Source organism: Cygnus atratus, chromosome 5 (assembly GCF_013377495.2).
Source record: "Cygnus atratus isolate AKBS03 ecotype Queensland, Australia chromosome 5, CAtr_DNAZoo_HiC_assembly, whole genome shotgun sequence".
In the NCBI taxonomy this organism is placed as follows: domain Eukaryota; kingdom Metazoa; phylum Chordata; class Aves; order Anseriformes; family Anatidae; genus Cygnus; species Cygnus atratus.
In genome coordinates, this window is record NC_066366.1 from 29,393,180 (window position 1) to 29,531,204 (window position 138,025).

Here is a 138,025-nt window from a genome sequence, read left to right on the forward strand (position 1 = left end):
GAGTTTCTTTCCCTTTTTAAATCCATATCAGAGTTGTGGTGAAAGCAATATCCTTCAGAGTTAAGCTCCAGGTTGAATGGAGTATCTTTTCTATGTGCATTATCCACCTATGCAACTCAATATGGTTGTTCTTTCCTAAAAGGGAAGGGCGAGTAGAGAGAAACATTTTGTGGCTTAAGACTTACTAGCCTCTGAGATGAAACTTTGGACTCTGTTCTCGGTAGACTAACCAATCTTTTCAAACTGTATCTCAGGCGAGTATCAAGAATACAGAAGCTGTAGACTGAATTTTTGTATTGCTCATGGGTTTTTTACTTTCTCATCCACAGTGGCTTTTATGGCAGATCAAATGTCTCCTCTGTCTTTGAACATTTACAAAAGTAGACATGGAAAGCTGTATTCATCACACATTTCTCTCTCTCTGTGAGTCTTGTTAAAAGTCATGTCTACCTATCCTTCATGGTCATTATTTGTCAGATTTATCAACATATTTTAAAATCTCTTTCAGTTTGTCTACAGGAAAAATAGAGAATATGTTAAATTATGTAAATTCTTGTTTTTCACTCCAAAGATATCAGATTTTTCAAGCTAGGAAATGTTGACTTTCGCATTTGTGAGTACTACTTTTCTGAAGCCTGACTACCTTCAGTGGAACTGACTACATAGGGCAATTGTTCTCCAGACAATAACTGTATCATCTCCCATAACAATTTTCAATGGCTGTCTTTTGTCTCGGTGACAACCAGAATCTAGTCCTTTCTGGGAGCTGTTTTGCTCATTTCTATAACACTGAGAACTCAGTCAGGTGCGAAGATAAGCACTGTATTTGTTAGTACAAGGGCATGTCAGAATATCACCCATCAAATAAAAGAAAAAAAAATCATCTACAAAGCCACACAGTCATTGCTGGTTATCCAGTCTACACAAATCAACTATTTAATAAAATATTTGCTATGATATAAAAGTGGCCTGCTCGCTTTCTATCTGTAGAAGACTGTGTTTCACAATGATCTGATTTGTAATGTGAGCATGACACTAAGTGATTGTATCAATTCCTATACCCTTAATGCAGCTCAAATATCTCATTTCAGCATCCATCATAACTATAAAGCACTCTTAATGCATACGGTAAATAGAGGCAAGTTTCTAAGTACTTTGTCTGTGCCTGTCATCTCTTCATTCCATTGCTCACTAGTAAAATGCTAAAAACACATTATACATTTATAAGGTAGCTTCGTATGTCCGCTGATAGTGGACCTTATCCCCAGCCTCCTGAACCAGATTCATCTGGGAATCCTCATCCCAGTAGGTGGTGCTACGGGATATGTAAGAGGGGTTGGGTCTGCTGGGAAAAGTGGGAGTCAGGGGAGAGAAGTGGAGAAGATAATTTGGTTGCGAAACACAGGGGTGTTGCTAAGAGGTTGGACTTTAATCTTGTGCCTCTGTCACCTGACCTAGATCACATTCCCAAATATATATATATATATATATATATATATTTAGATAGATAAGTAGATGAGTTACTGTAGGAAGAACACTTAAACAGAAAGAAAAAAGAATAATCAATAAACTAAACTAAGTATTAAATGGCATAGCAAGTAAACAACCAGAAGACAGTTGCAGCACATCCCGTGACTCCCGGCAGACTGGCCCAATTCCCACCATCCCCAAAGCCTCGCACTACAGAATGAATGATATTGCTAATAAGGTTAAGCATAGCTTATTTTTCTAATGGCTCTACATTTTTCAGTACTGGTGTTTCTCAGCTTAGCATTGTGATGACAATGCTCTTAAATAACTATACAATTTCGTAAAGAAAGGCAACAGCCCAGTGAGAGATTTTCCTAGGCTGGTCTTCATGTGCGAACAGTCCTTAATTGAAAATAAATGGATTAAGAATTAAATGAAATCTGGACACCGAAGCTATTTCTCATACTGATCCTCCCTGTCCTATGCTCCTAAATTAATATATATTTCCACATATTGCAGAAACTCTCTGAAGTCACTGAAATGACCTTTCTTTTCATTTTAAAGCTTTGGTACCACATAGCCAAAACACACACAAATGACTGGAATTGTGGAAATCCTTGAGATTTCAGTGGATGCCACCAGTCTAGGAATCAAAAATGAAGACGGATGTGTTTCCAAGTCACACCTTTGATTATAGCAACTCGACTCATTGTCACAGTGGCGAGTCCTAACAAGGTATTTTATGGCATAAGCCTGTATTGCTTCCTGTCTGATTTCGTTACTCTCCAAGGTATCAAAAGAGATTATTATATGAGTTGACTTAAGAGCTAGTAGCACTACTACTATTGATTTTTTCCTTTTTTCTTTTTTTTTCCCTTTTTTTTCCTTTTGAGATCTTTTTGAATTTCCACAGTGTTTAGATATTGAAGAATAGTCCTGTTTTGTCTGTTCTTAAAAAGGACAGACATAAGTATCAGAGTGACTCTAGACTAGTTAGATTGACCCTGGTCCCAGCGGAATCAGCGGCTAGCTGACAGGAGACAAAATCAGAGAAACAAAGAGAGGCATGGTCAATACCAATCAACTTGGTTTGTTGCAAAAGAAATCTCTCCAGATAAACTTGGTATGATTCTTAAAGAAGCTGCAAAATTGGCTGAGAAATGAGATCAATGTCATTTACCACCTGTATATTCTGGTATGGCATTTATGTTTGTCCTTTAAGAAATTGTAATAAAAATAACAACAACAATAAACAAACAAACAAACAAAACACTATGCAAAAAGCAGTTCAGTCCAGGATCATTAAAAGAAAAAAATGTGAGTGTAATACCTGATTTTGAAGCAAGGATTGTTGGGAAGAATTGGGGAATAATGAGATCATAGGTGAAAACTGAGCTTAGTTGGAGTGTTTGCACTTAAAGGGTGTTTGGGAAAGGAGTTCAGAAAAGAGCTACAGAACTGATCAGTAATTTGGAAAACCTCCATTTTCAGCAAGGGATTCAGCAAGAGTAACTTGGTCTATTCAGTTTAACCAAAAGAAGCCACAAGTATACCACAATAAATCAACAAATAGCTGTTAAGACAAAAGATTTTTTGTTACAGTAGTTGACTGTGCAATCTAGCAGAAAAAAATATGTCAAGATCTGATGATTAGAAGCTCAAAGAAGAAAAACTAGGTAAAATAAAATGATGGTAATCAGCAACTAGAATAAGCCATCAAGAACCCCTGACGACTTTCCATTCCTTGAAGATTTTGTCAGGACCCAATGTCTTCATAAACATATGTCAGAGCTCAAATGAAAGTAAGAAACTGTAATCACAGATCACCAATTAAGATTATCTTACCTGTGTTACAAAGGAAATCAGAGCAGATGACCACAATAGTGTATTCTCTCTTTTATAACTGTGAATATGAAATGCAGTACATTGAGTAATATTACCACTTGCAAACAAAGTTTCAGTTGTGTGCTGAAAAATGAGGAATACATTGCTTATTTACCCATTGTTTACCCTTTACCCATTGCTTATTGTCTGGGGTGATTTAGTGACATCATTTGCCTTTTGATCTCCAAGATTTGACAAGTGCCAAATCAGTCCAAAGACTCTGCATTACAAATTTTGAGGAGGTCATACACGCAATTTTATAATCTACATTAACATATATATTTTAATTTTAGCAGACAAGTGTCCATTTTTTCTCTCTTCAGTCAATGTATATTTGGTTAATATAAATTTGGGGAATAATGAGAACAAGAAAAGGTCACGTTTTAATGTCAGGCCTGTTCTTGGCTTACAGTCTGATTTTAGATGAATTCTTCATAAGCTGCGCCTGACCTTGGCATGAGAAAATCCTAGAAAGCTGCAAAGTCTGTTATCTGCTGTAGATTTGGCAGGTTTGCAGACAGGCTCCCAGAAAGTCTGTCCCATATGCCCACATACTTCACTGTCATATGCACAGACCTCTGAATGTATGCAGGAAGGATTTTGCAGGTCCATTTTTTGTAGAAGTAGTGTCTTACTGACTTTAGCTGGAGCAGATGAAGCCACAGTAACGAACTGAAGGGATGCAAGACACAGACTCCTGATGGCTCTTGAACAGGAGACGTTCATTGCCATTTTTCACTACTACATATACCTTCCCTGTAGCCCCATGCACTGTCCACGCGCCCGAATCTGTCATACAATTGGTTAGAGACCCTCAGACACGCGCCTCGAGGCAGCCAGCAATTGGTCGCTGCCCAAAGCTCATCTTTAACCTGCAGCCAATTTACTTTATCTCAACCTTGCTCAAGTTTTTGTTTCTACCGCTTGTTTCCTCATTATCTCTAATTCAGGGACGTGTGAAACAGTGCAAAGCCACCTGTGAATTCATTTCCCACAATGAACAATCAGGCTGCATGCTTCTCCATTCTCTACATGTGTTCAGGACCAGGTGTGGTGGAACTAGAGTACTGCTATTACTGTGCTTTTGTTATTCTGCTACTTCAGAACATATGCAGTAGAAGAAAAATGGGTATTCTGTACTTCTGCTTACATGTATTCATGGTTTTCCAAAAAGGCAATCAAAGATCCTTTCGGTCCCTAAAGCTCTTTGTCCCCATTTGGAAAATGGGTTTTCTCCTTAACCACCTCTCTGCACTGTACCCATCTTGGTAAATTTGGCTACTTATTTGGGAATAGTATCTAATTTATTTTTTTTTTTTTCAGTGATCCATGCCTTTGGAGTCTTGACTACAATTCACTTCTGGTACAATCTGGAAAACAATCATTGTACGCAATTTCACAGATTTGTCTGAAGAAAACAGTGAGTCAGGGCTCAGAAATTCTGCTCGCTATTCCTATCACAAGGATTACTAAAAAAGGCTGGCCATTTTTTTAAAAATTAATTTAGGATTAAATTGGCTTCTCCAGATAACAGTTGTCTAGATACCAAATGCTACCTGTAGAATAATGACAGATAAAAGAGTTTTGCACATTTTGCCCATTTATGGCTCAACATGGATTTTTCACTGCCACTGATGCTCAGCTTTGCTTCCTTGCACCTGTGCTGCTGTGACCCTGCTCTAGATACCACAGTTTGCACAAGGGATCCAGTCACCAGCTTGTCTTTCCAGAAGTTGCACCATCTCCATCTTCAAACATCCATTGCTTCCTCCCTGAAGTGAACAGGTACTGTTTTTATTGTAGAATTTTCCTTTCATTTCCTCATCCAAGACATCCTTTTGCTTCTTCTTTTCCTTTTTCCACTCTATCTTTGTTCTTCCATATTCTCACTGCCTCTGATTTCAGAGCACCTGTTCAGCTCCTTCACTGGCGCATCTGATGCTCTCAAGACCATTGATTTCCTGTTTTTAAAATCCCTGCTGGAAATATATTTGCTCCTTTCCCTAGCTAGGGAAGGCTATCTGCCTTGATACCATGCAGTATTTTAAACAAATATTGGAAGCTTGGAATAATAAAATACTTCCATCCTCTACATCCAACATATATCAGAACTGTATCTCTGTTTCTAGTAGAGGTTGTATATATTAAAGTTTTAAAATGTGACATTATGAAGGAGGAAACATGTTATTGATGTTTTGAGACAGGAAGCTTATAGCTGCAGTCCAAGACAAAGGAATTTCCAGCTTGAGATGCTCATAGCAACAACTTCCCATAGTCCTCTGACAGCACGTGCTACATTTTTAAGGATTTTCATACTCTTATCCTCCAAGGCAAGTGCAGGGTAGGGAAAGAGGATCGTGAATATAGCTCACAATGGTCGTCTTTTTTGAGAAATTTGGAAACACTGAATTGAAATTACCTTGTTCTACCTGGCATATTCCAATCAAATATTTTTATACTGCCCTAGCAATCATACAGTATTCCAAAGCTTGTGCCATTTAACCTTTTAATATCTGAGATATTAAGATACTTTCTTAAAGTAAGTACAAGATAGTTTCTCCAGAGCAAAACTGACTCTTGCTACAGTTTGCCCACATTTTACATGACTTTTCTATGCTCCCTAATTCAGAAACAGCCCGGATAGAGCTGCATGAGAGTAATGCTGAAAAATGACACTTTATAATGGCAACCATTTATATTAGGAACCAAAGTTTTTGGACTGGAATCCCATTGCGGCCAGTTTAGCTAAGGACTCGTAATTCCTGTGTGTGTATGCACACATACACTTGTATGTATGCAGACTTGGTTTTCTACATTCACCAAAGACATTCCACCAAACTCTTCGCATATTGCCTGTGAGTGACATCTGGGAGCCAAACCACCAGGCCAAGGATCATTTCAGTGTCCTAGAAAATGCAGAAGTGAGGATCCATGGACCACTGAAAGGACTGAGAAAAGGAGGACTAGTGTCTGTCATCAGCAAGTTAGCTAACAAGCAATTCAGAAATGGATGGGACTGGGGAATTGTGAGGCAAGGCAGAGGAAAATCAGGAAGGCTGGGAAACACGGATTAGCTGAGGAAATCATAGATGATAGTCCCAAGGCAGGTAGCAACAAGGAAAAATCTCAAAACACTAGTGAAAGTGCAAAAGCCAAGACAGCAGCCAAAATCTTCTCAACAACAGGAAGCCTTCCTTTCCTGAGCTGCCAGGACATTCCTGCTCAGGGCTAAGAAGTTCTTGTGACAGCCAGGCTCAAACAAGTAGGGCCATAAAGGCTGCTCTTCTGACTCTCCTCAGGGCATTCCTGCGTATATAAACTGTGCCCAGTAGCTAATGGGAGGAGAAATACCTTTAACATCAGTATAACAGTGCAACTACAGCATGTTGCAGGAATCACGAAATAAACACTAATTTTCTGCAGTGAAATCCTCGGTGAGCTTTGCTTAAGTAGTGACGGTGATAATCTCTACATGCCCACAATTGGGACCTTACATCTGCAGTATCACATGGCCCCTCTAAATGAGTTTGAAAGCCTTTCATAGACCAAGGCCCATTAGAACTTCTATCCTCTTTGCAAGATGAAGCAATGATCTTACCTCACTTAATGTTCACTTAAGCTCCTGCTGTGCATAGAATTAAACTCATACCACACTGTACTGGCCACTTTCCATCACTGCAGTGTCCTGGGAGATGGGGTCTGGCCTGGAAAGCTGCCTGGGTGGGGAACAGAACCGTTTTTGCACCAGAAGAACAAAGCTGAGAACCTCACCTGTGAACTGCAGAGATGGTAAGCTTGTCACCATGCTGTCTGGGGCTTTGTGCTCCCCAGACCTCACAAATTTGTTACTAGCAAATCTGTATGTCCTCAGGAAGACCCCAGATGCTGATGCAGGGTGATGAATGATTTTTTTTGGAACCTATCTCCCTATCTCTGCTGCTTTCCTGTGAGCAGATCACCCATACATGTGATGTGGAAAATGACCTTAAAGATCTCCAGTTTATACTGAACACTCAAGTGGTTTCACTCGAGCACTTCTTTAGATACAAGAATCTCCGTGCTCAGAAATGGATCTGTCTCTAGGCTGAAGTGAGCCATCTGCTTAGCCGTGCACTGCAGCACCCTCAGCATGTTAGGATAGAGAGGAAAGCAAGCAGGCTAACTGTATCCAACTGGAAAAGCAAATGAATGCATTTACACAGAAATTTGACCCAGGCCCTGCAGCCTACACTTCAAACTCAGTAACAGCACAAGTGCATTAAAGGTAGGAAGCATAAAACACCTTAATCTCACCTCTCTCCCAAAGATAGCATAGCTAACTGAACTGCAGGGCCTCCTGATCTGCTGATAGACTGGCTAAGTACTCACTTAGGGGAGAGTACCATTTACTGCATCGTCAGCCACACTTCCTGAAATAGCCTGTGTTTCCCTGGAGGCTGCTCGTTTGATCACCATCTCTGACCTGCAGGGACTTCTGAGAACAGACAGGGAAGCAGTGGAGTCCCTCCCGTTGCCATCAGTCCAGCCAGCTACGGGTTAGCACAGTAACAGCCTTCCCGGAGGCCACTGCTTTGCTTGCAGTCGGGCACGACAAAGTGGCTAGCTACTGCATCTTCACCTTAGCAAGGATCACCCCACGGCATAAAACAATAAAAACAGAGGCCATGTGTGAGACAATTCACGTAAACCCCGTTTTTTTAAAGACTTAGCCAAACTAGGAACTTTCCAGACAACTCTGCTTGTTGTGAGATCTTAACTCCTTCGCACGCTGCTGGGACAGATATTAAAAAGGCAGTCGCTTCCCTAGCAGGTCTGCTTGCTCAGTAAAATTAGCACTCACAGTTTTCCTCTTGCAGTTCAGCTGTAAGATCAGCTCTGAATAGCTGTGCCTCGCACTATCTGGCTGCCGCACAAAGCAAGCAATTAGAAGCACAAACGTCCCCATTTGCTCCCACGCTTCATTTTCAATCTCATAAACAGAGATAGGATTTAGCCACAAAAGTGAGAGGGACCTTTTTCAAGCTTAGGTGTAGTTTGATGTGCTCTTGATTCCTGCCTGTATGTTAACTGTGGAAGAATTCAGCTGAAGGAGAGTTACAGCCAGACTTACGCATTAAGCCCAGTGGTTCTGGTGTTAGTTATGTTAGTAACAGGCAAGTAATGAAAAATACGCACATATCCTAGAGTGCAGTTGCAATCACTGTTTCATCCCGAAGGTGTGAGCACAATGTGAAGAGCAGGAGACAGTCCCAACACAGATGTGTAAACTGAGTCAGCTTTACTGCTGGTGGTCACGGGATGGCATCTCTCTTCTGAGTGCCAGCAGGTCAAGATTTATGGGGTGTGAGTAAATTTTAAGATGCGTTTTGTGTTGTTCAGTAATTCAAACGCCAGTTATACTCACATACTGTCCGAGTGTGATTTACCTTACTCCTCACTCCTGTACAGATTTGAATGCCAAGTGTCACCTGGTCCACCTCTTACAGTGACGTGATCTTTACCAGCATCGAACCACCATTTATTTACCTGGGCAGTCAGAGGATGCCCGGCAAGAGCAGCCCTGCAGGAACGGCTTCTGTGCAGCCTCCTATTCCCCATTAATGCTGCACAATACGCAGTCTTTCAACATCACAGGAACAAGGGGTGAGCGACTTCGTCTTTGTGAAGGGCCCAGGCAGGCACCCCACTAGTTGTGGCAGAGCAGCTGATGCACGGTGACGTGCATCCATACTCCGTGGCGTAACATCCAGCAGTTCTGCAGGTCTTCCTGGGGTGGTAATAGCTGTCAGAGAGAGGGTCTGCTTCCTTAGGATCTCAGTAAACCTTTGTTCTTAACTCAGATCTAGGTCACTGACAGTTCAAAAACCTCACACCGTGCTCTTTTGTCTGGCGTGGATGTACCTTCAGAATTAGGACAGTCTTGGATGCTGCTAGATAAGGTGAAGGAAAAATGAGGGCTGAAAGACATAGGAGCGCCTACTCTGTAATTCTCAATATCTGCCTGGTAAGACAGATGTGTATGTGTTTTTTTTCCCCCAAATCTACACTTTTTACACACAACAGAGGAATCAACCTCGCCACTCTTCAGTCCAGTCTGAGTACAGTGCAAGACCTTTCCCAGAACACGGGGGCCGGCTTGGCAGGTTATAACTGCAGCCTGCAGATGGGCTGTCAACAACAGTTTTTAAGAGATTAAAAGCCTTCGTCAAACTTTGTCAGCAACATTCCCCTCTCTTCCCATGCAACTGAACAGTTCTACAAATCAGAGTACTCATTTATAATTAAAGTGCAAAATAAAACACTTGGAATGATGATACAGAGTTTGATTTGGCCCTTTAGCCTCCATAGCTAAGGCTCTTAGTTAGCACTTTGCCATCATCTTTATGAAAAAGAAAGAAAGAATCCAGTATGTTAAAGCAGAATTTGGAACACTCATCTTCACTCTGAACAGCTGTTCTGTTTAACCATCTACCTCTTAATATTTTTTATCAGCAAACATTTCTGTGACAAAGATGCTGCTCATACACACGCCTAAGGAATGGCTTGTCACAGAGATGCTCCTGTTTGCCTGCAAACATTGCTGTTCACTATTCTTCCCTGATTGTATACGATTGCTGGGAAATTCACTGTCGTCCTGATGAACTGTTCTCAAGCAGGCAATCAGCAGGCATCAAACAGCCCGGCAGGATCAACTGACCAACCACACAGCCCAGGCTGTGGAAGAAAACACATGCACAATAAATACACTCTGAGTGAAGTGCCTTGCATCTGATGAGCACTTGTAAACAAAGGATCTCTTGTGCTAAAAGAAATTGACTACAACAAATGACTTGGAGAGATCAAAGGAATATGTACGAAGGTGGCAACCTCTTCTTGCATATGATTTTATTTCCCTTTCCTCTCTTCCTTAGATGTAACTACTTGTGACAATCTCCCAAGCAAGCGATTTCAGAGGCTTCTCTGCTTTTGTTTTCCCAGTTCTTTCAAAAGCTCTGTCTCTTCTTTTCCCCATAGATGGACTGAAGGCTATGGTGTAGAGCTTTACATACGATTTGGAAATAAATAATGGATGATTGACTAAGCTGGTGACAGACTGCAGCAGCAGCAGCTGTGTGTGCTGGAAGCTAGCTGCAGCTTGGGAATTCTCTTTCCAGCTGAATGGAGGCAGTCAGGAATCTCTTCTCCCTTGCACAAGGGCTTGACACCATTTTCAGCACAATCTGGTTTTGGCCCATTTGGAAAGGGGTGAAGCTTCTGGTTTGCCTCTGTAACTATTCATAAAGGACTTGATGAAACAATCCTCGCACAGCCAACAGTCCCATCAAAGTCAATGAACGCACAAGGAGAGCTGGACTGAGGCCATACAGCCTGTACTACTCTCCAAATTGATATCTGTTTTCAAGTGTATATAGACTTGAGCCCTCGTAGCGGCCCTTAAAGTTGTAATCGGTACAAATCTAACCCAACACCAGAAACGATATGGCAAATTCACATGCAGCCAGAATAATGCCTCCACAAAGCCCAGGTGCCCTGCCTGCATAGCTCTCCTCAGAAGCCCTCCTGGATCTTTACAGCTCTGTCCTGAAATGTGAGGGATATGTCCTACATCTGCCTGTAAATTAACCATCCAATTGGCCAGAGACAAACTATCACAGCTAGAGGAAGGTCTGAAGATCTCGTGGCTACGTGTCCAGTTCCTTTCTCGGTATTTACAGTTTCACCCAAGAACACATCTCCCCGCTGCGAACGGGACCCCACGAAGACAATTTTCTTCAGGTGAGCTGTGAGCAGGAAATTACGGTTTAGTGAGTCAGAGATCCTAAAATATCACTATGAAGCATGTGACTGCTGCGTAATAATAATAATAATAGAGCAATGCGAGTGTACGCTTTTGGAATGTGCTAAGGAAATCCTCCATGGTGTGGAGGAGGAGAGACAGGCACACCCAGGCAGTCGCAGACACTCGCGGCACCTAGGGGCATCCAGGCAGACAGGCACGCCCCAGCTCACAGCACGAGACAGATAAGCACGTTCTGCTCCTACCAAAAACCCCACCGACGGACAAAAGACAGGCACAGGAGCGGATACTGACCAGTGCCATGACCTCGTCTCACGGCACACCGCTAATGACTACGAACCGGCTCCATTTTATCTGAAAGTATGCCTCATTTCACAGCGCACTGTATCTAGGTGACACATAAAGCCACTCTTCCTGGTGCTCTCAGGCCCCTGTCAGACTTGCAAGCTGATTATCAGTAGAGGTGTTGACCATTCCCAAGGCTGTACGAGGAGTCTAATGGGATCCAGGCAGCTGAAATCGGGATCTGGACATCACGGCCTATATTAAATGAAATGTGAGGCATCTCTCACGCACAAATCATACCTGACTTGGGAAGGTGATAACTTCTTGTGTTTTCCCTGGAGGACTGCATTGCCCTTGAAATAGAAACGCACAAAAACAGTCCCTCACAAGAACGGTCTGTGTGGTGACCCTCTGACTGATACCGCAGTGTTTCTCAGATATTTTAGTGCAGCCAGTGCATTACTTGGCTCCTCTCTGGGAGGAAAGAGCTGATGGGCTAGAATGACCTTTGCCAGTCATCCTACACAAATCTTACGGCAGCTTTAAATTATCTGGCTGAGAGATCCAGCTCTCAGCTGAGGGATACTGTTTGGTATCAACACAGAGTCTAAGTTGGACAACAAATAGCAATCATTCAGACACTTCTGTCACTGTCTATTTTGGGATTTACACAGTTATGACATTCCTCTTCATATCCACCAGCAATCTGTCAGGAAGAGAGCTTGGACATTTCTGGAAGAACTACAAGATGGAAAACTCGTTTGGGTGCTTAGGCAACATTCGGGACTAAGCCACAGCTCAGGATACCCAGTACAGCTCATAATGAGAGGGGCACCCCATTTCATCAACATTTTGTGAGCTTTGCCAATCACACCCGCACCCATAGTGGCAGTGACCGCCACCAGACTTTTATGTAAGAAACGATTCAGCTTTGTATAGCTTGCTTCAGTCATCCACTGATTAGCAATGGAAGAAATCTCAAAAATTTCCTTTAAGACTAATGCATAGGGAGGAAGAGAAGGAACAGTCACCCATGTCTCAGTGCCCCTAGACTGCGTATGTCCATGGGCTCAGGCCAACTCTGAAAGAAGGCACCAACATCAACTCCCAACCCCTCTTTGCCACACACCCACCAAGAGACAAGTCCCTTCTCTGCTTCTACAGCTTCTCAGATCTGAGGAACCAATGTCTGTACCATTCCCCTTTCCTCTGGCAAAGTCAGAGTTCCAGCACAAGACACACATTGTCCTTGTGAATTCTCTTGAACAGGAATCAATATCGGTAAGATGAAACCTCTGCAGTTACTCAAACTCACATTGTGCAATATGTATAGCAGACACACACAAAAATTACCCAGCAGGAATTTTCCTTCCTGAATTTTTGGGTTCCACACATAAATTCCACTCTAGCTTCCGTGACTAACATCCCCCTCCCTGCCTCCCAGGATTTCCTGATTTCTAGACCACACGTACTTTGAGCAAGATTTGTAAATGACTTATCTTATTCTTGCCTTGAGGTACCTGAAAACGCTGAGCATCCATTTTCCGAAAGGGAGGCTTCACAAAGATGTGTCTAGTAGGGCACCTGAAAATCAAAACACTTGAAATCATTTAATCATGTCTGAATATCTTATTTCTCTCATGCAAGTATTTTCAAGATTATGCTTTTACCACAAGTATGGCGCTATTTGCTTCTCCTTGAGGCTCTAGCTCTTAGATTCAAGTAGATGTCTGTACCCCACAGCATCCACAGCTTTGGTGAGGCCCAGAAGCCTAGCAGCAGACGACTCACAACACCGAGGCATAAAGCGCGACTTATTAGCCCTGCTAACGAGGAATTATCCAGACACCAGTTCCAGGGCACTGAGTGCCTCTACACGGAGCTGTTTAGCCAGAACTGCACCACCAGCCACCACACCTGGCTGGGCATATGTCAAAGAGAAGCTCAGGTCTCCATTTTAAAATGTCCTCAAGGCTGTGAAGGGCAACTTGAACAAGCACACTGTACCTCATCTGCAGCTTTAACACGTGAAAGTTACATGGCTAATGAAAAGACGCCTCCCAATACATTATTAGGGAACAAAATCTCACTGTATTTTCATCTGTCCATTGACTTTTAGGCATGAGGTGTGACCTACAAAGCATCTTGGTGCACCAACCTCCATCGAACCTCTCTTATACGTGCTGCAAACAGTGTTCAGCCTGCCAAAGCAGCGTTCCCTGTTATTCTGCAAGAGGAGGGCCGCTCCCCACTGCCTCCCCAAAACCTAGAAATGTCCCAGGCACCAACCCATTTTTCCGAAGCACATGGGAAAAACGGATTCGGGGAAAAGCAAAGTCCCTGAGCAGCAGGTGCCAGGGGGCTGCCAAGTTGCCGGGCCTGGGCTCTCACCACCCTCATGACACAACGACACAGGGTATGTACCCCAAAACACCCCACTGGGACCTGGGTGAGGTGAGGGAGGTTGGCAGTGAGGCTGAGGGGGCAGCGAGGCTGAGGGGGCAGTGGGGTTGAGGGGTGTAGCAGGACCAGGTCCCGGGCTGAGGGGGGCATAGGAGGCCCGGTAGCGGCACAGGGGGCCTGGTAGGGGCACAGAGGACCAGGCAGGCACCCCGAGGCCCCGAGTGCCAGGCACCGTGAGGGAGGACGCGGCCACCAGGCCTCGCGGGGCTGCGCCCCTCGTGTGGGGCTGCCGGGGGGCGGCGACGCCCGCTGCGGGCGGCGGGGGCGGTCGGGGGCGGTCGCCCCGCGGCCGCGGGGGAGGAGGAGGAGGAGCGGCGGCGGCGGAGGGCGGCGGAGGATGGGAGCGGGTGGCGGAGCCGGGGCGCGGCGCGGGGGCACGGGCGGCGGCGCGGCGGCAGCGCCCGCGTAGGGCGGCGCGGGAGGCGGGCGGCGCCGCGGCCATGGAGAGGGCGAGCCCGGCGGCGGGGAAGCTGAACGCCGGCGGCCGCGGGGCGGGCGATGGGCACGGCCCCGCGGGGGGCAGCCAGCCCCGGGCGGCGGCGGCGGCGGCAGCGGCGGCGGCGGGAGGCGCGGAGCCGGGCGAGCTGATCGGGCGGGCGCTGGATTTCAAGAGCGAAGGGGCGCAGTGCTACAAGGACAAGAAATTCCGCGAGGCCATCGGCAAGTACCACCGCGCCCTGCTGGAGCTCAAGGCGCTGCTGCTGCTGCTGAGCCAGGAGCCGGGCGGGCAGCGCCCTGCCAGCGCCGGGCTGAGCGAGGAGCAGCGGCAGGCGGTGGAGGCCATCGAGGTCGACTGCTACAACAGCCTGGCAGGTCAGCGGGGACCCCCGGCCGCGCGCCTCCCCTCCCCTCCCGCAGCGCCTTCCATCTTCTCGCCGCCGGCTCCGGCGCCCGAGCGCGGCTGGAGCCCGGCGGCAGGACCAGGCGGCGCCCCCCGGTCTTTCCCATCCCTGCCTTGCCCTGCGCTGCCCTTCCCGGGAGGCCCGGGTGCTTCCCCCTCAGCCCCCGGTCCCCTCGCCGTGGGCACGGGCACAGGCTCCGTGTGCCGCCGCCCGAGGGAAGGAAGGGGCTGGGCGACGGCCCCGGGTGGTACCCGGCATTAAAAGGTGTCCTCGGCCTCCTGGCCGCAAAAGTTGCCAGCGGACGGAGCGCTGGCTCTTGGCTAGGCGCCGGTGGGCGTTTGGGCATCCCTCCCTGTTCCCATCCATTGGGGAAGATGGAGGGGTAGGGCTGAGGCGCCCCGGTGCCGAGGCAGGACCGCTGCTGACTCGGAGGAGCGCTGCCCAGGCGAGAACTGCGGGATCGGAGGTTATTTTGGGTCCCAAGTGTTTTTTTTTTTTTTTTTTTCTTTCCGAGCCCAAACGCAGCTCCGAAACAAAAACTTGTGCCTACGTACGTAGAGGGTAGGGAGGGTTCATAACCTGGAGAAGGTGCACAAAATGGCACGTTAGTACAGCTCTGCTGCCTTCCACAAGGATGAAGGGTCACTCGCTACCCTTTATATCCTTGAGGGCGGAAAATGGCAAAAATCGGGATGCTGGTGTGTCAGCTGTCACCATCGCTTGGCTTTGGGCTTTCGAGACACTTGGCTAGCTTTGCTTCCTGCTGTCTGGGGCTAAAAAGGGATGCAGAATAAAGCAAATGGGGTTTGAAACGCCAAGCCAGGATCTTCCCTTGGCTTAATCCATGCCAATCTCAATGTGGCTTTTGGGATATAATGGAGAGCACGATTTTATCACGTTTTCAACTATTCTTCCTTCAGAAGCCTGTCGAAATCCTGTGGAGGGAGAGGCAGGTGAGATCCCAGAGTGATAGCATAATTGCACAGCTGTAATTTTGTCTCTCTCAAAATTTCTGTTCGCAGGTTTATTAAAATCCATTGTATCTGGCAAGGCTCATTTAGATTGGCAGGGTTATACAAAGAGCCCACAATACTATGAACAATACAGCGTAGAGTGGTTCTGGGTTTGCACAAGTACTCGCAGGAAACGTCTCTGCCAGCCCCCGGTGCTGAGGTACAAATGGGACGTGGTAGAAGGTAAATGAGGTGGGAGGGAGGGATGGGCTCTGCTTCTGTGGCTGTTCCTGCTGCGTACACAAGTTCCACTCACTGGAAATGTTTACACCCGTGCGGACAGAGCTGTCCTGCATAATGGCCGTTGTCCACCGCGTTTATTTACTGCTGTTGCTTTGAGCAGGGAGCTTTTTTCACTGTTTTCATTGTATTTGATCTTGCCAGCAGTAGCAGTCAGACAGCATGAGAAACCTGCTCCATCTTCAACATAGATGCGAGCAGATTTTACCTAAATTTAACTGGTGTGAACACAAGAGGAGATGAGTGTAATTAACCCTGGAGATGCGAGCAGTGCTTCTCCTGAAATAACCTCAAGGCGGGTCAAGGTGTCGTTCTGCACTCAGTTGTTGTGTGTTTTCGGTAGATGGGCAGGCACAGAGCGGAGAACAGGATTGGTCTTGGAAACGCTGAGCTTTGTGTGTGTCTGCTGCTCTGTCTGCGAGCAATTTTAAAGCAATGCCCTGCTTGTTGAAGAGGGGAGCGTGCAGTTAAACAAACCGCAGCGTTGCTCCTCCTAGCCCAGCTCCAGAGCTCCCATTCTAGCAGGAGGATCTGTGAATTAGCGTCTGAAGGAGAGGAAAGAGATGGGAGGGAGCTTCTCCACAACTATCAGAATAATTAGTACGCCTTTCTAATAGGAACTTCAAGGGGTGCAGCAGTGAGACTATTTCGTAACAGCATGGTGCAGCAGAAGCCACCAGCTTCTCTACGTGGTGGGCTCTAGCGCAGGCACCAGTGCCTGTTGTGGGAGCAGAAGTCAGCAGTATGTGGCTGGGGAAGAGAGGAGATGCAGGGCGTTTCGCTTCCGAGCACTGACTGGATGCCTAGAGCTGTCTTTAAAATAAATAAATCTGCATTGCCTAGTGCAGAGAGCATAACAGCCATGCATGTTAATTCTAGAGAAGGCAGTTTTTCACTGAGCTCTGATTTATACCTGATAGCATTAGCAGCTGTCATCTGAGTGTCCTTCTTACCGAGTTCTTTTAGCACCTCCGCGTACTGCCTAAGCTTAGCATTTAGGAAGCCCACCTTGGTTTTGTACTGTCGTTTTCACGTGGCCACCACACACTCACCTGTCAGAGGTGTTTCGCATGGCAAAGATAGAAGCACACACACACAGTTACTTATTTAGATCCAGTCAGAGGAGCGCATCAACTCTAGTTAGCTATGCACTTAGCCAAATAAGCAGGTAAGAAATACACACCCAAAGGGGATTTGGGGCAGTCTTACGGGTGAAGGCTGTGCACACGCGGAGTACAACTGGGGTTGGTTTTTGTTTTAACCTGACTGATTACATGAGTAAGAACATGTGGACAAACACAAATCTGTTGTCAGTACATTTACTGCCTTGCAGAACATAAATTACAACACAGATTGTTTTTTAGTTCTGCTTCTTTTGTGGAGCACTTTCAACAGGCAATTCTCATACCACGAAGCAGGGTGGCTAACACTTGTATTTACTCAAAGCCCCGGAATATTTGGTGTATTTTCTGAAGTGAACCGTTTGGCACCCCCACGACCTAAACTATCCTTAGCCCATTGCAGAGGATTCCAAAACATGCTGGTTTTAAAATTCTTGTGATTTTTTTTTAATATATTTTAAATTGGCGTAGGATTTTCTCCACTTGCCATTGGCAGTGTTGCTCACATTTTTTTCACTAAGCCACTAGCTGGGCTGCCGTGTAAGCTCCACGAGTTTTGCCTTAAAGGCTCTCACCCTAACATGTGCAAAATCCATCACTGCTGTGTTCTTGCACGGGCACGCCGATAGCCCTTCATTTTGCCATAAGTCCTTTTGATAAATGTCACCAGATGCAAGGGCAGCAGCGTGGTCTGGGCCCCCAGAAATCGCTGGGGTGGGCAGAGAAAAATCCTACCAGCAGCACAGAGCCTCGCAGAATGAATGCAGGGCTGTGAGGCAAACAGTCATTTCTTTATGACTCACTGACGGGCTCTGACCTTGAGGAAGTCACTTGACCTCTTTTTGCCTCTCTCAGCCCAATTGAAAAATAAAGGACAGGAACCACGACCTGATCCCGATGGTGCATTCAACCGAGTTTTCCCAAGTCAGTGGTTTGTATTCTTAGAAAATAAAGATGAACGTAGGAACAATGCCTGCAGAAAAACAAGCTGGCCAAATACCACTCATGTCTACGTCTCCTTTCCACTCATATAACATCTTGTATCTAGATGAAACTTAAATGCCTTATGAACTGCAAGCAGGTAGGGATCATCCACCTGCTACTAATGCACCCACTACCCTCATTAAATGCAATCATCATTTTATTCCAGCATTACTGCCTAAAAGTTTACAGGATCAAAGGACTGTGTCTGCTCTGCAGAGAAACAAGTCCTAGTCCTTCCAAAGCAGCAAAATGCCAAGGGTAAGCAGAGTTTCAAGCTTTTTTTTTTTTATGAGGGAATGTTGCAGTGCGATAAGCAAACCTTTGTCAGTTTTCCTAAGCACGCAGAAATAGTAGAGCTAATCCTGGCAGGAAAAACAGAACCGGAGACAGAACCGGGGATGAGGAGTGATGCTGGGAGATTGAGATTTTTCATCGTGCCTCTCTGTGCTGACCGACTGTATTGTCTTCACCAAATCTTTCATCCTTTGAATCTCAGATTATCCATCTGTGTTTCTGACCTCTTGGGAGTGCTGGAAGGCTTTGTTAATTACACGAATGTCAATTAAACGCAACATGTTTATACCCCCATTCAAACGCACATGGTTTTGCCAAGGCTCCTGTGCAGGAGGGCACACGTACCTGCAGAGCTTTACAAAACGTAGCTGTCCAAGGTAGGTCTCAGCCTGGGCAGCACAGGTTGGCTGCCTGCCCTGGCAGAAGGTGGCTGTTCACAACTATGCAAAGGTCACAGCCACAGCCCCACCAAACGCAGCACTTGAGCTTGCTAGCACCCTCGGGCTCTGGACAGGGTTGTAGGTACTGCTCCCAACAGTCACCAGTTGTACAGACTTCAGTGAGTAGTCCCACTGAGACAAGGAGCCTTAATCCAAATGAAAATATGACTAAATAGCAGAAAAGCTGCTAAAATTCGTCTCTGCTGACCACCCACTAGAACTCCTCAAACGGAGTTTCTGAAATCCCATCCCAGTATATAGCAGTTAACAAGTACACACTCTACCAGGGCACATGGTGCTGTGGGTGTTAAAGCAAGCTTGGATTGTTGCTTGATGTGTTGGTTTTTTTTTTTATGTGCTGCATCAACAAAAAACACGCCCTGTAAGGATGCCATGCAATGGGAAAGAGAGACAGCAGCAGATGACAGCAGGATGTGGCCTTCGTTTTTGCTAGCTGGGGTGGGAGCTTCCTGACACTCTTGTTTTAGATGCATCTGCCCAGCCACAGTGCATGGGAATATGCTTTACAGGCCTGATGCCCCATGTAGGTGCAGTTGCAGCAGAGAGTGAATGCAGGTGACCGAAGCATTTTAGCAATAGGCCCAACCCTCATTCGCGTTGCCATTGCAATGAATTAGTCTGTGAAATACTCTGTATTTGTCTGTTCCCTTTTATTTTGGAGAACAAAGTTCATCATTTGGAGAAGATGCATCGTTGGAGGTGAAGCAGGAGGTATGAAAAATCAGAAAGCTTTTTCAAGAACACAGAGTAGTGGTTAATTTGTTTACCTAAAGAGTATTGATTGTTCTCCACCTTGAGATTTGCACTGATATGCTTTCTGAGAGGTCTGTAGTAGCACCTCCTGCTAGCTTTACTCCATCCCTTTCTGATCTGCTGTCCTGGAGTTCCCCCCAGGTGGAGTCCCACAGTGAATCACAGCCTCTTCACCTCCCCAGGTTCCCATCAGTGCTGTGCTGGAGATGGTTCAGGTGCTTCAATAATGCCTTGTGTGACAATCACAGCTGGTTCCCGATCTATTGCTAAATACACCCATGAGCTCCATGGTTACCTTTTTTTTTTTTCCTGTGAGCTCTGCCACCTTTCCATGGTTCAGCAGGTGGAGCATCCTTCTCTTCCTCCTGCTCACTTGGGTTCAGACCCAGAAATTACTAGCCCGACTCCAGACCTGCTTCTCCAGCCCTTCTCCTAGAGCTGCCTATCAATTCAGCAGTGCATCCCTGGTTTCCCCTCAGTGTCCTGTGAGCAGTGGGATTGATGCTGCAAGTATGGAAGGCCATCAGAAGATTTCATGTTAGGATTTTAGGAGGAGATCTATTGCACACCCACTAAAGGAGATTGCTGTAAGGAAAAAAACAGCAGAACAAAAGGGTATAAATAAAAGGGGAGGTCTAAATGTTGCCAGATCCTAGTTTCTTCTTGACATTGTGCCATCTTACAGAAAATAGCATATGACAGAGTATGAAACTGAGGAAACAATTAAGATAGGGAGGAACTAAATAATGTGGTTTTGAGGAAATTTACTGGCTTTTTTTTTTTTTTTTGTCTTCTCTCACTTCATGGGTAAGAAACTGATGTAGAAGGAAGACAACTGTTTATTAGTCTTGATTTCAGCTTACTCAGGTAACCATGCCAGTGACTAATACTGAGGGTTAAAAATGTTTTGAAAAAGAGTCACTATGAACCATCTTTAACCAGGAAGCTGTTACTCGTGGCTGCTCAGGAATCTGTCTCCTTCTGTTCGTTTCTGCACTGCATCTTGGATGGGAAACAGTAAACATAAGACATTGATAGATGGATACAGGTAAATCTTCTTGTGGTGGCTCGGAGTGTTAGTGTTCCTCTTTCTTTAACCAAGACTGTAGAGTTGGTGTGGTTTCTGGAAGCCTGGCTGGAATTGCTGGCAGTACCTTCAGCAGGGGCATGCTCGAGTTTGAGGCTGGGAGGTGGCAGGAAGGCACTGTGGCTGGCCCCGTTCTTGTACACTTGCCTCGGTGGCCACTTGGCAGCCGTGGAAGCTGGGGTCACATCTCACAACAGCCATTCTGAGCTTAGGACCATGCTGGAAACCATGCTAGGACAACTCATGGAGCGAGTTCAGCACAGTCACGTTTTCTCTCTGCAGTAACCCATGGCAGGAGGGACAGCTGGGAGCGATGATTTTATCTGTCATAGCTTGACGTGCCAGAGCTCATCTGTTACTGTCCATAGGCAATAGCTAATGTCATGATCTTTACTTCAAAATCCACTCTGTTCTCCCCACTCTCCAAAATTCTTGACACGCCATCACCCTAAGGCTCATAGGCTGCATAGCACCATCTGCTTCTCCTTGGCTTTGTCCTGTGTACCCAGTTCCCCCATCGTGTTTCTCAGCTCAGGAGCCGGGGCTGCTTACACACTCAGTGCCTTTTCTGCTTGAGTTCCTCTGCTCACTCCCCCAGTTGCACTGCAGCTGTGGCAGACTTTTTGACCTCCCAGGCAAAGTCATGGCCCTTTCCAGGCCCCGTCTGTTCTGCCAGCATTGCCCTCTCATCCCCCGTGTTCTCAGGCTCTGCCCCACAGCATCTCAGTGCACCTGATTCATTGGAGCTGATTTTATTACCTATTGTATATCAGTTGTTCAGGCTGGACCTTTTCTCTTCCCTGGCTCTCCTTAAGACCCATCTCTGCTGTGACACCTTCTCCAGTACATCCATTTTTGACAGGTAAAAACCTCTGCCTTACTAAAGCAAATACTTTTCTAGCCACTGCTCAGCATTCCCGTTCCTGCTTTAGTGGGAGCACTGTCTGTTGCATCTCCTTGCTGCCAGTTTAGGGGGCTGTCATGTAGATTGTTCTGCATCAACGGCAGCAGCACCTCCTTTCATATCGGAGTGGCAGGCAGCAAAACTCCGCTAATCTAGCCGTCGATCTGGTTTCCTAGGAGCTGCTGGAAAGGAGCAGCTGGGTCAGCCAGCAAGCAGCCACCAAGCTTGTTTTCCTCAAATTTTGATTCCAAATCTCTTCTGATGCGCTGATTACAGCTGTCAGTCTTCATGCTTCTGGTGTTAGTCTGGCCTGGGGACATCAGGGACTAAATGGCTCATTTCATACTCGAGGAAACTCAAGTGAGGTATCTACCTTGCTGCAAGTCTCCTTGCCCTGTAAAGCAGGAGCGTTGAGGGCGCTCTTGGTAGAACCTCATCATGCAGCGGTGGAGATTCGCTACCCATCTGACCTGTCTGTGAGGCTCAGCCTAACATGCACAGACTGATCTCAGGTCAGCCCAGCCCTAGGTCTTTTCCAACTCGAAAGACTTCACTCTCGACTCCAGGCAGCAGAATTGTTTACTGCTACCTGAAGCAGATGGAGGGGAGAATAGAAGACATGCACTAGTGTATCTTTGTCCTGCACACTCCCCAGTGTGGTGTGTGGGAGAACAAACTTACTCCCAAAAGCAAATTAAAAGCAGAGGAGGTGTCTGGGACTTGAAAATTTATGTTAGACCCTTAGCACTCCCTTTGGCTATTCCTGGGCTGGTGTGACTAACCAACTTCTACCTCCAGCGTGCAGTGCCATCCCTACAGTCACCATCTAACCCACAAATTCACCCCGTATGAACAGCATCTTTATGATATAAAGAACAATCTTTCAATCAGCTGCAGGGAAGCTGTGAGAATTCATATTCTTTTGCCCCGCTCCTGCTCCCAGAGAGGGGGAGGGTCAAAGACCTACATTTCTTCCACTCTTTGAGAGAATAGGTGGGCTCCATGCAATAGCCATAGCCTCTCCCAAACAGGAACTACCTGTGGAGGCCATCAGTTAACCTTGCAAAAGCAGAACCACGAGGGAAGGAGTCTGTTATTCCTGGATGATCGTTGTAAGTCTGCACTAGCTATTGCTCTGCAATAGCACCTTTTTTTTCCCCCACTCATATTTCTAAAAAAAATTAAGAAATCAGATCTTCTGCCCTGTGCCACTAGCAATGATTCTCTCATCAGACAGCACGGTGCAAAATAAAGCCTCAGTGCTTTCTTCAGTCACCATATGTTTTAATACTAGCATAATTCAAATCCTAGATTACTAGCCTCTTAAATGATTTGCAGTGATTAATTGCTCAAGACGCAGTAGTGCATTCATGTTGCAAAGAAACCAGAGCAGCACAAGATCCTCACCTATACTGCAAGTACAAAGTCAATATGCTCACTTTCCTTTGTATGTTCTCTAACAACCGTGATGGAGCTCAAACTGAGGCAGCTCAGGAGCTTTGCTCATGGGGTGGAGGGTAAATTAAATTAGTAGATGAATACAAAATAATTTTTAAAACCCAGGGCTGATTAACTTGGAGCACAGTGCCGGAAGGTATCATGGAGTTAAAGACCCTAATAAGGTTAGAAAAGAAGGCTTAGACACGTAACTAATCAGCACATTCACTGCTATATTAGATAGGATAGAAACTGTAAAGCAAATATTACATTTTCATGCTTGAGAACCACTGCTAACTGGTTTGGATTTATGAATAAACTTCTCAGAGATTTTAATTTCCCTGTCCACGGCCATGTCACATAAATGACTCAGTCATCCTGTGACCAACTAGCATATTCAGATCCTTTTCCTCTTTGGCTATTTCCAGCTCATGAGCTCACAAATTCCAGCAGAAATTCTTGCTTTAAATCCCAAAGAGCATGATTGTAAGTTTTGTGTTACTGACTTCCATCCCAAGTAAATTTAACGCTGTCCACCAGGTGATATAGCTCTTTTTATATGACATTGCCATCCTTACCCTTTTTGAGGATACCTTCCAACTTCACAGCGCAAGTAGGCGCTCTTTCTTTTACATCAGGGCAATTAATAGAAGCATTAGACAAGTTCAATTCTGAAATTAATTCCTGCAGTATTCTTCTAGTGGTCTCTAGCTGATATGCGTGTCAGCAGAACCCACTACAAATTCTTTAGCCATCACATAATTCTTAGTATATCTTCGTATCCTCTAGCTTAATTGAAAAGGCACAGTCGAGACAAGGAACTGTATCATTAGCCTGATCCATTACAATGATTCTCATGCTCCTGGTGTCTGAAAACAAGCTCCTTACCTGGGGTAGAGGTTCCCCTCCGTATACTTAAAATCAGACACAAAGTCCTACCTCATTCTTCCACCCAGCAGTGCATTGCACTGACCTGGTTTATGGAAGGGTTGGGAACGATCTGAGAACTTTACCTGAAGCACTTTGCCACAACTTTTATTAAAGAGCAGGCATCTTAGAGGACCAGCTTATGCTCCTGCACATTTCAAACCCTGGCCTTCCCAAGCAAATAATACACTGAATCATTACTCAGGTCTTCAGTTTATTCGTTTTCAGCCTGATTTCCAAAGGAAACGAGTCATAAGCAAGTATGTTTCCCTGTAGTCAGCCTGTCAGTCCACTCTCAGTAACTTTCAAACCTGTTGACTAGCTGGATTTGATGGAGAGGCAGATGTCTCAAAGGTACTGAGTTCATACAGTGTAACCAGAGGGCAGGGAAGAGGCAAGGACACCAGAAGCCCAACCACACAAAAGGGCAAAGCTTAAGCCCAGCTTGCATTGGCAATCGGAGCTCAGCCAGGTGACACAGCCTGACATAGCCAGGATCATTCGGCTCTGTAGCTGACAAGTCACTCTTCCTTATTTTCCTTAAAAATGCGCTAAAGTTTTGAGAGCTTTGATTAATACCTCTCACTCCTCAGTTAGTTAAAGAACAGTGACTTTGACATCCTCTGCCTCTGCCCGTTCTCGTTCTCTCCATCCCTCCCTCAGAGGCCATAAAGGCTGCTTTCTGTTTCAAAACATCATTAACATGGAAGGACTTTGGGCTATGCGGGACCTGGATAAAACACCTGATGGGGTTATTATAGTAATGAAGGGAATGTTCCTCCCTGTTCAGCCTCTCCTTCTTGCCAGGAAGAGTCTTCAGCTAGGGAGAGCTCAGGAAAAAAAAAAATACAAAAACCATTTCAGTCCCTATCAATTATACATGGTGTGAGGATGCGAGGTGGTGGCCTCAGCCGGCTCCCCGCCCCATAGCGGACTCTGCAGCTGTCAGCTCTTCCACGTGTCCCAGGAGGCGAGCTGTGGCTCAGCACCGCAGGGCACAGCACACAGATGTTAGGCAGCCACGTCAGCCGGCCCTGCCGTGGCACAGGATGAAGCACTAGCTTTCATCCCGAACTGAGCACACTGCAGTAAGCCAGGCTGGAGGCAATCGTGGCATGCACAACTGTCAGTGACTTCATCTGAGAGCCTCCAAGCTGCTCCAGCTGCATTTCACGCTCCCGCTGTCAGTTGTTTATTCGGTGAGCCTCCCCGAGCAGAGGCTTCACCCCTCAGCAGAGAAGCAGCTTGAGATCCAGCACTTCCTTCAAAGCTTCTCCCTACTCACAGAAATACCTTCCTGGTCACAGCCAGGGTTACAGAAGCCACCTTTCCACTAAGACCTGAATTTTACTGCGTAGCATCCCATATTGCTGATCTCTGAGACACTTGCATGTACTTTTCCCCCATGCAAACGACCCAAGAGACCAGATTCCTCCTCTGGTGGGTGTTGATAGCAACAGAAGGCCAGAGGAGGAAAGATCCGATGTGGAGAGGGCACAGCAGTGCGAGGGTAAAGCAATGCAAGGTGAAAGGCACGACAAAAGCAAACAGCAAGGAAGGGGCGGTGGAATAAATAGCCACTGGAACAGCAGATCTGAAGGTCAGACATCTAAAGGCACATTGACTGGACCAGACTGGGCCAGTTGAGTACTGATTCTAAAAGATAAAGGCAGGTCAAAGACCACTAGATAAATACAAAGTCAGAGCAGAGGAAACCTCCAGGGGATTTAACCTGGCAGATCAACAATAACAGCCTTGGCAAAAACAAATGGAACAGATTCCCAGCTCTCCTAATGCGGCTGCAGGAGGAGCAAGCATTTATGGAGATTGCAGAATCAAAACGATCTAGGCATTAAAAGCTGACTGAAGCTCTTGTTCCACCAATGGTTTGCTAGGACTTCGCTCCTACGTCTTCTGGCTGGGAAAATCAAAGGCATGGAGATCAGAAGGTGAGATATGGAGATCTCTGTATTTTAGTTGAGTAAAGATTTGCTGATCCACAGCTGAGGATGGATTCTAGCTTCAGAAAACACTTCTTGTTTGCTTGACATCTAGGCTTTAACTACTTTAATTTTACCATTGCTAAGAATTTTCAGTAAGACTCTGGTATTAATTTGAAGAACTACAGGAACTAGTAGGTCAAAATACTCTTTCAAAACAGAAGCTATGATGATCAGATGAAAAACTGTCTGCAGTTCTTTGCTTCCCAAAGGTTTGTCCCTTTGAAGGGAAACTTCAGTATTATATCACTGGATTTGTGACCAAAAAAAGCATAAATCACCACTAATTTGCCTTAAAGTAGCTTAAGAATCATTTAGAAATAATGAACACTTCTAAAGAACCGCACTCTAGAAAATTAGAAAAGAGTGAGATATGAGAACATAAACACAGCAAAGGCAGAAATCATTCATGCCTGCTGTTACTTAAGTGCTTATGTATTCAAATGTCTAGCCTGGGGGATGTCACAGCAACATCCTTCAACAGGACCTTCTGACAGGAATTTGCAGTAAATGGTGGCTGTCAGGGAGAACCAAGGACCATTCATGCCCCGGGTGTTACAGCACAATCAGTAACGGGACTGCAGAGCTGGACAGGAATTCAGGAGTCTTCTATCCATACCACTGCATGGTACAAGGGTATAGATAATGTATATCCCAGCTAACATTTATTCAGGCTGTTCTTACACACTTCCAAAGCTAGGATCCTCCACAACTTCCCTAAAGAGTCTACATCCGCCTTGTCGCTATTAGAAAGTTCTTCCTAGTAAGATTCTTCCCTGATGAAATTTAAGCCCTCTTCTGGTTTCCTGAGTACAAGAACAGATTGCATTCTGGTTATGCCCTACTTTGCATGACAGTTTTTTTTTCTTTTTTACGTATGTGAACATTGTAAGCCTGCCTTCCCTCACTGTCTTCTTTAGGGCTTACAGTCTGTGTTCTCCATTCTGCTTGTTATTGTCAGGGTCCTCCTGGCATCCATCCACATTTTCTTTCAAGACTGGTATCCAAAAATCAGACACAGTACTCACACTTATTGCAAATTTCTTGTCATACATGCTAGTTTGCATTTTTCTTCATTAACAATATAGCCTTGCTAACTTTATCTGGTGATCTACCTTGTAACACAGATCATCTTCTGCAGAATTATTTCAGCCAAACATTCCTGCTCTCTATCAGTGGTATTTGTTCATTTGTTTGTTTCCTGCCTAACTTTAGTACCTTTCACTTGCCCCTGTCAGTTACATCCTGTTTTTGTCAAGACCCTGCTCCAGTCCGTGAGGACCCCTTGGAATTCCAGCCCTGCCTTCCAGCATATCCCAGCCACTCCTCGCATCTTGGTGTTATCTGCCAGTTGACAGGCAGCCTGCAGTCATAGTCATTGAGGTCTTTATTGAGGACACCAAATACCATTGGACCTAGGACAGATCAGTGCAGAATCCTACTTAATATTGCCTTCTGCTTTGATAACAGAGTTAAGTCTATTCATTTAGACTGTTCTCCCTCAATTTGCTTAAGAAAATGTCACTAGAATTTGTCATTTGACTAGTGTAAAAGCCAAGATATGTAACATCTACTGTTTCACCTTTATCTTCAAGAAGATTGATCGCCCTATCAGTCTGAAATTAAACTGATTTGTTCTGACAGCTCACATTATCTGTTAGGTATCTCCTTGTTGTCAGCCCTGTGCTCTCCAAGCCTCTAAAGGGGTGGCAACAGGAAGGGTCCCAGGGTGGGCTGCCAGCCACAAGAGGCCTCGCAGAGGCTTAGCAGCTCCCCTAAAAGCTGCTAGATGCCTCTTAACACGCATGGTGGTGGAAGCATCAGCATAGTCACTAGCAGTGTCTCTGTCCTAGAAGACAATTTGTGCTCTGAAGTCAGGGTCCTTCTCCTGGAAAAGGTGTGAAGGACAGGGGCAGCAGAGAACTGAAGGAGACCATGCTGTGTATTGAAAGTATGGCCAAGAAGGCAGAAAGGGGAGGAAAGGTTGGCACCTGTCTATGAATTGGGAGTCAGGCTGAGAAGAAGGGGAAGGCAGCTTGGAAGAGGTGACACTTTGGGCTCTCCAAACATTTGTGGATCCACACCTCATTTAGCATTAATCCCTCCCTACAGAGAGAGGCAGCCTCTCATACAGTTTAGCTTTTAATTTTCCACATATTTCCCTGCAAGCAGAAACATACAGCCATATTTAGGTCTTTTTGGTACCTGGAGAGGAATAAATGAGGGCTGCTGACTGTAAAGTTGTGCTGTCATTCTGATATTCCCTTTTCATTCCATTAAGGTTGTCTGGGAACTGGGAGTCAGCTGATCAGATTATTGCCAGACATTATCAAGCTGTCTATAATTAGCTTCTTATTGGTGAGAAGCCAGAAAATCCTCTTTGTTTGCAAGCTTGGACTATAGAGAAAAAAGAAATATTTCATGGAAGAGATTGTTTGGAAACTGCAGATCCTAATTAGTGTCTCAGCCCTGTAGTGAAACTGTACACGGCATTTCTCTGAAAAAAAGATGCTTCCAAACATCCCCTTTGGAGGAACACTGGGTTGCATTCTTGAAAGGCACAGCCCACAGGGGGCTTGGTGCAGATATGGATGGTTTACAACCTGTTCTGTTCCTTGGTTTAGGCTTCTTGCATTCCCTCACATTATACAGCTCCTTTCAGTGCCAATTAGAGAAATTTAACACATGCTAAGAACTGTGCTGTGCCATCCACCTTACCTGTGCAGTCTGCACCCTCTAGATCAGTAACTTCAACATCAGAGAAATTTGGATTGAAGTATTCCAATAGACTACATCTTTTTATGCTGTACATTAAAATTAAAGTAACTTAATTCCAAGGTGACTTTTAATCTCAGGTAAACCTTTACATTGTCAGCATCATCTTATGATGGACATGTTACCTAATATTAGAAGTTAATTATAATCTAAATTACTAACACATGGCTGAAATTTTCAATGTCATTTAGTAATGGTATCCCCTTTAATTCCTCCAGTGGACACCATATACTCCACATGCTTTTATAAACACCAATTACAGAGACTGCAGCACGCAGATTAATGGTACATCCATCAGGGGCATGATTAGAAGACTGCTGTCTATTCCAAAGCAAAAAGCAAACTTTTTTTTTTAAATCCCTGATTTTTTAGTTACGCCTCAACAATTTTTCTTCCCAAACACTTAAACCAAGATTTATCACTATCATATTTTTTCTTCTGAGAAAGAGCATCACTATGAAGGGTGCCAAGCCTTCTGAAATAAAAGTATTATGAGACTCTTGTAGTCTGCCCTATTATTTTGAGTCCTAAAGAAGTAAGAGGACAAAGCCTGCTCAATGATACATCAAGGTCTTAATCATATGTCTGAATAAAACCCTGAAGTAGTTATATCAAAGCATCAATCATGTGTTTTCCAAAATAGAACTAGAACAAGAATATGTTCCATCTTCCTGTGATTTAAACAGATTTTAAGTGAGCTGTTGGCTGCTATACTTAGGGTGAGATCATATCGGAAAGCAAAGTATTTTGCAGAGTTTAATCATGGCTATTTCTGGGAATGACACTGTCAGTTTGTGAAATACACGTCGAGTTTATAGTGGTTGGAGTACCTAGCACTCGTTAAGGAGTAATAATCTACACATAAGCTGTTAAACACCAATGTTAGAATCAAAAATAAATACAATAAAGAAGGAATAAATACATCAGATTTGAGCAGCAATGGGTTTAGCTACTTCTCCCTGCTTTGAAACCAACCAAATCAATACAAGTTGGGTTTTATGTGTTGTTTTTTTTTTTCTTTGAATCAGCGATTGTTGTAGAAGAATCATCTGCCCCACTCACTTAATGGTACACTACTCAAAGTAGGTCAAATGCACTCACACATTTTTTTGAAAGACAAATCTAGTATTCCCTAAATTTTCATATTAAGGAGTGGAAAACAAAGATCATTTAGATTCAGGCTCTTGCGTGGGCATGAGTGGTTCAGCCACTAGACTCACTATTAGCTCTTGCACAGGACACCTGCTCCAGTCTCCAGGGGATATTGGCAACGGCCAGCTTTAGGCATTGCAGATCAGTATCCCTCAGTTTTGTATAATCAACAGAGAAAGAATTCTGAACAGGAGTGCAAGGGTGGGTAAGTCATCTGCTAGAGGAGCTGCTGTCACACGCCTAGTGAGACTAGTCTCCTGTGCTTGAGTTTCACCATTAAAGATGCTGTTGCTGGTCCTCAGGCTAGCTACCCTGAACGTCTGTATCCTCAGCAACTTGTCCCAAACTCTTAACTCCACTTCTGCCCTCAGACTTCGCCTCCTGATAGACCTCAGCCCCCTACTCATACAACCCTCTCACCACTGCAGCCATTCTGCGTCTTCATCCCCATACGGCTCTCAGCCCAAATATCCTCGCCTTGCCAGCATCAGTCTCCTTGTCTTTCTGTCATAGGTAAAACAGCTCCTCTCACGTTGATTTCCACTTTCCGCTCCTCTTTCTTGAGAAGAAAGAGCAGGAAATTTCTCCTGTTGGCTCAAAGTTTCCGAATTCCCACTTTTCCTAAACTGGGTTGTGCCCAAGGTAGACAGAATATTCAGTGGATTTGGGTACCAAATTCTAAGGCACCTCTTCTGAGTACTATACGCAGTACTATATTGGTTTTATTTCCAGAAAGTTATCAGTTGGCCAGCTCTTGATTACCCCAGGGATAACAGAAGGCACCTGCTTGACACAAATGATATCTGCCAGATTTCAGTTTGCAAAGCCAAACATTGAGAGGACATGAGACAAATCCAAAGAGACAGTCACCAGAGATCTTTAACAAGGGAAAAATAAGATACATTTCCCTAGCCTGCTTTTCAAAAATACCTGAACAGTTTTGGCTGACATTTTCTAAAAGCAGACATCGCATATGGAATATTTTAGTCCAAAAACTTAGAAGACTGAAGTTATAAGCAGTTGATTCTCCCCTAAAATGGAAGGGACGAGGCAATCATAAGAACAGGCAGTGCTACCAGCTTACCTGGGGGACAGCGAACTGCAAACAAGACTGGACTTTGTGAAATACAAACTTGCAACCCAAGACATTCCTGAAGGGCCAGGGCATGCTCATCCCCCAGAAAAGCTGTGAATGGAATTCCTGTTACGACTAACACCACGTGCTGAACCAAACGAACGTGCCGCAGGGAAGGAACGCGCTAACACTGCCTGCATGGTAATTTGGCTTAGCTTTCTGTAGCATGGATAGGTCTTGAGCCTTGCCTACAGTAGGACTTTGGCCACTGGTATAAAACTGTGTCTGGAGGAATGTTCCAGCATGCAGATTTACCTTTTGGTAAACGTTTCCAGGTAGTCAAGGTTTATCATATTGTTTGAAATTCCACGTTAAAATCTGTACACCCTACTTCCAGACTTAGATCTTGGTCCAGCCAAAATTAGAAGCCAAAAGTTTGGGCCAAACTGAGCTATTTTCATAACCTGGAGAGGTTTCCCTGGCAAGATGCTAACCAACAGCATTTTCAGTTGAATTTCATTTTAAAGGTTCACACAACAGCTATAGAAGTGATGAAAGCTGAGAAACGTGAGGTTTTTAGTAAGCAGCTCTAGGCACTTCTTCATGCAGGCTATTTAAGAGTTACCTCCCTAAAAGATATACTGGAATTCAGAATTAATTCAGGGTAAAATAAACTAGTATCCAAACCTCTGAACTGTCAAGAATTCAATTAAAAATTTCCCACCACTGCTATCCACAGCTAAGGGTTAAAGGAGTACATGTATTTTGGCTCTACAGATGTTTTAATCTTTGTTTTGTCTAACCTGGTGCTAAATAGGGTCACACAAGTTAGCTCTTACGGTACCATTTTCTACTGATAACAGATCTGTGCTGCATCTATCAAATAGTTGCAACTCAGAGCTGGCTGGCATAAATTCAGTCCAGGAATTAAAATTTAGAAACCTGGATTTAGTACTCTGAGGAAGAAGAAAAGCAGCCAGACTACCTATTTCCTTGCTTAAACATCAGCAGTCAGCTGGGAAGTGAGATGGACAGGGATCCTCCACTGGAGCTAAATGGAATAGCCTTCTCTCCTCCCCATAGCACATTTCACACAGTTTCAAAGCTGCTTGTTTTTACAGCAAATGGGGGCTCCTCATCACTATGCAACATAGTTTTAAAAATTAGGAATTAATTATTGCTCAAGCTGACACAGTAAATCATTTACCAAACTGAGAACAATAACCAAGTACGATGGACTAACCGCATGCTGAGAGGCAACAGGACACCCTGAGTTCTGAGCTGGAGAGATGTAGCTGCTGGATGGATGCTGCGTTACAAGGATAAAACCTGGAGGGACCGGGTGACTGGAGGTCTGCATCTGCTTGTGAAGGGCACCCTCCTCACCCTCCTAATTGCCAAAGAGCCATTAGAGATGGTGCTGTGTGGGATCAAGCCCATTCTCTTTGAAGAAAGCAGAAGCTGGATAAGCCTCTCTTGGTTTGGTCTTTGAGTTAGCTCTGTTCCTCAGAAGGATACACTGGGGGCCTATTATGAACTGATAAGGAGGGTGATGAAGTGTTTGATGTGCTAAACAAACACTACCAGCCAGAGATACGTGTCTGTTTAGGAAAGTGACACATTTTCAAAACAATTCTTCTGACTGAACTGGCTAGGAAGTACAAGGGTGCCATGTATCTTCCATTTTTGAGAGCTGAATTACTAACTGCCTCTACATTCACGGTGAATCACAGTCCATTAAGGTCATTTCAGTGCATGAAGAACTGAAAGCACACACCTCTAAATATTAGAAGTGAGGTTCTCCCTCCAGGTTCATTTGCAGCAGCCACTTCCAACGCTGGCTCTCCAAATGGCCAACTCTTCCAGCATAACTGTTTCCTGCACATCCATTTGCTCGTTTTGTTCAGATAAACGCATCTCTCCTGCTAGCCTTGTGGTACTGACTTCTCTCTGCCACGTGCACAGTTACAGCAGTGCCTTGCAGAGCCTTTACTGTGAAAATGAGTCACAGAAAGAACCCAGCTGGATATCTGGAAGCCCATTTGGGCTTATGAATTAGCAGGATTTGGGATATTTTACAACCAATCCATGAAGCAAGTCCAATATGGGAATTATTGAGTTAATATGCACGGTCTGACTGCCTGTCATTTTCAGGGTAATTTCTGTGACTATAGCTGGAAATACCAAGTAGTAAACAAACAGAGACCAAAATCCCCCATCTAGTTGCTCTGCAAGGCAGTTCCCCAGAACGTGAAAGGCCGGAGCAGATTGGCAGTGTGCAGAAAGCTACTGCCACGGCTGTACCTGCTACTGGTCAGCAGACAAACAAAGCAATCCAGTTTCCAGGGCTGTGAAGCCAGCAGTAAATTTACACAGCCATCTTTTTAATAGCTTTGAAAAATAAAGGAAAACAAAAGCACAGTCATTTCAAGCTCCATTAGAAATAGAGCGAGAAAAATCAATGTTTGACAAATAGGAGGGGACAAATTCTGGATAAGGAAAGGCTACGAAGCTTTTAGAAACACGTTTTTTAACTGGCAATCAAACAGTGAGCATCCAGATGCCTTTGTAATACCTATGCCCTTCAGTGTCAGAATCTGTTAAAATACTTAGGAAGTCCCTCATTAAAGTAAATGGGACAAAGATCTGATTTGTAAGTGCTGTGTCACTTAACCCAGCTCAGCAGCAGCGGGGCTAGTTCTGCCGTCCTTGCCCAACACATCTGTACCGTGAATTCTTTACTGGCAGAAGGCTGTTTGTGGTTGGTTCCAGTTAGCTATTTAAGCTGTAAACGCATGCCTGGGTTAGGGATGCATTCTGTCCATGTTAACTGATCAAAGGCTCAGACTAATTTAGGTTGGAAGGAATCTCTGGAGGTCATCTAAGCTGCCCTCCTGCCCATGAAATGTAGAGCGAGCTACAGAGAGGGTGCAGAGCTCACTTTAGGGGTGCAGGGGAAGGGGACTGAGAACTATCGTATTCCTGACCCAGCATCATATCCTCCCAGCAACAGTTACCATGCAAAAAATGAAGTCCGGCTGTTCATTGGTGACATCCGAACTGTGACGGTTGGGTTTCCAGGAGCAGCAAGTCTCCTCCTTGCCAGAGACACACTGAGTAACACCACCTGCCATGGGAAATTTCTCTCCATGCCCTGGCACTTGACACTGCCAGCCCCTGAACAGATCCTTGCATAGCATCCTGCCTTCCTTCCCCTTCCATCCTCTCCAAATCATGTCATTCCCGAAGTTGCCTTGGATTGTAGCACCAGAAGAGCTTGTGAATAGAACAGCTTTCTTCATTTCCCTTAAGACTGGCTGCAGTGTATCCTTTTCTCATCAGTGTTCCCCAAAATCTTTCTTAACAGCCCGTAAGCCTAAAAAAAAATTAGCCCAGAGTGCACACTACAGTAAGCCCCAGAGGCACGTCCAGCATGCAATCCTCCCTAGCCCAGGGATTCCTGCCTCCCATTCAAGCTCACTGCCAGCAAGGGTGTTTCTGGTTCCTAGTGAAGGCAAATGTGGCTGTAAAGCATGTCTCAGGGATCTCCCCCTTACTCCACACCTATCTGTGGTAAACTCACTTTGGGGATTTTTGTCAGCTCCTTGACATTTATGCAGCAATCGTCCTTGGGCACAGAGCCCTCAGCAGGCTGTTTCTTCACTGCTGTTTACCTTTTTCCTTTGGGAAGTCAGCAGAACTGACCTCTGGTGCTGAACTTTTGCTGCAATACTTTGCAAAAAGCCTGCAGCCTAGCACATTTTTTTACCCCATGTTTTAGCTCCAGGTGCCTCTGGTTTACTAACAGTGCATTCCAACAGAGCAGAGACCCTTGGTGCTTCCTACAGCAAAACACCACATAGGACCTCCTGCATAAACAGCAATACATTATGTTAGTAAATCCAGCACCTTTGGATCATTAACCCCAATACAAAATTTGGGCTAATTTAATTCCCTCTGATAACTATTCTTTGACCACCTTTTTGTACTTCTCTGAGCCCTAGTCCTCAGCTGGGAGGTGATTTTACTACAGTCACTACCACAGGATCAACGTGGAGCTCCAGCTCCAGACGGATGTTTGTGTTCTTGCTCTCTCCCCCCCAGCCCCCCAGAACAAACACAATCCCCTCAGCTTAAACACCAGAAATAGAAGCACAGGTATTTAAATTGTGAACAATCAGATTTGGCAAACAATCTATAGGACTGCACCCCTTCTGAATCACGAGTCTGAGTCACTTCCCTCACCTAGGCTGCTCTCCTCGCCCGCGCAGATGCCGGAGCAGAAAGGCAGCAGTAACGTTCCCTGCTCTGTCTCTCTCCCCTGCAGCCTGCCTGCTCCAGGCCGAACTGGTGAACTACGAGCGTGTCAAGGAGTACTGCCTCAAGGTGCTTCAGAAAGAAGGAGAGAACTTCAAGGCACTCTACCGGTCGGGTGTCGCGTTTTACCACCTGGGTGACTACAACAAGGCACTCTACTACTTGAAAGAGGCAAGATCCCGCCAGCCAACAGGTATGGGAAGCAGGAACCTGACTTAGTGTTGAGTGCTTGGGCATTTCTTTGCACGAGACTTTGTCCCTGATTTGTTTTCATTGGTTTCCACAGGGATGAGCATGACTGCACCCTTAGCCCTGCTCCCTGTCAAGGACTCACCCCTAGGGCAGCAAGTTCGCAGTGACATTGCCTTAAGACATTATGTGTTAACTAAGTATTGCAGAGGCTGCAGCATGAGCTGGGTGGTACCAGTACTGCTGGAATCCTGTCTGTGGGGAAGGGATCCTACCTCTTTCCTTTCCCGTCTTATTTTTCAAGAAGGAAGCAGGATGAGGAAGAGCACATCCCAACCATTATATTTTCTGAATCTGAGATTCTTTTTCTGCTTAACAAAACGAGTAGACTGTTTGTAGTCCCCAAGAGCCATGCTTTCCACCATCTCAGTAAAGGAATAGTATATTTCTCCGATAAAAGGAGACAGACATGTACTCACAAAGCTCTCAACAGGATGCTTCAACTTGTGCCACTAAGGCAGTCACATGCCTTGTTCAAGTACCTGCCATCCATATGTCCAAAACAAAAATAATTCATTTCAGGCAGCAAAGAAATCGTGTATGCAAACAACTTAGCCCGGTCAGAGCAACCACCTTTATGCTAACCCACCCAAACTCAGAGGGCAGGTAGAAGGCCACAATGCAGAGACAGTGCTTTGATTTTTTGTAGAAAACTGCCTGATGAGATAAAACCACACAATTGTTCAACCCATTTCTGTTAAAGGAACTTTGCAATACATGCAGAAAAATTAAAGGACCATGAGAAAGCCAAACAGAAGTCACACCCAAGGGGAACCCCACAGAGCAGCTCTTCCACCTGCACCTGTGTGTGCAGGGAGAGAGAAAGCTGGGCACGAAACAGGAGCAAAAACAGTGGGGTTGGCATGCCTCAAGCTAGAAGAGGTGAGGAAGGTGGCCAGAGTTTGTGGTGTCCTGTAGGCACTGGGCTCCTGCGGTGACGGCATCCTGGAGGAGCACCGGGATCGCACTCCGCTCCCACCTCCCATACAGGCACCCGGTCCCATCTGCTGTGCTCGGCCCCAGGCTCCGGGCAGTCTGACAGCACAGCTGCACGCCCCGCGCTCGCTGAGCAAATGTGCTTAAAAGCTCGGTTTAGTCTATTTAGTTTACAGCATGCCCTTCTGCTTTCAGCCTGCGCCAGAACCAGGGAATGGGGAGACCTATGCAGAGAAAAATAGTCGGAGGAAAATAAGAAGCTATCTTAACCTTGGGGTTCTGATGAGAATCAGACGCTAAAAAGTCCTTTTAGCTGAACCACTTTGCTTCTATTTTTAAAATGTATTTTTATGCTTTTTTCCCCCCCTCTCCCTCAGTGATACTATTTACTTGGTATCTCTCATTCCTTCCTGAAATAAATACTAATGTATTCAACAGCAAAAGCTTCAAATACTGCTGCTTACTGCAAAGACATACCAGAAACTGTCCCTGAAGACCCTTAATGTATACAAAAAAACAATTCTGGCCTTCAGCTCTGCATCAGAGACTCCTCTCTGTTATTGCTAGACCATCCAAGGCCATTGTTGCACTGTTTTATTTATGATTATTGAGAACTTACGGAAAGAATTGAATGCATACAGCAAGAAAGGATGTGGCTGTTAAAACACAGCAGTAGGAATCAGGTGACACTAGCAAGAATTATGTGACCTGGAATAAGTCAGTGTCTCCATCTACAAAATGCAATTGTTTTCTGTTATCTGAGGTTTTGCTAGGCTCACTGGTAAAACAGTAGGTTATTATCACAGTCATATTCTGCCTTTCTTTCCCCTCCTCTAATAAGGAATGTTTTTGGCTCAAATCACTGGCAGTCTCTTTGCTGGGGGGAATTTTAAGTGGTAAAGAGGAATTAGTTAGCAAAGGGGCTTACAGCTCTGTCATCACAGGAAGTTTCTTATGGCTATTTACTGACTGTCAGCAGCAAGGGCAGGGTCTGGCCCCATTTCTTATGCTACCTCCAAATAAAAACAACAGAAAAATCACAAAAGCAGGTGGAAAGAATACAAGATAACTGTATAGCACTCCTTACTGAGCAGGATCTTGGACAGGGAGAGAAAAGTTGCTGTTAAGCTTCCCATGCTGCATGGAAGGAGCTGGCCTCCCAAACTCCTAGTCCCCAGGAATAAGACCCAGACCATGGTGCCTGCCCAGCAGATGAACAACCAGGCTCTGAAGCCACTGGGAGAAGCAGGAACAGCCTTCAATGCAGCAGGAGGCCACAGGAACACTCAAAAGAGCTAGGAGACACATTCCCTTTGCAGCACTGCCAGCATCACTTACTGAGCTGTCCTTACCTGCCATTCCTACATCAGTACTTCCTCGCTGAGAGACCAGAGCCTTCTGCTCATTAACATTTAGCTTTGAAATATTTCTGCAGACAGAGCTGTGGTGGCACAGCGCCATTTTATGGAAAAGACTTGGAAAAGATAGGGCTCCTTCCACAAGCAAAGTGCTGCTCACCACTCCTCTCTGGTAAAGCAGCAGCCCTCAAAGAGGAAACAACACCTGCCCAAACCTGCCGGGAGATTTTTTGCTAACTTGCAATCAGAGTTTCTCCCGCCCCCTATCAGCTGCACCTTGTTTTGCCCCTGGCTCCCCATGCACGTGGCAATCTCCCAGGTGAGTGAAGCCATGCCATCAGCAGCTAGCTGCCTCACCCTCAGGCCGAAGGCAGCTGGCAGCCTCCTGCTTGCTGCCCCACTCCACACCAAGACCCACCTCCTCCTCCTCTGTCACTGTGCACAGAGTCCCTGCAGGCCTGGGCAGGTGCAATTTCCTACCATGCCTCCTCAGTTACTGCTTGTCACCTGCACCAGGCAGGCCTCCGATGCTTGAAACGCGGCTGCAAGGACATTCACCTGTGCTGCAGCCCATCAGGTGCTTGGAGGGTATGGAGCAGGGAGGTCAAAAATTCAGGGCCAACCCCTCAGCTGAGTTGCTCCACTCCTGGAGGCCTCACAGCTGAAACCATTTCTGTTAAGAAAGGCTCCTTCAAAATTCATTAAGCTGGTATAAAGTGCTAGTGCATCACCAGCTCAGGATGCTGGTGCTCCTTGTCTAACACAAGTGAGAGCAGAACTCCTTGATTCACTGAAAATCCCCCAAATGGGGCAAGTATCTTAATCGCTGACTGCCTCTGAAGGGAGTAGGATGTTGCCACTGAACCTGCAGAAGACTTAGCAGGGTGACCTACCTCACCAGGGACAGTTTGGGAAGTGACAGCAACATTGCTACAACATGTTTGTGCAGAGCTCTGTGTGAAGGGAAGCTGAACCATCTTCCATTGCCTCCGCTCCAGCTGATGGCACAACAGAGGCATCCCCTTCTCATTTTTACAGGAAACACTGCACCCACAACTCCTCTGGTGGGGGCAATAGCTGTGCTTGCTAGCAGTGGGCATGTGACCAGTAATGTACTCATCTTTTTGGAAGCTCAAGCACTTACTTAATAGCTGGTGTGGGGAAATTTGGATGAGGAGGAGGTGAAATTGCTCCCTGACTGTGGGCAGAATGGATTGCTGTGTGCATCAGATTGATTTTTGAAGCTCTAATAACTTATAATGGACAAAGCTGGCCCTGGTTGGCCTTCTGAGTAAGGCTGTGAGCAAAGAACCATTTTAAAATTAATACATAAGTGAAAGCAGTTATTTTTTATGCTTGCTTGCTTCTGATACCACATGGCGTTTTCCACCATGTGGATGCCATGCTGGTGGGAAGTTGCCCTTGTGAAAGTAAATCAACACGACTGAGAAAGGGGTGGCCGTGGCTGCAGAAGCATGGGGTCTGTCTGGAGAGAGACACTCATCCTGCACATCAACGTGTGCCTCAGGGTGAACGGGCTCCCTCCCTGCAAGGGCCCGGAGGTAAAGCAAAATTCACATGTTGTGTGTGCACTGTGCTAGTGCACTGAAATACTGGAAGGAAAAAGAGGGCTGAGCTTACTGCCTGCACGGTATTGGGGTCTCACAGCTCTGTACAGAGATGAAACGTGGTTCTCTGCCCCCAGGAACTTCATTAGGATAGATAAGGCAGTGTGCAGCATACAGTGTATGACAAAAATGCAGATACAGCGTCATGGTGGAAAGACTCACAAACATGAAATTTAAGGAGAGCAAGGTTACTAAAAGAACAGCGCTCTTCCCACATCAGCTCATCATGGAAAATTGTGAGAAGAGTGAAATAGGCTGTAAAATGAATAGGAGGGTGAAGAAGCAGGACGTAACTGTAAAGAAGGTGCCTTTAGAGTCTTGTGTCCAAGCACGGAGGGCAGGGAAGCCAGTGGAGATGCTGTTCCACAGGAACAGGCAGGGATGACCGGGATGGCTTCACCTGTGTGAATTCAATTGTGGTGACCAAGAGTAGCCAAAGAGAAGGTAAAAACTGGCTGAGGCAGGATCATGAGCAACAGGGACGGTGAGCCCAAATCAGAGCAGGTTCACCAAAACCAAAGCAGCAGGGTTTGGTTCAGAGCCGCCTCCCACTGGAGCTGTTCCTGCAGGCAGGAACCGGAGGTGCACCACGGATGAAAGGTGCGGTGTGGGGTGTCCATCTTTCACAGGGAGTTGTAACCACTGTGCACGTGTGTGTGTGCTCTTTCCCTGCAGATACCAATGTCATACGATATATCCAGCTGACAGAGATGAAGCTCAGCAGATGTTCCCAGAGAGAGAAGGAAGCCTTGTGAAAATGAAGCTGCTTCAGCTGAAGTGCCCAAAGGGGAACATTTCCTTCCTAGAAGCCCATTTGGTGGATTTTCCTGTTTGCTCTGCCTCATCCCCATCTCCTCATCCATCCACTCTCCCTTGTTCTTCATCGAATCCTGGTTTTGAAAAAAAAAGACTCAGACACTGGATATGGCTGCGGCAGTTACCATTGCCAACCATGGTAATCCCCCTTCCCCATGGCAGGAGAGCACAATGGCTACAGCCAGCCTTGTTCCAAGGCAGCGTCACACACCCGGAGCAGGCAACGCTGGGGGACCTCTCTGGTCCTGAGTTGCCTGCTTACTACCCGTAGGGAAGCAACCCCCAGGCAACTACTTCCTGGCCAGGCAAGCTGGAGACAGGCAGTTTCTACTCCGGGTGATCACTGGAGCTTAGAAGAGCCAAGAAACCAAGAGAGCCACTGGTCATTTCACAGGGGATAGCAAATGCCTTTTCACCATCAGCTCCCCCTGCCTGCTTCTCCAGTGTGTGCTACCAGTCTCCAGTGAGAGCTCACATGCTCCCAATCCAATGCCAGTGAAACTGTTTCTAAACATCCTCTTAACGAAAGCACAGAGCACGCTACAATACCCCCGAAGCTGTCCCAGTACCGGAGGAGAAGGCTGTGGGGTACCACAGAAGGCTGAACAGACTGTGAAAGCGTGGTGTACAGTATGAGGGAAAAACTGTGAAAAAATTCATTAAAGGCAAATAAAAATTATTAATAGGCAACAAGTCCAGCCATTGCTTTTAGAAGGGACCTGTGGGTTCCCCGTATCCAGACAGGCAACATTGTCTAGTGGGGGCAGCATAGGGTGGGGAACAGAGACGTCTCCATTCGTGTATCGGCTCTGCCATGCCTTGCTGTGTGCTCTTGGGCAAGTCACTTAGCCTCTCTGTGCCTCGGTTTCCCCATCTGTACACTGGGGATAATAATACTTCCCTACCTCGCAGGGGTGTTGTGAGGATTTACCAGTTAATGTCTGTAAGTAACAGTACAGTGATGTACAGTGCAAAGTATTATTAGTACATTGGATTGAGGTCTCGATTCTCCCACCTCGTGTTGGTGCTTCCTGTGTCCTGTTTTCTTCTCTTTTTTAACAGACCATGGTGCTGACAAACAGGGCAGGACCAACAGCTTTGGAGGCTATTTCAGCAGCCCATACGGCCTTTTAGATCTACTGCAGCAGTCTGATCAATTCTGAGAGCTCGGGCTCCTTGGCTCAAGGATCCTTTTCTGGAACTGCCAGTAATGGGATCAGTAAGTGCCACAAACACATCTCCAGTGTGACTGCCCCATGAGTAGCCCACAGGGAACTGCTCCCAGCTGCAGGGTGAACATGCGTGCTCTCATCAGTGGTCAATGTGAAGTTCATTGTACCCATAGCTCAGTCAGCCCTTTTGGATGAGACGTGCAGACTGAAACACAGAAAGCTGAACATGCAAAGTTCAGTTGAATGCTGCGTGCTCTGGTCCCAGCAGCTATGGCATCCACATTCCTGCTGTGGTACCTTGCCACAATTTTTTCCAGCCAAAATTTGAAAGAGTTGATAGAGAAACATCAAGGGAAAAGGCAAATCTTTATCATTGTCTCTGAAAAAAAAAAAAGTGAATTTGTATTATTTAGCTTAGGGACACATCCAGTCCACACCAGAGGTGGGGAAGGGACCATCGAGTGATATCTAAGTCTCTGAGGTAAGGTGGACCTACCTCAGTTGTGTGCAATGTACTACCTAGGATGGCACCAGAAGTTCACGTTTCTCAGGTGGGTGGTGGAAAGCAGCTGCTTCCCAAAACTGGGAGTGCTGTGTGCAGCTACTGTGAAGGACAGGACTGTGTACTGGGGGCAGCACCAGCACCTTCTTTAGATAGCCCATGGTTCATAACATTTCTGCCAGGAACAAGTGCCTCTGCCCACCGCTACCCATGTCTAAGCTATACATGAGCCTGCAGCTGCTGCCGGGACAACAGTTAATTTAAAGACAAAGGACAATGAGGGAAATTCTGTAAATGATTGTTAACTAGAAAAAAAAGTTTAGGCAGTGGTGTGTTTGGGTGCCTGCAAGGTGTGTATAGCACTGTGTAAAACACAGAGATAAAAAGATTCTGATTCTCAGGTGCATGAAGTTCTCCATATCCTATAGACACCATGGCATGCAGTGAATTCAAATAGAGGTGACTCCCTGTTACTTCACATTGCTCACAACAGATCATCCCACAGCTGCAGGTCTCTCTCCACTAGGAGTGACCTGAGGATTCATCCTGCAGGCCATGCAAGGGGAGAGGACACCACCTACACAGTTTCTGCCCCAGGAAAATGCAGGCGAGCAGAGGCAGGCTTATCACTCATGGCCATAATACAAGAGGAAAGGCATTTTCCAGTCATTGGAGATGGAGGTCCGTGGCCCTGTCACATTGTCTGGAAACAGTTTTAGCCCTTGCATTAGCTTCAGTGGCATACTGTCACCACATCAGTCCCAAGCTTATGTTAGTATAAAGGGGGCACAGCACACTCCAAAGTACAGACTCCTCAGTTCTCAGCCACTTTTCCTCCAGGACTATCACAAAGTATGTGAGAAAGTAGGAAATTTGTGAACGTGCATATGAAAAAGATCTCCAAAAGTCTCCAGGTGCTACACAAGAAGCGACTTTCTTCAGGAAATGGTTGTCCCTATGTACCTTGACACTTGGTACCTCCAACCAGTGCACACTCACACCAGAAGCTAAAAGAAGGAAGTCAACAGAAAGAAAACAGAGTCAGGGGCTGTTTTGCCAGCTATGTAGCATCTGTGTGCTTCCACAGTAACACAGAGCTTGAGAGAAACATGCACAACACTCCATGTGGTGGCCCTGTGCATGTCCAGGAGGGAGAGAGCAGCAATGCCACCAAGGGCACAGAGCTCCTGTGGACTGCACTCTCCCCACAGCGGCCGGCTCTGCCTTGTAGAGTTTTTTCCAGTGAGCAGTCCTTACCAGCCAGCTGTTGATGTATGGGCAGGGGCCACCCAACCCCACCCAAGTTTCCCACCCACAGCTGTAGGGAGTTGGTGACACCATGAACAGACAACCTCTGTTGAAGGTGGCAATGTCTACTACAAGTTGATGGTATTTTTATGTTGAGCAGTCAAATGGCAACGTAGGAATACAAATCCCAAAAGCCAAAACAAGCAAACAATGCTCCAGCTCAGCCAGGTGGCATATGCATATGTCCTCAACATGCAGTACATGGGGGAATGAACACAGGCCCCTCCAAGTACCCAGCAGGATTAAAATGTGTCCAGTGCGATGGGAAATGAGTCCATACACCCATCACACGTGAAAACAGCAGGAACAAAATGACATGGCAGATGCCTGGCTGAGCAGGAGGAAAGCTGAGAGCAAGCAAGAACTGAGGCTGAAATGAGAGAGAGCTGAGCTGATCATGAGATGCAAACTACAAGCCAAACCCAGGTTCATGGGCAGAATGAGAATTAAACTATGAAAAAAAAAGAGAAAAAGAAAAAAAAAAACTACCAAAGGCTTAGCCACATTATTTGCAGTTAATAACAAGACCCAGTTTTAATTGGCAGGATACATAGCAGGAAAAAGGACAGTAAGATTAGAGGTGATTTTCCAGCTGGAGGGGGCAATGAAGGGCGAGGCTTCCTTCCTCCAGCAAAATCATTTTTGAAACTGTGAGAAGACAAACATATGCTGGCTGCAGAATTTTTCCAAATATGTGTTAACAGTTGGAAAAAGTGGCCTGGACAGGGCAGAAACCTTTGCTTAAATTAAGAGGATATGACTGGTTTTCAGGATTGATGGGAAGGCAAAGGTCTGGCTGTTCTGGCTTGCTGGAGAACCCAGGTACCTGTAAAATGAAAATGAAGATCTTGAGCAGTGTATCTCCATTTCACTTTACCAGAATTTCTCTGCAAGTTTCATCTGTGTGAATGATGTCCCCAAAATTCAGCCCAGCTGACTACAAAGCAGTTGTGTTTTTGTGGCAGTTTATGTGAGATCTCCAGAGGCTTTGTCTGCTTTGTTTTCTTTATGCTTAATCCCTTGATTGTACCCTCTCTTTTCTATTTCTGAGGGCAGGAGAAGGGAAGGGGATGGGTATGTGTGGGCAATGGGAATTCACACCAAATCCACACAGGACCTACTGACTACCCTGCTTCTGTGCCTGTTTACACAGCTTTGCTTCTGCATCCTGAAGCACTGATGTTCCTCCCGAGCTGCTTTTGTGAAGCTCCATGCAGTGGTTGGGAGGCTTGGGCAGGGGTTATTTAAATAAAGAGGAACAGTGGTAGGCCAGTATGCTACCCAGATGGGATGCTTGGGAGGGTGCAGTTAATTATAAGGTTCCTTAATACTATTCATGGATTTGCATAACCAATTAGTAGGACTTTGTATCACTGCAGCTGGTATGAGAAGGTTTCCAGAGGTTGTTCTGAGCGGATCTTTGATGAGCTCCTCAGCTGCTAAATGCTGCAGGCCGTGCTGCCACACCAGCAGCCTCCCTGCTGCCTCAGTGAAGGCGACGAAAAGGCAAGCCACCCTCCTGGCTGCACGAGTCCTCTCCCAGCTACAGTTTAGGGAAGATAAATTCACAGATAGCAGATAAGAACATGAGAGGAAACCTGTGTCAACACACGACTTTGAGGCAGTTAGCAGCCTGTGTGGCAGAAGGGGATGTAAGTGGTCCCACAGGTGTAGGGAGGGGATAAGACTCTTTTTTTTGCATCTCAGAGACCGATCTCCCTTTGTCACAGCGAGGGACCAGCTCAAACTCATTCAGCTTGGAAAGCTGTGCCTGCAGCAACTGTTTCCAGCAGTGGTTATGGTGGGGAATCAGGAAACAAATAGATTGCGTGGTGCTCAGGAAATTGCCTTGCTACCCTCGCTTCATGTCCACTCATTATCCTATGGAAAACATCTGTTGCGTTACATGGACAGATAAGAGAGCAAGGGGGAGGAGAGGAAATGAGGCAGGATGGAAAGAAACACAATACGCCTTTTTCTCCTTATTCTTAGGACAGTTGTATAGCAGCAAACTCACTGAACGAATTCCCAAATCTTTCTCACCTGCTAATACAGGGACTGGTTTAACAAATTGTCCCTGCCACCAGAAATGGGGAGCAGAAGAAAGCCCTTCCGAATTTCCCCCTCTACTCTGCAATGAGCAGCACATACCGGGGCTGACTCTGCCAGGCTTAGGTAGCAAAATTACTAGTGGCATTAGGTGGGGAAAAATGCCGTGGCTGTAGCTGTGAGCTCCACGTGCTGTGCTATCCAGCCATGGCAGGGGAGAAGGAAGACACGCTGCCAGAGAGGCTGGCTTCACAGGCCCTACCCACAGCCTTTCTCCTTCCTTCATCGCCAGCCAAGTTTTATAAATAGTTGCAGTCCTGCCGTAACTAACTTCCACAACTTCTGCTTCCTTCCAGAGGGCTCCCTTCGCTCCCTCTGCCTGCCGGGGCCTGTGAACCCCTGCCAGCTGGTAGCGGCCCGTCGCTGGTGAGGAAATAACCCGGAGTGCAGCCAGCTGGAGCTGGCGAGGGGATTCGGGGAGAAGAAGGTGAACTTGGCTGGGACTGTGGAGCCCACGTGAATCCTCATATGATTCATGCCACCAGATTTTCCGTGATTGCCCGTGCTCAGAGTCCTGTCACACACAGGCCTTTGTCCCACACTTGGCTGGGACTTGAGGGTGTCACACGCCCTGACAAGAGCTCCCTGGTGCCCACCACAGCCTGCAGCAGTGAGGGAAGATGAGCTGAAGGAAGGGTGAATCACCACTGTGCTCTCCTCATTACACTGTTTTCTCCTCAGAGCTGGGCTAACAGAAGCATCTGAGCATATGTTCTCTTGTCTATTATCAGGTCTACAAATCAAAACTGTGATTCATATGAAACTGTACATTTTCTGTACCAGGCCCCAGCTTACCTCAGTGCTGTCAAAGGCTCGTTGTTGACTGCTGTGAAATGCTGACATCCATAATGCAAACTATGGGCACTGAAGATGGGAGAAAAGCTTTACATAAACTCTGCCAAGAAAAAACAAAACAAAACAAAAAGCCTTATGAGGGAAAGGAAAAAGACCTGGTTGCATGTAACTGAAACTAGATTTAATATGAACACATCTCGCCCAACTACGTTGTTTCCATCATTTATGGAGGCATATGTGTGTGGGGGCACAAGGTGGCTGTGGGCTCAGCCCTGAGGGAAGAGCTGCACACGACAGAGCGGGACCAGGCCTTGCGAGGCTGCCCAGCCCATCCCACCACATTGCGTTTCCTAAGCAAGCTGAACCAGCTTGACAGCCAGAAATGTGGCCTTGACTCTTCTGCGTCTCCTACAACTTTTTGTCTCACAAGCACTGAGCGGACGCTGGGCAGTAGGAGACATCTCTTGCTGAGGGGTGGCAGCATCACAGACCCTCCGCTCTGCAGGGAGGAATGAGCCCAGCAGTCACTGCAACCAGATAAGGTCACTTTGTAAAATAAAAGGAGTATTTTTCAGGCAAACAGAGAAGCAACAAAAATCTCAAGCTGAAATGCCATCCTGGCAAAGTCTTTAAGTGCAGGAAGTTTTATTGTTGCTTTGTTTTTTGAAAGCCTTTCCCATGGGGGGTCATTGTTAGATGTTAATATCCAGTCACTGACATTTCCCCACAGTAACTGCTTTTTCATGTCCCAAAGGCCTATTGAGTTCTAAACCGGACAATTCAATGTGAATAGCCTTAGCCTCATCCTCTCTCCCAGACAAGGGGAATTTTGGAATGGGAGACTCAACAGGGAGTAAAATACAAGAGAGAGAGGAAATAGGGAAGCAAAATATGGTAGAAAAAATGAAAAGATGGAGCTGGTAGCAAGTCTTCCCATCTGTGACACACTTACCCACCAAGTAGGACTTGGTCATCTGGGTGACCAGACCCTACCATAGCTGAGACCCTGGAGTGAGACAGACTGACATCTTCCTGAGGATGTGAGTAGGAGACCTCAGACAGCAGCTGTCTGCTGGATCTTTACATGCTGAACCCTTTCATTTGCCTTTGTATTGCTTTTCACATGGTGAACCAAGAGGCAGACCAACTTGCCTCGTCTTATTATATTTTTAAACACATTGCAGCAGCACTGGGGTGAGGGGATACACAAAAGGCTGTTATTTTAAAACCTGTATCGTCTGGAAGTGGTAACCCACCTTTGCTATCTGCTTTGAGGGCAGAACTGTTTGGGGACCTGAAACAAACCAAATGAGAGCTTTGTTTTTCAATGCTGACAAGGAGTGTGATTGCCTTGATCACATCAGATTGCAACCCTTTTGCCAAAGTTGTCCATAAAGCTGGCTGCTGTTCCAATTCATTGGGGAGAAAATTTTGCTGTCATTCCTGTTTCAGCAGTGATTCAAACTCAGATGCAGTCCCACCTCGTTCCTCTTCTGCAGCAGTGTCTTCAACTCTTGAACTAGACAGAAGCTGTTGCCGTGCTTATCATACTCAATTGAAATGTATTTTAGTGATTGCTAGGAAAAGTACACGTTCAGATTACCCAGAATGACACATATGGACTAAGCGTTCCTTTGATTGTGCTTATCCAAGACAGATGGGGGATTTACAGCTGGGAACACGAGGATTTTCACTTCCTTTAAGCAACAATGGGTGGTTTGTAGCCAGCCTGGCTGCCAGAGTTATTCTCATTCATTGATGGCAACCCAGAGAAGGCAGTTTAGCATAGCCTGGAGTGGGCTCAGGGGATAGTCACGGGCTGAAGGGACTGTGGCACAATCTCCCCGAAAAGGGCTGACAGAGCTGCAGACTGCATCTTCCCTTCTCCTCACACAGTAGCAGTACTGTGCTACAGCAAATCTTTTGGCATCAGATAAAACCCAGCTGTCTCATACTGCCTCCTACAAACTCCTGGTTAGAAAAATGGCCACATGTAAATGGCATATTCCCTCACTCAGAGCTGGTCTCCTGCATCTTGCTGGGGCTGAATTAGATCCAACCAACAGCTTGCCGACTTCAGTAGGTTATCTCTGAGGCTTGGCTGCCTGTTGGCAAGTTCTGAGCATTGACTCAGGGAGAACTCATAAGCCTGCTCCCTGAAATAACCGTAGCAAACCAAGCTGCAAGCCCTTTCACAGGGTTCTTTAGATCTCCGGTGAGATCAGGATGCTCACAAAACAGATCCAGAAGCTGGTGTTTGACACCAGCCCCACGAGCTGGAGGGGTGGCTCAGAAAGTCGGGGTGACCTCTGACTGCCATATCCCCATTGCTGACTCCCAGTTTGTGACTCTCACAGTCTTTGGGACTACACAGCCATCCTGGGGTAGGGGTAGGTCCCTGTTTAGAGAAGCTCCTTAAATCTGAGTAGTAAGGGCTCTCTCTTATTGTCAGTGATCTGGGGCACCATTTCCTATTCCAACTGTTATTTGTCTAGAGACTGACTTGGAGCTCTAGAGATCCCAAATTTTTACATCTCTGATCCAATGTCAAATGGACTTAGTTAATAAAGGAGGTCTCTCTAATAAAAGATGGAATCTCTCCTTTCACTCATCAGCAGTGTAATACAGATTCCCTGCAGGAATACCACAGCTCTGTTGATGATGTGCCAGCCAAGTCATGTCATCTCACACCATAAAGCTGAGGCAATACTAACTCCGAAAATAGGACTGGAAAAGATCCTCAAGAGAGCATCTACATCACCCCATTGCCTTAAGGCAATTAGGTCAGATTAAGTTAATCTGCTCCTGAGAGATGTTTGTCTAACCTGTTCTTACAAGCCTCCCGTGACAGAATACCACAGCCTTCAGAGATGGAAAGTTAAGAGACTTTTTACTAAAGCTTAAAATAAGTCTCCTTTACAGTGACTTAAACCAATTAATTCCTGTTTTAGCTACAGCAAATACAACAAATGTATATTTTCTCTTTGCAGAAATCTCTGATATTTGTGAAAGACTCTTCTCTAGAACTCTGATCTTGCAGTTTTTCTCAACATTTCTTCAACTGAGCAAGTTTTCTGGCTCTCTGGTTGTTCTCCTGGCTCACCTCTGGATTTCTTCCAGGTGGTTTCCATCTTTACTGGAGTGCGGTGCTGAGAACAGGACAGTCCTCCAGGTGGGGTCTTCCAGCACAAGACAGAGCAGAAACATTATTTCAGATGTCCTGTATACGATTGGCCTCCTTATACATTCCAGTAAGAAATTTTGCATTCCTTGCAGTAGCAAGACAACTTTGGCTCACATTCAAGTCTCACCCCAAACTGCTTTTCTTATCCAGGTTTAATTCTGTCTTTAACACTCCTTACTGAGTTGCATCCTATTTGACTGAGAAACAATTACATTCCAGGAAATGGGAAATCACAATTCTTTTTCCACACAATGAACAGATCTGTATCTCTCTGTTTTTAAAGGATACACATAGTTAAAGTTTAAGACAAAGCAAAAGTGAGATTCTGTCATAAAGTACCAGCTTTTGGGCAGTGTGGGGAGAATCAATATATCTGTTCCACTTTTGTGGTGTTGCTAACAAGATCTGCACTTAAAAGGTCTCTGCAGTCCTTCAGCATTTAAGAAAAACACTGTTTGATGGCTGAGAGTCACAGTCTGTTGGGAACATCATTTGCAGTTGTCTTTCACCAGGCAAAGCAACTCCTACTGCTCTTTCAGATCACCTACAGAGCCAGGCGCATTCAGATCATCCAGAACAAGCAGGATTAATAAAGTCCAAGCAAAATGTGAGCATTTAAGAACAGCACAAAAATCCAGAGGTAGTGTGTTGTTCTGCAAGTTCTTTCCCCAGCATCTCCCAGTCAGACAAAAGATAGACATTTTGTTCAAAAAACTTCTAAGTTGAAGGCACAGGCAGTGAGACCCACAGGTTTGAACCCCCAGCTCTCTTGGGTGTCTTGTTTTGTCAGCAGCTCATGCTCCTGACCACCAACAGAAAACCAGAAGGTGCTTGATAAAAGTGATGATTAAGGATAAAAAGTGGAAAAATGGGAAAACATTAATCAACATTTGTGCAGATTCCAGTGAAGATTATGCTCTGTATCATCTTTTTTTTCTTCACAGATTTTTATTCCACACTCACAGGTAGTAAGTACTACAGACATTTGCTTGCAGTTTGCTCTTTCTCAACAACATAAAGTGTGTGCAGCTGAAGACTGGGCTTGGTACTCTGTAGGATTTGAATACACATATTCCAGTGTTTCCTTCTTTAAAAACACCAAAGAAATGTGCCATGCACAAGTCGTAAGCAATGTGAGGTTTCTGAGGACTCTGATGTCATCTTAGTGATCTAATATCATTGAGTATCTTAAGCCCAGGGAAAAGTCAGCTTTGAATTGGATCTGATACTCTATAGGAGACCCATGGCAAGAACAGACTCAAACCTGTAGCCGCTTGGCTACATTGAACTGTGCCGTAGGATGCAGCCAGAACTCCCTACCTACTGCAGGCTCTGTGCCTGGGTTCATGCTTAAAGGTGTTAATTGCTGAGTCCAGATCATTGCTTGTAGGGTAGTTAAGTCCCTGACTTTCCAAGACTATCGGTGATGCTATAAAGCCCACTATGTCAGATCTTCAGGCAAGCATGAGATCTAAGAGTACCTCTGAAGTGCAGGTAAAGTGGCCAGGCACAAGCATGCATCATTCATCTTCACTGAACAACATGCTGCACATGCAAACTCAGCCTGTCCTCATATGCCTGCTTGTTGGGGTTCAGCTTCTGCCCAAAGAGGAACTAATCCAAACACTCACCACTCTTGATGGCAGCAGTGAGCTAATGACATCTAAAAAATGTCAGGTTATCCATGGGAAGTCCATGGGACTTCAGCCTGAAAATGTGGGCTGGATGGATCCAGACAAAAGCTGCCATTTCCCTGTGGCATTGAAGGCAATAATGCTGATTGTAGCAGCTGAGGATCTGGCTTGTGACAACATTGCTGAAAAGTAGCTCAGAGGGGAAGAAAAATTGTGCAGAGCAGTAGAAGCTGGACTTTTCTCCTAGATCTGCAGCTCCCAGTGTTACTTGGCCCATGTCACAGAGCTGAGTCTCATTTCTCAGTGCACTGAGCTAACCCCATCTCACATCGCTGGTTATGGAATTAATGTTTCCAGCACACTTTTGAAGGGACTCCATGAGCATGAAGTATTGTTGCTGCTGTTGTTAAAAACAAGAACACAGTCTGCTGCTGAATAATTCATTTGACGTGAGAAACAGCCAGCAAGTTGTTGAACAAAAAAGCAGCACAATGAGGCATAATTACAACGCTGTTCCGGGGAGCGGGATGCAGATGGAGCTCTCAGGTTGGCTGGTGGTGCTGTCACGCCACAGCCAGGAATGAATGCACGTCGAGTTGCCTACCTCATTCTCAGATTTATTGTAACACTTTGCCGTTAACCTTGGAGATTTCAACGCATGTAACAGACCGATTACATCCTCACAGCATCCCTGCAGGTTTTCAGTTCTGCTTCACAAATGAGCAAAGCCAAGGTCCAAAAACCTAATGCATGCGGTGGTAGAGAGAGTTGCAGCGCAGAAAAGAAATATCAAGCCCTGGCTCTCTGGCTCCTGCCCTAAGAACCTGAGCCTGTTCCTACTCACTGTCCCTCCTTACAGTACATTTTAGGATTTCAGGGCATTGTTAAGCACTGAGTTGCTTTGCTTTCTTTCTCCATGCCTTACAACACACAGGCCAATTACAGTCATCCCCAAACTGCTTTTCCTGACTGCCTCAGTCTCTACCCCTATCTACCTCTGTTCACGTTCTTAAAGTAGACCTGTCACATTGCAGTTATATCTTTATATTGTTGCAAAGGTAATATATTCGATCTCAATCGAGAGTTAAGGTAACAGTGGCACATCCATTGGCAACAGAAAGTCACCTTCTCTCAAGCACTGCCTGGCTTGGAGAGACCATCCCAGGTGGAGAAAGGGGATTCAGCATCCCCAGCATTTTTGGTACCTGATCTCTCTTGTAAGACTGCAGAAGACTGGTACCGCTGGGGAGGTACTGTCCTGTCCCATCAATATTGGCTTTCTCGATGGGAGAAATGGGGAGAGCACATCATTCCCAACAAACACACCACATTAGGGACACCACTGCAGACACCGTGTCATTTACGGGCACAGAGCTGTGATGCTCCGATTTTCGTGTGAGGACCATGGAAGTTATCATTGTAGCAGCAGAAAACAGACATTAAAACAAAAACATAAATGGAGACCTACTTCAGCTCACTTGTCATCACAAAGTAACTGGAAGACAGAGCTTCCAGATACCACTGATGGATCCCAGCCTGGCTTAGGAGATGGAAAGGCAGAAGTCCCTCCCACATCCCAGTTCCCTGGTGACTTCTGGCTGGCGAGGCTGAGCACGAGGGCTGGGCAGCCTGCAGGATGCAAGTGGCTTGGAGCCAGGGAGAGAAAGTGGAACACGAGAAGAGGCTCTAGCATGCATTTTCCGTATAATAGCCAAAATATCCCTCTGTTCTTTCTCATATATCATAGAGAGAGTACAACTGAAGTGTGAAGAACTGTTTAATGGATTTAGTAATAGTATTGATCTTCTGTCATTTAAAAAGGGACCGGGAGCTTAATCAGATCTGCAGAAGTGTCTCATTATTTACATTGCCAAAGGAAAGGATTAGATATCAGAGAAAGAAAAGGCCCTTCAGCAATCATGGGTTTGCTCTGCAGGATGAAAATCCATCCATTTACTCTCACCCGTACATGCATTTAAACGGGAAGGAATCCAAACAACTCGCCGTGAGATTCTGCCTGCAGGAGCTAATACAGCAGCAATAAACAGAGGTAGCCTCAGCAATGCAGCAAAACTGCTCTTAGCTTTTCAACATCCTGATTTAGCTCTGTAATCTGGTCACCTAAGCCTGAACATTAGAAATCTTATTGCAGATAACAGAGGCAGATTGAACAGGTTTTCACTTTCTGAGTTGCCTTTCTGCTCAGATCCAAGGCAATGTTTACTTGCAAGCTGAACACATTTGATGGGGAAACGGCGCTGAGAAAGAATAAACAAGAAACCCTTGGATGGCATTTTTACAGCTACATTCGAGACAACAGAAAATGAGCTCATCACCCTGTTGCCTGTAATGCCTGTTCAAGAAACACGGAGGGAGATGGTTTCATCTCCTTGTCTCCCGAAGCCATAACTCCCTGATCTGCCTTTCAAGGTGGTACGGAGGACGTGGCTGGCTTTTACCTGTGCTGTGGCACTCCTCAGGTCGTGCTGCCACAGCACAGAGGCTGGCCTCGCCAGAAGAGAGAAAAATATTTCAGGCTGAACACAAACAGTGACTTTGCAGTGAGAATTTTTCTGTTAAAATCTCAGAAATTGAGTGTATTATGGGATAGGCACGCATATGCTTGATGAATAATCTGTTTTGATTTGGCTGGCAGGAGATACCTTAAACAGCTAATCCACTTCCAGGCAAATATTGAACTCCAAACCTCTGCACCAGTTTCTATTGCTGAATCCCACAAACAACTGAAGGAATCCAGGAACCTCTGCATTTACCATCACTGGAAAGGTTTGTCGTCATTTTTCTTCCATGTACTTCTTTTGGGAGACTTTTTACTTAAAGCCTCTCACCACGTAATATAGGAAGCTTGCAGGTGGCTTTGCTACCTTGGATCATGACCTACCTTGACCAGCTCTGCTACTGTGCTTGCTCACCCTGACCCACGCTTGCACGTTGCCGTGGGTTTGCCATTGCCCTAGCAGATTTGCAGAGATGATGATGGCATGTTAGAGATGACGATGGCATGTTAGAGATGACGATGGCCTGGAGAATTGGGATATCCCGTATCTCACAAACATGGACATGAGAAAAGGAAGCTGGACAAACCCAGGTGACCAAGAAGGGGTTAATCCCTTCATTTTGTGGCAGTTGAGACCCTCCTTCCCAAAGGTGAAGCAGGGTATCTGCTTGGAATAGCTCATACAGGACATCCAAACATGGTCTTCCAAGGGCAGGCTTATGGGCGCTCTGCTCTGTGAATCAGAGGCAACCTCAGCACGGCAAGAAGAGCCCCTGTGAAACTTTCCAAGCAGCCTGAAAGTGACCAGCAAGCCTGCAGACTGCTCCGCCCAGCCTGCCGTGTGAGCCCGGGAGCAGGCAGGAGGAGTGTAAATTCTTGCTCTTTGTATAACTGGTGGATTTCACCCAGGCGTCAGTGAAGGGTGATAAATTTAGCAGAAAAGGAGCACTATTTTTTTTCTACTGTTCCTATTAAGAAGCTGACAGCATTGGAAAGATGTTATTTATTATTTACCTACGCTGCAGTATGTTACATACTTCAGGCTGACATTACAGTCCAGCATCTCAGATATTTTAAGCAGCCTGTACTTTTGAAATTTGGATGTAGATCCAGAAAGCTCAGAGGCAGGAGGATCCAGCTGCTACAAATGTATTTTCTGATTGCAGAAGTCCCAAGTGAAAAGCAGCTTCATCTAAAATGAGAACTTTCCCCTTATACTCAACCATCTATTTTGAACAATAATTGAATGTCTGCTGAAAAACTGTCTTGTTGTCTGTTGCAATGAAAAGGATGTTTGATTACAATGTGGTTGTGCTTCCTGAAATGCTGCAGCCCGCTGAAAGGCTGACAACTTCCTTCCCAGAGCACCCTCGCTCACACAGAACCATTCTGATCCTCTTGCATGTTTTGCCTGCAGTGCCAGTCCTTTCTGTCCTAAGGCAAAGGTCTTCAAGCTCTCCTTCTACCGCCAGAGCACTTCTTAAAGGGGTGCCTTGGGCTTTCTAACAGGTTTGTGAGCTCCTCCCAGACAGTCACTAGCAAAAATAGATGGTATTTTTGGCTTCCAGAGTTCGGTCTGAGCCCTACTGACATTGCATGAGTGGGGGATACACGGTGAATTCATCTCCATTGGTCCAGTCTCTGCACTGCCCCTTTCTAGCTGTAGGAAGACCCACCATTTTATGGAAGCAAACTCCTGAAGCATGATCCAGAAAGCTGCTATATCCTTTACTTGCTTTTTTTTTTTTCTTTTTTTCTTTTTGTCATCACATTTAATGTAAATGAAGTCTTACAGCCTGCAAACAGACATTCCCTAGAAGTGTAGAAAAATCAGCAAAAGTAAGCTGCCTTTTTAGAATTATATTCTATAACAGGAGTTACTAAGAGTGCTAACATTATTAGGAATGAGGAATTTTGTTTTAATTCATGATTTTTTGATGTGTGATCTTTTGAAAAGCATAGCACAGTGGTTGTGGGTTGTCTTCTAGCAGCTGCTGTGACACCAGCTACAACGCTCTCTTGGAAGCCACACAGAATTTATGCTCTGAGCTAGATGCAGATGCCTCCCCAACACACACACGCTGGTGTAAATATGTAGGAAAGGACATGAATGCACAGGCACATGCACACTTCCATGGTATTTTATATATCCCCCAACCCTATTCCATCTGCAAAAGGAAAGGGTTGAATCCTGCCTCTGCAGCTCAGTGTGCAGCTACCCCAGACTTTCCTTAGACGTTTGCTCCCTCACTTAAGCTGATCTTAATTCTACATTTGACTTCCCCTCATGTAGATCAAGTGCATCAATTTTCATGTTGACTTGGGTGTCACAGCAACACCAATAAGTCCCTGTTTTCCTGTACGTCCCAGAGCAGCAGGTGTCTCCTTGGCCAATTTTTCACCAGCTCAGTTATTTCCACTCTGCCCTCACTCATACCCCAGGCAATGTTACTGGAGTGCCAAACCTGCATTTTGCTGTTCTTTGGTATGAGCCTGACGTATTGGAGCGAGGCTCAGCATGTCATCTGTCTCAGCAGAGAAGTCTTTATTTTAGGTACATGGGGAAGAGAAGGCATAGGCAGAAGAGAGCATGCTCAGGAAGACGGAATCTCTTCTTCCCATTTGCATTCAAAACGAGATGTTTCTTTTCTCTCCTTTAAAGTTGTGCCAGGGTCTTGACTTGCTTCCCCCTTACCTATCTACAGCTGCAGTGGGAAAAAGAGGATGCTACCTAGCACAACCACCACCTACCTGCTAGGGAAGGTGAGAAATTATTTTCCTCAAATAATACCCTCAGCTAAGGGTAGCTTTTAGGAACATTTGGTTCTTCACAAAGTAAAGCCCATCTCCAACGTGCAGAAGAGCATCAAGGACCAGCTCCTGGGATATGGGCACTTTCAGGGTACACCATGTGCAAAGGCAAAAGCCACTTTCATTCCCCGGGCTCCTGTCCCCTCACCCATTTCCCTGTTGGTGGCAGGCAATGTTCAACTGCAGCTTCCAACTTCAGTCCCCCTCTCCTGGATCATTCACCTCCTTTAGCAGCTGAGTGTTGAGCTGTAGGACAGAATGGAATTTTCTTCCTCAGGTTACGCTCCTTTCTCCACCAAATGGTATTTTGCCATTTCCACTTTTGTGTTAGTATTATTTGCTAATCCACAGGCAACTCTGTTTCCAGCCTCAGATCCCTTTCAGAGGTTCTGCTTCTCAACCAGCATTTCCCTGCTCCTCTAATGTCTGTAAAGCTTACTCCTTCCCTTTGAATCAATACAGCTTTATTTAGGATGGCATCTTTCATAGAAACTGCATCCTCAAATGCCTGCGAATAACTCCAGACCATGGCCTGTATCTAGGACAAACTGCTGCAAGAGGTAAATATAGTACAGAGGGAATACATTTGACCACCTCAATATTGGTTTCACCAAACCTCATGTTATTGATTCCATATCTTTTCTGCAGCTCATAGATTTTATATCTGCATACTTCTTCTCTCCCCTTGAACAGTGGCGTTACCAGCTTTGACCCTTAGCAGGTCTGATTACACTCACATGAAATGCTGAGAAAGGAAGATGCACTTAATCAAAATACGTGGCCAGCCTCTGCTTGCAACAGGCCTTTGAGATGCCCAGCTAGGTAGCTCTCTGCCTCCCAGTATATCCAAACTCATTAGTTCCACCTAATTTATCTGAAGTATTTTTCAGTCAGAAGGGATTCTTGAGCACTGACCCCTGGATATCAGTACTAAAGTGTGTGATGTGCTACTGTAAGCAGCGTGGGTATCATCCACTGAAGGACCAGTACCTGCCCCCAAAAGACAGCCCTCCCATGCCAGTAACATCAGGCAGACGGCCAAACCAGAGCTGGAAGAGGATGAAAAGTAAACAGGCAGCCTCTAGATCAGAGATGCTACATGAAATATACAGGACCTCTGAAAGATGCTGGCACTGGCTGGAGATTTTAAGCTTTGACCAAGGGAAATGTTCTATCATCCTGTACTCACACACCTGTCAGTAAGCTCTGTTTTATTAGCTAGAGACCATGAAAGTCAAAACAAACTGCTCAACTGATCCCATGGGTAGAATGCAACATTTTCTTAGGAAACTATTATCAAAAACAGCCTCAACTTCTGTACTTAATTTTTCTCCTTAATGGGCCATTAAAAGGCTGGTTCTTGGGCTCTATTACTCCGTACCTAGCCATGGCATTCATCACTTTCCTGGTAGTGCTGCTCTTACTGGAGCATCACATGCTTCCTTGTAGACCTCTAGAGATACCAAGCTTCTTTGTTTTAATATCATTATCCTTGCTAACAACTGAATATAATTGTCTAAGCCTAATGTATACCTCAACCAAAAAAACACTTGCAGAAGATCTAAGAAGAGAGCTGCAGTCAGAGAAGAGAATTAAGAGGCAATACTCCAAAGCACTACTTTCAGTTCTGCTTAGCACTTGCACCTTTGGAAAGGTTTTTACCTTCCTTTTGCCTCAGTTTATGAATTGTAGAATGACCCACTTAAGAGGCTTATTCGGAATACTAAACCGTGTTTGCAAAGATCCTGGATTTAAGGTGCTAAGTGCATGCACACCCAGTAGAGTAGGCCTGCACTTCTTATGCCCCTTAATCACAATACTTTTATTCCAAAATGGCCATTTTAACCATTTCCTTCACTTATCTTTCTTCCCCCAATTTTAATTCTCATGAGTTTTTCTTCCTTTTTTGGTCATTACTTGCACTTACTTAAGAGGTAGCCAACGACATCTGTGACAGATGCTCAAGAAAACTATTCCAGCTGTGAAGACAGTGAGGTGATGATTGTTTTCCCCATCACATATTTAAAGGAAAGGAAATTAGCACCTAGAAATGCCTGCTACGCACTTACTCTGTGTAGTTACTTCTGATCACTTAGCCACACGGCTGGGAAGGAGCTGAGGGCAGTGCACTCCCATGTTTCCATGTAGTGGAATACTGGTAGCAATGCTTTGCTGGTGTCTCTCCATCATCACATCTGCAGCGTGCCAGATACCTCTTGCCCTTCTCGCACACAGCTTTGCTTTGCCTCCATCAGCTCTTATTTCCGAAGCCAGAAACAAGGATGTGCTTCAAGGCCTCGCTGAGTCAGGGTGCTGTCTTTCTTTAAAGGCATGAGCACAGCCCCCTTTGTTGAAGGAAGGCAACTTGTTTCGATGATCTGCACTTAGCTGCCTCTCTCCTTGAATCTAGAGAAAACAGAAGTTCTTGGTTTGGAGATGTGTTATGGCTTTACCATCTCAAAGATGCGCAATGGTAGCCTAAATACAATTAATAGCTCATCAAGGTAATTTAGAAAATCAGAGAGGAAAAACCATTACAGAATCAAAATTTAAGCAGGTGCCAGAGGAAAGCACGGTTCTGTGATGGTCACATGCTTACCTGGATTATCATTTGGTACCTAGTTACCAGCCTGTGATTGGCTCCTATAAATACAAGGAGTAAGCTCAGCTGGAAATAGATGTGGTCTATAGCAATTAGTATCTCATCCACTAGAAAATAAAGGAAAAAGTACAGCTACACAAGCTGCAAAACTGACTGACAGCAGATGATGCCCTGGAAATGCATTTGAGAAGGCATATACAAGGTCAGGTGGGAATCAGGAAAATGAGTACGCCCTCATGGAAGCAAGAGGAGGAAAGGAAGGGTGTACAAGGAACACGTGGGGAGCTTATAGCTGCTGATGTTGGTGATGGGACGTAGGGCTGTGTGGTGTCCAGGCACCAGATTGGGATGGGACCATTCACTCCTGACCTGTGTGTAAGGCTGCTTTGGATGCAAGAACAAGAAGCACCTAAAGCTCAGTGGAACCCAAGAAAGCTGGCACTTGGCAGCTCTTTGAAGGCAGTAGCTGTGTGCTGGCAAGCTGCCGAATGCCTGCTGTAAAAATTGAAGCCTTCTGTGAAATGCAATTTCCACACAAGTTGTACGCCCAGTGGTGAGAGGGCAGCAAGTGCTGAATCCCACTGCAGAGACGGAGTGCACACTCCTTTTCTGACCACCTTGCCAGGGTGACACAGGTTGGACCAGAGCTGATTTCTCCCTAGGATCCTTTATAATATCACCTTTCTCTGCAGAGCTCAGCTCCAGCATGATTCAGGCTGCAGAACCCAGATGGGAGCTCTGGATATTTCCCTTCCTACACACAGAAGCCCCTTCATCTTTCAGCTGCCAAAGATGCACAGGGATGCTGACAGGAAGACAATCAGCAAGTCTCTTTATCAGCCACAGACATCAGGGACACAGGCATGTGTGAGCCTCACTCTTGTTTCCAGCCCTTATCTGCCTGCATGCAGTTGGGTGACCCTTTGAAGAGCCTGAGTCGTCCCCTCACCCAGGAACATCCCCACTGTGTGCCATGTCCGGGGTGAGAGTCAGGGAACTGCCCAGATCTGCTGCGAGACAACACACATGCTTTCCCAGTGTCTTCCAAGACAAGCCCCACAGAGGTTGCACAAGATGGAGTGTTCACATCCATTCTCCTGGTGTTCAGAGGTGGTGCACAGTCCTAGAGTTTTCAGCCCTGGGACAGACGTCTTCAGCCCTGTCCAGACAGCCTGCTTCAGCACTGCCCAGAGCAAGGCAATTTGCAGTAAAAAGAGCATGCAAGCTGCTGTAATTACAACCCACCATCACACCTACCAGCACAGGGAAAGGATTGAGAGACAAGATATGCCTTGCTTCCACAGAGAGCTCTTCATCCTCATACATCTCCTGGGAGGGAGCAGGACTCCTCCTCCCCTCCCCCTTTTTTTTTTCAGGGAGAAAAATTGATAGACTGGTCTATCAATTACACCTGAAACAGGTAGTTGCTTCTGTGTTGTGACTGATGCTCAGAGGGCTGGAGCAACTCTCCAACGCAGAGAGGCTAAGAGAGGTGGGGTTGTGCAGCCTGGAGAAGAGAAGGCTCCGGCGAGACCTTATTGTGGCCTTCCAGTACATGAAGGGGGCCTGTAGGAGAGCTGGGGAGGGACTCTTTGTCAGGAAATGTAGCAACAGGGCAAGGGGTAATGGCTTTAAAAAAGGGTAGATTTAAGTTAGATATTTGGAAGAAATTCTTAGAGGGTGGTGAGGCACTGGCACAGGCTGCCCAGAGGAGCTGTGGATGCCCCATCCCTGGAGGTGTTCAAGGCCAGGCTGGATGGGGTTAGGAGCAACCTGGTCTGGTGGCAGGGACTTGGAACTAGGTGATCTCTAGGGTTGCTTCCAACCCAAACCACTGTGATTCTGTGTGCCGAAACCAAATGAGCGCAACACACAGCCCCCCAGTGCTCGGTGCCTAAGAAGGATGGCTGGTTACCAGATGGCCTGAAGCAAATTAAAACCAATGACCTGTCTGAGTGAGGCTTCTTTTCACATTGTCTAATGTCCATGCAATAAAATAAACTGGTTTATTTTTGGCCTGTCACTGACAGAGCATAGTGCTGAAATGTTGATGTGGTAAATTTTCTCCAGCATTAAAGTGACAAAATGAAAGAGTCATTGCAGCAAATTTTGTCCTTCAAGTTCTTAGTCAGGACACAGACCATCACAGCCTGAGTCATCCAGCCTCACAGCAGCACACACCTGCTGCCTGTCCCCTGGGTTGTCTTTTTCCACAGAAAATCCACCTCCTTACAAGCCTGCCACAGCACAAAGCAATTAATAATATTTCTGCACCAGTAGGAACATCAGTTCTCTAAAGTTTGAACCCTACAGTTTGAGGATGCAAACAATTTCTTCCTGGCAATCTTCAGCTGCCAGAGGCTACCAATCCAAGCCAGAGCCTCAGTGTTATTTTAAGCCCTGTTCCTAGCTGCAGCAACATTATGTTCACCAAAAACCTTCTTACTACAAAGGAAGAAAACTATGGAGGCAGGATGGTGAATTTCAGGGAGATCTAGTGCTGACTCTTTCCTACCGCGTCATGGGCATGAAATTAATCCAGATTTTATCACAGATGATGAATCCTGTACACCTTGCACGTTCAAAACAATATATTTTGTTTGTCCCTCTAGCTATAAAATGCTTAATGCACATACCTACAACTCTAGCCTGATGTCAGGACGCAGATTAAACCCTTGTTCACTCCTTGCACAGGGCAAATAAGTAGCACTGTCACTGATCTGTATTAAAAATCAAAGGCAGTGACACACCTGTAATTGCAGATGGAGGGGATCTTTGAGGGATATGAGCTAGGTGTGAGACCCAGGAAGGCCACCAAGGGGAATTTGCACATTTGATTCACCTGTGGCTAGGCAGCCATCCCCCTGCACACCTGCATGGACCTAGCCACCAGCCTCAGAGTCATTTCCCAGAGTCCTGTCACTTTCCTGATGAGAACTCAGGCCCAGGCTGGGCAGTCCAGACACCCAGAGGGAGCAGGCACCTGGTTGTGACAGGCAGGGGGAGCGGGGGCTGTGAGCACTGCTCCAGCAGCCCCAGCTGCAGAGCCTCCACACCTATTAATGTGCATGGTCTTGGAAGGCTACTGGAAGTATCATCAAGGTATGCGGTGGGCTTCCAAAGCACCACTTACATGTGCTACTCCCAGCACGTCATCAAGGAATATTGTAACACAACGTGATGATTTGCTTACTTGGGTGTACATATATATACACAGCTAAAGGCCAACTAAAATCTGTGCCATAGAGTCTGTATACCCAACCCTTGCCTACGCATCACCAAAAGAAAAACTAAGTTACTCAGCCTAAAACATCTGTTGGCATGTTTATTTTGCATCTGTGCTGACCCTGGCAGCTTTCATTTAGGATCCTCACTTTCTGCAAGAACTGCTTAGATTCCTCTACTGAGAAAACTTTATTTTTATGTTCTGCTGCACTGCTTTGTGTTCCTGCCGTTTTCTACAGAAGCTGCATTCACTAGCAGAAATTTATCTGCCATGATGCATCTAGATTTTTGTTCTTGATGAGGTCAGCCTGAACATTACAGTAACCTCATGGTTGTGACAGGCAAGCAAATCCAGCTAGAAAATCTGATTCTTTTACAACAGAAATGTATTGTGCAAAACATTACAGAAGTAAGGTAGAAATACCTGTCTTAGACTGAGGCATCCAGGAATTGGAGGGAAGGAGGGGATGCTTGAAACAATCTATTGCAAGACACCCTTGTTAAAATGAGTGAAAAGGCAACTAATTGTGCATGTCATTATTTTCAACTAAACTTAATTGACAGCCTGTCCACTCTCTTCTCAGCCTATCACAAAAAACACCACTATAGCAGTTTGAATAGAATATAGTCAGTGATACTATCTATGCATTGTTCCAGTCTCCATACCTGCTGGAAGGTTGTCTGGTTTCTTGCACATAATCACATTAGAGAAAAAGCTTTTCTCAAAGGAAATTGTGGAACACAGGCTCTTGTAGTGCATAGCCCTTCATCGGTGCAGCTACATTCCTTAAAAAAGAGAAAGTTAAATGATGGTTTTATATCAGACAACAGCACGTAGTCCAGGACTCAAACACACAACCTAGGAATCAAAACCATGTAGTCTTTCACACTGGCAGTAAATGAAAGATCTTGAAGGGATGCTGGTTCCAGCAACAGACCCTTATTCAGTAAGGTGGCAAGGACAAAGGCATTGCATCAGAAGTGAATCTAAACCATCTGTTAAATGTCATCATGCAAAAAATGTGTTACTGCATTCGCCCCAGATCCAGGCATTCAGATACATCTTCTGGCTGTGATGCTAAATACAGAGTACAAAAATCTTAAGCTAACAGAACAGAAATATTAACCTTAATTAAAATGGTATGCAATTAATTACCCTGTTCAGAGCTAGAAGTGTGTTAGCAGACAGGCACTGTGTGCCAAGTCTGATATTAGACTGTGTGGGGTTTAGCACAAACAGGGCTGGAACAGCCGATCAGAACCAAGATGACTAGCAAAAAAATAAACCTGTGCTGGCACTGGGAAAAGAATATGAGTTCCTCATAGCAAGGTCATGACACCATTTTCCTAAATACCTGTTCAAAATTATCTGAAGTACAAAGACAAGAACTCCAGACCTAAAGATGATCACTTTTATAACAGTTTTATTCAAGTCTGTGTGCTCTAGTGTTGAGACAAGGCCTAGATCAGCATTACACTGTAATACAATAATTTTAGCCATTGAACCAAGCCTGCTTGGCATCCTTGGTTTACAATTTACAGTACATCCAAAAAAAAGCAAAGAGAAAAAAAATCTCAGAACGCCAACAACTTTCATTAGCTCTTTGCTTTGCTTAAATATTGTTCTATAACATAAAATAATTTAATACAAAAAAAGAACTGTAATCCAAATACACATAATACATTGACACAGAACAGAGGAAAGATACAGTAGATTATGCACAAGAGTATTCAGTTGATGTGTTACCTACAGTGAAACAAACTGGACATTAATATAATTTAACTATTTAAGCCCAAGAGGGTCAGAGGCAACAAGGCCGGGTCACAAATAAAGCTTTTTAAAAAATAATGCAATCTTATTTTCCCCTAAGCTTACTGCTGTACAGAGGTTAAAGGAAGGCTCCAACAAATCACTTCATTTGACAACATTTCATCACACAAACAAGAAAAACTCGGTGGCTTCCATTAGTTTACTCAACTCTGGGGTACGTTACCACTTGCTAATGCAACTGCTTCATTGCAGGTTCTTCAGGCAAAACACACCCTCAGGTGCTACTTCCATAGCAACAGACTTTTGAACACCATGAACAGAAGAGAAGACATACAGGAGGTCTCCACAAATGGACTGAAATACTTAGTGTCGTAAGATGAATCCCAGTCCTGCAGAGTTTGGAGTTTCTTACAAAGTACCTAACACGCTCCATAAAGGAATTTCAACACAAGCAGGAACTATCCCATACCTCAAATGAATGGACACGTGGGCATGATCTTACACTGGGAGTAATCTACTCACCTGGTTCTTCAGATTTACAACATTGTACCTAGGAAGTCAGGTCACTGATTTTTGCAGCTGGATTTAAACAGAAGCAGGAGCAGATCCACAATTAATAAGGCAAAAGAAAGACATAGCTTATAAAAAGAGGGAGGAAATACATTCTCTGGCTTAGAAATTCTTGGACTTTCAAAGCCACAGAAGAGACATTGTTAAAAGCACAGGTAGTTTCCCTGATTTTTCTACCACTGTTGCCCTCCCCACTCCATATAAGCCTCTAAACTTAAGTCACGCAAAATATCTCCAAAATTCCCAGCTTGTTCTGCATTTATAGCAAAGAAATCATACACACCAGCACAAAATGCTGGGCCAACAGCTGACAAACAAGAACCCAAGAACCTAACAATGGTGGTGGATGTTGATCACTATCGAACTTGTCAGGTCTGCCCACCAGCCTGGAAGGATGCATTTTTGAAATGGAAAAACAAAACTGAGAAGAGGCCTCAGGTTTAACACCAGCATTTGTACATAAAACCTCCACACACCACTTATTGCCCCTTTGCAGCTAGCAATCTGCTAGTGCCGAAGTCATTGCTCTTTCCCTCCTGTGTCAGAACATTCTCTCAAAGCTTCCCTTGTTTATGGTAAGAATTAGCAGTCAAACAGGCATGGCAAATGCAGGCGTGGAAAGGCCACACAAGTCAGAGCAATCAAACCCAGAAAGTTGTGAGGGAACTTCCTCTGACAAAGTATGGAGGCTGGTCCTTCACCATTAATCTCTACAGACACCCCAGGTCAGATTAGAATAGCTTTGCTGACTTGGGGTCTTGTGTATTTGGACCCAGATACATTCAATTGATTCCAGTGATGTTTAATTATGAGATGAATAGCTTCCTTGAACTGAAGCCTCTTGCCCTTCTAGTTAAAAGAGAGTGCCCCAAATACACATTTTTACTACTAGATGTTCTTAGTTTTACATGGTTTCTTATTAAAACTGACAACTATGAGGGGCACTGATTTTAAGCAGACCTAGGCATATTCTCCACTTGGAATTCCGCTGTCTCTCAGACGGACTTATGCTGCACAAAAATGGCTTTTACTCCCTGTAAAGAGCACTGGCCAAACTCAACTGCTCAACCGGCAAACACTGGTATGCTTTCTATTTTTTTTTTTTTTTTTTTTGCTGCTGAGTTGTTCTTTACAGCCTAGGATTTCTGGATGTTACGGTTGCCAAGATAACCTTGAAAACAGAGCAATGGCAGAACTGATGCAGTAACATCTGCTTTAGATGCAGAGTGAAAAATCAGCTCAGAGGTACTAGCTGCCCTATTCAGATACGAGTGCTAACCATGTTGACATTTTAAGAGCTGCTCACTAAAGCATGCAAGACAGAAATACAAGCTGACTATGGATATCTGGGCAATCAATCAAGAGAACTCATTTTGTGACACAAACTGTGCCTGGGAAGAAACATCCCAATACCTTACCCCCAAGTTGAGAAGCGGCCACATCTATGAAATTCCAGAAGAACCCAAGGAAAAAGCTCAGTTCTCCTCCAACTGCAGTTAAACTCAAGAAGATCAGTGTGCAACTGAGCTAAGCCAAACACTAATCAGAGACCCCATTTGTTTTGAAACTCAATGACAAGAAACCAATTACAAGGGTTCCCAAAGAACTTGTTTATATACTGAAATCTCATGTTAGCAGCATTCTTATCAATGAAGCCTGAAAAAGCACTGGTATGTCTTTCTGCTCCGTTATAACCTCTGCTACTAAGAGAGGGAAAAGCATTAGGACATGGCTAGAGCAATGTTTCTTCTTTCTCAGACCCGTGTCTCTCCCCTCTCCTGCTTCAAGACAAGAAGGTTAGTTTTACCCAACCTCAGCATCTGTTCTCAAGAAAATGCTACATCGGAACAATCAAGGTAGGACAAAGAGACAGTGCTAATCACTCCTAAACAGCATAAATAAATACTTTATCCTGGTCTTATGCTGGGGCTTCAGCCAACTACTTTTAAAAACAATGTGGGCTCTCACTAGCTGGAAGCTAAACTCCAAGCATGGACAAGATCCTAGAAAAGTACTTCTGAGTAATGAAGGAACATTTTTCCTCAGCATTATTATTTTTCACGTAACTTATTCTAAGCAAATACAACTTTGGCATTCCTTCTGCAGATCTGGTTGGTCTAAGCCTCCATTTGCTAGCTGGGCTAGCATCTGAGTGACCCATAAGCTACAGACCCAACATGTGCCCACTTCAAGCTTATAAATCCACTATATTACACACTAAAAATGTGTCATGGTTTCTTAGTATTAGCTATATTGGACTGTCTGCACATTATTAGCATTCAGACATGAGAACTGTATTGAAATCAAATATATTAGGAAAACAACAGTGAATACAGGGAAACAAGACTGCATACAGGTTCACTTAAAGAATATGAGAGTATAAAAAGATCTGTTTCAAAAAACATACTTTCACCTTTAACAGCAGCAGTGACCAATATGAAATTACCACCTTTCCACACTGCAGACGTTCAGCTCTTCCATGGGTTGAAAACCATCAGGAAACATGCCCTCTGCCTTGTCATTTACTGTTTATTTTGGAGACCTATATAGTAAAAGCAAGCATAACCTTAACTTATCAAACTGAACCGCTGGTTTTATTTTTCCATCAGGAATCTGAGTGTCAGAGAGCCAAATACAAGTGTTTTCCTCTGTCCTCTCATCATTCCAGCCTCAACTGCCTACCTAGAACAATTCCTGCCAAAAAAAAAAAAAGCGAAAAAAAAACCAACACCCTTACCCTTTCTTCACACTCCATCTCTACAAATGAGGTAGCTCAGGGTAAAATAAAGACAACCAGAAACAAAGTCACTACACAATCCTCAAATTCTTCTTTAGGACCCAACTTACCTATGATGCCCAGAGATTACCAAGCAGCTAGTATCCTCTATCCTGACTGTTTCACTACAAAAGAATAATAATTTTACCCATGTATTGGCTATTTTCTGTCAACTTCCACCTTCACTTCCCCCAGCTGAGTTTTATGCTTCTACCTTGAAAATGTTTTAGGTCAAAGAACACCTAAAACAAGTGTTGTTTTCTGTCTTGGGCCCCATAATATTACAGTATCAAGAATTAATAACTGATTAAGACGGGATAGGGACAGCCACTGAAATAATGTATTTAGAATTCTAACCAAGAGATAAGGAGAGCTAATGATAGCGCATTTGTTTCCACGGGGTGTACACAAGTCAGCAAATGGGAGGACACAAAATGTTTGCAGTGCTGGTGTTTGGCCTGATGTATGATAACACTACAGTACTGAAAGCTACATCATTCCAAGAGTTCCCTCCAAAAAAAACAACCTAAGGCCCTAGCAAGGATGCATGTGAAACAGAAGGCACCTAGGAATACGGATGCACCTAAAATACACATAGGTGATTCACAGGCTTAAAAAAGACCAGCCCAAAAAGCAACACTCAGTAGGAAAATGCTGTTCCTGGTCATTTGGAACCAAACGAAAAAGTTTTTTTTTTTTTTTTTTTTTTTAATTCATGTACAGAAAGAGGTGAAACATGTTTCTTGTATACAACACTGATGAAGTGCTGAAGATTTTCTAGTGAAAAAAAAAAGGATACTTGTTAGGAAGGAACAAGAAGTCGTCTGGTAGCTACATGAGATCCACCACCCAGTCACCAGTGGGAAATTACCTTATAATCAAGCATGCTTCTTAGTTTGGGAATGAATGTTTTTAAAATACAAAAATAAAGCTGATGTAGGCGATTTCAGAAGCTGTATTCATCTATGACCAATGGCAAAGCTGCTTAAAAAAGCTGAGCAAGAGAAAAAACAAAAGCAAATGCACATTAACACTGCAGCATGTGACATTCTACTAGTGTGTTCATAAGAGAGAGCAGCAAAATAAGGTATAAATGCATTTCAGTATTGTTTTGTGAAACTGTGAAAGCAGAGCTGAGGAAACAAACACAAGTTCTTCTTAAGACTCTTTTGTTTGCTAACCACAACAAAAAAGGAAAATCTAAACCACAATACTGGATACAGAAATAGAAAAATGATAAACATCTGATTAAAAATACCTTCTCTCCAGCTAGATACAAGACCACTGGCTGTGCCAACCACCTTATTCTAATCTTACCATAGTAAACTTAAAAGAAAAACACAGGAAGACATTATTTCTTAAAGATATCTTAATTATATAATGAACCAAAGGTTTAGGAAACCTTAACGTTATCCTCTATGACAGCATGAGTGTGTTTTGGTTCTGTTTGAACATACACGCTGTACTTATTGCTGGTTTGCAACTGTATTTTAACACATGCCTCTCCCCTCACAGTTAGTATCCTGTTTTACCCAAATTATAGCCTTAAGCGAGTTATAAATACTGAAGCAAAGCAACTATCCTGTAGCAACAAGGATCAGATATCTTCATTTCCAAATATAGGTTTCCTTGTTTCATGTTGAAAAAACTGAAGCTGAAAGAAGGACATATATCACTGCAAGATATAACTTCCTATTTGCCACAGAGTTGAAGAGTTATTAAGAGTAGTTCCAAAATGCATGGAAAAGCTTAGAAAGCAATAAGCATCATTTTCCAAGAGGAAAGGTTTCAAAAAAACCCAAAGAAAAAAAACCAACATTGATACTAGCTTAAAATTACTGACAAAAGTAACAAGCTAACACTGAATTTGGGGATATTGTATTAAGTTTGGTTCTATACAGCTAATGGGTCTCCAGTTCCCATATTCATCCCACAGAGATGAATTAAGTTTCAAATAAAAGTTAGGTAAAAGATAGAAAGGTGGCTCATGTTAGGAGGTTTCCTGTCATTTTCTCCTTAATAAAACACTCCAGATGGTAAAGACCTTTCTCTACTCAATCATTACTGCCTCACCTTCAACAGAATGAGAGGTATCCAGTTTCATGACAATCGAAGTAACATCTCTACGCAGTATTGTCCATAAAGTCTTAAGACAACAGCATGCTATGAAGAGGAAGGCAACTACTCCCGTTCCTAGAGGTACAGAAAAATACTTCATCATAAAAGCATACCAAACCAGAACAGGTCTTTCCACATCAATAATGAAAAATTCACTTTGAAAATACTCATTTTGTTAGAAAACCATTACAAAAAGAATATTTTCATTGAGGTTCCCTGCCCCATACTGAATATCAACCCACTGCAATAATAATCTGAAGGAAAAAAGATACCTATAAAAAGTTACATTTGCACCTCTGAAAAGGATCAAAGGAGATGAGACCTCCTTGATGGCAAAACAGAGCATTGTGCAGTCCATAGGAAGCAACAATATTACAAAAAATCCATAACTATTACCGCCTTAGTTTTGACACAAAAGCTTTCTTCTCTCTACATGTCCCACATTCAATTTCTGTGAAACCACTAGAAATTTAGTAAAAAAACTGTATTTTTTTGCATTGTTGCTACATCTGTGCTTTCCCCTCAACTTTACAGGAAAAACAGAATACAGGGATGGCGTATTTTGAAGGGTTGGCAAAAATATTCTAAATTCCTAAATCAGTTACATAAATTAGTGACATATATTGCCAGCCAACTATTTTAAAGAAAATACATATGTATTTCCAAACTCAATTTTTTTCACAGCAACAATCTTACTACTCTTAGTATCAGTTACAAAATGTCATTTCCTCTTTGTGAGCCCTGTAATTACTTTAACACATTTTATTCCATTCTTTTCTCATTGTTTTAAACTGCTCAGTGGTTTCGTGATCTTGTGTTCTCCTTTTCTGCTTCTTAGCAAAAAAGTGCAACTTATTCAGGTATTTAAAGAAAAAATATATTTATTTTTATAGCAAGATTTTCACCATTTTTCTCAAGAACACTGCTAGAAAGGTATGTCAATAATGAAACTTTTGTCTCACTGAGAAACGGGAATACTAATAACCAGTAAAAAAGAGATCTGAGCTTCCTGACTGGCTCGTTTCTTCTCAGTACCTAGTGGACTATAGTGAAGCACTCTTTTGGGGATTTGGGGAACCTCAGCACCCACAGCTGGGATGGAAAAATAACAAACAGATTAAGGCAGGAGAGAAATCAAGCCAGGATGTCATGCCAAGATGGATATAGGGAAAGGTTACGCCTGGCTTTAACATGCACACGGCCTCAGCTTTCAGGATGCATACAGTAAATACCTGACAACTCTTTGCCTTGAGAGCCCTCTGCCTGTCAGAGAATATCCCACCACTTGCTAAAGACTACAGCTATGTTTTACAACAGACACCTCGTGCCTGATACCTCAGGCTACTCCAGGGACCGATCACAGATGGAAGACTCATTTATGGGTCGATGCTCGAAGAGACTACCTTGTTTTATTTCACATGCTAGATTGAATTAAGATAATTGCATCCAAGGAACATTTGGAAAGCATTATGGTCCTACCCAATCTTTCTGGCAGCTCTGTAATATGGAATATCTAAACTGGAAACCCTAATCCGGATCCTTAAATTCTATGTCAGCTTGCCCACTCAGTTCCTTTGCTGTCCCTTTGGTGTTAGGGAAGATGCTCTTTGGAACAAAATACTTCTAACAGGTTAGCTACACACCACCTTCACCAAGTGATTATCTAGAAGTGAGAGAGAAGGAAAGGATTTTGTTTCTTCTTTAACTTTCCTACGCAAAAGAGCTATTCTGGATGATGTCTTTGGAGAGCAGAGGCTGCTTCCTATGACTTTTGTAGTGACACTTTTTGCACAGAAAGTATAACTCTTCAGAACAGCTGATCCAGTTTTGCTTCAGACTTTCTAGAAGGATAAGGGAGACCATGAGAACTCGGTAGTTTTAATCTCTTGCTTTAAGTCCCTCTGACCCAACTTCTGACCAGGCTTCTTTCCTTGAGTTTGTTTCTATAGCACAATGGAAATTAATCATCTGTTTGTGGGGTTCCCCACCCTCATGTTTAAGAAACCCAAAATGCTAAAGGCCAACGTTTAACACAAGTGCCAGAAACGTAAGTTTTCTTTTTAAAAGTTTCTTAGCCCCACACCAGAGTACCTTGCCTACGCAGTCAGCAGTCCATCCAGCTTCAGCTGCCATTGTAACATCATCTAGGCTAACTCTGGATCATTCAATCGAATAGGCAAAGAGTAATTCTGCCATTAAATAAGTTTCATGGAATGAGATGAGCAAAGAAATGTGACTTTTCTCTGTGGTGACACACTGTATTTGCTTGATAAAAGGGTGCACTTGACCAATGGCAACATGCTGGGTTTAGCCCTCAGACAGAATCAAAAAAACAACTAAAGACAGTATTTCCCCACGCACGCTGGTTTTTAACATAAGGTTGCAAACATCTGAACAATCATGTTGTCTGTGCTGCTGCAAGAAAGCCTTCAGCTACACTGCCTGCACTACAGGGCTAGACTTCCCTAACCGCGTGAGTGCAACACTGGCAGCACCATGAAGTCAGTCATTTGCACCCAAATGGTTAGCAGATTAGCAGAACGAGCAGAGATCTGTACAAAAAACTAAACAGATATGCTGTACCCTGCAATAAAGCAGACTACCCTAATAATCTCGCGTAAAGGCCACATCCCTAACGTATAATGCTGAAACTGGGCAAGAGTGAAGCTCTCATTAAAGCTGTAGGATAGACTTGTTGGGCACAGACACACTTGCAGTCTCTAAAGAAAACTGTGATCATAGGCACACCTTAGTTGTGTGACTTCCTCCTGCAAGAGAGGGGTCTGTTACTTGTCCAGAGTTAGGAGTTTTTACAGATTTAAACAAAAGTGTTTTACATGTCTATAATGCCTTCCACGCGAAGATGTCAAAGGACTTTATACAAATTACATAGGTCCCATCCCCCCCCGTGAGGTAGGTATTAACCCTATTATTTACAGATGGGGAAATTCAGGCACGGAGAGGTTACATTATTTGCCCAAGGTCACACAGTGAGTCAGCAACTAAATAAGACAGAATCCAGATGTTCTGATTCCTATTTGCACAATCCAACTACTAACAACACAAGTCTCAATTTCAAAAGAGCCTTCAACAAATATCAGTGTGCACAAGAGCAGTCTTGGGTTTCAAGGGCCACTCCTTAAAAAGAGTAAGAAAGGAGGAAGAAGAGGAAGAAAAAAAGAACGAGGGGACATAACTTACTTCTGCAAGCCAACACAGCTTTAAAGAAAGAGTTCCTGCCAATTCCCTTCCCAAAGCTGAGGCAGCTTGACTATGAGCCTGCGATATAGGGGGAAAAAAAAAAGGAGGCTGATGGAACTAAAGCTCAAAACAAAAAAGCAAGCTAGAGTGAATGGTCATACTATTCCCCTTCATCATTTTGAAAGCAAAGGGTCATGGAAAAATAGGGCTGAGAGGGACCTCAAGAGATCAAAGTCCACACACCCCACCTTGAAGCCAGGATCAACTTATCTACTCATTCCCAACAGCCTAGACTGTTCTCAAAGACCTCCATCAATGGAGATGCCATGCCCTTCCTCAGCAATCTGTTCCACCTTGCACTAGCACATGAGCAAAATGGGGCAAGCAAGTGTATTATTTCTGCTCCTTCAGTGGGGACACCACGATTTCCAGGCCTTTCTAATGATACATTTTAGAGAAGGTAGTCTCCAGATAACAACTTGTTTCTGTCCTGGAATCTTTGGGAAAATAAACACTGGTGTCTGCTGTATTATAGTACTTGAGTTTTGAAAATACTGATTAATACCAGGATAGATACCAGTATACTTACTGCAAGTGCCAAATCCTATAAGGTCAGTAACAAAGACTTTGATATGATAATTTTAGCTTACTGCAGATACAAACTGCAGTAAGAGGACAGGGAAGACTACAGAAAAACCCCACAGCAAAGGTCAGCAGCTTTGAGTTGCTAAGTTACATCCAACTGCAGACAACAATCAGGCAGTCGAACAACATCTTCAGCAGAGGCAGCACCATATGATCTCTGTAGCATCCCTCCATCTCATCTGTCTTCAAAGTGCATTCTCAGTGCAAAAAGTAGGAGTGAATTTAGAGAGGCTTACTGTCCCCAGTGGATTTCATACTAAGACCAGAATTCTTGCTTGAGTTCATATGCTGCAGCTTTGTGTGTGTTAAGTTCACTTCTGCATAGCGGAATGGTGCTGTCCTGGCTCTGCCCCTCAGCATCTATGTCCAACAGTGTCCGCTCCTCTACAGGAAGACCCACCTGGAAAGGAAGCAGTGCAGGAAGTCCGGGTCTCTCTTCCACAGTGCTGCTGCTACTCGCAAAACAAGAGTCCAGATTGCTCGGAGTGTCAGTACTTGAACTGTTGGCAGAAGATTCACCCTTGGCATTGCTGGGTGACACAAACCACCAGGGATCAAGCCGCTGTCGGCTGGCTGCGGGACGAGGCCGAGGCAGGAACTCCAACGTCTTGGGTCTTTCCAGTGTGGGGTCCTGCTGTGCATTCCATCGTCTCGGGGTTGGAGGAAAAACAAGGTTGGGGTCTGGCAGGCGAGGGACCTCATTTGGATCTCTACTTGGACTAGGTGTTTTTAATACACCTATCCAAAACGGAGAAGGTGAAAGAAGAGGGAAACATGTTAGATGTCACTGCTAAAAGGTTCCAACAGATCTTATTGTATGTACACTGTGAAAATATTCTGAAAGCAGAAAGCCTCCATTCAGAATCTACAACCTCCACATCTTCAAGATTGAAGCGAATAACTGGTTTCTTTATTCCTACATCATTCTCAACACATTGTGGAACACCTGTTTCATTTGCCTAGCATAGGCAAAGTATTTTGTTCGTTCCTGATTTGTTTTCTTCATCCTCAGACTGGAGAGCATGGATTTGGCCTCCTATCAGAGGTGAGGACTCTCCAAATCCTTTGGAGGGTACATTACCGTTAATGGCTTGAATGGATCAGGGAGACACTTGCACAGCAGGATGTGCGACACCTGTTTGCAGTGAGCTGGACAAATTCCCTGGAAGAGTCATTTAACAAAATCTACTGTGGACACTTCCTGGTTTTGTTTGGTTGTTTTTAAAACACAAGATAAACTTTCATTAGTATTTTAATAAGTGTTCTCAGCTGCATTAACCCACATTTTACTGCAGACTGCCTTTCAACAGACAACCTCATATTTTGTTCTACCATTGGGAAAAGTCTAATTAAATCAGGCTTTAATTTCATATTCTAGTCCTCTTTTTCCCTAAATTACTAGGGCAGAAAAACAGGAAAGCATTTATTAACTTATCAAGTCACAGCCACTCCTAAAGACTGCAACAAGCAGAACACTACCTACCTAGGAAAATCCCTCTTGCTTGCAAAGCAGTAAGAGCAACAGTGGCTCAGCCCCACACTACTTTAAGAGATTCAGTTTTCACTGCCGTAAGGATTAGAATTTGCTTTGAAATTGTAACACCAATACAAACAAGTGTATAAAGGCAACAGATGGAATTCTGAGGAACTTCTAAAAATGAACAGCAGTTGTACCTTGATATCATCTTTGTCTAAGAAACAACATACTCTACCTCACAGCATTGTGAAGCAGAGTTCATTGGTGTAGAGATAATGGAACAGATTGTTACTGCATTACTCCATTCATTATTTGTGTAAAGTCAGCATCCACAAGCCCTTCTTGTGAACTGGCCATCACCACAGATGCTGTATAAGCAACACGTTTACTTCCTAACTTGTAATTATACTGTTTGGGCCCTTCTTCTGAAGAGGAAAAGGAAGATGGCTGAAAACCTACCTGCTCCCAGTGCTCCAGTTAAACAGCTACTGGAAGGGCATCCACTGGTTGGGCACCCATTGACAACTAGTCCAGTCCCTTTGATGGCCCCATCAGAAGGTGTGCGCCTGTGCCCGCCTTGCTGGGTGTGGGAAGAGACCGTCACATGCGTGGGAGTCAGGGACTGGTTGGGGTCTTGTTTGAACCTCTCAATCTGGACATTGACTAATGGGTTGTTAATGGCTGGCAAGGGAGCCTTGACCGTCACAGGGCTGACAGGCATTTCATACACCACAATCTCATCACTGTCTGAGCGCAGCAGGGACCGGGTGGAATTACATTCGGAAATGGAAGACAGGGAAAGAAGGGTGAGGGATGTGGATGGCTCGCCTAGCAACAACATGGGCTCATCTTTTTTGAAGATTTTTCGGGAAGGTGGGCTAGTGCTCCTGCGTGGGCGTCCAGCTCGCTGGAAAATGCTATCACGCTTTTTCTTCTCCTCCTTGGGTGGCTCTGGCTCCTCTTCAATCAGCAGCTGACACTTCCCTGCTTCTAGCAGATCAAACCCCAGGCCTGCAGCAGCCAGCACCGCTCCACAGCCAAGCAAGGCAATCTCGCACCGTTTGTGGTGGGAGCCACTACGTTTGAGGCTGTTGGTGGGTGTTAGCTGTGGGGTGCTAGTAGCAGAGTTCACAGGGGTGGACTCATCATTGGCATCACTAGAAGGCCCATCCCAGTCTTCATTCTTCTGAAATGGGATGCAGAGGTATGACTGGTTGTGCCCAGGTGAAGGGTGCACTTTGCCCTCCCCATTAAGACATTCGCTGTCTTCATCATCTGAAAAGCAAACACAAGAAATACTTCGCATTGATATAAGATTCACGGGCAAAATTCCCTGTCTTACAAATACATATGAGAAACTTCTTTTCAGAAGATGCAACCATCCTTCTCATCACAAGCATCATTCACTAACTGCCAAACACAAACTACTGTCTCCAAACAGGTAAGCCGAGACAAGTAGCTGGAAAACGCTATCATAGTGGAAGTTACTGGCATGCTGATCTGTTCAGGATCAATTAAGGAACAGCATATGAGAAGAAATCTACATTTCAGTTATTTCTAAAGTTTATATGTTTGGGAGTCAGGAGTGAACAGGTAGGAAAATGATAAGGATCTCTCCCAGCAAGTAAAGGTGTAACCATACTGCTCACCTAAATATTAACAGGAAAGGAGTTGAAAGGTAACATGGAGTTAAGAGGGAATTAAGAGAACCTTGTCAGCTTGACAGATAAGAAATGCAAGAACAGAGATGAACAAACAGAAAATCCAGAAGGAGAAAGTTATTTCACACAGAATAAAGAAAAGCCAGATGCCACCAAAATGAAAATACTGCTGTAAGATATCAGGTAAAGGTCAGGAAATGGAAAGTTCATTCAAATGTGAACGGAAGTGGAGATGAGAGTAACAAGTCCAGGGAAATCCTTTACCCATCTCCGCTAAGCTGGTGAATCCTGGAAAAGCAGGTGCAGTTCTCTGGATTTTCCCTAGGTTTGGTGCACTGGATGACCACTGTTTGTATCCTTCTACCAGAGCTTTTAGACTGAAATAAAAGAAAGACAGGATAAAATGTACAATGCTGACAATAACCTTTCATTCCTTCCTTCTATATTCTCTACTGCTCTACTTAGGTCATGCATGTATCTACCTTAATTACATAGATTTAAGGTCCTCCCATAGCAAGGCATTTTACAACACCTCCCTCGTTTGTAATATCAGCAGAGATCTTTTGGTCGCTATGCTAAACAACAGCTACGAATTAAGAATAATACAAAGCACCACTACAGAAATTAGATATTTTCATTTTAAATCAAGGCAAACCTACCATGACAGGTACAAAAAGTGCTCAGCAGGAGGAGGGAAAAAATATCTACAAAAACATTTCCACGTGAAACACAAATAAACGATGAAAATCAAAGATAACTTAATGGGAATGCAATACACCGAAGTCAGTAAAACAGCAGACTTAGATGCCTCTGTATTATAAGACCCAACACTTTTCCTTTAAAGGAAACACTGCATTGAAGTACAGGCAGTTAAAAGCATAAGCTGCAGATTATGGAAAAATAGGTAACTAAACACCATATATCATGCCATTGCTTTTTAGTTATAGGCCAAAAAATCAAACCAAAACAAACAAAAAAAAACACAAAATAAATCCCTGCTTTCAAGTCATCCGAGTTTAAAGGAATTTTACTTTGCACCTGAGCTTATTAGTAGTCCCCATTCATAGATCTTCATTATCACCATCCTATTTGTTCCCTGCAATACTTTCATGACATCAGAAAAAAACACAGTAAGCTGCATGATTTTTTGACACATCAACAAGTCAACAACATTTTCTTCTTCGGTTATTAAGGTTCTCTGAACTGGGATATCTATGGTGCCTTTCTACAAACTCCAACGTGAAACACGTCAGTGTTGGCGAAGAGCCTAAAAAGCACTTCGGGCAGTCAGAACTTGAAGTGAAAGGAGACAAAAATATCTGTGGATAGTCTGAATGATCCCAACTGGACATACCATAGCATCTCTTTGTTACTGAAAGAACTGAAAAATTAGTAGGAGAAACCTCTTCTAGCCACATGACTAACTTGTGTTGTTCTTTGAAAAGAGACAGCTTGTATATGCTCATATCCTCCTTTCTCTGTAAGGGAAGGATTGTAATGAACTCTCTCATGATTCTCATTTTTCACAAGAATCATTCTGCATGTCTAAGATGACTTCCGTGCCAGGATTTCAAGGTTATACATACTCAGTATGTGTTTTTTCCTCTATTCTCTACCTAACTGGAAAGCCATGCTTGTCATCAGACAAACTATATTACTATAGCAAGGTCACAAGGTTTAAGCTTGATTCAGCACACGTTCAGCTGGTTGATCACCGTTCTATAGACATTACTTTTCAAAAGTTCTCGCTGCTTCCAATATTCCGGAATAGTTTTAGATTACACAAAAAGCAGCCCATACAGTTCTCACCTGTCTCAAAAAAGTTCATCATTTTCCCAACATTAATCATTCTGGCATATGTAGTACCCTGCTATGAACTTGAATCCAGACAGCACAGTACTGAATCCTACTTGTTGAGAAAGACGAGCCACATGATTTTACAATCTCGCAATTTATTCCCTCCACACTACACTCAGCTATGTGATAAAACACTACCAGGAGACCCTGAAGACCTGTGCAGAGGATATCCTTGAGAATATGCTACAACTTTCTGCTGCTGTATATATTTCTTATGCTCAAAGATAAATGCAGAGGGTGAATAATGACTCTAATCAATTCGTGACTAGCTTTACTTAATTATAGGTAAATTAACTCATGCTAGAGAATTTCACAGCAATTGCTATAGTGTAATTCCTGCCTAAACTTTTGATTACATCCTATGGAAAATACATTGAAAGGGATGGTAAAGATGTAGATTCAAGTTGGCTTCATCAGAGTTGCATAAGCAGATGGAACAGCAGCACTGCTGTTACCAGCAGTGTCATGGGGAAAGCTTACACTGGACTTCTCTATGCTAAGTTTAGCTCTTCAATTAACTTTTTTTTTTTTTTAAATCCCTGTTCTCCCAGATCAGACTTAAAAAAAAAAAAAAAAAAGAAAGAATAGCAAGCACTCTATCGACCAAGGTACTAATATTTACTGCAACCCTATTCCTTTTCAATAATCTGCAGTCTGGCATGTTCTCAGTGAGAAGCTGGAGTTCATTGTATGTTAACCACACTGCCCTCTCAGTAACGCTATCATATTTCAGATACTTTGCAAAATGCAATGGCCTTACAATGCCTTCCTGGAAAAGGTGGTGATCACCACAGTTTTCAAGAGAACAGGATAATTTTAAGAGCAGCCATAGTTAGCATGTAACTCCTTTCCAGCTGTCTGTGCTCGAAAGCAGTTCAGTTCTTCAGACTGCACAGAAAGGAACAGAAAAACAGAATAAAAGATTTATTACCCTAATTCCTAAAACACTTCAAGGCTGAAGTGTTTCTCTACCAGCTTCAGTAGTCTCCTGACCTTTTATATTTTTTTGAATAATTAATGACTGTAAAATATGGCATGTTTTAATTCTGAAGAATGCAATGCTCTGTCTACAGTACAGATAAAGTACAGGCAGCAGCCAAAGAAGCTTCCTCCACATTGCCCTGTTAACACATGTCAAGAGTGTTTTGAATGAAGAATGTGATTTAGTGTCACTGGAATAGAATAAAGCAGTTCAGTTAGAAGGGACCTTCAAAGATCCTCTAGTCCAACTGCATGACCACTTCAGGGCTAACCAAAAGTTAAAGCCTATTATTGAGGGCATTATCCTAATGTCTCTTGAGCACTGAATGCTTAGATTTAGGCCCTCCTGAAGAATACTGCAGCGGTGATACATTATATAAACATCTGTTTGCTACAAGTTTCACACCTGAACACACAATATTAAAGAAAAGATTCTTAGTTATCTTATTTTCCCTGCTAAAAGTATGGAAAAAGTCAATCAATTTAGCAGTGGAAAAAGCTTCAAGTTCTGCTAAAAATCATGAGGCATTCAAACCTCTCATGGGTTTTAGATCATTAAAATATTCCTCTGTTTTAAGCAGCATTTCAGCAATAATCTGAGGACGGGTAGAAATAATTCACAGAAAAAAAAAGGTGCCATAGAACAAGAATCTATAGAAAAGGGCCAGGTGCAACTCATGTCCTAAAAGTGATTTTCTGCAGATATGTATTCACTCAAGGTACATGTGTCCTTTAAAAAAGCTGGAAAAGACAATGTTTGACTGGCTCTACAGACACTTTTTAAACAGCATCATGGAAAATCTTTTTAAAAATTATAGTTGAGAATTGTAAAATAAATATTTGCAGACATGATACGAAATTACAGTAAGTTGAGCCTGAAAATAAAGAAAATCCAGAAAAGAAATAGTTTTACACAGCTAAGGAGCTGCATAAAAGGAAGTTCTACTGCTTAAAAATAGACATAAGGTAATAGCGGACAGCAAAAGCATCAGGTCTGTACTGGACCTCTACCAACGGACTGAATGCAACGTGGGTCTCTGTTTTGGATCTCTAATAGCTCAGGTACAGCAAATCTGTAAGCAGAAAAGTGCTTGCAAGAAGACAGGCAAAACTCCTGTAAGCCTGTAAGCTCATAACCAGTTTCAGAACCCGGACACCAGTCTGATTCCAGGCCCTCTCTTCTTACCCATCTTCTCCTGCACCTAGCTCCTTGTGACAAAGTGAGCTTGGTCCCCACGTGCGCCCTTTTTTCTTCTGGCCTCTCTTCTCTTCTTCCTCTCCTTCCTCCTTTGGAAGGACTGAGTTTCGTCCCCATGTTTTACTGCTTTCAGCAGGAGTCACTAAACAAGTGAGAAAAACGGTGGGAAAATGGGAAAAAAAAGATAAACAGGTTGGTCCCAAAACAACGCAAAGAACACAAGCAAGAAGAATAGTAGCGAAAGTGTTCATTTGGGGTTCTTTCACATAATTCTCAGCATGTATCAACACTAATCTAACAACCAGATCCGTTCAAATTGCTGCAGACACGCTTTATGGCTTTATTTCTCCACTGGTTTCTTTTTTAGAAATACCAGTTTGATACCAGAAACACAAGTGTCATGATAGCCGATACAAACACTGCACATTAGCTAACATTCCTTTCATACTTCTAGTACACATTTATCTCCCTAATTCTGTGTTATTATGGGAACACCACTTTCATGACAACCATCCTTGTTTTTCTGTCCTTCCATCAGTAACTTAATCACTTATGTTTCACTGATCTACTCTGCAAATTAGTCTTTTAAAGATCAGCCTGTACACCCAAGGAATGTATTTTCTGTACAGTGCAGCAGCAATCTTTCAAGAAGACAGGTGAGGCTTAGACTCCAAAGAATACAAAACCCAACTCCCCACTCCCACTTGCCAACACACACTATTTTTCTCTCTAAATTCATACATGCAGGGCACAAGGCCAACATTTTAGGAACATTTTTTACAGTCCTGTCCTAGATATGGAATCTTGGCATCTTACCACGCTGACAGACTGCACATTTCCCAAATTCAATACTACATTGAGCTCCTTACACTGTATGGCCCTGAGTCTGGGAATAATGGTAGGACTTGCAGGAGGGCTGGAGCAGCTACTGATCAAGCTTTTCCTTTTATCCATCGTTGGAGAAGCCTGCACAGTGAATTTATGCTGGAAATCTGTTTATCAAAAGAAAAAAAAATCAAAACATAAGCAGGAAGAGTTACATTTTTTTAAATATAAGAAAAAAGAATTAATCATTTATCATAACCTTCAAAGCATGAAATTTACAGGACCCATGTAAAACTAAAGTTTTACAGCTAATTGCTGCCCATTTTTTACACAGTTCCTTCGGGACAAAGACATGCTCACATTCATGAAGATGCTCTGACATCCCAGACACCTCACCAGGAGTTAACACTTCTTTCAGGGTTGTATTAGAGATCACTTTTGTGTTAACTTGAGTTCACATATGAACTAGCTGTGTAGTGCTGTGGTCTCACAGCTATCAACATGTTTTTTTGACTTTTTTTTCAGATTCCTGCAGCAGAAAATCCAGTAGCTTACGGTTTCTGCTGCATTTTGTAAAATATTCCCAGAGCAGCAACATTTTTTTTTTTAAAAAGGTACAATCTTTATTAAACTGATCATTTTGAGCAGTAACATGCTAAACTGCAACACCAAAATTTTTGCTATGAGCCATATACAGTCTTTCAACTAACAGTGTAACATCTCAAACTCACTTTTTTTTCCTGTACACTTTGAACTGTTGCCTGTGGGGAATGCTAGCCATAAGAGCATCAAACTTAGTTTGTTGATGCCAGAGCTATTTTTTCTCCCAAAGTACATCCAATACTTTCTAATGCATAAGTGTCAGCACAAAGGAGGCACCAAAGCTACAGGTTCACCTGTTCCTCCCATTTCGCCTGACACTGCCCGCACCACCAACCTGAAGGCAGGCTGATATTATTGCCATCTTTTAACTTGAGCCGATTCTTCTTGAACTTCCCCATGCGTTTCTTCACCCGGGGCTTCTCCTGACACAGCTGGTGGATGATGATGTTGAGCTCCCTTTCCAGGATATCAATCTCACGCTCTGCCAGCTCCTGTTCTCGCCTTCGGAGCAACTCCTCATGGTTCTTCTGTTCAACAGCAGCACGAGTCAGCTCTTCTTCCCACGTGCGAAGCTCCTGCAGGGCGATCAGAAAGGAGAAAAGAAAAGCTACCTCATGACCTGGGCATTTAGACTACTACTACCCACTCTGAAGGTACAGCAGCAGTGACTTACGTTCACTGCACTGCTAGCACCACTGTTTAAAGGCTCAGCTGAAAGCCAAAAACCTAAAAAATAATGCTAACGAACTTCAGCACTTGCCATTCAAGGCCCTTCTGATCAGTATTAACATTTTGCATTAAAATTTCTTTAAAAATATATGTCCAAATTCTCTGCTCTGTGGTGAGGCCACACCTGGAGTACTGTCCCTCATTCTGGGCTCCTCAGTACAAGAGAGGCATGGACATACTTGAGCGAGTCCAAGGGCCACCAAGATGCTGAAGGGATTGGAGCACCTCTCCTATGAGGAAAGGTTGAGAGAGCTGGGACTGTTCAGCCTGGAGAAGAGAAGGCTCAGGGGGATCTCATCAATGTGTATAATTACCTGAAGGGAGAGTGCAAAGACGACAGACTCTACTCAGTGGCGCCCAGTGACAGTACAAGAAGCAATGGGCACGCACACGTTATTCAGAAAACACACAGTATTCAGAAGCTGCCTGGACATGGTCCTGGGCAACCTGCTGTAGGTGGCCCTGCCTTAGCAGCAGGGCTGGACCAGATGACCTCCAGATCTCCCTCCCAACCTCAAACATTCTGTGACTTTGTAAAAAGGTACTAAATCCTAAATTGAAGGTCATGAGAAAAGATGCTGGATATCCTGACATGCATGTGTTTTCAAGCACCACTGGAGGGTACCATGTACATGGGAACCCATTTTGCAACATTTATTTTTAATTCTGAAAAGAACTAATCCTTACTTTCCTGTTCAGTAAGTACATATGTTAGCCTCAGTATTGACTTAAACTGTTTAAAAATAACCTTTCCAAGTCATGCATCATAAAATAGCACAAACCCCAACTCTAACATAAAAATCAATAAAGAAAACATCGTGAAGAGGCCATTCCCATCAGTTTCCACCAAGCATGGTTGCTTCTCAAGCATAAAGAACCATATTGCAAAGTTTTTGACCTCTCCTTTGTTGAGGAAATGAATCAACTGAAATGGTCCTTGAGATCTATTTTGCTCTTCTCACTGCGCTCCTCTCACCACAAGCACAAAAGAATTCAGTACTCAGAATAATTATCTCCAGCTGGCTACTTCCACCACAGAAGGTAAAAAAATTAATATGAAGTTCAATCTGAACTCTTCATCAGATAGATGCTTGCTTTTTTTTTTATCTTAATAATGTAATTGTTACCCGTGCCATCATCACAGAGGTTTATTTCATTTTACTCATGAGGTGAATAGGATATTAAATCTCTTTCCCCACTGCTGTAGAGGAACACAGTATTCAAAATATGAGAGCAGTCTAGATACTTCTGTTTTTGTCAACTGTTTCTCTGTTGAAGTTTCTGGTTTTCAAGAACTGTTCCAACACATTTATGCTAAGGAACCACACTGTGCAGCAGGGGAACACCTATCAGCTTTTCTTTTTCCTCCAAAAGCTACTATAGTATGTGCATAGAAATGTTTTAAGAACTGTTTTGGGGCTTCTCTCCCCTAAACTCAAGATCATCCTCCTCACACACATACCTCCTAAACTCAACTTCTGAGCCCAAATCAAGTTGGGTGTTTATTATGAATGTTTTCAGGTGAGAGGCAGTGAAATACTATTACTTCAGTAACAATTCCACTGCAGTATTTCATTCCAACATCCGTACTGTGTTAAGGTCCTTACAGACTCATGCAGCAAGCTGCGCTTTCTTTCTGACAGTATGTTTGAAGAACAGAACTTCATCCTCTTTCTGACAGTATGTTTGAAGAACAGAACTTCATCCTCTTTGCTTAACGTCCACTCCTTGAGACTGATGATCACAGTTCCTTTTATTCCTGCTAGGACCTTCATTCCCTGCTATTTTCCCAGACGGATTTCAGTTACAACAGTTGTTGGACCATTCCCCTGTTAGCTTGTTTATTAACTATATTATTAACTATAATAATGTTTATTATAGTTAATCCACTTTGGCTGTGCCCACAACCTAGAAAACACAAACCTGACAGAACCAAAGCTGCGATGTTTGCTGGAGTATATAATCTGGAATTACTCCTCCTATTTTTATTAATAATTATTATTAGAGTTCTTCGTTAAGATACTGTAGTGAAATAGATTATCAGATGTATTAAACAATGAAGACAACTCATCACAGCAATTTGCACAGCATAGAATGGACACAATACTCACAGTATTGAGCAGCAGCTAAGGATGCAGATGTGTATTTAAAGATGCAGACATGTATTTGACTTATGATTCTGCACTAGTGTGCATCATAACCTGCTATTGACACAAGGACTTATTACAAGTTGCAGTAAAGCACAAACAAATCTAGTGCTGAGATGCACTAAATGATGATCCCTGTTTGAATGATGAAATAGAACTATAATCCAGAGAACATAAGCACGGACTTTTTTTTTTTTTTTTACTCACTTACCTTTTCTTTGGCTCTGAGCTGATCAAACATCTCTTGAATCTCTTGTTTCCAGTCTTCCTGCAGGGAGTGGAAGGAATCTTTGGGCATTTCAAAGAAACCAGACTCTTCTATGGCAGTGAGATGGCCTAGGATACTGGTAAAGGAAGGTCGTGAGTGTGGGTCAGGGTTCCAACAATCTAGAACAGGACAAAGACAAGCAACTATTAAGCATCTCTTAGTAAGAAGGTTTGAGACTATGAGTAGTACTTTACTGATCCCCAGTGGCTGACAATGGCATGCACACTGTGTTACCCTGTCTTTCCTATTTCTCACTTCCACTGACTATTCACTGATCATAAATCAAGTACGGAATTCATGTTTTCATGCTTATACTATACCCAACATCACTTAAAATTTTGAACTACCTGGTTACTAGGTTGTATTGCAATAAAACCTCAAGTAAAATAGAGGTTTACCAATTCTACAGTTACATTTTCAATTTTGTATAAAAACTGACACATAATTTCCTTAAATATTTGGCTTTAATTTATATGTGCTGAGTAAAGACGATATGCAAGACTCTCGTACACAGTTCTTTTAGCACCCTTCCACTGCAAAGTTAACAGCCATATTGTAAAAGGATATCTATCAGAGTTCTTTCTAATGCTAAGCTGAGTCATTATGAATCTTCCACAGAACTGCAAAACTCTCCTGCAAAGCATCCAGGGCATACTTGAGTGAAAATGCTGGGCAAATTGAGTGAAAATAGGAGATTCAAGTAAATAATGACACCAAATAGTACATTTATGATTCTTTTAACTATTCAGAGAAAATTGTTTGATTGGGATTTTTTCTTTTGCTTTTAAGAGAAACCATAGGTAAAACAAGCTTTTTTTATTTACAATCTAATGCAATCAACGACTTACCCAATTACAGACCTCTAGAAATACAGAATTTTGGTTACCCGTTTGAATTGAACATTGAAAACAGACATGGAAATAGAAAATGGTATGGAGTAACATCTCCATCTATGAAATCATTAAGATCATGTTTTTAAAAGCTACTAGGTCAAAATGCATGACTTTGCAACACTTTTGAGTAGGAAATTTGTATTCATTCAGTCTTCCTTCTGACTTCAGCCTTATTTCAACTCCCGTAGCAAATATCACTCCCTCATTCTATATTGTCCCATGGTGACACTTAACACAGGTTCTTGTTTAACATATATCCTTAATTCACTTTAGTACTGCAATATTCCTATATGCCAAAGTTTGACAACAAGGAAACAGTAAAACTTAACATTCAAACACTTTTCGCACAGCTAGGGACAACAGCTGTATGAGTTGAAGTAACTAGTACATAGATCTCTCTCAGTATGCTCATACTATACTATCAGTGCTCTAAATGGTCACTGGATTCGAGACATATATTGCTGCATTAGGAAGCAAGAATTATAAAGTTGTTCTAAGGTTTCCTAGGCTTTACTGTTGGAAAAAAGGTGGCATTATTCTTAATTTCTGGCAATGTCCTAAAAAGCATGCACTCATCATTTTTATGGACTGAAACACAAGGAGCAGCTGTAATTAAAAAAATAACATTTCACAAAATCTGTGCAACTGCTGAGGCTTGGTTTTGCAGATCTTCTCTGCTTTGATTTTAGTGTTACTGACATTTGGGAGCTTTGTTTTTGAAACTGCTGGTATCAAGATGCTGGTATTTAAGTATCTGATCAAGTTCCAGGAGGCACAAGCTGGAACACATTTGTGTTTATGGATTTCAAATTGCTTCTCTTATCAAAATAGAGAATTGAGGATATTAAGAGTGCTCCCAAGGTCCCCTGCTGCTGACCAATTAGCAGCAATGGGTGATACAGCTGGACTGTCAGTGGCATAATCCCTGCCCCTTTAGCCCAGGTTTTAAGCATGGCAAAGCAAAGATGACCCAAAGTAAAACAAAATGCTGCAGCCAGCCAAATGCATGAATGAGTGAACAGGATAACTATGCAGGTGGCCCGTGGCTTTTATTTTCCCAGGCCTGGATCTGCCATTATTTGCACTAATGAGGACAGTTGTAACATACAAATCTTTTCTGTGAAGAGGGAAAGTTCAGCTTTGTTGTCTCAGTGAAGACCACCAGAGCAGTAATTCAAAAGCAAAAGCAGCATTAGGGGAACAAGAGTTCACCCAGACGAGAAACAGCCAGTCTGAAAAACAGTTTTGGTGAAGGGGCAGAAAGTAATTGTTTTCTTGTTCTCCTTTTCTCCCTGCACATGGAGAAGCTGAGCATTCCAGAGCCAAACGTGCGCTTACCCCTGCGCTGCTGGGTTCAAGCACAGGCCATATGCCTCTGCCTGACTTTCCCAATAGAGGGCATTATTTTTAACCCCATCAGCAGATACTTTACTTATGTTTAAGAAATTCAGGGTCCATGTTTTAGGGAGCCATGCCAAAATAAACTACCCTGGCAAAACACTATGTTGTTGATTCCATCAGTTGTTTCAGATACTTGCTTTTTTTAAAGCAAGATTTCTTGCTTTGCATTCCTTTTGAGCTACTACACCTGCAGCTCTGCTGCTGTCTACTGTCCGGTAGGATACCTTTATAGCAAAACAGTAAGTGTGATGTTCTACTTTATTTATCTGAAGCTTGTCAGATACAGAAAAGATCAGAGAAATGGAAAACTATTCCCAACACAGAGAAATCCATCAGAAACATTTTCTTACATGAAAAATTCCTTTCTTGGGGTTAAAACACCACCAGAGGCCCCAGAATACGAATTCTACGTTCAATCTCACTCTTTGCTCACTAAGGCTACAGAACATGCTTGATTTCTCTAACTCAGCTTTTTTTCTGCGAAATAAAGATAAAAATGCTTATATATAACCATTTGAAACCTTTGGGAATAGAAGGATGGAAAAAAACAAAAGACTAAAGGTTCTTTCTACTCAGAGAGAGGGAGGGAGGATGAGGAAGGGAAGACAGACAGAAGCATATAGATTGGGAGATACACAAGCAGCTGCAATCTCCAGAACACCAGGTCACAAAGGTGCACCCCAAAAGCTACCTCACTGAATCCTTTTTAAGAACTACAGAAGCTCTGCTGACATTTGATTTCTTTCATTCATACATGGGCCTCTTTGGGCATGAACTATCTCCACACGCATGGCAGAAAGACACCATTCTGACTGAAAATCTGGGTTATTTTCAGTTGTCAAAGCCACATTTAAAACCTCTCCCTGAAATGTCAGTAGGATATGGTTTCATTCCAAATCAACCTGACAATGCCTAGCAAAGTGTTCAAGCTATGAATTTCAAAACAAGTTGAAGGTTTCAAACTAGAGCCAACTATGTGAAGCTTTAGTGTCATTGCATTTTCACTACTAGAAAACAACAAGCTAGATGATGACAACAATAGCTCCCATTTTCACAGTTAAGCCTGCTGATAAAAAAAAAAGTGGCAAGGGAATTTCTTTCACATACTACTGTTGTAAAAGATTAACCATCACAGCATGCTAACAACCAAGCCAGGGTCCCACAATAACTTGCAGCATTGAATAAAGCCATGTGAGAAATCTGTGCTCTTAGGTATCAAACCAAAATCAGGAGGCAATACTCAACAGCACAAATCATACTAACCATACTCACACTAGAGCTGGCTTACCTTCCATGAGTTTGGCAAAAGGCTCTGGACACGTGGAAGGGATTGGAAGGGCAAGTTTATTCATGGCAACACCGTATGCTACTGCAAGTCCATCAATTCCTCGGAATGGTACTTCCCCTGTTAGCAGCTCCCAAAGCAGCACACCGTAGCTATCAAGAAAAGATAAAAGAAAGTAAGTGCTTGATTTTAAGGTATTCTTCGTTAAGCAGCAAGACAGCACACAAACCTATCAGAGTGATTCTGGTACACTGAAGAATTTGCAGTTTTCTGGATAAGCTCATGGTGGTTGTCAAGCTGGTAAATTGCCTTATTTTACCTCCTTTTAATAATAAGAGAGAGTTTAAGATAGCTTCAGTGTTTAGTTGAAAAAAATTTGGAAGCAGGGGTGAATAACAAAAGGTCACCCGAAGTGTATTTATTTGTATTTGTAAAAAGCTGTGTGTTAGCTTTCCTTTTTGTAATTGCTAGCACATTTTCAAAAAAACTCCAGTGAAATTGTCAGACGGTAATCCAACAATCCCCACCTCTACATTCCTAATTCTGAATTTATGAGGTGAATATCAAGCAACAGAAACAGGATTTTTGCTGATTTTATTATGATAACAATTATAACGGAGGTTGATAGTAAGATTACATAGCAGATTCTTCCTCTGGAATCCTGTGGTCATGAAGGAAGAATCCATTCTTAGCATCTCCACTCTTCAAAATCAGTCACTCTTAAGCCCAGGAGTTGCACAGCATGCTTCTGCAGTTTCTAACTTCGCTTAGGTTTAAAAACAAAGCAAATGAGACTTATGTAAAAACTTCTTGTCTTTAAAAAATATATTCTCTGAATGTCTTCACATGTATACAACCTCAGATGAATTAATGCATAGACATGCATTGTAACTGTTTCTCTGAGCAATCCAAAACTGTTCCTATAGCAGTCACAACGTTTAGGAAACTTTGCAAAACTGGACATTTTTTTTCTCCATAAAACTGGGTAATTTCATTCTCCTGAATTCAGGATATGATATTGTAAAACACTTAAGTGAAAATGGGCATTGCCAGTCAGGCAGTAATACATTAATTTTAAAAAGTAAATCTACTCAACATATTTTAATAAAAAATCACTGCAAGGGTATTATCTTCTCAAACAATTCTTCAAAAAAAATAAAGTCATCTGTATGGACCTGTACATCTTAAACTTTCTATCCTCTTTCTCCAGTTAGTAGTCGTGCATTTCTGTGCCAAACATTAATATATTAATTCCAACACTTCTACGTCATCTGGATCCTAAAAGAAAGATGTTCTCCAGAAATATAAATTTTTAAAGATTGTTACAAATTAAGCTGCCAAAGTCAAAAAAGCAATTATGTATTAAAAACAATTGCTCTTAAGGCAAAGTTTTCAAGAGCTGAAGATAACATCAGATCACTATAAATTCCTAGAGTGTAACGTTAATTTCTTCAGCAATTTATTTCATGAGACCTTAAATACCAAACAGCCCTTGTTGTTCAGGGGTTTGTTTAGTTAATTCTACCCCCACAACATGCTGTGCTATTATTCGTAAAGCAAGAGGAACTTACCATCCCTTCTGCACCACAGAACCAAATCTTCAAGGCTCAACAATAGCATAACCCCTGCGGCAGCCTGACAGAGAGCATCTCAAGTACCAGGTTGCAGGTGTGCATATGCTTCATAAAACCTGGTGAATCCTGGCAGAAACCAAGACAAGTATGGCCTTCTCCCTTGTGTGCTAGCAGAGAGATACCGCTGAGATCTGGCTGTGCTTCTGGATGGCACATGCTTCAGGTTAACAGTAAATACATTGACTGACTGGCTATCCTGTCACAGGTGGCTCAAGCTCCTTCCCTCAACCAACCCTATCCCACAACATTCTCTCCACTTCTAGGAAACCCTAGCCAGAGACAGCTCCTTCATAGAGGACTGAGAAGCGTTTCTTCCGTTGACCTGTCCTACTCTTTTGAACCCACTTACTCTTCTCTAATTTCTGTGGCAACGAGTTCCACAATTTAAGGATGCATTGCTAAAAAATAGTTGCTGATTTGTTTTGAGCTTGCCATTTGATAACTTCATTTTTTTCCCTGTAGTTCTCTCAATGTCAGAAACAGTGAGTGTATGTTCCCTACTAGCTCCTTCCGTGCCACAATTTCAAAGGCTCCCAATCCATCCAAATCTTCTTTCCAGCCCCCCAAATCCTGATCTAGCTAAATCCGAATCTAGTTACTCTCAAACAGAAGCCATTTCATCTTTTTTTGACATTGACATCTTTTGTATATTAATTCCATGTTAACCTTTTTGTAGGAATGACAAAACCACAGTTTGACTGATCTGGGGAGAGGCATAGTATTTCCTGTTTAGTTCTCTCATTCTTCCCTATTAAATTTCAACTTGCCCCTTACCTTTCCGAGTCCTTACAAAATGAGCTAGGTTATCCACAACAACTCCAACATCTTTTTATTGAATCTTAATAGAATAATTTAGAGCCCATTGTTGTACACGTGAAATTCTCCCACACGTACTATTCTGCATTTATTACTTTCATCTGTTCTATCATTCAGTATAGTAAAATTTTTCCTCAGCTATCTGCAGTACATTATTTTTTTTATCCTGAATAATTTGGTATTAGTGTATGTTGTTACCTAACCATTTATCACTTTTTAAAATCATTTTGATTACGTTGAACACATTTACTTTCTTTAAAAGCTTTTGATAAAAGGTTTTAGAAAGTTTTTTGAAATCCAAACACGATATAAGCAATCTTATCACTTGCCCACACACTCAGCAATTCATTCAAGAAATTTCACAGATTCACAAGACATGATTTCCTCTACAAAAGCTGAATGCTCCCAAATGTACTCGTATGTCCACCAGTTCCCTGCCCTCAAAGTGCTGTTTCTATCATTTAGTATAACTAAAGCATCATAAAATAGGCCAAACCACCAAAGAGTTGTGTTTATCCAGAACTGGTGGTAAAGTAATAAGTACATATTAGCTACTTTTCTTAATGGAATATTTAGGAAAGTGCTGTTGATGTGTTCAAAGCACTTCTTCTGCAGGGTAATTTTTAAAAGATACAGAAACATCCGGATTCTTCTAATATGACACTAGACATACATATGGCAGGAAAGCTTACTTCATTTCTAGCAGAACTTAATGCCATCTCTTCCACATGTGCAGTTCAAGGTTGAGAATGCCACTTCCACAAAATTAGTGGCATGTTAGCAAAAAACACCCCAACTGATTAAGCAGTGAGAGAGCAGCTGCTGAAAAGAGGGCTTTCCATTAATTCTCAAGTAAGGGATTGGGAATAATAAAGTAAAAGAACAGAGACAGAGGAGATTTATACAAAAAAATGAGGCCTGGGAAAAAAGAATCAAGGAACTCTACCCATTCTCAGCTGGGAAGAAAAAACTGATCAAGCTAATTTATTCTTCTGGCACTCACTAGTAATTTTTGGACTTCAATTACAAAAAGAACCATATGATACAAACCACGTGTTCAAGTCAACTGACACTTGTATGAATAATTAACCATCTACCAGCGATCCAGTAATCCCTTAAGCCATTTAACACTGGGTTCAATCCTACACATTGGATTTTCAGGGAGAAGGAGGCTGGAGGTTGGCAGGATTTCACATGTGATTTTCCCACCTCTCTTGCAAATGTGTGAACTTAGAAAAACTACTAATTTCCTCACACCGTTATTATTCAATGGTATTTGTACCATAGGTTCCTCTTCTGCAGTGTCCCAGGTCCAGCACCTTCCATAAGAAAGGGACTATCAGCACAACAAGAAGATCCCAGCAATAACAGCAACTAGAATATTATTTTTGTTATGACAAAAAAAATAACTTTGTTATATTTTTAACAGCAATTAACAGTTAGTATTTTTGTATGTTATTCAACTGGTAGTTCGAGAGATGACATTACTTACATCACAGCAGCCTGCTGTGTATGCCTCTATATTTACGAAATATTCTAATGACCAAAATTTCTACACCACTGAATGCTTGAAACATCATGATCTGCTAATCAAGTATTTTTGAACTAGTTCTAGTATTCCATTCCTAAATGAAAATTTAATTCTTAGTTATTTCATTGGTCTCAGAGCAGGCTCATCTTGTAAGCGTCTGAACTGAAGAACACAGGGAACACAGATGAAGGTTGTATGGTGGCCTTACCTTCTTCATATCAATCATATTGATATGTTTTGTGTTTTTTTTTTTTTTTAAACTGCGTAAGTCAAGAATGAAGCGGGCTGTAAACAAGAGATGTATTTAAGCATTTAAAATGACATGGAAATTCAAATCATATGCCTACTAACATTAGCTTGCGGTGCAACACTGAATAAGCTGCGATATCTGTCCTTCAACTTAACCCCTATAAATTCAAAAATTCCTAACTCTCCTCTCAAACACATCACTAGACTCACAGAAATTGTATGTGAAATTGCATATAAATAAAAAGGTAGTTTCTTTGTTCTCTGTGCAATATAAGCACAAGGGTTCTGCTATACACCTAAAATTTGTGGATGCAGCACAAAAAAAAAATTCATAGCAATACAGATTTTTCACTAGCAAGACGTACAAAGTGCTATTACCAAAAAGCTTTACGGTGGCCAAAACCGTGGTGATAAACACCAGCACAGAGGATTCCTCTTCCTTGTTAAGATCTTTGTCAACCCTCCTGTAGACTGGGACAAAAACCTGATGTTTTTTTTAAAACAGAGCTTGATATAGTATTGAAAGGAATTGCATGAAGCAGTTATTTATGATGGAATAAAAGACTGACTCAGGAAATTTCAGTCCTGGCAAGCATCTTCACCAGCAGCTATTTGCATTTGTGCAGCAAGAACATAGGCAGAACAAGATTCTTGTTGAAAGGCTAGGCAACAGTTCAGCCAGCTGTATTATTCTAATGAGCTTTTCAGAAAAGGTGTTGAAATAAAATGGTCTGTCAATGTTAGAGACAGAAATATCAATTTCTGTTGATGGTATGCACACTAACTTAGAAGGTTGGTTATCAGGCAAAAAGTTCTCTCAACGCCAGTAATTAACCAAGAGGTTGAAGGAGACAAGAGGAAGGGCAAGCCTAATAGGATAGAAAAGTTCATCCTGTTAAGAATTTCAAGTTGCATCCTTGTGGGGAGGGGACAGGATTTGTTATACGTGTCCATTGCTGCCTTTATAAAATCCAGTACTTATAGTCATTGATGAGCTAGTAGTGACTGCACTGGCAAGAATTTGTCCTCTGCATACATGCCTCAAATGCCACGTTCTTTCCAGCAAATTTAACCATGATTCAAGGTTTTGGCCACCTTGGAGAGTGATCTCTTTTTCAGAGACAATATATTATAGCTCTCTTAACGGTGATGACCCTCTGTTTAAGGAAGAACACTGACAAGTTTAAAGAAGAACACTTTCCCTATTTTGAGGGAAAGACTGGTAACTATACATAAATAAAGCAATGAATGAATCTTGAAAATATTCTTCTGAAAAGCTAAAAAATATTTAAGTGATTTACAACCTAAGTCAATGACCAAACTAATATTTGCATGGGTATAGAGGCTCTTAAACTATCATGACAGAAGTCATCAATTGACCCTAATACTTCTTATCTTTTTAAAAATTAGGTCATGCTGGTACAGAATATCTACTGACCTGTTCAGCATGCCTGGATTAGTAAAGTTACAATCACAGAGGAGTTGTGATTGTAACTTCCTTCCCCTTCCTCCCTCCTCCCTTAAATGCCATTCCTAGCACTGTTTTTCAGAGGTGCAAACTGAGGTTTGAGTTTGGAAAGCTAAATACAAACCAGTATTGTCGGGTTTTCATTTCTACCAGGCTTCACTCAGAGTAAAAGCCTGGTTCTTGCACAATTCTTCTCAGATTAACTACAAGGGCTACCACGTTTAATGATAGTCAGAATTTAATCCATACAATTAGCATGCAAATTAAGTTCACGCATTTATCCACAAGGCAATACATTATCTATTCTGCACAACTTGGTAAGGAAAATAAAAATCACCACAAATATCTTCCATAACAGCCAGACAATTCTTCCAGCTGGGATATTTCTTTATCCTGACAGATTTCACATCATGCACACACTGCGTATGAGCACTGCTGGCCAACGACAAATTCTTATTACCCTAAAGACCCAGTCAGCTTGACATTTCTATACCTCTCCCCTCACAGGAAAAAATATTCATCTGCTTTGTTTCCAATGTTCAGTACTAATTCCGTATTTCACAGCATCCAGAAAAGTCAGTATCCTAGGACAACAATAATGAGTTATTTACTGAATTCTGGATTTACCAATTCACTTAGAGTTACATTCGAACTCTATTTTTGCAAGTCTACGGGGGCAATCCTTATGCTCTTCCCTACCAAAATAGCTCTTATTCTCAAAATCTCATTGCCTGAATGGAGAAGACAACACATGCATTCAAATTACTACTTATGGATTACATACTCAGACTGACCTACAGAAGAGATGCATCACTTTATGCAAAAGTCTGGGAGGGTAGAATTAATTCAAACTTCTTATCAATGTGGAAAACATTGCATTCAGGCTGAAACTGCAGAGAGAATTTCATGAGGTACAGTACGCTCGTGTACATAAGCATCAGTGACAGATTACCATCAAAACAAAATGATCTTACTCTTGGTAAAACACTAAAAAAGTAGCAACTTCAAGAATTTCATAGCTTTGTTTTATGGCCTTTTGTTATGACAGCCAATAGCTGGTGGGAAGGCTCTGAATCCTAAAATAATCTGAATGCAAATGTAAGGAAGAACAAAAATTTATAGGCACGCAGGAGCTGGTCTACCACTTCCTACAGAAAAAGTGTTTACAATTAATACCAACGTAGTCTCAGAGTTAGGTGGATGGAAAGCCAGTGGATAAAGTTTTCTTAAACCCATCATTTTAATATATGGTTCACTGTTACTCATTCTTAAACATAAAATAGGTTCCATGGCAGACCTAGTTACTGTTCAGTATCCAGTCACTTAACACCAAATCAATACCTCCACACATCGCTGCCTTTGGAGAACATGGAGGAGCGAATGACTTCAGGAGCCATCCAGGCATACGTCCCAGCTGCGCTCATTTTGGTAGTTTTATGCCATTCCCTGGCCAAGCCGAAATCCGTGATCTTCAGTATCTTGTTGCTCAGATCTCCGTTTTCCACCTTTTCGAGTATCAGTACTGGAGAAGAGGGGGGGGAACAAAAGGTATGCAGAGTAAGGCTAGTATTTATGTAAAAGATCCTCCTGGAGATCTCCCCAAATCCAAAATTCTCCCTGACTTTTAGTTATTCAAACATACTGCCCTCTGTTACCAGGTATTTCAAGCTAATCCCTTCATGTGGTAAGTGAACATCTGTCTAGCAAATAGCTTTAAATTTAACCAAAATATCAAACCCCAGAGAATAAACAGATAATAAGATAACGATTTAATGCAGTACCTACTGTTATTCTATATAATAATTGTCTGCTAAAAGGAAGTGAACCACTGTAACTTCTAGAAATCCAGCTAAGGGAAGACATTTCCTAATTAATCCTCTCTCAGCAAGCCAGTAATAGAATCTTTTTCTCAAACTGCTTAGAGGACTTTTTTTTTTAAATCCAAGTACACACACAGGCTGGATGTACCTTTCAAGTAAATGAGTTAGGAGTGCAAGCTCTATATACGCAGATTTTTTTGAAGTGCAAATTAAAAAAAATAATTGATGATCAGTAATAACATGACCAGTCCAAGACTCCATAAACACTCCCACGTTACACTCCCCCCCATCATTATTAAACATTTTTTAGTTAAACTAATGAAGTTTCTATCACATTGCAGTGGCAAAGGAGTCTACACTCAAGAATTTAAAACAGGGGGGAGCAGAACTCAAGAATGCTCTGGTACAAGGCACACAGGCACCTTTATCCAGCAAGCTAGGCTGTCACACCACTGTGAAATGGGTGTAAACCAGAAGCATCTGTTGTTCTTTAACAGCACCTATTATCCTCCTTATCTTAAGATGAAATGACCACACAAAGTGCAGAGCACTGATCAAGCAACAGAATATAACAGCCTACTAAACTTCCAGACATAAAGTAGCCATAAGCCTATGAAGTGACTTTCAGCCACTTCATTAGTCTAATGACTTCATAGCAGGGGAAAAAAAAAAAAATCAAGTCACTAACACAGCATCATTATGCAGCTACCCTTTTATTATTTTTAATGTCATTACAGATACCAGCTCTTGGAAAACAAGATATTATGGTTCACTATATACGTGTAAATTGAAGAACAAACAAAACCACAGTCACGGACCATAATGAAACAGCTAAAATGCAAAAGCACCACAAAAATAGAGTACATAATCATCTACAGGACCATTTTTAGCAGTCCATGAAAAAAACTCCAGTGTCAGCCTAAAGCTAACAGCTTCTTTAAAAATAATCTTATGTTTATTCTCATACTCCCCTCTAATAACCAAAATGAGACTTCCAATGAAATAAAAGCATAATATTTGAACACCTTCTGTATAATATAAATACATCTAACCGTTAAAATATTACATTTACTGTAACGAATCTTACACAGAATCTGTCCCCTGAAAATTCAAAAAAAAAAAAAACTACCCTTTCTATAAGACTTCATAATTCACAATGTGAATCTTCATTAAAGATTTTTGTTGGCCACCTCAAGTTGTGAATAAACTAGACGTATGGTTAAGCTCTTGGTTCTTGCTTCTTTTGAAAAATTCATTTCTAACATTACTGAATGCTCCATTTTCCTATTCACAGAGGAAGGAGGAGTTTGAGTGCTACCCTACAGAGAACACAAACATTATTTGAAAAAAACATGTCAATTACTAGAAATCAGCTAATACTAGGAGATGCTGAAGTGACCCTTTCCATGAAGCTTTCTGACAGCAATAAAGTAAGGCTGCAAGAAATGCATAACTAACATTCTCTTCATTTGGGCAAAACCAGATGCATTTTTAGAGCCATACTTCAGTGCGAACCACAAGAATCAGAGGTACAAAAGTAGGTTTCCTTTGGGTCTCTTCTAGCTAGATTTTTTTTCCCTTCATTTTCCCTAGCAGCCAAAGAATTGTTAACAGATATTGCTAACCAGTCTCTCACTGATTGCAAGAGTTAGAAACTTCCTAGAACATATAAGTTTATCTTTCTAGCCTATACTCATTGTGCTTAAATAACTGGCAGAATAATATAATCTAATTTTAAATTTAACTGCAGAGATACAGAGACATAATGAAGTTCTAAAGGTAAAGCGACACTTTGAAACAAAAAAGCGTGGGATTGGGGCGTGTTTTTGCTTCCATTCAGAATCACAAGTGCAAGCAAATTTGCTCTTCACAAGGCAGATCATATTGTCTCTGAACCTGCTCAACAGCAGGACAGAACGCCAAATATCACGGTTGGGTTGGACATACCTTCCTAGCAAGAGATTATTTAAATCTAACTGCCTTTATTTGCATTAAGATCTAACAAAATAATTAGTACTTACACAGACCTATTGTATCCATGAACTTGTTCTTTTGTGAGATGTATGCTGAGATAAATTACCATAACAAAAAAAACACAGGGAAGGACAATGAAAGAGCTGCACGTATTGCCAACCCTTGATTCCTTAGTTACGTTCCCCATTATTTCATTGTAATAACTGCTTGGGATAATAATCCTGCAACCCAAAATTGTAGAAATTAATTTTAAGGATTACAGCTCTCTCCAGCATCTGTTTCAGTTCTCTTCATCTTGGTCAGCATCAATAGGCTCACTTCCAATTGCTAGGAGTCTCCCTAGTCTCTCTCTCAGATTTTCAAACCAAAAGCCTTGATTCTCCCTCTTGTGTTCATTCAGATTTCAATGAAGTATCCTGTAAATAGGTGAAATATCAATTCCTTTCAGTTTCCACCTTAACCTCCCTTAGAGTTAACATAGGCCAGGTTGCTAGGACATGGCAAATGCATTTCACTCTTGCAAATCAATATGGTCTCCTTCTTGTGAGCTTGATCTATAACCAGTTATTACCTCCCACTTAATGCTATTAGTGTAAGTTCTCTTCAGAAAGTACTATTCCTTCTGCACTTACTAGAATCCAGCACAGCATGTAACACAAATAAGTAAGGTAATTCCTACACTTACAGCAGTTGCAGAGTTAACCTAACTGCCCGTCTTTGAATAGATGTGACCACTCAGGACAGAACTAACAGTAGCCAGATTTATCAGAAATAATTGTTTATCATCAGTCTAGCAAAACCCAGAGATATAAAGCACCTAAAACCCCAGCTAATTTACTAAGGCAATATTCTCATTCTGGTCTCTTGATTTAAAAGATCTGATAAGAGCAAGTGGTTAAAAGCAAGGAAAGCAAGGTATAAAGTGAAATTAAAAATCTCTCGTATTCCCAGCCTTAAAGAAAGAAGCTGTTTGGCAGCCAAGATACTGGGCCTAGTTTTCAGGCAACTGGGGAAGAACAAGAGCTGAATCAGCAGGAACACACAGAATGCACGTCAGCTTGTTGGTGGTGGCTCACTGCTTCCTGCTCCAGCAGGGTCTGTGCAAGAAATCTCTTCCCGTGAGCACGCACGGAGCCAGTCAAGTTGTAGGTGAACATACATTATGTACTGCTGCTTGTAACAACTCAAAGCCACTTCTTTCCTGCTTCTCTGTACAGCACAGGTTAAAAGCTAATTGTAAGTAGCACAGGTGAGAACCAACTGGTGGTGTGCAAAAGGGACTGGTGAACAGAAGTGGGTATTGCAAGCACAGACAGCTCTGAGGATCCAGCTGCTAAACAAACAACTTTATAAAGCTCGGTTGATCAGCAGCAAATCACCAATACCATGTCCATTGCCTAATGCAAATGCAAAGCAAAATGTGGTGGCTTAAACTAGCTGCTAGCAACTTTAGATAAAGGGTATTGTGAACACATATGCTGACAGAAATAGCAATCCAGAAGTGCTCACATGTCTGCATATATTCCTGAAAGACTCGGAACTTGCCCATCAGAAAAGAAGCCCTTGCCAGTGAGAAATTAATTACAGGTCAGACGAATACTGCCCAGCAAACAAGCCTTCCATATCTGAGGGTGTCCCAGCTCAGAGAACAGGAACAGAACGTGACCCCAATAGGCCTCGGCATCCCCAGCAGCACCTGTCCTTGATCAGGCAATCATCCAGACACAGGTACACCATTCAGATGGGTAATTGCCACCGCTAGGGTTTTATTAATAAACTTAATTACCAGAGCACTCTCAAGAATCACTGATGTTAGTGACTCAACCCCACTGTTTGGTTTCTTGAGAGATGGGCAAAATGCAAGTCCTGAAAGACAACAGACAAGCCTGGCACTTTAGAGCTCAGAGTAGAGAGACAGAAAGGTACAAATTGAACACTGGGTCTCCTCTTATCTAGGTCATGAAGACCAGTCTTTTCTCTCTGAAATGAAAATGGCTGTTGAGGTTGTCACGTATTCTTTAAGAACTTATTTTGTGCCTCGCAAGAAGCACCAAGGATATTTTCACGTCAGACTCTTGTGAGAAAGCTTCCTGAAGTGCAGCGAAAAGAATGCACCATATAAACAGAGAGGTGGGTTAGGTAACGAGCCAACATTTATTGGTTTGACCATAAGACAGACTAACTGGCAGAACACAAAGACCACTTGGAAAGACTCAGTCTAGTGAAGTTCCTAGTTATTCTGTCTGACCTGACAGCAAGTCAAAGAAGTATGTACTGCTGGAGATAAGAAAACTTGCCACTTACCATTTTCAGTGCTTTTTAGCACTGAAAAAAATTCTACCTGCACCATACATTCAGTACATTTGGCAGGTGCCTGAATGGTGGTCATTAACCAGACCTTGCACCATGCCTAATAGTCTTCAGCTAGTAAGCAATACCAGCTGCTGAAACAGAAGTGTCGTCAGAGACTTTCCTGATACAGATGCCAATCTCAATCTGCTTGAAGAGTGATGGGGAATTAAATTATCCAGTACCAGTACCATTTGAAGATGGTTTCCTAGTAAGGGGGGGGGGAGGGGGAGGGGGGGGGGAGGGGGAAGGGGGAACTGATGACATACCCAGGATCTTCTCGGTTTATCCTTGTTTGTGACCTGGGCTAGCAGCTTTTCTAGCAAAGAGTTGGAAGTGACAGAAATCAGCTTCTTGAGGTCAGGTGAAGGCAGCTTACTTTCTTCAGTTTAAGTAACGTTCTGTATATGTGTTAAGAGCTAGCATGCTTTTGACAGGACAGAGAACTTCAGTCTTGCTGAAAGTAAGCAAGCCTTCAGAAGCACACAGATCCCAGTGATAACAGATCCCAAAGGGAACAGTTCTCAGTTTTGTAAGTCACAGTTGTGTATTAGTGACACCAAGAAAAATTCCACTTTTTTTCTAGAGCCAGGGCCAACTCAAATGCTTTTGTTTAAACCAAGATTTGTACTGAAGTTAGACATGACAGAAATGGACCCCCTGAAGTATGACTGACACAAACTCTTCCTGCTCCACACAGGATTCCATTATTGTGTTTCACAAAAGACAAAAACATCTGCCTTTGTATTCAAAGCAAAAGCAACTTGATTGAGATTTCTAATATACCATTATATCCTTCAGCCTTCACATAACTGCAAGTACGGGGGATCTGCCAGTTCTGTCTTGTTATTACAAGTCATTACGGAGATGCCTGCTCCATGGGGCATTAGACAACGCAGGATTAGCTACCAAAAGAATGGACTTAAAACTGCTGCTGTTCTAATGAGACTTTTAAGGACAGTTCCAATGGTTGGGTTTCACACTAGAACACTGAACTTTCCCTAGCAACTTACCAATTTTCACTACAATGTTTAGGACCGGGACTATATGTATCCAGGACTATTCTGTGTCCATACAGAATGAGGTATCATTGCAGTAAAAACACTGAAACCTGCAGCTTTAAATTTCCTTACCGCAAACATCCTGTATTAGTTCCCCAAAGCAGCTGTCAGTTCTAAGTAGGCAAAACAGAGGAACAAATGGATTCTGAAGGAATACAGACAAACTAAAAAATCGCATAGATAAAACGCTAGTAAGGTCTCAACTCTGCTATGAACTACAGAACTAGAGAAGGGCTGCCCTGGAGGCCAAAGATGTACACTTTTGTTGAGACAAAATACCATCTTGCATGCATGACAGGAATGCACTCCTCCCATAGCCTCACATATGCAAAAGACAATTGGGAATCAGATAATCTGGAAAGACAAAGCCTCTTCAGAAAAATATTCAAGGCCTAAGACTACAATATATACTCTGAATTACTCTCTGCAGGAACCTCTCTTGACTAGGAACATTTCTGTGTTAAGTGCCCAGACTCACACCACGTGAATCTCTCCTTAAGGCCTGCTCTAAGGAAGCAATTTCAATTAGAGGAGTTCTCCAGCACCGCCAAGCCTGGAACACCAGATGTTGGAGAGCCATCTGGTGAAAACCCATGTACTCATCGTTGCAAGATTATGTCAGCACCCTGAAAATTTTTAAATTAAGTTTCCAGAAATATATTGTTCTATTAGCAGAACGGCTAATCTAAGTCAGAATGGTACTACTGTTAAATTAGTCTTAAATAAAATTGTCCTTAGGCCCATGCTGGCAGCTGGAGGTCATAATTCATTGCATCTTGCACCACTTCCCTTAATGATCACTGAATCGATTGAAAAGTCAGTGGTAAGTACCTTTGTTAAATGCACAAAACCTTACTGCGAGGAAGAACTCATTTTCATTACTCATGCATCTACCAGAAATACATGAGGTATAGAGTGTCAAGGTAAAGGCAGGGGCATAAAGTTGTATAATTTTTGATCTACTTGTATGCAAGAATTCTGCATACATTGTATTCTGCATACATTGTAAGCAAACCCAGAGATGACTAGGTAAATCACACTCAATGCATCAGCATTCACTCCTGCTTATTAGCCATCACAATAAGGAGGACAAAATTGCTGAGCAAACTGATTTGGGAATGTTCTCAACTTTACGTTAGCGTTCCAATCCAAGTAACTGCATTGTTGATATATTTTTCCTTCTGTTTTCCCCAACTTGTTCCTATTACACATTTTTTGTTCTGCCCAATTATTCTGGAAGCACTAACTGGTCTGGGCCTCTTTCCTTCTGCCAGAATGTAAACACATTTCCTCTCTTTCCTTTTGTTTTCTTCAGATCTCACACCCATCAAATCTTCTTCCAAACATACTCCCCTAAAAAAAGGATAAAAAACATTTCCACTGAATCTTTCAAGCTGATAGCTTAAACAAGCATGATAAAACTTCATTTAGCTTCTATGCCGCTCACTTTATAAAACCCCAGTAAGACAACTCTTATGTTTTTCATCCTGCACTGCACTACCTCCAGTATCCATGAAAAGTCCTAAGAGGTAAATTACTTTCACAAGCAGCAAGCCTTCACATGGGCAATCCAACTTTGCTTGGCAACCACATTAACAGCTGCTGTTTTAATCCTCTGTTCTTTGCATATTATGCCAGCAGAACACACCTCTCAAACAAACTTCCCCCGGAAGGCAGTAACACTGTCACATTTTTCACTTGTTTGGAGAGTTTTCCAGCTACACTTTTGGACAGTTAGGTCAGATGAAGTTGCATTTTTACTCTCCAGCAGAACGAAGTATTGGTTAGGAGCAAGTGGGAAAAAAATCAACACTTCAACCCATGCTGATCTATTTGCTCCTAACATCAAAGAACTGGTAGAAAGTGGCTCCTCATTTCATCTCGCTGTCAAAATTAAGTGGCAAGGCAGCAAAATATAGTTATGTAATCTCTTTTTCTGGTTTCTCTGCACAGTGTAGTGCTGAACTGAACACACCTTTACTTGTGCTAAAAGTTGATTTGTCATTTCAAAAGCAGAACGTTCCAGGAAAACCATTACAGTGATCATTCACAGTAAAAATACCATATATTTATACATGAGGGTAGAGAAAAGGGGCTCCTGCACACCAAGAAAATAGAAAAATTCCTTCCTCGGAGAGAAAAATTGAAAGTCAGAACAAGGAAATCAAGATTATCTTGCAGTACTGCCACAGTAAATAAGCAAACTGCCCATCACCCCCATGTATCATGACACAGCTCTACCAGCAACCGTCTGCTCCCTTCCCCAGGCCAGATTATCTGTTTTTAAGAAACAGGAGAGAAATTACAAATAAATCCAAGACAGTCTCTTGTATGGTCCAGCTTACAGTTCACTCCAAATCATTTGCCTGTGCATGATGCTACTCAGCCGGGCACACAAAACCAGAAATCTATTAGCTAATGAACAATCAAGCCTGATGGGAATGGCTGACAATCATTAAGTGAAGGAGGTAAAAAAAAAAAATGAGGTACAAAGTACAGCGTGAATTAAAAACATACAGGAAGAAATATGGAAGGAAGGAGGCTAGAAGGCCAGGATCCCTACTGTGGGTGCAGAAAAAGCGGGGCTTGTTGCCTGGAGTACACTGATTATCACTGACTTGATGGATGATTGATAGCTTCACATTTAACTTCCATATCGCTTTTCCCCAATTAAGACAACACAGAATTGTAGTGCCAGCAGACCTGCCACTCTTACTTAAATTCTACAGTTCTGGGCAGATCACGAAACAGCAGGACTACTAATTAGCGATAAAACAACATTAAGTCATGTGTTCTATTGTTACATTTTGACGTTATCGTTGTCAAGTCTTCATAGCTGTTGAAGAGATGCCTACCATTAACAGCGTTTCTGACATGCTTGGAAGGATAGTGGTGCTTTCAAACAGGTTGAGAAAATCTGAAGTGTCAAAACTTGTTTGTCAGAAACGAAAGAAAAACTGATTATGAAGTTACTTCGGATTATCCTGCACTTAAAAGGAGCTCTTGGACCTAGGAACAGAGGAGGGGTGATGGAGATCCAAGGTGAAGTACTGACTGCAAACTATCAGAATTCATATACAGTAGACAATATTACTATGCCTGCAAATCCCCTGGTGCGGGCACAGATACGGAGTTGTTACTGATGTCATAAAGAGAATTGGCGTTAATGGTGCCAGTGGTAGCTCCTGGGTTATGTACACTACATCTCCTCTAGACAGAGGCTCTGCTAACAAACACAGAACTACGGGATGTAGAGCTTAGAAGGCCTGAAATATCTAAAAATTGTAGAAATCTTTGAATACCTTTAGGTGCCAGCGCACTTCTGTAGTACTGTTTTGGTCTTCACCAGCGCTAGCACTGCTGTGGTCGAATGCTTTGCCATCCAAGATTCCAAAAGAAAATTTACTCAGGAATGAGGAAAGCAATCAGATCAAGTCACAAGAAAGAATTCTAGCAGAACTCCTGCAAGCACATCCCACTCACATCCATCCCCAACAGCCTTTACTCTTTATTTTGTGCTATACTGCCTCCTTAGAGCCACTATCATCTGGTTATACAGTAAAAGAGCAAGATGGCAGCAACAGTGGTGGGTGGAATACACTACTAAGAGGACTATAAATAAGATCAGAATGCCATCTTTGTTATTTTACTTGATGCAGAAATATTTAACTTCAATATTTAAATCATTAAGTAGCCATCCAATTACTCACACAGACTTAGTGAAATGTATTCCCTAGTCTCCCAGATTCTCATCTGGGCTCTTAGATTTCTCCATTATTCTCACTGTTTCACCATATCTGTTCTTATTTCTCTAGCCTGAAAAGAGAGAAAACCACTGCTTAGAAACTGGAAGGCTGAAAAACGGCAGAGGAACTCAAACCCGTATAGAACGACACTACTCTGCCTAAGCAGCTCTGATTTTTTCTTTCTCAAAATAGTACCACAAATTTTTGCTGCGGTTGGATGCTTTTGCAAATCATTCCAGAGGAGCTCAACCACCTATATAGATACAGCGGCCTACTAACAGATATTTTTCCCCCAATAGGCCTTTGCTCATCTGTGCATATCTGACTCACTGTCACTGTACGATTGCTGTTTTCGACAGCAGTAAAGGTCAGCAGGAAGCTACAAGCGGGGAACTAATGCTTACCCAGTAATAGCTGGGGTATGAAAGACCACTGCTGCAGATGAGCACTCACTGTGGGTTGGAATATCGGACATTTTATTTCTTCCTCCAGCCTGCAAACAGAACAGCTTACCGAGGCGTCACTTACCAAAATGCAAAATGACAAGTTTAATGAGATAGTGGATAAGCATCAGCCCATTCACTTCCTCTGTTTAGGTAATTCCAGTACTTTAAGGAAATGTATCAGATATTGAGCCCATCAAGCACCAGGTGCAAGAGCTTTGTAGAAATAAAAGAACAGAGTAAAACCTTTAAGGAAAGCAATACTGTTTCGGTCTGAAATCTTTAAATGCACAATATGACCAAGGTTCAGTTTAAAAGCCGTAAGGCTTTTCCAATGGATAGATTTAAAAACAATCCAAACCTCTATGAGGGAGCACTACAATTAAACTTCTGCCTGTCAGCAATACAGCAAAACTCTCCTCAAGTGCAAGAGTTGAAGAAAACAGAGGATATTCTGTTTCCTTCCCCAAAGGAAGTTCCAAGTTTGTAAAAAAAACAAAAAAAAAAAAAAACAAAAAAAAAACACACAAGTTTCAGAAGTCAGTTAAAGGCTGACTGAAACTGAAGGAATACCAGAGGACAAAAAAAAAAAAAATCTAATATCACAGGAACCAAACCCTCTCACCTAACCCATGGCAGAACATGCCAATCTATTACAGGAAGCCTCCTCTTGAAGAAAATCTCCTCACTCAATTCTGTGTGCTTTCTAAGGACTTGTTTTCCAGACTACAGAATCCAAGCTAGGAAAGCTCTCAGGGCACTTCCTGAAAAGTACGACTCCTAGCAAAGCGTCCATGAACACTAATGTTAATCCTACACTCAAATTTGAATTTCCTCCCCGACACACGCACCCTGGAATTTTACAACTGGGGCAGCCAATTTCAGTTCATTGTACTTTTTGTACTCATCTCCCTACAATCTAGGTACAAACTTCACTCTGTCCAAGTCCCTTTGATTGCCTTCTCTATTTTAGGTCCAAACATTTTCAGCTACTTGGAGTCTTTAAAGTTCATTCCAGTATGTTTTTTCCAATATGGTTTTATTTTTATTAAGTGGAGACCAATTCAGAAAAATGAGATAAATATCTTTTATGTCTTCCATGGGCCAATTATGTCTTCTAATGTTTGCTTTTACCTGAAAAAAGGGACAGAAACTTCCACTGTACTCTGAAGAAATGCAATGCATTCTGACAAATCTTCAAGGCTCTTACTTAAAAAGTACTATAGCAATGGAGACTATAAACTATAGTCCCATACTTTTTGAACAATCCTTTTTCAAACGAAAAAAAAGTACCTATAGATCAAACGAAAATGCTTTTGCATAGGAAAGGATGGTTTCACTGAACTTCCTATGATTGTTCCAGTCCCACTCTCCCCTCCCACAAATAAGCAAAACCAAGATAAATATCAGCTCAGATGGGGTGAGGGGAGGGAAGTGCATGTCAGGCAATTAAATAAAAGGACAGCCTTAATGTATTTCTTCATGCTGCTGTGTTCTCTGAGAGTCATGGTCTCACAGCCAGGAACTTGTAAGTCTGCAGTTTGACTAACAAGACAAAAAAAGCACTGTTACTGCAAAAGGGACAAGGAACTAAGCTTGCCAGGTGTTGTGTTTTTTCTTTAATTATTAAGTCCTATTGGCAGTACACTGGCATACTGTCCTGAGGACAGAACTAAGCTTTTGGGAAAGGCTTTCAAACACTTGCTCCAAAATAAAATCTTGTATTGTAGTGGTTTGCCAAAATCTGAACTGCAATTTTAGCTCTACTGTCCGCAGTCAGCCTGCACAGCTTTGCTTCACAAGTATCCAGATAATGAGCAATCTGCTCTTGATCCTGCATTCAAAGAACTTAAAGTGATTAACAGATCTGCACGTGGACTGAGTCCGGGCTTTCCGCACGTAGCCTTCATGTACCTTCTGTTGGGTACTCTGTTGCTCAGCTCAGAAAAACATCTTTATTGTAAGATTTGTTTGTGGTGCAGAAGGCTAAATGTTGCATAAGATCCCGTATACCACAGAATTCAAGTCTTGCTCAAAATTTTGCATCTTGGAAGGAAAACCAAAGAATATTGCCCCTGGTAATCGGCTTTTTTGCTTTTATTGTTAACCATTCTGCAAAATCACATTAAAATACACACACACACACACACACACCTTTGAAGCAAAAGCATTTTAATTATTGGGTATGCAAGGGTTCAGTAAAGCCATAAAACTGACCAACTGTCTTCTTCTATCAACCTAGAAGAGGTGATGGATGTGACAGCCCAGCAGTTCTCGGATTTTAAGCCGTGCAGTACGGTAACTCTACAGAGCTAATGCATAATGGGGGAGGGAGTAGGAAGGGCCTCCAGAGCCATGATATATTTAGAATCGATCCCATCCCCTAGCCAAGCTGAAAGAAGCCTTAACGCTTTAATGATCTGGTACAAAACACGCCGAGTACTCCTGGAGAACACTAAGGTGAGTTTCCTGGGAAAATGTTGCTGTTTGGCTCTGGTTTCAGATTAAATCCGACTACACCGCTTACACTGGAACAACCCATGCCTGAGAAAGGTTATTTTACTCTTCATAATCAGTTAAATGCTCCAAGGAAAAATATAATTAAACCTGTACCAAACACCACGCTTTGCCAAACCACATCAGTTTGAAGGCTTGCAACAAATCAAGTATAAGAACAGTACTAGGCAACAGCAAAAACGGAGTGGGGAAGAGGAATCACATGAATGACATTCATGTTAATTGTCACCCGAGAGACTTTCTGAGAGGAGGATTAATAATAGTGCTGGTTCAGGGGGAAAAAATAGAAACATGAAACCCATGATGAAAAACTAGCACAGAACTATTCCTTTGGCTTCAATTAAGACATCGCTATGAAACAGTCAATAATACCAAGTATTCATTCATTTCTGGAATCACTTCTCCAAAACAAAGATGGTATGGGAGACCTGAAAACTCCACAGGCTGCAACAAAAAGCACATGAGAAGTTTTTTAAAGTCAGATTTTAGTGCAAACATTAAGAAAACACACGTATTGCCATTAATCCAAACAAACGTGGAAAGGCTTATAGAGGCATAATCACCACAAAGCTACAGCTGACTACACTGATATCCTGACTTCCTTCAGTACTGCAATTTTACATTAAGCTGAGCAGAACACCTTGCCAGCTGCAGAGACACAGGAAAGTCCTGCACTGCCGCATGACTCCATGCAGGACAACAGTTCATACAGTAAAACTATCAGAAAGCTGCCACTTTTTGAGCTGTTAGATTTCTGTTATTTCTGACTTAAACTCTAGTTACAGAGTGAGTTACACAGTACCCTGACAAAATATTAGGCACATCCCCCAGTTGCCAGATGACCATAACCATATCAAAGCCACACATTATGTGAATGAAGCAAAAAAATACAATCAATAAATCCAAAGGCAAGACTGATAACACTTAAGTAAAATTAGGCACATCAAATTCTACTGATAATCAAAGTTACAGAATTTTTCTTATTTTCAGCATCATTTAATGACGTAAAGTCAAAGGCAACTAAAGGCTATTCTCTCTAACATCTTTTCCTAGGCACATACCCAAGCAGGAGAACAATAGAAATCCTTTAATATTGTTGAGGCAGATGGATCACGTGGTCTCTTGGCCCGTTTCTCCAAATTAGAGGGACCAAGTGTCCACAGCCTTTCTTCATAGCTCATGCTTTTCAGCCCTTTTACCATTATCCGTACCAGCAGTTCTTTGCAGTGCCCCGGCGTGCTGCAGGAATCCCCAGTTCAATCCCCGAGCGTTGCAACAAGCAAAACCATAGTGGCAGAAATACTTCCTGCAGCCACTGTAACATAGAGCAATTCCCACTGTAACATAGAGCAATTCAATGCTATCGTTTGCTACACAAACAGCAAGTCCTTAAGTCAACTAGGCTGAAGTCATGCTCACATTTTAAGTGAGCATTTCCAGTTGTAACAAACACAGCTAATTCATTAACATTTCTCAACAGCCAAAGCAAACTCCAGAAGCCTGTCCGAGGAAGGATCAGAGGAAGATGTAGATGTGGCACAGCCAACTAGGAGCCTGGCTTGTACCTCCGAAGTATCACCCTGGACTTCACTACAGTATTCAAAGCACATACAGGATTTCAGGACTTATTTGACATCTATATACTCATAAGCTGAAGTTTGATGTTCAGAGAAGCCTTTTTAATATTTTTTTCTCCTAATTGGTGTTACAAAAAAATGCTCGAGTAATATAAGAAAATTTTTAGAAAGGGGGGGGGGGTGGAAAGTTTGTAACACAAGCAGATCACAGGAAGGCTACCTATCCTTTGACTAATTCCTTTTGAAAAGATGAGGAAACGATGCTGCACCATGCTGCCATTAACGCTGTAACGATTATTCTGCAGGCTGCGATCCAAAGACTTACTATTAAGCAAGTAAGCATTCTTCTCCCTGATTCAAGAAACATGGATGAAACCACACAATGTAATTATAAATCCTGATACATTGTGATAATTTCTCCGCTTAGTGCATGCTTTTGTTATTACTTTTTCATATCTGGAAAAAGCCTAGGGAGGCTGAATTTAGCTTGCCATTAGTAGACTGACAATAAGTAATTATCAGGTATCCCAGTTAACTTCAGCAACCTTTTGGAAATCAAGGTCACACCAATCTAACAAACTATCTTAGACTCAGAAAGCAAGCACGTAATAAAAAGAAACTACCTAAAGCACATGCTACATCCTGTGATCTTCCCAACAACTTAAGGCTTTTCTAGGCTCATTATAAGTGACACACCATCCCTAAAATGGGATATTGCCAAAATTAAGGAATCGTCTTCAGTGATGATTCATCATTTCAAAAAGCAAACCCATGCTTAACTTTTGAACCTTTAAAAGTGAGTTTGTTTGCCTTGAATACGTTGAAATTCTGAAAGAATTGTTTGATGAGAAAAGCAAGTTTATTGATGTTGAAGCAACACAAAATGATGCAGCTGAAAAAGTTATTCTAGTTTCCCTGAAATGCCACAAAGCTGTTCTCACTCTTGACTTACTGCTTAGAAAGAAATTTCAGAAAACCAGATTTATCATAGCTGTCACAGATGGTCAGATGCAAAGCCAAGGGATCAGCACATAGATGCCTAGGTACACTTCCCACACGATGGGGGTTAAGTCTGTTCCTATCTGCTCTATGGTTCCAACAATTTGGAGAAAGTGCTTCGTACACAACATGTGGTTAAATTTTTCTTTGGAGGAAAAAGAACCCTGCAGAAAAATACACACAGTGGCATAGAGACATGGAAAGGACATTAAGTGAGACTTCTTTTTTAAAGGAACAGAATTTCACTTCTAAAAATGACAAACTCCATTCTTGTCTACAAAAATAGGGGATTCCACTTATAAATTTGATTTTTTGCTGCATGGTGGGGCACAAGTATCCCACAGTGTTCTTGCAGATGTTAAAGTTATTTCAAAAAAAAAAAAAGACTCCTTTTCTGAACTGCAATTCACAGTGAAGACAGCAATTAATATTCAACTAAAATAAAACATTTCCAACATGAAAACACATCCTGTAACTCAGAAACCTGCTAACACATACTGAAAGAAGTCTGCAGCATGAAAACATCTGTCAAATCTCTCAGAAAAAAGTAGTTGCACTAATTTAGACAAGCTAAGAAAAAAAGTAAACTGTCTCCCTACTTTTGTGAATTCTCAATGTCTCAACAGCTTAAGAGTTAGCATTGCCTTCAAGTACAATTTACATCTTCTGAGCTAATAACACATGAAATTGAAATACTTCATTGCATTCTGTTCAACAGAAAGTTGTAATATTACTGGCATGAATTGCATCGTATGAGTGTGTGCAGCAGGTACCCCGTTCTCTGGAATTTGTTAACCCTAGTACAAGCGAGCAGAATGTCAGCACAACGGCTGATGCTCTTGGGAGTCGAAGAAAGGAACACGGAAGCCAGAACTAGGAGTTATGCACCATTAGCAATATCACGGAGCGTGTCCACAGAATCTGGTAATTGCGGAAGTGCAGAACCTGAAAAGTCATCCAAGTCACCTTTACGAGTCTATTCTGACTGTTTGAAAGGCTTGATTTCTACTGCATGTACTTTTTTAATCTTAAAAAAAAAAGCTTGACTTCTATGCTTCCTGAACTAAACCTGAGAATGTTCGTAATTTTTTGGACAACACCCAGGAGATTATGCATTCTCTTTCCTCTCACAGAAGGGATCAACCAACTACAGCCAGATCAATAATGCACCTACTATAATGCACTTAGATGCCCTTAAAATAGTTTCACTATGATTTACATGAAGCATTACTCACACTCATTTAATTGCACTGACAAAGGAAATCCCTTCTGGTAGAAGGTACAACATTAGAGAGTTAGTCAGCAAATTACACTCAAGTACTAGCAGCAGCGACAGGAGCGCAAACTGCTCTACCAACACACTTTAACCTGACCCCGTGCAACCTCTCTTCTGTCAGAACGAGCAAGAAGTTTACATTAAGCACTCTTCCTTCTCAGAAAAGACCAACAAGAGCAATGTCATTTATGAATGGATTGGGATCCAAATACTGCAGTGAGGAATGACATAACTAATCAAATTAGCAAGACTGCTTTGTAATATTCAAGTCCTGTTGTCCTGGGGTTGGATTTGAACTAGTAAAAAAGAACAAGGAATATTTTAAGACCTAGGAACAACTGTCCAGAGACCATAAGAGGGTCAATTCTATCAGCATTTTACAAACAGAAAAAGGCTTAAGCTGCTTAAAAGAAATAGGCAAAGCTATAGTGGACTTAGAAGACCTTTAGAAAGCTTGAGCTTTGACTCTTGAGCTACCACAGACTTACCCTTGGGGCTCCAAGAAATCGGAGAAGTAAACACCTTCAAATAACTAGAAGGGAAAGACTACTAACTTGACTGAATCAGTACTGTTGGACTTTCTTTTGAGCTCTGTCTTTATCTCTTTCTTTGACCTTGGCCATGTCACTTTTCTGCTAATCTTCTGTGCCACTTTGAGGAACACAAACAGAGGCTTTTATAACACGTTTTGCTAACTGGCATGAACACCCTCAGCAAAATCTTTCAGTGTAGTGCAAAGAATAAACATGTTTTGCTGAGCCAACCAAAAAAAAAAAAAAAAGCAAGTGTTCTTGCTAGTTCTCTGCAGCATTAGTTAACTGGCATTATTCCTAAAGCAATGCTGGCACATCTAACGTTGACAGACAAACAGAGACAAACAGAACCAGCTTCACTATTTACAATACTTCACTAAAACCAACAGGACTGCCCTTTCTGATCCTAAGCAAACACCTTCCCCTGGCCAGAAATGAGATTCAAATCAGATGAGAGAAGAAAAGGGAACTCCAAGAGCTGCTTTAAACACAATGATGCTGACTTCAGCAGGTATTCCCAGTTGCCTTTTTTTTTTTTTTTTTTTGCCCTCCTGTAATTCAGTATTTACATTATTTAGGAGCCTCTGCACTGGGAGAGGTCTACTACCAATTCCGTAGCAGATGCTCAGTGGAGCACCGAAATGCAGGTGAAGAGGCAAAGGTTAGCAATATCACCAGATGAAAAGAAGAAAGAAGCCAGACTTTAATCTATTTTAATCTGTTGACAGATTCATTTCTTACATGAAAAGAATTGAGTCTCTTGAATCAAATGCCAAGGAAAAAAAAATCATCTCACGGCAGAACTAAACAGCTTTCCTGGGTTATCCTCTTTCCCTTCTGCAGTTACATGAGTAACATGTGAAATGGTAATTCCACTGGAACTGCCAGACTCGCTGCCAACTGAACTGACACATAGCAAAAGAATTTCAGTTCTCTGTGATAAAATAAATCGCAGGTGTGCAATTTGTTCCGTAAAGATTTCACATACTCATTTCCTGATAACATCCACAAAGCAATGAAAACATGCAGCTCAGAACCTCCAAAGTTTACATTAAAAATCTGCCTCAAAAAAACACTGCGTTTAAAACTTTCAGGACACTTCCTACACTGTAAATGCATTACCTTTAGAAAGCGAAGATAATAAAAAGGAGAAATAAATGAAGAAAAAAAAATTGTGGAACAGAAATAAGATCCTCACATTTTTGATTAACAGAAGAAAGAGACAATCAGTTTGGAAAGTGTTTTTTGACTGAGAAAGGCTCAAGGAATAGACACCTCCTGGAATATTCAAATAACCCCACAATATTCAGCCTATATACAAGTGGAACTTACTTCCCAAAGTCAATCAAAACCTTGTTATATAGTCTGCCATCCAAAAGGTTGAGAACTATTCAGAGACTTTTTTGGGTACCTACTAGTTGAGTCCACGGATAAAGCTGCAATAGTTTAGGTTAAAAAGGATTTTTTCAAATCCTACTATGTATATAGTGGGGTAATTTCTCAGACTTCCATTAAGGTGCCCACTTGATTTATTTCACTGTTGAAAACATAGCATACTTTTAGAAGGTTCTGCAGAAAGTACTGTCCTTATGCAATCTGTATCTGCCTGAATATACGTAGACTTCCGAAAGCAAGCCATTCTCTCATTTTCTCCTATTCCAGTAGAAAATATGATTTTAAATAAGGCAGCTGTTCTTTCCCACTCCTCCATCTTGTTCCCTAACTCTCAGGCTGACTCCTCCTGCAGCTTCAGGCAGACAACTCAAGTCCCAGCTACCAGCTGGTTCTCGGAGATGAGATGTATCAGTCACACAAGTGCCTATTACTAAACCTAGGCAGTACAAATCAGTAGACCAATGCAGCTGATGTTCCCATGACAGCTCTGCAGCACTTGTAGATGTTCAGTATGTGACAGAAGTTGTCTGCAAGAATCTTTTCCAAGTTCTTGCAAGCAGAAGCTCTTCCTTCTCCAGAGACACATTAGTGTCTATCAGTCAGCGGGTGGTAACTTGGCCAAAGAAAATGCTACAGGCTTGTAATTCTACAGCCACAAAGCTAACAACCTAATTTGTTCTTGATTATCCACAGTAATGGAAAAAAAACTAAGTACATTAGAAGAACAAATAAAATGTAAAGCACTTATAATATGCAATAACATGGTCCACTAATCTTTACAAAACTTGCAAAAAGCAAACAGGGCAGAGCAATTCCTATGATGTGCATTATATACAGTGGAAAAGGAACATTAGCACTGCAGTAACGTGGTATTCAGGAAAGACGTGAGTTAGAAGTCCAAAGTTGTTTATCCTACAGATAACCATGAGTTAAGCCTACCTGAACATATAGGTAATATATAGGTAATATATACTTACAGTGCAATTCCCCACCAAAAAAAAAAAAAAAAAAGACCAACACCCAGCCCAAAAAGTTCCACACCACCTTTGTAATCTAATGACGCAATTCTCCTCCTTTCTGCTCCAAACACAGATCTTTGAATTCTCCCATGGACATTCCCACTCACCGTTCCTCCTCTTTCCTATCGATTCTTCCCAAATGAGAAAACTTCCAGTAATATATTTAGCTAAGCCCTCCACTTCTCACTGAGGATTTACAGTGCAGCACAAACCACGTACTGCTGAATCACTGTGACAAGAGACGTTTATTCTTGTTGCTGCCAAAACAGATGTTTTCTAGCACCCATACGTGGGTTTGGTTGGCGACACTGTGCACTGGTGTCCCTTTGGTTTGCCTAGTACTCTGCTTGGTACGTGTCCCTCCTACAACTAGCAGTCTCTAGTTTGAATGAAACACTGCAATGCCTGGAACTAACAGCACTTTATTTTAGAAATAGCTTTTGTTCTAAACCTCAAAAATGTTTAGCAATAAGCTCTTAACAGCCTATTAGGGAAACAAGCCAGTAAATATTTACTTAAGTAAAAGTAGGAAGCCCCATTCTTAAGTTAATTATTTCTTATTCACAAATGAAGCCTGACCTCCGTTAATCAAGTCAATCAATCATTCCCTCTTCTCCATTTATCAATACGCTCATATATACTGTCATTTGTAAGGGAAGGAGAAAGGTTAGGTATTAGGAAATCTTTATAGATATTGAGATTGCCTTGACTTTTTAACGAAAAGGGAAACTTTAGTAGTATAAAAATAATAATACACAAAGCAACTTGAAAACTCGGAGTTCCTATTTTCAAACTCACTAACTGCAGTTAATAATACTTATTTTTTCCTTCACGACAAACTATGTAAATTCACTGCCACAAGACCTGATGCCAAAAAAACATAGGGAGAGTCTACATGGACTGGAAATTTATAGCATTGTAATGGTTAATGCTAGCTCTGGCACATCTATTTAAGATATTAAAATTCCCATCTGTCAGACCTCTTTGCTAGAAGTTACTGCCCTTAAAGCAAAGGAGGGCATGTGCCTGCATCTCAGCCACCCAATTCATAGCACTTATTAACTCAAGCCATAAATAAAAATGAGTTCTCACTAGCACACCTACTACACACTGCAACTAAAATGCAGGGATCTGTTTTCGCTTGCCATCTAGACAGAGACAAGCAGAAAGAAAGTCCAAACAGCTGCACGCAGGCATCAGGAAGGGAGATGATCTTTAAGTCACTGCAGCAGTTTGTTCCCACACTCACAAACAGTGGTTCTGTGCATGCATCCGACTTCAAGGCAGTTTTAAGCTTGGAAAAAATAGATACATTACCTAAAATACTCAGATCGAAGACAACAATGCTATTACAATCATGGAGTGGAATCCAGAATCAAAAGCACCAGAGCTTTAGGCCCCACACTCTCATGGGTCAGCTTCATCCCATGTAAAGCACCACAAACATCAGCTCAAAACACAGGTGTACTGGTTCGTTTAATTTACCTGAATTAACGTTTCTGTCCCTCATAGAACTGGTGTTGACAGGGAGAAGCTGCCATTTGGCAGATATGGCATAACATCTCCCAGAAGGAGATCAGGCTTATATCTCATCTAGACAGCAAAATCTAGCAAGTAAAACAAAAGCTTGAGAGCATTCATCTTTCCAAAAGGAGCCCTCATCCTTCCAAAAAGTAAAAAGAGGATGCACACTTTAATTTCAACAGCATGTTCCAACATACCAGAGTCTGTTGAAATGCCAATAAAACTGAGACATCATAAATATGAGAACTATGACAGAAGCATGCTCCAATTATAGCTCCTTTGGCATCCAGTCATTTAAAAGTTGCTTCTATGAAGTGCAAGCATTTGTCTGTTTTCTGTGGTCTATAACACCGTATTTTACAGGGCTAAACCCCTCTGGGATTGAATTAGAGGATACAGTAGTTCACAAGAAAGGACTGTGAAATTAACATTATTCCCCTCTTTGCTACGTACTATTTCTTTCTGAAACCCTGCCCCAGCACCCCGGCTGTTCACTGTGTAGCACTTACTGTTGCTGGACTTCAGGTCACGGTGAATTATGGGAACAATCGCTTCCTCGTGCAGGTAGTTCATTCCCCTTGCAATCTGTACTGCCCAGTTCACCAATATGTCAGGAGGTATCCTTTTACCAGACAACACTCTATTTAGCGATCCTCCACGGGCAAACTCCATGATCAAGCAAAGGTTCGGTTCCTTCAAACATACACCCCGGAGGGCGATGATGTTCGGATGCTTTAACATGGCAAAGAGCTTGGCCTCTTGGCGGACGTTCTCAATGGTCTGGCTGATGTCCTCGTCAGGGTCATAGCGAGCTGCCTTGACGGCAACCTCATCTCCTATCCACACAGCTCGATATACTTTTCCGAAGCCCCCTATGCCAATGATTTCCTCCAGAACAAGCTCTGAGAAGTCGATCTCCAGGACTAGAAAAAGAGAGAGAAAAAAGAGACGTAAACATTTAGCAACTGTGCAGCCTGAAGATAAGCTTAAGGTCTGCATTGCCCAATCTCACCCTTACCCGAAGAAGGGCCAATTTTTATTCAAAATAATACAAATGAAAGTAAACGTCCCTTCTGGCGATCTTTCATTAAGAAATAGTGCGGTAAAACAGATCCTGCAGTATTATAAAAACCAGTACGAAGCATTCCCTGTGAATGGTGATGGCTTTGACATCACAGTGGTCAATGATACACTTCAAATATCATCATCTTAACATGCTGAAACCCTGTTAAGGATAAACCCTAGTTTCTTGCCCTCAATGACAGCACAAGACTCTGAAAAATAAAACAAGAGACACCCACAATCTAATCTTCACTGACAGGACTACAGTACTTAATACAATAGAGCTGAAAGTTGACCCCAAATGTATCTTCTGCATTTGTTCTGAATTTTTTTTTTCAACTGTCACTAACGATCTTTTAGTCTTTCCCAAACCAAGCTTATTCTTCCACACTTGTACAAGCTGTGCAGACTTGTTCCCCATGAGATCTGTCAGCCAGCTCTGACATTACTTATGATAGTGCAACAAACAGATGGATCAGACTGCGCATATTGAGTATTCTGGGCTAGCAATAAGAAAAACATTTTTGACTAATACATATTATATATAGTGGATAATAAGGATGCCTGCGTTCTTTTAGTGTTCCACGAACAACAGGTTGGTGGGAAACAAGGTAGAAAACTGACCAGGAATGTCTTCCAAAAGGGGAAAGACCCTTCCTTTCCCATCCAGAACACTTTTTGTCTACTACTTGAACGCATCTTTTGGTTAACATTTTCAACTCCAAGGATTTACACACACTGATTTAAAGCCAAAGAAGGTTTCGCTCCTACAATAAGAGTCCTGGTGTTCAAAAACTCAGGAGCTACAGCTGAGCAAAGACAAAGGTGTTAAATTCTGACCAGAAGCACAGAAATTTTAGAACAAGACTATGTCGACAGTAACTACAGTCACCAGAGGACCGTGTCGCCAAAAACACGCGAAAGGAGCTGAGAGTCCCGGGCAAAACAGGCTCCGAGGACCCCGCGTGCTCTCCCGCCGCCTCCCGCGGTGCTGAACGGACAGCTCCGGGCACGGCTCCGGGCACGGCGCCGGGAGCGACTCCAGGATCAGCCCCGGACAAACCGGACCTCAGGAGCACCGCTCCCCTGCTGGGTGCGCACAGGAACCAGAGTCACTCCGGGGCACAAGGCCAGAGGTTTACGCTTCCAAGTGAGGTCGGGTATGTTGCACTGCAACGCACGCAATCATTCTAAAATTTCTTTCATATGCAAGCATGCTCTTTGCTTTAGCTTGAACATGTTTCTTTAACGCAGACCAGCTACCTCACCCTCATGGGTAGCTTCATCAGGAAAACAGGCCATCTGCAGACAAGTTTTGTTTTGTTTTGTTTTTTTTTTAAAGGTATTTAATGTTGAGTTAGTTTATCTTCACAGCTACCCTAGTGCACAAAAAACTCATTTACCTCACATTTCTAAGCACTCAAACCCCTTTTCTAAACTCAGGTTTCATTTGTAGGACCTGCTGCACTAAACTGTCCAGGCAATGGGAATGTTTAACACACTGGGTTTATTGCCATAGAATTTAAGTGAAGTGCTATCACTCCTCTGGGGACTGATAAGGAATCACAGCCATGAACCAGAGGCCACATCATAAAATGGCTCAAGTTGGAAGGGGTCTCAAAGCTCACCTAGTTCCAACCCCCTGCCATGGACAGGGACGCCACCCACCAGACCAGGTTGCCCAGGGCCTCATCTAACGTGGCCCTGAACACCTCCACAGATGGGGCATCCACAACCCCCACAACCTCTCTGGGCAACCTGTTCCAGTGCCTCATCACCCAACTGCGACGTAGCTGCTATTTAATTGCTATTTATTATACTGTATGATTAAGCTATTTAACTCGGTCTGCAGTGCGTAAGAGCCCACAGTGCAGATGAGGGTCCTTCAAACCGGCCCATTGCTGACAGCCTCGACAGGCACCGCAGGGAGAGCACACTTGTACCATCAGGGTACCCTTGAGGGAAGATTCAAGCGTGCTACCCCGATGGTAGAAAGACAGCACGCCGTTACTTGCTATCACAGCTCTCAGCAGAAACAAAATCTCAAGGACTTGCACTCCAACACCTTCATGAGACATGAAGATAAACTTTAGGTAAGCAACTAAAAATAGCATCTCCACAGAGGTGTACATCTCTGGAGTTACACCCTGCACTACTGCCACAGAAGACTCTTATTCTGTAGTCCAGTGAGCAAGTAGATTGTTACTCCAAACAGCTTTCAAACTAACAACACCAGCTCTAAAGTGAGCCTCAATCCTTGCAAAGGGCAGAGAGGTTTATAACGTTAAACTTGGAAATCCAATTCAACAGCAACCAACCTTACCACCTGTCCAAATCATTGCTTCTATAAAAAACAAAAACAAAACCAACACCACAGCCCTTTAGCATATTAAAAACTCACTGCAGGGGAACAAGTTCTATTCCGTCATGAACATATGGTTGCTGACTTGAGAGAACAGAGGTAGTGCGCTCCTGTCAGTGCAGCAGAAGGGTAAGACAAGGGTAAAGGGGGAAGGTGCAACTCCGTAACTGCTCCTGAACCATCCCCGGCCAAGAGAAACGTAATAGGGCAGGAAGGTTGCATTTACAAAGACTGCGAAAAAGCAGGCAAAAAAAAAAAAAAAACAGACAAAACAGGAGAGAAACTGAGCCTTCAAGAATTTCTGAAGAAATGGTTCTTCACAACTACCTCAAAGGCAAAACCCACTAAACATTTGCAGTGTTTTCTGCATATGAGGGAAGAAAAATCTGTGCTGTTCCAGCAGGAAGGAAAGCACCCCCACTGCCCAACCTAGTCCCTTCACAGTTCCAAGGGCAATGCTATGAATTACTGAGTTTTTTACTTAAATGCTTTCAAGGAGACAAAGAATGAGAAAAGAAGGTATTAGTTGTATTCCTTGGAGATATGTCCTAAATAGGACAAAGCATCTTTTTTACTCTTTTCACTTTCTAGAACCACCTACTAATCTGATGATTTATCTTCGCCCCCCCCGCCCAAGCCTTATTCTTGCCTGAATTGTCAATATTGATAGAGAAACAGGATTTAGTAACAGTCATTCCTTACTGTTTCTCTCTCCACAACTGTACACAGCACCTAAAATAAGCAGAGATGAAACGGCTTGAAGCCTGGCTCCAAAGACTTCAAAGCAACACTGAAATTATGAACAAGCCAACCCCTTCATGCCTTCAGCATCACACCTTAATCAAGCAACTCTCAGGCCCAAAAATCCAAATTCATATAAGACTCATTCGGGTATGTTTTAGAACAGATTTTTTAAGGAAGTAAATAGCAAGTGGGAACCGGATAACACAAATTAACATAGAGTCTCTTTCACATAAAAAAAAAAATAATGACTTTTGGTTAGGAGCAAGGAACATATTGTACAAGTATTAGCAGTGAATCAACACCGCGGAAAGCAACCGTGTCCTATCCAGCAACGTCTCCTTAAGGGTGTTCTTGAAGGGAGAGCCCCCAGAGCCTCCACCACTGCCTAACCACGAAGCTTCATTCATTTCGTGAAAATTCACCAGCCCCTAGAAACGCAGCGCTTAACCAAGGGAAACAGCTCCTGGCACCAACGGAACGCTACCACGGCGATCTAGCTTTGCTCTCCCCGGAGAGACCGATGAGCCTGGAAGACAGAAGGGCGCCGGAGGGGTGGGAAAAGGGCCGGGCCTTCCCCGCCGTGCTGGTGCCGGGCTCCCCAGGGCCCGCGGCAGGGCCAGGCCGGGGCCTCCCCCGCTCCCACCGCGGTTCCCGTTAGGGCCACACAGGGACCCCCCCCCCCCCCCGGTGCCCGTCCTCCTTACGCTGTATGGCGGGGGGCGGCGGGTATCGGGCCCGCAGCTCGGGGCCGGCCCCCTGCACGCCGCTGCTCACGTAGTTGCTGGGGAAGATGCCGACGCGCTGGTCGATCTTGCCCGTCCACCAGCCCTCGTCGCCGGACACCTGCGAGTCCCGGGACAGCACCTGCACCACGTCCCCCGGCCGCAGGCTCAGCTCGTCCTCGCCGCACGCCTCGTACTCGAAGACGGCCGTCCAGAGCGGCCCGCCGCCCGCCGCCTCCCCGCCGCCGCCGCCCGCGCCCTCCGCGCCCGGCGCTCTCAGGGGCTCCATGGCCAGGCTGCTCCATAGGGGGGGCCGCCCGCGGCAGCCGGGCGCGGCGGGGGGCGGCGGGGCCGGGCGGGCCGCCTATTGTTCATACGGCCCCAGCGCCGCCGACTGCCGGGGGTCGGGGGCCCGGCGCGGGGCCGCCTCAGCCCAGCGCGGGGAGAGGCGAGGCCGGGCAGCGCCTGCCGCCGGGCCGCCGCCACCGCGGCCGCGTCCCCCGCCCCGGCCGCCGCCGCCGCCGCCCGCCGCCGCCGCGCATCCCGGAGCCACCTGACTCTCTGGCAGCTTCGGCGGACGGAGGGGAGGGGCCGCTCCGGCTCCTCGCCGCTATTGGGCGCCGCCGCCGCCCGTCAACGCTTCCTCGCGGCCGATTGGGGGGTCCTCGCCCGCTCGGCCACGCCCATCCACCCCCCTCGCGCCGGAGTCTCGCACTCACCGGCGGCCTCGCGATTGGCCCCCGCCCCGTCAGCCGTCGCTTCCGATTGGCCGCGCGGCCCCTGTCAGTTAAGCGCCCCGAGGCCCGCCCACCCCGCCGCTTCTCATTGGCTGCGGAGGGGAGCACGACGCGGGGAGGGCTGAAGGCGGAGCGCCCCGAGGGGGCGGGGCCACCTTCTCCGGCCGGCGGCGCCGCTGGCCAATGGCAGGGCGGCCTTGGCCGTGGGGCGGGGCCGGACCTGCGCGCGGCTGGGGTTCACGGGGGGGTGCGGCCCCCCGGCAGGGGGCGGGCGAGCGGCCGTGTTTCCCCCGCGCCGCCATCTTGCGCCGTGAGGCGCCGCGGCCGCTGTGGCGCTGACAGAGTGATGAGGGCCTTAAGAAGAGTGTGATCTGAGTTAACGATGTCACTCAGAATCCTTATTGGTGCCTGTAAAAAGCACGTCCATCCACTGAAGCTTAGTAACAAGTATTTCAGAGAACCTTGCATGGAACTGAAGATTTTCAAGTGCCTTTCTTTTTTCACAAAATAAACAGCCTTTATTTCTGACAGAAAGCAAATACACCTTGCCTAGAAAGCAGACATATCGATAACCTTATTTTACAAATGAATTGAAAAGCAAAAAGTATATATGCTTGAGTTCAGAACACTTAAATGTGACATGTAGGATTTAGGCATGTTTCAATACTAGTTTCCAAATTAGACTTGTCTAATTAGTGTAAGCTTATCCCACATTACTGAGCCCAGTCACAGAATGGCGAAGATTGGAAGGTACCTCTGGAGATCACCTGGCCTCCCCCTGCCAAGCAGGGCCACCTAGAGCAGGCTGCACAGGATGGCATCCAGGCGGGTGAGGAGTATCTCCAGAGAAGGAGACTCCACAGCCTCTCTGGGCAGCCTGTGCCAGTGCTCTGTCACCCTCATGGTAGAGGAGTGTTCCCTCATATTCAGATGCTGATGCTGAAAGGAACTTCCCCGTCCTGTGTCATGCTTGACCTGCTTTCCTGATTCCACCAGTAGTGACTGCGTGGCTCTAGAGTTGTTTCAGCTCATTTATCTAGCTGAAAGCTAAGCCACCAAGGAAAGGCAGTGAGATTTCAATCAGCTTTTCAGGTTGATCTGACTCACGTTAGGACTGTACATACACACGATCATTAAAGCTGGCACAATGTGGGGAAGCAGGACAGGATGGGGAAGGGGCAGCAGTCCTCTCCCTTTCAGCAACAGCCTGCATTTTGAAGCTGAGGGTTAGAAAATAGCTGTATTTTAATTTTTGGAGTTCAAATAACAGATGATTGAGATGAAATCTGAAGGGCTGTTTTTAATGTCCCTATTTAAAAACAGCCACAGTTGCATGCAATACTTTTCTGTGCAATTATATTTAAGGAAAAATAATGTTGTTGTTTTTTTTTTTTATAAAAAAGCATACAAATATAGTTCAAAGTGGATATTGCGCTTTAAAAATTGTAGTTTAAAAATTCTAGTGAAACATAACAAAATAGAGGTCTCCTGTCTTTCATCTGTTTAAAACTTATTTAGATCACCGCTGTAGAACACTGAAAGCTTTAAAGTAGAGAGTTATATTACTGATGGTGAAAACGATGAGAGAAAAATGGACTTCAGTCCAGGCTCAGGTTGTCTGCCGCAGCGACCTAACAAGACAGAACCCTGCCCTCTTGTGGAATGCCTTGGTATTGTGATAAACAGTCGTCTCGTAAAAGAGATCTTGCTTTTTTGCCCTCTTTTTCTTTTCTGCCCCCTTTTTCTTTCCCTGCGATGTGTTTGTTTCTACGGAGACGGTCTCGCTTGCTCAGGGAGCCCAGAACAACAAGTGCCTGGAGCTGGGAGAGTGTCCAGGGAAATGCTCTGGAAGAGCCCTGATAGGTTTTTACCATTTTCACAGATTTCTCTTGGCATCTTTAACCAGCCGTGTCAGAAAATGGTTTCTGAATGAAAAGATTTGGCCAGATTGGAAGGGCTGTTCTTGTGATCAAGGTAAAAAGAAGGATCAGTAAATGTTAAGTTAATATTTCCGTGACTGCCAAAAGGAAGAAGAAACAAACAAACAGATTTTTAGAGGAGAAAAAAAAAAAAAAAAGCCATTCTATTCCTAGTTCTTGTTTTAAGAAGCTACGGAAAGTGATCTGCTGACTCCATTCCATCATTCATATATATTTAGGACATCCATCTCAGCTTTTGCCTTATCTTCTCTGGAGTATGCAGACTACTAAACTAGTACTTTTTCTTTGAACTAAAACCTTTCCTCCCCCTTCACTGGACCTAGCTGCTCTGTAACACCATCTTACTACTGTGCCAGCCCATAGTTATAAAACTACATTGTATATCAAAAACTTGGCACTCTAGGCTCCTAGTCTGTGGGCTCTGTGACGGCAAAAATCAAGATGTTACAAAAAAACAAACAAACAACAAATTTGAAAAAAAAAAAAAAAAAAAGGAGAAGATCCAAAAGGAAGAAAAAGTACTGGAACAGAAACAGTCAACAGTACAAGACCACTACTGTTATACCAACTATAGCTTTGATGAAAGCACATCTCTACCAGCACAGTACATAAGTATAAAACATTAAGGAGATGCTCCTTGGTGTGTCTCCTTAGTGCAGCTCGCTCCTTTTACATTCCATGGTCATTCATATTTGCATCTTAAATTACCTCAGCACTAATGCTCTCATTCCCAGAGATGTATCTCAGCTGTGTTCCATGGTTATATCCACAGATAGAGCCACATAAAGCACTCTGGAGATGTGTCTTATGCCAGTAGACAGTTATTTGATCAATCGCTGATAATGTCTCCTCAAATAATGTAATCTCTACTGACAAATTGATTCTTCTATCACTATAAATTGCCCCTCTGCATGGCTGTAAAACTGGACTGTGTTTTTTTCCCACTTTAGAAAAGAACTGCTTTGCGAATGTCACTGCAAGGGAGAAAAGTAAGCCACTGGCAACATCAGCTTTGGAAACTGTGCTGTGCTGGCTAGGAGCATGGCTGTGAATCTGTGTCTTTAGCATCTGAGTCAGTAGAAGAGAGAGTTCTGCTCTGCTTCATAAAATATATATGCTAATCTCCCAGATGGCTGTATCTTCTTTTTTTCATAGAACAGATGACCTGAAAATAAAACAAGACTAAAAATATTGGATAGTGGAAATTCTGGGATAAAAATCTCGGACTTTCCTATGGATTTCACAGACAGATTCAGCTTTTAAATTCACAGGTCATAGTATAATTTCACACATGCCACATAGCACTGATACATTTATCAACATCCATAGAAGAAAAAATAAAACAGAGAGAGACTTTCAAATGAGCTTTCTGCCTACACTAAAACATACACAGTTAACATAAATTATGTTTAACTTTGGTTTAGTAATGATGTCCATTTACACGCAGTGTATTGTTCCAATCTAAGCTGCATTTATAACCATTATCATTGGTCAGTTGCCACTCTCACAGAGGAGCACCAGCACTGCCGCACAGGTAACATCGTGTCACAGTTTTGAAAATGTATGGAACAATAATATAACCAATTTGAATATGGGATCTGAGATCAATGCAATGCAAATGCTCCCACTGGAGCTCAGCAAAGACACTAAAGCAAACCTCTCAGGAATAAGCCCTGAAATCTTTTAAACCACTGGTAGCCTTGATCTTCCTTTTTTTATTGCATGTGAAAATTGAAGCAGCAGCATGATACACTTCAGTGGCACCACCAGCATATGGTTCAGCACTCCCTCAGCATGTTCAGCTTCCTACCACAATGCCAGCACTGCCCCTGGCACCTTGGCTTCCCCTTGAGGCCTTCAGCCCAAGGAAGGACCAAGTCTCCTTTGTGAGGGCAGTGAGGTTTTGTTTGGAAGTAACAAAAACAAGATCAAAACCAAGATATGAACTAGCCCATGGTTTTGTTTAGGTTTTAAGTTTGTCAAACAAAGTGTATGGGACAGTTTTCAGGTTGCTGAAGCCATCCTTGAATAGTTTCAGAAACACAACACAAAATGAAGAATCCTGCATGTGAACTCAAACCATAGCAGATGGATGAAGACTTTGTTCCTAATTCTAATGGTGCTTTAGCATTACAACATACAAAGACCTGCAACATCCATTAGAGATACCAGTATTCATATCCAAATCATAAATTTATACTCACACCATAACTCTAATAAATCTCCATTACAAAGTAATGGAGATAAAATAGATAGCCTTTTCCTTTGGAGTAAAATAATCCTTTTGTTTATTCATGTTGATGTTTTGTTTTGTTTTGTTTTTCTTTCATGTGTATTCAGTAAGTTAACTTACTATTCAGAATAACAATTCAATCTAAAATAAGACCAGATAGGTCAGTGCAGTAGTAACTGGTTTTATTCATGTTATTTTGCAGGAATAGGCTACATTTGCCTGCTCTCTCCTTTTATTTGAAATCACAGTTTAAATTCTTAGAAGAATTAGTCAGAGCAGCCTCTTTCAAAAAATGTATCACTCTTTACTGGAAAATTTTCTGTCTACATTTTCCTATATTGTGTCTACCCTATACCTAGTGACTAAGCTCAGATATGATTTTGTATCCATCTAGTACTTCATAAGGCAACTGGAAGGGGATTTCCTTGTACTTACATGGAAATGGACCTAATTCTATTTTGATCTTTCAGTAAGTGGGCAGAAAGACACATAATGTTTTTATTCAAATGCCATCTCTTAGTACTGGCAGCACCAGATCCATGGATGGCCAGAGACATCAGCTCATTGAGCACAAATTTCATGTTACACTATTGCAGCTATCTCAAGGCATGTACCTTTACATTCCAAAATTAATTTACTTTATCTATTTACTTTTTTTTCTTTCCCTAATCACTGGGCTCTGGTTCTGCACACTGTAAAGGCACTGTGCAGCTCTTTACACTTGAAGCTTTTGTAAAGTATGAGAAGTATGATTCATGGAGGTATCCTACACAAATCAGCCCCAGACTGCAGACTGCTGAGTGCCTTTTACTCTAATTGGTACCTGAGTGGTTTTCAAAAGATAATATTAAACAAAATTAACTCCTGAAGGATACATGCCTCCTAATTTCTTATGGTGTTGTATTTTGCCTCCAAATGAACGGCTGTTGAAAGGCCCTGTGTGATAGGCTTTCTTCACATGAATATTCCTCAAGCATAAGTTTTCCTGCTCTGCTGGTGGTAGCATCTAGAATTTTGTAGCACAGGGAAGTGGAGAGCCTCAGCGTCTGTTCCCAAAGGTCTCAGTTAAGACTGTAGAAATTTTCAGTTTATGCATAGATAAGTAATTATTAGACCTTTCTTGAAGTCAGCTTTGACACTTCTATTCAAAACAAGTTAAGACAACTTTAAAGGAAGAAGGGATTTGAAAAAGGGTCATAATAAAAGGTTTTACAATTCTTATTTTTTTAATGTCTATTTTTCTGTAACTTACATCAAACTAATGGCAAATGGGGTAAAGATGAGCCAGGACTCAATAGAATGAGCTATGTAATTCACTCACAGCTTTAATGCTTGTTAAGCATTCACCTCAAATTCATGCCAGCAAAGACTACTCCACAACAGTATCCACTCTTGTTAGATTCCACAGTGCTGCTATGGCAGGCTGAAAGGCTTGAAGCCTCTAACACAAGCAAGCGCCTACCTGGGATGGTGGACAGGTGCCTAGTGGCATTAAAAATCTGACCCGAATCCACCATTTTATAATAAACTTTAGGAAAGCCTAGTATGCTATTTGCTCGATTTTTTTTTGAAAGCATATGTAAAATGTGTTACAGTGAGACCATTTTGATAGCTACAAAAAGTTTATTTCCCCATTTTCACAGTTATCCTTTCTAGTACAGAGTAGTAGCTTCTTCACTGCAAGCAAAGAATTCGAGTAAAAGCAGTAAGAAATGATTAATTTTATTGAATAATAGTACATGAATTGTTTTGTCTGTTTCCAGCAGAAGGCATCCATCGTTAAACTGACAAATTTTCGCTTTCCCGCACACGCCCCCTGAGGGCACTGGGCCGGGGCTGGGCCTGCCCTGGGCCGGAGCGCGGCCCGAAGCCGGGGCCTCGCGTGGCGGCGTTTGGCCGGCGCCGCGCAGTGCCGCCGGGGGGCGCCGCGGAGCCGCGGCCGGTGGGGCCCGGGGGGCCGGTGGTGCTGCCCCCGCCTGGGCCGGGCCCCGCCTGCGGCCTGCGCCCCGCCGGCCGACCAGGCTTCGCATCGGCATCGCAACAATCTCGTCCCCTGCCTCATATGCCGCCTGTTAAACGCGGTTTTATTTTTCCATTCTGCGGTAACAACGAAGAAATTCTTGCCCGAGCTATTTTTGGTCCTGCTGGAGCCACACGCTGCTTCCTCAGGCCTCAAAGCTCATTGTTTTTATTCACTCACATGAAACAATTGCAGGCCTCATAGAACATATTTGTTTTCCAGTTCCTGAAACCATTATCACCTTTTCCTGTTCCCCTTGAGAAAATGGGCCCTTGGTACTCGGCCAGGTTGCATTATTTAATTTCCTGCACACGTTGGGTGAAATCATGACAAAGGCGGGCACTTTTACTGAAGGGAAACAAAACCACAGAAAGAATGTGGAAGAAAACCTTACTATGGAGGAAAAAAAAAAAAAAAGGAAAAAAAAAAAAGCAAGTTGCGTAACCCTGGAGGAATGAGGCAGCGTGAGTCACGGCACACACAGGCTCCAGGCTCCTTGTCTGGCCGAGTTCTTGCCCATTGTGGGGAGGTTTCCAGGCCCAGTCTGCATCCGCAGCAGTGAGCCGTGCTGGGGGGATAGCATCAAATATAGAAGGGTGTATCGAGCTCACGGCTGCCCGCAACAGAAGCATTAAAACTCTCCTTACCTGCATTTTATTGCTAACGACACCACTCAGTCCAGCCTCATCTAGGTCCACCAGGAGGCTTGGAAGATGGGAAGACAGACTCCCCTCAACACTGTGCCTCCTCGGCAGACCTCTTCCCATGGTCCATACTTCTTACTTCTCTCACCATAGTTTTCTTCCAGTTCCTGTTCAGTACAACTCCTTTCACCCTCTGAAATTGGAGTTTAGTTCATCTCTTTCCTGTTTGCCTTCCGGTTTAACCTTTTTAGTCTATGGAACTTCCATGTGCCGTTACAAATTGTGGTAGTTCTGTAAGGGTGAGAAAAAAAGAGACACGTTTTTGGGATGTAAACTTGTTTATCTTCCTTAAAAACTGTGCAGGATAATTAGTTTTCATTTTAAATTTGAATTAATCGTAATTCAGATGTAACTACATGCACATCTAGGACTTTCGGCTCTTATCCTCAGCTCTGCTACCAATTGATTCAGAGAACATGACAGTTCCCAGGTTTATATCCACAACAACCAAATAATTCTCAGCACACTTTTATCCTTATTTTGGATAGAAGTGTTAGAAAGAAAGACGACAAAGAGAATGGCAGTTGCTATCTTATCAGCAGGAAGAAGAAGTGAGGTGTTGTTATAAAGGATAAGCTCTCAGTAATGCACTCTCTCTTCTTCCTGTAGACTACACAAGGCCACACACTGCCTGTGCAGCCACCTCCTACATAATTTCCTTGAAGGTCAATCTAGCTAACTAAATTTGATGGATTTTCCGGATATATCAGTCCCACTCCTACTAAACACTTCTAGCCTGGAGCTGATGTTCTTCCATCACTCCATTAAACTCAGTCCCTTGCAATTTATCTGTTGTATTTATGAGCAAATCTGACAATGCGAAGCATGTGTTTCAGAGTTTATGAGATGATGGGTTTCACAGAACCGGGAGATGCAATTAGCTATGTGCATCTGACAGCAACTCCTAGCAGGCCTGCCAATCACAAAGAAGCCGTTTTGAGAACGTATATGTTGTTTAGATCTGTTGTCAGGCATGACGCATTAGGGAGGCTAGTGAAAAGTTGGATGATTATGAACTCTGAACTGTTCACTTGTGAGACACAGATCCTACAGACCTTCTGTGTGGGAGAAAAAAAAAAAAGAAAAAAGAAAAAAAGAAAAACAACAACAACAAAACTTGTTTGCAGTTTCCTGATGTCAATAGAAATAACAGCTGTGAATAAAGATGCTTTTTAGTTATTAGCTTGCAAAATTATGCCTGAAGCTTTGACTGGCATCTTTTTTCTTTTTTCTTTTTTTTTTTTAGTTTAGAATGTTCTGCTCATTTTCTATCATATGCCATGTATAGATTTACAAGAAAGCATGTAGTTGCATTGGTACTAACAAAACTGTGAAGCAGCAGCGTGTACCAGAAATTCAAAATTCAGTCCAAGAGTCAAAGTACTTTGGCCACCTGTGCTTAATTGTGCTGTTACCACAGCAAGACTGCTTTTCATATGATTTGTGTAACACTCAGTATTGAATTAAATCTTGGAAGTACATTCTCTACTGCAAAATAGCTTTTTGTGGTTCAAATACTGTTTGCAAGAAAACCTCCTCTTGTCATGTCACATGCTGAAACAATGGCAAAAAGATAAATCACTCAAAATCTAATTTTAACTGCTGCAAATTTTGCAATAGCTTCACTAATTCCTATAAAGTTTATATATTTTTTTTGACAATGTACTTGCAGATATCTTATAGATTTCTGATGCAACCTTCCCTGGCATTCCTGGGTTCTATAAGTCTAATGAAGCAGGGTATGAATCTCTCCAAAAGGGTTGCTTACTCCACCCTTCCTTTGTTTCAAAGTCATTTCTGATTTTTCGCCTTTAGGGTTATTTTTAATGTTAGATCATTTCCATTGTTTATCTCCAGAAAAGCGTTTCCAGACCATTTTGCAGTCATCACTATTCTGGGAAGGCCTATGAACAGATAAAGGTTATATGTTTCCCAGGAAGATGTGGTCAGAAATTTATGAGTAACTGCCATCAGCATCACACACCTCTGCCTAATTCCTTTGCTCTTTAACAGTTTTCTCCCTATTCATTTTCAATGCTAAATCCATCAAAGATTTCCCTGGGGGCTGAATATATCTTTCCATGCCAAGGTCTGATAAAGAACGCACCAAGGAAATAAATAGGCTAATGCTTTTAATGTGGACAATGCTCTGGAGCCAAACTCGGAGCCAAGAGCCTAGCAGCTGCACAAGGCATCCCTACAAGTGGCCTCAGGAAACACAGATCCCTCTGGATGCCTGAAAATCCCTAGGAATTTGCCATAAAAGATTTACGAGCTGCTCCATGATGGGCATCCCTCATTCCTGAGCAAATGGTCAGGAAGGAACTCTGCCAAGGGTTGTTCCCTCTTAGATACACCCTCTAACAGAGTCTCTTGTGGGGATGGACCAAGAAGTAGTGTTTGTAGGAAAACCCTTTGGCTGGCCAAGACTTGGAATGAACCTGCTTGCGGTTCTCTGATCTGTAAACACCACCGCTACTTGATACGAAGCGGGGAACAATCTCATGTGACAAACAAATATAGAGGAGGAATGAATAGCCTGAGTTTCATCCCACTGGCTTGCCTCTGTACCAAGAAAAGGCTCGCAGTATTAATGCCTTTACAAAGGAACTAAGTGTTGTATCTATATATGTGCACGAGCACACATGAGCATGTATGTGTGCTCTGTGTTCACAGGGATCATCTTGCTGGGTTGTAGCAAAAAGGTGTCTGAAAGTAGGGGGTGCAAGAAGTCGAGTTTAATGAGTGTATATTTATGTTCTATATATGTATATATGATTTCTTTGACAGTAAGAGCTTCCTCCTAAATAAACTTAATCTGAAATGTTGTTTATGGAGGGTAGGTTAAAACCAGTTGCCCACTGAAGGGCTGCAACAAATCTATTCAGCCAGCAGGGGAGGGAGAAGATCTTTGTAGTTGCTGTTGTTTTCCTGATGAATAATTATGCCACCTCCAGCTAGCTGCCAAAGACCCTTTCTTTAAAAACCATATGTCCTCTCTAATAAAGCTCTCATCACACCTCCTTCAGGCTTGCCTCGCTCTGCTGTACTTATGCCTGATTTCATTTGGTTTCTACTGCGGCGTGGCTGTAGGATGATGGCTTCCCTAAGCTAGTGCTTAGTGAAAATGTGGCCTAGAGAAAAAGGAACGACTGTCTGGGACAGCCTGGGTCTGTGCTTCAGTGATTCATGGAATGCTGCTCACTGGGTAGCTCAGATGGGTTTTCTTTTTAAATAGCTCTTTAAAGGGTTGCTGGAATGCAGGTTACGTTAGAACTGCCATAAAGTGGCAGTGTTTCAGGGCACTCCCCCCCAGATTAATCATTTTCACATTCTGAAATCTGTCAACTGGTACCTTCAGGCATTGCCAATTCAAGCAAATGCAAAAATAGTAGTCACAACACCTCAGGGGATGATTTCATCAGATCTTCTACACTAAGCAGGTCGGACTTGCTCAATATTCATCTGGGAGACCTCCAGAGAACAGAAAGAAGAATACAGGAAGGAGCAGATTTTGTGATGCGGCTGAGATCTCATGCCAGTATAAATCATAAGACATCTCTGGGAATTTAAACTTGGTTGCTCAAAAAATGGCACTGCTTCTTTGGAGGCTGACCTATATTGGTGATGAGGCAGCGTGTGACTAAAGATGCTACCGTCCAAAAGGGATTTCAGACTGAGATCCTGTAGTTCTTTTCTCAGATTCAGGTTGTTAACTATGGCCGCATTCCATCTCAAGGCAATGAATTACATACTGTTTCCAATAGTCTTGAATGTCAAAATTATTCTTCACACCTCCTACTAAAGCACACAGTCACTGCCATATTCCACTTCAGACAAGGCTGTATTCACTGAGGAGCCTTACATACGCAGTTAGTAAAGGCGTTGAAATCAGACAGAAATGTAAAGTGTTCTGTTTATTCAGAATGAAGCTGAAATCGAAGAGAGATCCAGGGAAACTGCCGAGGCATCAGGGCCTCGGAACTAACCTGCCTGAGCAGGCCCTTGTACTTGTATGAAATCCAGTCAAGTGAAATTGTGACTTATGTTCCTAATAACATGAACCTACAACATTTCTGCCTTGCAATGCCACTCATTCTGCAGATATCCTCATCTCCCACAAATGCACGTTACGCTCAGCTTCTTCCCAGGCCTCACCACAAAGTCACAGCTTCCTCCATAGCTCCCTGCAATAATATCCCCACCCCATGTTCTCTGTCCACATATATTTAGCCCGTTAGCTGTGCAAGACATAATCCGTGCTGTGGATAACATGAAGTTACATGCCAGTTGATAAGGCAGCCATTTTATGACTGTTTTCCAAACTTTGCCCACACTGCCTCTTTGGGGGCCCTACTTTTGATCTCTTTTCATTACCCCGAAATTTGTAGGCATTTTATTTTATTTTATTTTTAAATTTTCCCTTTCTGACAATTGGTTTAAAACTGAAACCCTCTCCTAGGCTGGGGCTCACCAGTTCTATAAGAGCAGCATTCTTAGAGAAACAGCTAAAAAGAGCCATGAGAGAGAGGAAATCCTTTAAATGGAGAAAATGGTCTTGGCTGGACTCATCCTCATGCTATGAGAGCTTTGTACTTCAGACAGAGAGTTTTAACTGCAAACAAAGATCTTAATTAGAATTTTATCCCAGTGGCATCATGAATCATTGTTTGGGAGAAATTTCTTACAGTGAGGCACCGCTGTGCTGTACTTTAAAGAATGTGGTATAAATGCTGCTAAAATACTGACAGCTTAGTGTTTGGATTTTCTAATTTTAGCCTTGTTTATTATGTTTCATCTCCATGGCGTTTTTAGGCGATTCTTGTACCAGTAACGCTAGTAGATGCCTCTTTGTTCACAGAGACCTTGCAGTCACAGGGACACTGATGACACTTCTCTGCATGATCTCTGCATGGACACGTACACAGAATTAGATCCCATAATATGAAAGTGGATGCTGCCACAATTTTCTTGCAAGAAACACTACCAGAACCATCCTTAGGAAGAAATTTCCTCTTCAAACTGCACTCTGTCTCTAGCAATGGGAGTGTTAAGCCATTCAAAGTGATTTTTCAACCATGTTGAAGCAGCTGGAAGAGGTTAGCATAATGAGACTGGGGCCCACCTAGCTGCTGAAAAGGTGTATAGAGGGAATTTCTAGCTGACAAGGAGAAAGGAGTGGAGATGAAGATAGTGTTGTTCTGGTAGCAAGTTACAAAAGGTCTCTATCAACAAGTTAGTAAGAATTCTTTTTTTTCTTAGCTCTTATGGAGCTTTTTGGTCTGCGTGGATCTATTTTACATGTTTTCCACCTTTCAGCACTCCCTGATAACAAAAACTGATGTAAGAGCTCTTCTTTGGGGGAGAATCTCACTTTGGTCTGTGTATTTGTCTTGAGAAAACCACAGGGCTCAGAATGTGCAAAAAGCACTTACATACTCAAAAGGTGCAGCAGGCAGCTGAGACAAACTGCAAGGACAGGATTAATAGCACAGTGAGCTTTGTGGTTCAGCTGTTTGCAGGCCAGTAATTAGCATCCTCCACTCACTTTATTGATCTCTCCCTAAGCAGCACTGTGAAATACTACAGAGAGCCCTATTAGTCATAGAGGTAGTTGGGGGGAATGACACCTTTTTTCCCCCCTTTCTTGGTATTTGAGGGGAAGAAGGGTGTTCTTCCACCCTGAGGGAGAGGGAATGGTGCGATCTGTGCCCGTGTTTGCCTGGAGAGGGTGCTTCCTGGAAGGGGGCAGCTGGACCTGGGAGGGTGTGTTGTACAGTGACCATGATACAGGTGGGTGCAGGCTGTATCCTGGCACGCAGCTGGGACTGCACTTTGTGATGTGAATAATAACCTGCCAGCACAGCAGGGAGAGGAGGTCTCCTGGTATGTAACCTTCCTGCTGGTAAATCCTGCCTGATCTGCACCGAAATGCTAGAGAATGTGTGTGCTTCTCCTGGTGTCTCTGAAGGGGCTATGTTCCAGTTGGGAGTTGGAGTAGTGTACAAGACTGATTGCAATGTGATCCCTTTGTAAGGCTGAATCCGGTGTGACTTCTCACAAAATGTTTTGTTGAACTGGGGAACAGAGCTGCTGGGGAGGGAGTATGGTCTGTGAAAGGATCTGGCTCTTGCTTAGAAGTTTAAAAATTGTGAAAATAGCAGATAAGCTGCTATCAGATGTAAACATAATGGCAATGTGCTCCGTGGAGCCTTGCAGTTGGTGAAAACTATTCTACTATAAATAAGAACAAATCTAGAAAAAAAACTCCTGACAGATTTTACAAGAAAACTATCTTACAGTGAAACCAGCTTAACAAATAGTATTGTAGAATGACTTTATGCTTTCTATCACCCTTGTAAGTAAGCCTACTTCTTATTGCTCATATGAGAGGATAAAACACTTTTATTGCCATTTATGATGATACTCTGGGTTCAGATAAACCCACTTCTAACCAGGTCGCAATTTCAGGCAAATGGTGGAAATAAAGTCAGGACATAAAATTGTGCAAAGACAGCTAATGACCAAGAAGCAAATAAATATTTTAACTACTGCTTCTTTAAGAAATCGAAAGTTAGATGTGCTTCTCTCCTAGGCTGATGAATTACATGGTGAATTGGGTTTTGTCTTCTTTAATTTTATTTTTCTGTCAGAATTGTAGTTTTGGATACTGTGTCTGATCAACAGAAAGACATGCGTGTCAGCAAGATCTGAAAGTCGGGGTTGTAATATTGCTGTCTAGGTATAGATCCTGAGACAAGGAATCAATAGGGAGAAGTAAATAAAAGTTGGTGATGAGCCACAAAGGCCTAGTTTGTCAATCTTCATCTGAAAACAAACACTGTGCCCAACATGGAGACTAGAAGTACCAGCTGTCCTAATTGCAAAGTGAGTAAATCAGTGTTTTTCTTATTTTCTGCTGATTGTTTGATTAGCTACTTACAGCTTGGTATCAAACTGTGATGGTGACTTCAATGAAAATTACAAGGAAGTGCCAATCATAAGCTTGTTTCTGGACATAAGAAAAACTGCACCCAATTTAGGTAAAATTTTAAGTTGGTTTCACCTCTTCTCCTAATTAGCTAAGCTACCTTGTCATAAAACTTAGGAATTGTCTTGATAACTAATTTTAAATTTATAATTTGGGGTATTCCACATAAGATGTCTGGTGGGGGGAAAGTGTAAAGCTTAACTTCCTTGAATGCAAAGGTGAAAGAGACTAAAGTACTACTAATGGTCCACAGCATGCTGCAGTATTATTCTTAGAAATGGTAACATGTCGAAGTATTTCTGTGGCAGGTTTCAGTGTTTTGTTAGTCTTGATTAACTTCCCATTCTAGTAATATCACACATTAAAAGAAAAAAAGTGTATTTATAAGATTGGTCAAGAAATTGTCATCACCTCATCTGAGTATTTGGTATAATCTGTGTTCTACTGTGCACCGCATATTGCACTGCCCTGACATTGCAAATGCCCTTTCAATCCACTGGAGTGTGGCCTGAAGTAAAGAAAAACATTGCTGCAAATGATTAATATAATTAATATGATCATTCTTCCTTGGCCAAATCTGAACAGCCACATCTATATCATGATGGCATATGCAAAGAGAACCAATAATATCCATTTGCTCCAGAAGTCTTTGAAATAGGCTGCATTTGTTAGGAGGGCACTTGACTATGTACGTATACTGAGAATGTGAGGAAACTGGATTATTATCTGGCCAAAATAACAGTTGCAGTTTTGAGTCATCCTCCTCCTGTGTAACGCTGGCTTATGCAGCAAAATGACTTCTTTACCTCAGTCTTGGCATACTAAATTATAAAAGAAATGCTCAAGAAAAAATAAGTTGCTCTCCAGTCATCTGACTTAATGCCCTCTTTTAAAAAATTTATCTAAAACTCACGCACTCTTCACCAACGTTGAGTTCTAATTTTCCTAGAGTACATTCTTTTTCTTGTACGGGGAGTAATATCCATCGTCCTAAAGTATTGTAAGGCTAAAGTAGAGTACAGAAGACAAACCAGTTATTTGCTGGATTGCAGAGATTCAATGCATAGACTGAGTCTACTGCTGTTGCAAGATACAGTTTGTTTGTTTGTTTCTCTTAAAAGCTAGTCATTTTTTTCTTACTTTGTTAATGATGCCTACATCTGGCCTCATTATCAGTTTTACCTTCAGGCATGGATGGATTCCAATAATATTATTTCCCATCCTGTGTCTTAATGTTTTCAGCCTGCCTGCATTTAAGTGGCTAAACAATGAAATTTAATTGTCCCCTCAAGCATGTCAGATTCTCTTGCTTATTTTACTGGACTCAGACTAAATATTCCCAGGATCCAGTTCTCTTGAACAGGGCTGTCTGTATTAAACTAGGTTATGCTGCTGTGGATCAGGGTAGAGCCAGTAATATTCTAGGAGCAGGGTTAGGGAATTCCATCTTCTCACACAGGAATACTGTTTAATGTGAATCATTACTGTAAGGCTGAGGCTAATCTCTCCAGATTCAATCAATGGCTCCTAAAGAGAAGCATAAAGGTTTTTACAGCATTTAGTGCAGCCTTCAGACACATTATTAATGAACGTTATCCCTCTTTCCTCCTTTCTGTGGAGAAGGTGAACAGCTTTTATGTAACGTTACTGAAACAGCAGCTGGAAGAACTAACGCCTCCTAATCCTGATGGTTACATTATCACAGTGTATTTATGGGTAACACATCCTAAGAACTTCATCTTTTAACAGCTGTGTTTGTGATTCTAGAAGGTATTTTGGCAAATGATGTCATTGAAATATAGGCTTCATAGTTCTGTTTTCTTCTGAGTCTACTGTAAATGATGTTTGTCACAATTGGCTTTATTCCCAACAGAGGGAATACCTTCTCCTCACCCATGACAGTCCTCTGTGGGTTTTTCTGGTTCTTGTTTTTTCATCCCCCTTTACATCCTTTTTTCCTTTCAGATTTCCACGACATTTGACAGAGTTTAAAAAAAAAAAAAAGTTCCTTTGCAAAATACCATGAGCAGCCACTTATTCAGAA

At 43.0% G+C, this 138,025-nt stretch overlaps 2 protein-coding genes across 12 annotated transcripts; one reads left to right on the top strand and one right to left on the bottom strand.

The window, feature by feature from the left end:
- The first annotated feature begins 14,322 nt into the window (after positions 1-14,322).
- On the top strand, positions 14,323-41,280 carry TTC9 (tetratricopeptide repeat domain 9). The gene is made up of 3 exons (XM_035539938.2): positions 14,323-14,713; positions 35,293-35,475; positions 40,129-41,280. Exons 1-3 carry the CDS (start codon positions 14,341-14,343, stop codon positions 40,206-40,208), a joined length of 636 nt encoding a protein of 211 aa, XP_035395831.1. The 5' UTR covers positions 14,323-14,340; the 3' UTR covers positions 40,209-41,280.
- Positions 41,281-43,804: 2,524 nt separating this feature from the next.
- Positions 43,805-121,645, bottom strand: MAP3K9 (mitogen-activated protein kinase kinase kinase 9). 11 transcript variants are annotated; one of them, XR_007708342.1, is made up of 14 exons: positions 121,339-121,645; positions 116,976-117,389; positions 95,575-95,755; positions 88,539-88,687; positions 84,900-85,075; positions 82,147-82,387; positions 81,254-81,376; positions 80,373-80,526; positions 76,613-76,725; positions 75,147-75,962; positions 69,320-73,948; positions 62,796-62,915; positions 58,372-58,708; positions 46,178-46,255 (listed from the first exon to the last, which is right to left on the bottom strand). XR_007708342.1 is itself a non-coding variant. In XM_035539705.2 (12 exons), exons 1-11 carry the CDS (start codon positions 117,205-117,207, stop codon positions 46,166-46,168), a joined length of 2,613 nt encoding a protein of 870 aa, XP_035395598.1. In that variant the 5' UTR covers positions 117,208-117,351; the 3' UTR covers positions 43,805-44,077; positions 46,156-46,165. The 11 variants fall into 11 exon arrangements, 3 of the variants coding, with proteins under 3 accessions (XP_035395598.1, XP_035395597.1, XP_035395599.1); XR_004777607.2 differs by lacking the exon at positions 121,339-121,645 and having other exon boundaries at positions 69,320-69,439; positions 73,611-73,948; positions 116,976-117,351; XR_007708343.1 differs by lacking the exons at positions 58,372-58,708; positions 62,796-62,915 and adding an exon at positions 44,040-44,077 and having other exon boundaries at positions 46,156-46,255.
- Between the last annotated feature and the right edge of the window lie 16,380 nt (positions 121,646-138,025).

Bases quoted from the DNA above. Each gene is read 5' to 3' on its own strand.
- MAP3K9 (XM_035539704.2), bottom strand. From the start codon at position 121,645: ATGGAGCCCCTGAGAGCGCCGGGCGCGGAGGGCGCGGGCGGCGGCGGC. The intron at 88,688-95,574 runs GTATTGATTTGG...TTTTCTTGATAG, and splicing joins AAAGGCAGCGATGTGTGGAG to CTACGGTGTGCTGCTTTGGG. The intron at 82,388-84,899 runs GTAAGTGAGTAA...ATCGCCCTGCAG, and splicing joins AGCTCAGAGCCAAAGAAAAG to GAGCTTCGCACGTGGGAAGA.
- TTC9 (XM_035539938.2), top strand. From the start codon at position 14,341: ATGGAGAGGGCGAGCCCGGCGGCGGGGAAGCTGAACGCCGGCGGCCGC. The intron at 14,714-35,292 runs GTCAGCGGGGAC...TCTCCCCTGCAG, and splicing joins CTGCTACAACAGCCTGGCAG to CCTGCCTGCTCCAGGCCGAA. The intron at 35,476-40,128 runs GTATGGGAAGCA...CTTTCCCTGCAG, and splicing joins AAGATCCCGCCAGCCAACAG to ATACCAATGTCATACGATAT.